Below are 144179 nucleotides of genomic sequence, written 5' to 3' on the forward strand. Positions count from 1 at the left end.
AAAAAATATTCTGAACTTATCTCACGTCTTCTTATAGTCGAGCAACATAATGGGCTATTAATGAAAAATCATGAAAGCCGACCTACTGGTTCTTATCCATTCCCTGAAGTGAATGAGACGAAATTCCACCAAGCTAAGCGTGGAAGAGGTCGTGGTCATGGCCGCGGTCGGGGAAGAAACTCTAGTCATGGTAATAATAATGCACCAAAGAACCCTCATCACCACCAGCAGTGGAAAAGGAAGGAACAAAAGCATGAAGCGGTGCAAGCAACAAATGCAGAAAATACTTGTTATAGATGTGGAGAAAAAGGGCATTGGTTACGTACTTGTCGTATGCCAAAGCACCTGCTTGAACTTTATCAAGCCTCCCTAAAGAAGACAGAGAAAAATATTGAAGCAAATTTTATTTCTAAAGATAATTTAGACTTCATGCATTTAGATGTAGCTGATTACTTTGCACTCAACGAAAAAAGAAACAAATCATGTGATCGGCGGAGAATATGTAGAAATATAAATATTTTAGTTTTTGTTGATTGTAGTAGATAGTATGGTTATATAATTGTTGTACATAAATAAAAGTTGTGCTTTGATAATGATGTTTACTATCATATTTATTTTATTTATGTCATTTTAAAAAATATGGATAATCCTCAAATTATATTTGGATCAAAGACCAATCATGAAAATATTTGTGTAATTGATAGTGGAACAACTTATGCCATATTCAAAGATCAGAAATATATTTCTTATTTGCATAAGAAAAAAAGCAAATGTTTCAATATTTTCTGGTAATATAAGTTTGATTGAAGGATCCAGAAGAGCCACTATATTTCTGTCTAAGGGAACAAAACTTATTATAGACAATGCATTATTCTCCTCCAAGTCCCGAAGAAACTTGTTGAGTTTTATAGATATCCGCTGAAATAGGTATCATGTTGAGACGATAAATGAAATGAAGGTGAAATATCTTTATATTACAACGAATGTTTCTGGCCAGAAGTGCATTGTAGAAAAGTTACCAACTTTATCTTCTGGCTTATATTATTCAAAGATTAGTACAGTTGAAGCACACTCTATAGCAAAATCAGAAGTTTACTGATTCAGATATTTTTGTTCTTTGGCATGGCCGTTTGGGCTATCCTAGATCAATAGTGATGAGATGAATTACTAAAAATTCAAGTGGGCATCCATTAAAGAACCTGAAGATTCTTACAAATGATGAATTTTCTTGTGATGCTTGTTATCAAGGCAAAATGATCACTAGACCATCACCAATGAAGGTTATCATTGAATCCCCTACCCTTTTTGAACATATACATGGGGATATATGTGAACCTATTCACCCACTAAGTGGGCTGTTTAGATATTTTATGGTCCTAATAGATGCATCTTCAAAATGGTCTCATGTGTGCCTACTATCATCTCGCAACCTGGCGTTTGCAAAGCTATTAGCCCAAATAATTTGATTAATGACACAATTCCCAGATTATCCTATAAAGGCTATTCGCCTTGATAATGCTGGGGAATTCTCATCTCAAGCTTTTGATGATTATTGTCTATCAGTTGGATAAAAGTTGAACATCCTGTAGCTTATGTTCATATCAAAATGGGCTCGCAAAGACATTTATTAAACGTCTGCAATTGATAGCAAGACCACAACTTATGAAAATAAAATTGCCCACTATTGTTTGGGGCCATGCTATCTTGCATGCATCATCACTTATCTGTCTCAAACCGACACATTATAATAAATATTATTCATCACAATTAGTTTTTGGTCATGAACCAAATATTGTCCATCTATGAATTTTTAGAATGTGCTGTATATGTGCCAGCACCACCACCACAACGCAGTAAGATGGGCCCACAAAGAAGGTTAGGAATATATGTTGGGTTTGAATCACCCTCTATTATTCGCTATCTTGAACCATTAACGGGAGATTTATTTACTTCTCGATTTGCAGATTGTCGGTTTGATGAAACAAATTTCCCACAATTAAGGGGAGAGAAAAAGAAAATCAAAAGAGAAATTGTGAGAAAATTTTCATCATTATCTCATTTTGATCCACGTACCCCTATATGTAATCAGGAAGTTCAGAAGATCATCAATTTACAAAATATAGCAAATCAAATGCTAGACGCATTTACTGATTTGAAAAGAATAACTAAGTCACATATCCCTGTAGAGAATGTGCCTATTCGAATTGATGTCCCAGCAGGACCATCTACTAGCATGAGAGCTAGTGAACTTAAAGCACGCCTGAAGCGTGGTAGGCCTTTGGATTCTAAGGATCGAAATCCTTGAAAAAGAAAATCGACAAATGATCAAAATAATACTATGAAGGGATCTCTTGAAGAGACCCAAGATCTGATTAGTTGTGAGATTCCTGAAGAAATCAATGAACCCGAGAATCAAGTGAGTGAGGAACTTTTAATAAGTTCTAATGGTGATGGGATTAATTTAAATCGATCTGAATAGTGATGGATAATATTTTTGCATATAATGTTGTACTTAACATTATGAAAGATAGTGAGGATCTTAAACCTCGATTTGTTGAAGAATATCGACAAAGATCTTATTGGCTAAAATGGCAAGAGGCAATTCAATCAGAATTGAACGCACTTGCTAAAAGAGAGGTCTTTGAACCAGTAGTCCAAACACCTGGGTATAAAACTAGTTAGTCATAAATGAGTTTTTGTGCCAAAACGGAATGATAAAAATAAAATTGAAAGATACAAAGCTCGCCTTGTCGCACAAGAATTCTCACAACGACCTAGAGTCAATTTTGATGAAACATATTCAGTTGTTATGGATGCCATAACATTTTGATATCTTATCAGTTTAGCACTACATAAAAAGCTTGAAATACATCTAATGGATGTAGTTACATCGTATCTACATGGTTCCCTTGCAAATGAAATTTATATGAAAATACCTGAAGGATTTAAAATGTCTGAAGAAAATTCAAAATCTCGGAAAATGAACTCAATCAGATTACAAATATCTTTGTACGGTTTAAAGTGATTTGGGCACATGTGGTATAATGGCCTTAGTGAGTATTTGTTAAAAGAGGGTTACACAAATGATGGGTCTATGTATTTTAATAAAGAAAATGGCATCAGAATTTGTTATACTTGCAGTTTATGTTGATGACATGAATCTTATTGGAGCTCCAGAAGAGCTCCAAAAGGCAATTGAATATCTTAAGAAAGAATTTGAGATGAAAAATCTTGGAAAGACAAAACTTTGTCTTGGTCTGCAAATTGAATATTTAGCAGACGAGATCTTTATCCATCAATCTGCCTATACAGAAAGGGTCTTAAAACGCTTTTACATGGACAAAGCGCACCCATTGAGTATACCAATGGTTTTTCGATCACTTGAAGTGAATAAAGATTTGTTCCGACCTCCAGAAGAGGATGAGGAACTCCTTGGTCCTGAAGTACCCTATCTCAGTGCAATTGGTGCACTAATGTATCTTGCTAATGCTATAAGGCCCTGACATAGCATTTTCTATAAATTTACTAGCAAGATATAGCTCTTCTCCTACACGGAGATATTGGAACAGAATTAAGCATATATTGCGATATTTAAAGAAAACTCTTGATATGAGTTTATTTTATTCTAACAAAGGTAGTGTAGATCTTATTGGTTATACAGATGTAATGAGTGGGGATTTTAACTACTTATTAATACTTTTTTGCTTTCGTTTTAGTCCAATAGCGTTTAATTGTGTTCTCAAAAACTGGTGAAATATGCCTAATTGCAGGAATGGTGGAAAATGTGCCTCAAAGATGAAATCCAACTCAAGAAAGAGTAATCTAAACCAAGGACAAAAATAGGCACAGAAGCTCTAAAGTGCGGATCGCAGATTATCATCTACGGTCGCAGATTGTGCAGAAGAACTTATCAGAGACCTGTGAGAAGTGCGGTCCGCACATGAAATGTGCGGCTGTAGAAGCAAGGCAAGACCGAAAGTCCAGAGAACATGCATATCAAGTTCAACGGAAGTGCGAACCGCACAATTATTGTGCGGCCACAGAAGATCAGCTATGCGGCCGCAGTTGCATTTGTGCAGTCCGCAAAAAAGCCATGCGCGGTCGCACTAAAACATGTGCGGACCACAGAAAGAGAGAGATGCAGCAGCGGTTCAGAATTGTGCAGCTGCAAGAGTCCAATCATGTCAAGCTGAAGCAAAGTGCGGATCGCACATGAAATTGTGCGGCCGCAGAACCTCTAAAAGGGTAATTTTGCCGAAAATTTCAGCACTGTATAAATATAAGAGTTTCACTTTTTTAGGTTAACTTTTTCAACTTTTGACATCAGTAGCCGTTTACTTTGCCCCTTTTAGTAGTTGAGCTTTTTGAATATTACTTTTATCATCTTAATCATTAATATGGGTTTCATTATCACTTCTTCTTCTTTTTCTTCTAAATTAAGCATGAGTAGCTAGATTTTCACTAGGGTTGTGACCCAACCCTAGTGTGTAAACTTAATGAGTATTTATTTATTGCTTGTTTATGGTTGGGTGTTGATTATATAGCGTAGTTTTTGCTTTAATTTGAAGATTTAATGGTTGAAAATATTATTTCATGCCTATTTGACTTGGTCTCTACTTGAGAAAGAGAGACTTAGTCTAGGAAAACTTGGCTAGCAAGAAATTGGGTCAATCGAGAGATTGATAAGCCCAATTAAAGGGTTGAACCTAGAGATAGTAAAATCCGACTTGCGCTTATTATCAATTGCTTTGTTCAATACCCATTTAGACTTGAGAAAGCCAAATTGGGCAAAACCACTCTCTGACCGAGAGGTATTGAGTGGGTACTTGAGTGTTGATAGTGATAATACACCCCGACCAATAAAACAAGCTTTAAGGCTTACAACCTATTAAGCAAATACCTAGGTGAAGGTCATAGCCCTAGGCATTTTTATCATTTGAAAAAACAAACAAAAATAATTTCCTAGTTTTGTTCTTACAATCACAATTGTAGTTTAACTTAGATTTTTAAACGAAACCTAATATTCTAGAAGTGTAAATTAAGATATACAAATCCACATACTAAGATATATACTATTAACACCCATTCGCATAGCTCCCAGTGTAATTCGACCCCGACTCTGTTGAGTATTATTATTGCATCAACCGTTTTTATATCCTCAAGTAGAGGAGTGAAATTGGACGAGATCAATTTTTGGCGTCTTTGTCGGGGATCTAAAAAATGATGTTAGCTATATATTTAGGTGTGTTTTTGGAATATCTTCTTTTCCTTCCTTGTTACTAACGTGCGAGTATTGTAGGTGTGATCATGGCAAACAACGAGCTCAAAAACATAGCCGTAGGGGATGTGGACATTGATGATGATGCAATAGATGAGGTCCCTCTTGAACCTCAAGCCAATAGACGAGGCCGACCGCCTCAAGAAAATGTTCCTGTTCCATCCTCACCTCTACCACGAGCGGCTCCACACCGGGTGTTACCGAATGAAGGGTATGCAAGTGCTATAGTCCCACCCCGTATTAGGGCGGGACTTTCAAATGACCAACGTGATGCTCACTTTGATCGAGCAACGAGGGTTCTTCACCGGTGCACCAGGTCAAAATGCATATAAACATTTGAAGGGGTTCGTTGATACGTGTTGGGGGAGCAAACAAACAAATGTCTCTGTGGACGCTTTGAGGCTAAGGGTTTTTCCCTTATCTCTACGGGGGAAAGCTTTAGATTGGTTGGAACGTTTGCCAAATCATTCCATTCATACTTGGGATAAACTAGCCGAGAAATTTATTTCAAAGTACTTCTCTCCCGGGCACATGGCCATTATTCAGGATGAAATTCTAGCATTCAAGCAAGAGCCTAATGAACCACTATACGAGATATGGGAAAGATATAGGATAATGGTGAAAGAGTGCCCCAACAATGATATGACGGAGAACATGAATCAACAAACTTTCTATTAGGGGATCAATACCACCAACCAATGTGTAGTGAATCAACTTGCCGGTGGGAACTTCATGACTACGCCTTATACAGAGGCGTGTGATATTTTGGATGAAATGGCGGATACTTCATCGGCGTGGCAATCTAGAGCCAATGTCCCACAAGGTGATCCAAATGTGATTTTTCTTCATAAACAGTAATATGACCATGGGAAAGCAATAGCCAAGTTGACAACCACCATGAACCAATTGACAAAGGCTCAACTTCAACAAGTGCAAAACCCTAGGCAAGTCAATGCTATGGAGGGAGTCAATATGATAGTAAACAAGAGAAGAACAAAAAGTCCGCAAGTGCAACAAAGAATGGACAATTTTGTGCAAGATGATAGTGGGTTTGATCAAGGGGATTCTTATAATGATCAAGACGAAGAGGTCCAATATGTGAACAACTTTCAAGGGCAAAGAAACAACTACCAAGGCCCTAGTCAACAACAATGGAGACCTTCAAATAATCAAGGCAATTGGAATTCTAGCAATCAAGGCAATTAGAATTCTAGCAACCAAGGTAATTGGAATAGTGGAAACAATCAAGGCAATTGAAGTCGAAGCAATAGCCAAGGGAATTGGCAAAATAATAATAATCAAGGCAATTGGGGAGGCAACAACCAAGGCGGGTGGAACAACAACCAAGGAAATCGGGGGTCGGGTTTTCAAAGGCCCCTGATGTACCAACAACCGAGCAACCCACCTCCTTATCCTTCTCATGGTCCTAGTTCCTCTAACAATGAAATAAGTCATATTGAGAACATGTTCAAGTAAATTATAGAGAAGAATGTCGATTCCGATGCCCAACTTTCTTCACACAACACATCAATCCGTAACTTAGAAGTGCAAATGGGTCAAATCTCTCAAGCTTTAAATTCTAGTCCTAAATAGGCACTACTAAGTGATACGGTAGTGAACCCGAAGGGTGGGAACACTATGGGGCATGCCATGGCTGTTACTCCAAGAAGTGGAAAAGGTGGTAATGCACCTACCTCAAGCCAAAGACAACTTGTGGATGATGAGCAAGTGGTAGAAGAAGAGGAGATCCCGAACAATGTAGTGCAAGCAAATGATGAAGTACAGATTGATATTGATGATATGGTGGAAGAGACTCAAGAGGATGTGAACCCATCTAGGGATCATGTGATTGACATACCGGAAATGATAGTGCAAAAAGCTAAGGCATAATTGCCTAAGCCACCTCCTCCCTATCCTCAAAGGCTTGCCAAGAAAAATGGCGAGAATCAATTCAAGAAGTTCATTGATATGATGAAGAGTCTCTCTATAAATGTGCCATTAGTTGAAGCTTTGGAGCAAATTCCCGGATATGCTAAGTTTATGAAAGAATTGGCGACAAAGAAGAGATCGATGAATTTTGAAACTATCAAAGTCACTCACCAAGTGATTACAATTATGCATTCGATGGCTCCACTGTTGGAAGATCCCGGTGCTTTTACAATTCCTTGTACCATTGGAAGTGCCGAATTTGCAAAAGATTTATGTGACCTTAGGGCGAGTATCAACTTAATGCCCTATTCGATTTTCAAAACATTGGGAATTGGGCAACCAAGACCCACATCTATGCGATTACAAATGGCTGACCATCTAATGAAGAGACAGTTGGGGTGATTGAGGATGTATTGGTTCGAGTTGATAAGTCCATTCTCCCGGTGAATTTTGTGATTCTTGATTGTGAAGTGGACTATGAGGTGCCGATTATTCTTGGTACACCTTTTCTTGCTACGGGGAAGGCTCTTGTTGATGTGGAAGTCGGTGAACTCACTTTTAGAGTGGGTGATGAAAATGTGGTGTTCCATGTGTGCAAATCTATGAGGCAACCGAATAGCAATGAGGTGTGTTCGTTCGTGGACTTGGTGACCGATGTGATTATTGATGATACAAGTACCACGATTAATGTGAGTGACATGTTGGAGGCCGTTTTGCTAAATTTTGATGATGATGAAATGGATGGCTTCATGGAATGTGTCAATTCTTTGCAAGGGATGGGGTCATATAATTATGCACCTCGAAAATTTTTTTTGGATCTCGAAAATAGGAAAACTCCTCCTACAAATCCTTCAATTAAAGAGCCTCCTATCTTGGAGTTGAAGCCATTGCCTCTACATCTCAGGTATGAATTCCTTGGCCCTTGCTCTACTTTACTGGTTATTCTTTCCTCTTATTTGACTAACATCCATGTTGACTCTACATTGGCGGTGCTCCACAAGAGAAAGAAAGCTATTAGGTGGACTTTGACGGATATTCGGGGAATAAGCCCTGCATTTTGCATGCACAAGATTAACTTGGAGGAATATGCCAAACCCTCCATTGAACATCAAAGCAGACTCAATGAAGCCATGTAAGACGTGGTCAAAAAGGAGATCATAAAGTGGTTAGATTTCGGGGTTGACTACCCCATTTCTGATAGTTCATGGACTTCTTCGGTGCAATGTGTTCCGAAGAAGGGGGCATAATTGTGGTCACCAATGATAAGAACGATTTTATTCCAACAAGAACGGTGACCGGGTGGAGAGTGTGTATGGACTATCGGAAACTAAACAAAGTCACAAGGAAAGACCATTTCCCACTACCCTTTCTTGACCAAATGCTTGATAGGTTGGCCGGTCGGGCGTTCTAATGCTTTCTAGATGGATATTCGGGCTACAATCAAATCCTTATTGCCCCGGAAGATCAAGAGAAAACAACCTTCACTTGTCCCTATGGCACTTTCGCTTTCAAGCGGATTCCATTTGGCTTATGCAATGCACCAACAACTTTTCAATGATGTATGATGGTGATCTTTACGGATATGGTAGAGGACTACCTTGAAGTCTTCATGGATGACTTTTCGGTAGTCGGGGATTCCTTTGATGATTGCTTGGCAAATTTGGATAAGGTTTTGGCAAGGTGTGAAGAAACGAACTTGGTGTTGAATTGGGAGAAATGTCATTTCATGGTCGAGGAGGGTATTGTCCTTGGGTACAAAATTTCAAATAAAGGAATAGAGGTCGACAAGGCGAAAATAGAGGTTATTTCTAAACTTCCACCACCAACATCCGTGAAGGGCGTGAGAAGTTTCTTGGGCCACACGGGGTTCTACCGACATTTCATAAAGAATTTTTCCAAGGTGGTAAGCCCCTTGTGCAAGCTTTTGGAGAAAGATGCTAAATTTCACTTCAATGGTGATTGCATGAGAGCATTTGAATTGCTCAAGTTCAAGTTGACAACTGAATACTCCTATTATCACTACCCTAAATTGGAGCATTCCTTTTGAGCTCATGTGTGATGCTAGTGATGTGGCGGTTGGAGCAATTTTGGGGCAACGTATCAACAAAATCTTTCATCCGGTCTACTATGCTAGTAAGACCATGAATGATGCCCACGTCAATTACAATGTGACCGAAAAATAGCTCTTTGCCATTGTGTTTGCTATTGAGAAGTTCCGCCCGTACTTGATGGTGTGCAAAAGTGATTGTCCACACGGATCATGTGTCACTTCGTTACCTTATGAGTAAGAAAGATTACAAAGCCCAGTTAATAAGATGGGTGCTTTTGTTGCAAGAGTTTTACATAGACATCCAAGACCAAAAAGGAAGTGAAAACCAAGTGGCGGACCACTTGTCTCGTTTGGAGGATCGGGGGAGGCCGCATGATGGCCTTGAAATCAATGACTCCTTCCCCAATGAGCAACTCTTAGACATTTCAAGGAAAGAGGTACCATAGCTCGTGGATCTAGAAAATTTTCTTGTAAGTGGTATCACCCCAGATGAGTTCTCTTCAAACCAAAGGAAGAAACTCAAACGGGATTGTCAAGACTATTATTGGGATGAACCGTATCTTTTTCGGATTTGTACGGATGGATGATTAGAAGATGTGTACCAGAGGATGAACAAGTTGAAATTCTTAGGGCTTGTCATTCTTCGTCGTATGGTGGTCACCATGGTTGAGCAAGAACGGCGGCCAAAGTGCTAAGTTGCGGTTTCTATTGGCCCACTCTTTACAATGATGCAAGTGATCTAGTCAAGCGTTGTGATGAATGCCAAAGGGCCGGTGGAATCTCAAAGAAAAATGAAATGCCCCTCACCACCATTTTGGAGATTGATATTTTCGATGTGTGGGGTTCTGACTTCATGGCACCTTTTGTGAGTTTTTGTGAAAACACCTACATCTTGGTCGCGGTTGATTATGTGTCTAAATGGGTTGAGGTCGTTACTTTACCCAACAATGAAGCAAAAAGTGTGGTGGCATTTTTGAAGAAGAATATCTTCACAAGATTTGGTATTCCGTGAGCTATCATAAGCGATGGGGGGTTGCATTTTTGCAACAAAGTTTTTGACACCTTGCTTAGCAAGTATGGTGTCACTCATAAAGTTACAACTCCCTATCACCCTCAAGCTATCGGTCAAGTGGAAGTCTTCAACCGAGAGATAAAGAGTATTTTATCCAAAACGGTGAATGCTAACCGGACGGATTGGTCAAAGAAGCTTGATGATGCAATATGGGCTTATCGGACTGCTTTCAAAACTCCTATCGGGATGTCTCCATATCGGTTGGTGTTTGGCAAAGCTTGTCATCTTCTAGTGGAACTCGAGCACAAGGCCATGTGGGCTTTAAAGAAGTTATATCTTGATTGGGATGCAACTGCTAACTTGCGGGTTGCATATTTTAATGAATTAGATGAATTCCGGTACTATGCATATGCAAGTTCGTCCTTGTACAAAGAAAGAATGAAGTACTTTCATGACAAATACATCTGAAACAGGGAGTTCAAGGTGGGCGATCTTGCTTTGTTGTTCAACTCACGATTGAAGATGTTTCCCGGAAAGCTGAAATCTAAATGGACTGGTCACTTTGAAATTGTGGGTGTGACACCTTTTGGTGCGTTGGACTTGAAGAACAAAAGTGATGAGGTATTCCGAGTCAATGGTCACCGGGTGAAGAATTATTTGGGATAAGTTGATGATGTCCACGTGGTGTCAGTGATTCATTTGAAGTGATGATAATTTGTGTCGTGCTGCGACATTAAATTAGGCGCTTCTTGGGAGGCAACCCATGTTTTTTTTTTCTTTAGATAAGTCTTATTTTGTGCTAACTGGTTTTGAAGTGTGTTGTAGGAACTGTGCTCAGAAAAATTGGCTAAGTATAAAAAAAATGTGGACCGCACAATTTTGAATGCTATAGCAGTACAAACTGAAATGGAAAATTGTAAACTCTCTGAAGTTTGTCTGTGAGAGAAATGGTCAAAGTGCAGCTGCACAAGGAAATCTGCGGTCCGCACCAAAACCTGCGGTCGCACACGTAATTCTGCGGACCACAGATCAACAGAGGGAAATTGAACAATAGGTAACAGAGTGCGGACCGCAGAAGGAATTCTGCAGCCATACTCATCTCTTGAACCCTTAGCCAAAACCGGTTAGTATAAATAGTAGCCCTAATGCTACAGTTGAAACTTTCCAATCTCTGAGAAATTAAAACAAAGGCTAAAATTTTGCACACAACTGATTCAATCACTTACCACTTAATTGAGCATCTATGATCACTCCTTAATACCACTCCATCACTGGTATGTTCAAATCATTTCTAGGATTCTTCAATTTTCTTAGTTTAGTTTCTAATTTGTTAGTTATTTTAGACCATTTGTCAATTTCATATCTATGTGGGGTGTGAATTGTGTTGGTAAACTCCTAGTTGTTATTTGGGGAATGGGTATTTGGATTTTCTTGTTTAAGTGCTACTACATTGTCCAATTTGTGCATAAAATTGAAACCCTAAGAACTCTGCCCGATTAAGTTTTGAAATGTGCGACCGCACAAGGAATTGTGCGGTCTGCAGAAGTATAGATTAAGGCTTTGGTGAAGCAAGATTGTGCGGACCACAATTGAAAGTGTGCGGTCCGCAGAAATTCAATCGCGGCCACAGAAAAGTGTGTGCGGCCATAGATCAATTTTGTGGCCGCACTCAAAAATGTGCGGTCCACAGTTTCATCTTTGTGACCGCACTTTCAAATTGTGTGGTCTGCACAACCCAACATGCGGTCGCACTTGCAATTGTGCGGACCGCACTTCCCCAACCTGCATCATGTTTTATTATGCAACTTTTTGCTTACCTGCACTTGAACTAGAACTGACTCATGCTGTTGTTTTGTGCAGAATATGGTTAGATCTCGTGGTCGTGGTGATACATCAAAAGGGAGGGGTTAACCTTCCAGAGGCATAGGCAAAATCAATTTAACCATCGCCTTCCAAAGAGTAATCAGTAAGAAAGCCACAACAGGCCAACGTAGACAGCCAGAACCCTCTGAATCAAGTTCATATGCCTCGTCTAGGGAAGCATTGGAGGGCAACTTAGTGCAAGAGCAGCCTATTGTGCAATCATAGCCACAGTCGCTTCAGGACAGATACCAACTGAGAAACGAGCCTACCTCTTCTGAGAGCACTTCTGAGGGGTCGGAAGGTAACAGTCAGGCTTCAGAGCCTTCATCTACACATGCCCCTGACGCACCAGCTACTACAGTGGATGTGGATGAGATCCCGGATGATGGCTGAGGGGGTGATACCAGAGTTGCCGGCCTTGAGAGGTCGAAGAAGAAAAAAATTTGGGAAGATAGGTTCGTCAGTCTAACTGCATTCAATAGTTTTCAAAAGTGGTGGTCGTCGAGATTGCTCACTCTTGAGCGTCAGTTCTTGTTGAAAGATCTTGATAAATATAACCTGATGGTGTTGAGATAATTCCGGCAGCGGAAGGGGTAGACATGGTTCACTCAAAGTGTGGTAGATGCCAAAGAGTACCTAGTCTGAGAATTTTATGCCAATGTGGCGCACATAAAGAAGGGGACCAAAGTGACGAAAGTGAGGTTTGACCAGAGCACCTTTAATACATACTTAGGGTTGGAGGATGTTGAGCCAGTGCAATACTTGGAAAGACTGGCTATGGGCGATGCAGCTCGCCTATAGCTAGTTGAGATTCTGGCAGCTCCGGGACCACCACCACCATGGATCACAGCAGGGGTTCCTATTAGTGGAACACACTAAATTTTGAGGCAAAGGGATGACAGACGTTTGTGTGTAGCAGAATAGACCCATGCCAAAATGAAACAAATCTCCCAATCCCGCAAGCAGTGCTAGTCACCTCTATCATGGCTGGATACCCAATCAATATGGGTGTCGTGATGTTGGCCAACATGTCTTTGGTTGGCAGGTAAAGTGATAGCTCCTACCCGTATCCCAACACTATCACGGAGTACCTTACGGATGCGGGGGTGGAGCCGAGGAATTTTGACACAAAGGTTTGGGTAAAGAAGCCTTTCACTTGGTATTCTCTGAATGACCCGAGGAACCCGAAGAATAAGGGTCAGCCGACTACTACCGTGGGCCAATCTAATGAGCCTTCGGTGGTAACGACAGAGTCAACAGACATGCCTTCCCCTCCAGCAGTGCCTTCTACCAGTACAGCTGCCATGCCACCACCTCTTTCTTCAGGGCCTTCAGCAGCAGTTTCCTCCACCTCAACTTTAAGGCTGGTGCCTATGCCCACTCATCCACTATTTGCGCTGCGAGTCTCCCAGACACTGGCGAGCCTCAAGAACTGGATGCAGATAGTCACTGCAAAGTTGTCTGACTTATCCAGTGTTGTTGTAGCACAGTCATCCACCCCAACACCCCAGATTCCTCCAACAGTGGAAGACATATTGAAAAAGATCTTGGAAAACCAAACCACCATCACGAACACCTTGGTAGCACATGGATCAGTGATTGAGGAGCTGGGGAAGCAGGTAAAGAAAATGATGAAATCCCAGACGTCCAAGAAATCAGTTGACAGGTTGAGGAGAGAGGTGACCAAGATAGCAGCAGTTGGTGAGCTTCCATTCGATTTGCTCATAGGGTCAGACCCACCAGCATCAGCAGCTCCAGCAACATCATCTGTTCTAGTGGCACCAGTTGGCCAGTCTGAGGAGCCAGACCTGGCTGCCGACACTGCTGAGATGGTGCGCTAGATGTTCACCCACCAGTTACTCCCAGAGCCGAGGATGATGAGATCCAGTTAGAGGATACTGAGGGCGGTGACACTGCTATGGACACAACCATATAGGGAGTCCTCTTCACTCTTACCCTTCTTTATTCTTATTTTGTTAAGCATTGGAGACAATGCTTACTTTTATTCAGGGGTGGAGTTTATTGGATATTTGGATGATTTGACATTTGGTTTGTAATAACTGATAACATTTTCCTTTTTTTTTTATCACGTATAGATTCTCCTATTTCTCTCTCTATTTATGTATATATTTTCTCTTTTCCTCCCTCATTATGTATATTCATTATGCTTGCAGTAACTTGCTTTGTAGCTTCTTTATTTTATTTTATTATTAGTCAATGTTTAATTCAGTAGTTTCTTATTTAATCCAATAGCTTCTTTTTAATCTAGTAGCTTCTTTTTATGTTTGAGTAGACAATAAGCCTTTGGTTTTCTTAATGACGCAATTCTTTCCAAAAGTAATTTTTGTGTGAACCGGGTGACTCTTCCCAACGATGAATGGCGTGACAACCTTCTCAAGGGATTGAGTCTATTTTTGGTGTTTAGGTAAGAATAGTAGTAATAAGGAATAATAAGACCTAATTGACTCAAACTCGAAGAGTCAAATATGCTTCACTTGGTACTAACACATTTAGCTACGTGCTTATGGTTAGAAACGAGTTTTTTTTTGGAAAGAAATAGCTCTAGTTAGTGACTTTGTGACTCTTGTGTTGACTTAGGCAATCATCGAGTGGTTTAGTCGAGCCATAGTGCTTTTCAAATCTTGATTATGGTCGTTGTGGGACTTCGACTCTATCCTTTTTAACAATCTAGCTGCGTGAGAGGTGAGATATTTTTGTTGCAAGTCCAAGTACCCGTGTAAATGGTCTAGAACTTGCCTCGAATATGTTTCTAGGCGATATTTTAAGTTTTGCTTAGCTTGAGAAGTGATTGTAGGCTTTTCTTGACCCGCTTGAAATTTTTCATAGCCCACCAATGTTGTTGTCCCTAGTCAACTCATTTGAGCATAAAACCTTTCTCATTTGATCACCATGTTACAAGCATTTATCAGTTCTGTCGTGATCCTCTCTTGGCATATGAGCTTTCCTTAACACTCTTGTGAAATAATTGGCTAAAAATGAAAGTTTGGGGGAGAGACGAGGAGTTTGAAAAAGGTATCAAGGCACAAAAAGTGAAAAGAAATGAAGAGAAGGAAAGGCAAGCAAAAAAAGAAGAATAAAAAGAAAGTGAGAAAAATGCAAAAAGAAAGTGAATAAGTTGAAGAGTTTAAGGAATTTCAAATAATAGTAATGATTCAAAGTATGGAGAAAACAAAGAAGGAGAAAATGAATATCATGACCAAGAAATAGTGAAGCTAAGTCTCTCTAATCCCCCTATGGAAAAGAAAATGCCTCAAAAAGTTGGCAAAGCATGAGCCGATAAGAGAAAATGAAGTGCTTAAGGAAAGATGAACCCGTTCTATCATAGCATATCCAACCTTAGTCCAAAAGCCTTAATTGCATTCCAAAAAAGCCCTACGTGATTTCAAGCCGAGTGAGCTTACATTAGTGGTGATTTACATAAGCGGCAAGTTTATGGTACTTAAAGCCGTACTTGTGACATTCTTTTGCGAGAGATGAGCGAACCTTTCACAAATCTTTGAATGAATGCTACATTCTTAAGTGAGATAAGCAAACGGAGAGTAGAAGGGGAGGAGTTTGGGATCCACAATGACCTACATGAAAGAGCGAGCTTCCTTGATGAATTAAGTCAACTCTTGATGCTCAAGTGTCACATTAGAACTATTTGTGCTTAAAAGTTCAACCCATTGCCTTGTTAATAATTCGTAAGTGTGTGGGTAATTGTTGGTCCCAATTGATGTGTGATTGATGCATTTTTTTGATTAGCTGGAATAGCTCTTAACTTGTGGAGGTGGGAATTACCTTATTTGCTTGAGGACAAGCAAAAGCTTAAGTTTGGGGGAGTTGATGAGTGGGGATTTTGACTACTTATTAGCACCTTTTTGCTTTCGTTTTAGTACAATAACGTTTAATTGTGTTCCCAAAAACTGATGAAATATGCTTAATTGTAGTAATGGTGGAAAATGAACCTCAAAGACGAAATCCAACTCAAGAAGGAGTAATCTGAACCAAGGACAAAAACAGGCACAAAAGCTCTAAAGTGCGGACAACAGATTATCATCTGTGGCCGCAGATTGTGCAGAAGAACTTATCAGAGACCTGTGAGAAGTGCGGTCCGCATATGAAATGTGCGGCCGCAGAAACAAGGCAAGACCGAAAGTTCAGAAAACATGCATATCAAGTTCAACGGAAGTGCGGACCGCACAATTATTGTGTGGCCACAGAAGATCAGCTATGCGGCCGCAGTTGCATTTGTGCGGTCTGCAAAAGAGCCATGTGCGGACCGCAGAAAGAGAGAGATACGGCCGCGGTTCAGAATCGTGCGGCCGCAAGAGTCCAATCTTGTCAAGCTGAAATAAAGTGCGGACCACACATGGAATTGTGCGGCCACAGAACCTCCGAAAGGGCAATTTTATCCGAAAATTTCAGCACTGTATAAATATAAGAGTTTTACTTTTTTAGGTTAACCTTTTGAACTTTTGACATCAGCAGCCGTTTACTTTGCCCCTTTTAGTAGTTGAGCTTTTTGAATATTACTTTTATCATCTTAATCATTAATATGGGTTTCATTATCACTTTTTTTTTTCTTCTAAATTAAGCATGAGTAACTAGATTTTCACTAGGGTTGTGACCCAACCCTAGTGTGTAAACTTAATGGATGTTTGATTTATTGCTTGTTTATGGTTGGGTGTTGATTATCTAGCTTAGTTCTTGCTTTAATTTGAAGATTTAATGGTTGCAAACATTATTTCATGCCTATTTGACTTGGTTTCTACTTGAGAAAGAGAGACTTAGTCTAGGAAAACTTGGCTAGCAAGGAATTGGGTCAATCAAGAGATTGATAAGCCCAACTAAAGGGTTGAACCTAGAGATAGAAAAATCCGACTTGAGCTTATTATCAACTACTTTGTTCAATACCCATTTGGACTTGAGAAAATTAAATTGGGCAAAACCACTCTCTGACCGAGAGGTATTGAGTGGGTACTTGAGTGTTGATTGCTATAATACACCCCGACCAATAAAACAAGCATTAAGGATTACAACTCATTAAGCGAACACTTAGGTAAAGGTCATAACCCTAGGCCTTTATATCATTTGAAAAAACAAACAAAAATAATTTCCTAGTTTTGTTCTTAAAATCGCAATTGTAGTTTAACTTAGATTTTTAAACGAAATCCAATATTCCGGAAGTACAAATTAAGATATACAAATCCACATGCTAAGATATATACTATTAGCACCCATTCGCATAGCTCCCAGTGGAATTCGACCCCGACTCTGTTGAGTATTATTATTGCATCGACCGTTTTTATATCCTCAAGTAGAGGAGTGAAATTGGACGAGATCAATTTTTGGCGTCGTTGTCGGGGAGCTAAAAACGGTATTAGCTATATATTTAGGTGTGTTTTTGGAATATCTTCTTTTCCTTCCTTGTTACTAATATGTGAGTATTGTAGGTGCAATCATGGCAAACAACGAGCTCGGAAACATAGCCGTGGGGGATGTGGACGTTGATGATGATGCAATGGATGAGGTCCCTCTTGAACCTCAAGCCAATAGACGAGGCCGACCGCCTCAAGATAATGTACCCGTTCCACCCCCACCTCCACCACGAGCGGCTCCACACCGGGTGTTGCCGAATGAAGGGTATGCAAGTGCTATAGTCCCACCCCGTATTAGGGCGAGAAACTTTCAAATAACCAACGTGATGCTCACTTTGCTCAAGCAACGAGGGTTCTTCACCGGTGCACCGGGTCAAAATGCATATAAACATTTGAAGGGGTTTGTTGATACATGTTGGGGGAGCAAACAAATAAATATCTCCGAGGATGCTTTGAGGCTAAGGCTTTTTCCCTTCTCTCTACGGGGGAAAGCCTTAGATTGGTTGGAACGTTTGCCAAATCATTCCATTCATATTTGGGATGGCCTAGCGGAGAAATTTATTTCAAAGTACTTCTCTCCCAGGCACATGGCCATTCTTCGGGATGAAATTCTAGCATTCAAGCAAGAGCCTAATGAACCACTACACGAGATATGGGAAAGATATAGGATAATGGTGAAAGAGTACCCCTAAACGAAGCACATTTCACCTAAATTATTCTACACGCATGATTTTCAGAAAAATGGTGACATTGGTGTGCAACAAATTCGCTCAAGTGACAATCCGAGAAATTTATTCACTAAATCTTTACCAACTTTAACTTTTGAGAAGATGTTATACAAGATTGGAATGCGGAGACTCAAACATTTAAAACAAGATTTTTATCAAGGGGAGTAAATATACGCGCTATACCCCTTTTTCCTTACTAAGGTTTTTCCCACAAGGTTTTCCTTATAAGATTTTTAATGAGACAACTAGTTATGCGTATTACTAAATATGTGTACTCTTTTTTTTCACTAGGATTTTTTTCCACGGGGTTTTTTCTAGTAAGGTTTTAATGAGACACATTATCTTTTAATGAACATCCAAGAGGGAGTGTTGTAAATATATTATATTATGGATATTTATTTAGTACTCCATTGTAAATAAACTTCCTGAAGAAACTTATCCATATGGGACTCCGCCGTAAATATGTTTATCAATTTAGTACTCTATTGGAAATAAGCCTCCTGAAGAAGTTTATCCTTTCGGTATTCCGTTATGGATAAATATTACCCCCGGTAGAAGATTATCTATATTTGGTACAATGAGCTTATCCTTTCGGTACTTCGTTATGGATAAATATTACCCCCGATAGAAGATTATCTATATATGGTACAATAGCATCTTACAAGTAGCTTACACAACACCTTCCAGTAGCAGCTTACAAGTAGCTTGTAGTAGCAACTTACACAACAACTTTCTTTCTTCTATAAATAGAGGAGATTTCAGTTCATTATGTAAATCAGTTTGAAATTGAATAATATATCAGTTTCTCTCTATACTTGTCTTTACTTTACAATCTTTATTTTATAACACGTTATCAGCACGAGAGTCTGCCATATCGAGCAAATACTTTGAACGTATCAGAGGTACGAACTTTATTTTTCTAAATAATGTCAAATCTTTCTAAACTTGAATTTGTAGCCCTGGATATATCGGGCAAAAGTTATATGTCCTGGGTGCTTGATGCTGAAATTCATCTTGATGCGATGGGTCTGGCAAACACCATCAAGGACAAAATCAAACATCAAACCAAGACCGTGCCAAAGCAATGATATTACTGCGCCATCACCTTGATAAAGGCTTGAAAATGGAATATTTCATTGTTAAAGATCAAGTCATATTGTGGAATAATTTGAAAGATAGATATGACCACCTAAAGATGGTCGTTCTTCCACATGCACGTTATGATTGGACTCATCTAAGGATATAGGATTTTAAATCTATCAGTGAGTATAATTCTGCTATGTTCAGAATTATTTCTCAATTAAAATTATGTGGTGATAATATTACTGATTATGATATGTTAGAGAAGGAATTAACTTTATTTTCTAAATTTGTCTGTATTTATATATTTTAATGTGTCAAGGTAACGATATGCAAATTTTAATTAAGTATAATTTAATGAATATATATATTTTTTTTTAGAAATTAATATTTTCTTAAGGTTGTGCCAAATGCAAATATCAGTTATTATTTGCAAATTGCAACATATTTCAAGTAGAACAGTATTACCAAACCCTTTTAACCTAGCTAATTACCAGTGCAACATATAAAGGCGACCCACATTTCCTTCGCTTTCTCGCTCCTCGCTCTCTGCTTCTCTGATCCCTCTCTACAACTTTCACAGGTTTTGGCTGCTTCCCACTTACACCATGGCGGCGGCGGCGGCGGCGGCTACTTCATTCTCCATCTCTACTTCCTCTCCCACTCCTTCATCCAAATCCCTAAAACCTTCCCTTGCCGGTAACTTAGGGTTCCTTTCCTCTACTCCGTCGCTTAAGCCTCTCAGAGCCAAATCGGCCGTTTCATGTGGCAGCAGCTCCAGCTCCGGCGCGGCTCTCGCCGCTCGCATGGTCTCCGCACCTGCTGTCGTCAAAGCCCCTGTTTCTCTCGATTTTGAAACCTCCGTCTTTAAGAAGGAGAAAATCACCCTCGCTGGCCATGATGAGGTACCTTTTTTATTTATTTTAAGAAAGCATTAATTTTAAAAATGAATTAATCGAGTATTATTTATCTTGAATGTTAGTTAAATTGACTCTGATTAGCTAAAATTTAGTATCGTCTTTCTTCATCTGTCCGTTTTTGAAGCTTTTGAGCATTATGTTTAATATGTAATATTGTGGTGTAGTACATTGTGAGAGGAGGGAGAGATTTGTTCAAGTATTTGCCGGATGCTTTCAAAGGAATCAAGCAGATTGGAGTCATCGGCTGGGGTTCTCAGGTGAGATATTTCATGGACTCGTTTTTGTTAATTTCACACAGAAATTACTTCACTAATTTGTATTGATTGATTGATGTTCTCAAGTTAGAAATTGATAGTATTTCATCAAAAAGTTAGAAATTGATAAGATGTTTTCTGAGTCAATAATTAATTTGTGGTTGCCATCCTTGCTAAGTAAAAAGTTCCCTTATAATAGTATTTTTAGTGTTGCCAGTCTAAAGTTAAAGGAGAAGATGATATTATTGACATCATCTGGTAGTAAAGATTTTGGTTAATAGAATTTTTTTGAAGATTTCTTTTTATATAATACTGAAATCTGGCAAATATTCCTCACTTTTTGCAATTTCCTTGTGAGCAATTATATGTTAATGTAATCAGGCACCCAGCTTTGTAACTGTTCTTTTCTGTTGCACTCTCTGAATTGCTTGTAACACTTTATCCTGAGCTGAATTTTTTTTGGCAGTTATAGGATTGTAATCATTAATCATGAATATGGCAAGCTATGTATATCTAATTTAAATATATAACCTGGTTTATATGAGTTATCTTTGTCTTATTTTGGTGAGATAAGATTTGTTTTTTTTCCTTATCTATGATATATAACTATTTTCCCTGCTTTGTTTCATGTTTTTTTTCTCTTCTTCAAGTGTTTTTAAAAGAGAAAGCGAGATATGAAGCAGACGCTTTTTTAAAGTGAATTTATCAAATGTACATGAATTTTGTGGTATAAATATTGAATGGTAATTTTCTTTAAAGTGAATTTATCAAATGTACATGAATTTAGTGATATAAATATTGAATGGTAATTAAATAGCTAATTTCAACTTCCAGTGTATGATAATGCTAACATTAATCAAACTCCTCAAAAAGTTGAGTGAAAGAACCGTCAAGCATTCTTCTGGATCACTTTGCCCATCATTACTTGAACTGCACACTTTTCTGAAGCACATGGTTTCACCCGTGAAGAGATATCCCCTCGCTTCACATCGCTTTAAGCGACAAAGTGATGGATTCTAACAACATTTCTATTTTTTCCATTAGTTAAATTTGCTTAATAAATAGCATCTCTTTGTAGGGACCTGCTCAAGCCCAGAACTTGAGGGATTCTTTTGCTGAAGCCAAATCAGATATAGTCGTTAAGGTAATACTTCATCTTCTTCTGCTTTCACCTCGCCATCCCCCCGAGACGTATAAAAGTGGAAGATGGTGTTGATATTGTTGTGAATGTGTGAATTGGTTGTTATAGTTTTGGCATGTTATGTTAAGCTTACAAGTGCGATGTCTGTTTCATGCAGATTGGTTTAAGAAAGGGTTCAAGCTCCTTTGCAGAGGCCCGTACAGCTGGGTTTTCTGAAGAGAATGGAACCCTTGGTGACATATATGAGACTATCTCTGGCAGTGATCTTGTGCTGCTTTTAATTTCTGATGCTGCTCAGGTTGGACATTGTTTTAGCCTCTGTACATTTCCTTTGATAAGTACATTTGGTAATTACATTTTATTGAAGGCTTCCTTCAATAGTTCAATTTGGCTAAAATAGTAGATATCTTTTTCATTGATCCTAAAGCTGTATTTTACTAAGATATAATATACTTTGTGGCATATCATTACTTCATGCCTTTTATTCTTCATCTTTTGAAATCACATTCACGTCACATTTGGGGTGCTCAAATGTGTGAATTACAATGTTGGGCCAATTCTTATTTTGGTATAACTATTGTTAAAACATGAAATTTTTTGTTTGGAATCAATGTAAATGGAGATTTTTGGTTTGGGGGGGGGGGGGATTTTAAACTCCACAAATGCTCAAGTGAACCTCTGTGAACAATCTAGATTAATGATTGCTTATCCGGCAGTTTATGCTTTCACCAATGTGCAGACTACTTACTGATCTGTTTCTAATTTTATGATGTATGTGCAGGCTGATAACTATGAGCAAGTGTTTTCCCACATGAAGCCAAATAGCATACTTGGGCTTTCACATGGATTCCTCCTTGGCCATTTGCAGTCAATGGGCCTTGATTTCCCAAAGAACATTAGCGTGATTGCTGTATGTCCCAAGGGAATGGGTCCTTCAGTCAGGAGATTATATGTTCAAGGAAAAGAAATCAATGGTGCTGGAATTAATGCAAGTTTTGCAGTTCACCAGGTCTGTTTCATTACCTTGTCTCTACTTTCTTTCCCTCTAGCCCTTTCATCTTATGTTCAATGAGATGTGATGCCTTTTACTACTGCAGGATATTGATGGAAGGGCCACAGATGTTGCTCTTGGGTGGTCTGTTGCCCTTGGTTCTCCCTTTACTTTTGCCACTACTCTAGAACAGGAATATAAAAGTGACATTTTTGGAGAACGAGGTTAGTGTGTTTTTCAAGTTTCTTTCTAGCCTATTAAAAAGCCATTATGGTTGAGTAATTGGTTCTCTCGTCAGGTATTTTACTTGGTGCTGTCCATGGAGTTGTTGAGTCACTTTTCAGAAGGTTCACTGAGAATGGAATGAACGATGAACTTGCATACAAGAATACTGTAGAGTGCATAACAGGAATTATTTCAAAGACCATATCAACAAAGGTCGGTTTTTATATTTTTATCTTTTTGTAATATTATTATGTTAAGAAAGATTCTTATGTATCATTTTTGTCAAAATCGCCCTAAAATTGTTGCATGCACATGTATCCTTTTTCCAGGGCATGTTGGCTGTGTACAACTCATTGACCGAGGAGGGCAAGAAGGAGTTTGAGGCTGCATACAGTGCTTCATATTACCCCTGCATGGAGATATTGTATGAGTGCTATGAAGATGTAGCTACAGGTAGTGAGATCAGGAGTGTTGTCTTGGCTGGCCGTCGCTTTTATGTAAGTCATTTCTTGAATCTGTAGTTTTATGATAGTTACTTGCCTAGGTTTGAACATCAGTTTTAGTTTAGTTTTTTTAAATTAGGTTTGTGAGAGTTTTTGCAGAGCAATCTGGTCAAATTTGTGCAAATGGATCATCTTTCCAGAAATGTTTTCCTGGAATATTTGGATTAGTTTGTGAGTCCTAACTTTGGGTTTTTAGTTATAAGAAAATAGTGGCAAGTTTGACTCCCGAAAAGAGTTTGTTTTAGACACAAATACAATTAATTCAGGTTTGGAGAACTTTCTAAAAAAAATTATAATCAAAATGGGTCCTTGTTCACCTCTCTCAGCTATGAGAATAACAGAAGGGCATTGGTATTACTCTCTGTATAAGTTTTAAACTGTAATGTTTCTACTACTTAACCTGTGCCTTTTTTGTATTCAATCTTAATAATTTGTCGACATGAAGGAATTTAGTGTTATTATGTGTTGGACTGGGTAATATATAACTTGAAGTTGGTGGTCGAAGAAAAATACCATGATAGAAGGATTTTATCATTGGTTCTGTACATGCAGGAAAAGGAGGGCTTACCAGCTTTCCCAATGGGGAAAATTGACCAAACAAGGATGTGGAAGGTTGGTGAGCGCGTTCGAGCAAAACGACCAGCTGGTGATCTTGGTCCTATGTATCCTTTCACTGCTGGTGTCTTTGTGGCATTGATGATGGCCCAGGTTTGCTTTCCTATTTAGACACCACCCTGTTTTTACTCTTATTTTTACTCTTGAGCCATGGAAGTAGATAATTAACTGTCTTTTGGGATGCTAGGAAGAGTTCCCTAGCAACAAGCAACTTAACTTTCATTTCCTCCTTGCTCCTTTTTAAAATAATCTTATTTCTTCTTTTGCTTCAGTCTCTTAGATTTGATGCTTTTAGGATGTGCAACTCTAATGGTGTTGGCATGTCACTCGAGCATCTGAATCTTGGGAAATTGAGAAAGTTATGTTTTTTGAAGTAAATTTTGTCGAGACTTTTCTGAAAGTCAGTTGGATTTGACAAGTTTTTTAAGTCGTAAAATCTCAATGTAAAAGTTCCTAAATGATAAGACAATATGTGAATAAGATATGTCCTATTTTCTGACATATCCCTGTAGTCTAACTCTTTTTTGTCTTTGGCAAATATAAACAGATTGAGATTCTGAGGAAGAAAGGCCACTCTTACTCAGAGATCATAAATGAAAGTGTCATTGAGTCTGTAGATTCTCTCAATCCGTTTATGCACGCTCGTGGAGTGTCATTCATGGTTGACAATTGCTCTACAACAGCGCGTTTAGGATCCAGGAAGTGGGCCCCTCGATTTGATTACATTCTCACCCAGCAAGCACTTGTTGCAGTGGACAATAATGCTACTATCAATGGGGATCTTATCAGCAACTTCCTATCAGATCCGATACACGGAGCTATTGAAGTGTGTGCTCAACTGAGACCCACGGTTGATATTTCTGTCACAGCAGATGCTGATTTTGTCCGCCCTGAGCTCAGGCAATAAGGGCTTTGTACGCCACCTTGCGAGGGAGGGAGAATTTTGTGAAATAGTAAGGTGGAGACGTTGTATTAGTGATGTGTGCTGCTATGGAGGCAAGAATACTTGCTCAAATCTCTTAGTTTATAAGAATGTTAGCCCTTTTGGTTTCTTAGTTATGCGAGCACTTGCAGTTTCTTTTTAATGTAGCCTTTGCTGAGTAACTGGATAAATAAATTTGAAATTTGGGGAACCTTTCAGCAACTATAATTCGGCAGCAGCACCTTTGAATAGCTAGGGCTCAACATAATCTGCATGTGTTGCCTCAAAGAGTCCTAAATCGCATCATAAACATCAAATCATATCTTGGCAAAGGACTGATCATAAGGATCTTCATTTGCTACCTAATTGGTGTTATTTATAGCATTGTGGGCGTAATAGTCATTCGATATAAAAATATTTTTCTTAGAATCGATTTTTTACTTATATTTTATCTCTGTAACAATTTTTTTTTTACCTACAACAACAATAACCATATTTATAGCAGAACGCTCTTTGTAAGATTACCCTTCTGTAACAACCATATAGAAGCTTTAAGATTACTAATAATAGTTCTATGAATATGCACACAATTTTTTCCATTAAACAAAGTTTCTATCTTGTATAAAATATAAGATTTGAAGATTTGCACATGATATCTTTTCTATTCGACAAATTCCGAAAAAATATTTAGATAGAAAATTTAATTGTTATGCTCTCCATTGTCTTCAAGGGAAAGTTATTGGATACCTTTTTTGCTGAAAATTTGACACGAATCTTCGCCAATTCAAGCGTTATATCGCTAGTAAGAGTATGAAATCAACGAAACAAGTTACAATTACAAAGTTTTTCATCGATCTTGATTTTTTTTTATTTTTTAGGCTACTTTAAAATGTCTGCCTTAGAGTTTTAATCTGTATACTTTTAGTTATGAATTTATTAATAATGTATTAGATTTCTTCAATATTTAACTAGTGAAATATGTATATCTTTTGAGATTTTAAATTTGAATAAATTTCTTAATCTTTTATATGTAACATTACAAAAGGAAAAATAATTAATTTTTGGATAATTTTTATCTATATCAACCAAAAAAAATTTAAACGTCAAATGATGTTATAGGTGTATAATAGTCATTCACTATAAAAGTCAAAAAATATCAGAACAAATGACGATATTATAGAGAGGGTTGACTGTGGATAATTCAGTAACAACAGCTTTAATTCAGCAACAACAGCTTTAAAAGGAAAGAATAAAATAAAAATAAAATGGAAGAGTTAATTATTTTACTTGGTCAGAATAAGGAGAGAAGGACAAGGTTGCTTCAACATCATGAACAAACCTATCAAGGAAAAATGCGTAGTAAAGGTAGAAAAATGTTAATCGCCAAGAAAAAATGTCTTGTATTTAGCGATTCTTCGATGTAATAAAGTTGGGTGAAATAGATAAAATTCTATCACTCTTAATTAGAAGTCTCATGTTCGAAATGCATAAGGTATAATAAAAAGGAAGTAAGTTAATCCAAAGATGTGATTTCCAAATTTATGTGTTCTTGATTGAAAAAGAGCTAGAACCACCACTACGGTGAAATTTCAAACGTTTGTAAGTCCAATTTGCTACCTATTGAAACTTGCAGGTGACAATTGCCAAAAGGTAAAACTTCCAAAAGGTCAAAATACGTACTCGATGTTTTAAGAGGAAGGACATGAGGCGGGGCATTTTACCTACTAGAATGCGAGGCATAAGTCCCGAAACATGGGCGTAAGCCAGCCCCATGGATCTTTAAATTTTTTAATTTATAAATTAATAAAATAAAAATATAGAAAGTACATTAAAAATTTAAGAAAATTATAAATGATGAAAAAATGATAAAAATGACATATCTAGCATGTTTTTATCGGCATAAACAATTAATAATGTTAATGGTAATACGAAAAACCAAATCAATTATAACGTCTTAACTTTCAAATATTAAAAAAATCACTATTTCTTAATAAATATTGCTATTAAACTAAATATTTTGCCTTCCAAAAGTAAATAATTCATAAACTTCACTAATGTTGTAATTTAAAATACTATTCCTTCATGTGTAAACACAAAATTACTTTCAAATAGCAAAATAATAAAGTTTGATAATTTTGAGAGAAATAAAATTAAGACATTAAGACCAATAGCAAGTGAAGATATGAATTTTGGCTATCGCCCTTACATTGTTCTTAATTAGTAAATCTACAATATTATGACTTGTTATTTGAGTTACTCTCAATCTTCATATTTCTATAGATGAATAAAACTTTAATCATTCATTTGTTAAAGAATTTTGAGGATCAGCTATTAGAAAATTTAACCCATGATTTGAGTAATAAATGTTATACGAGCCTCGAGCGTTGTGCATTAGGCGTGCTTAGGACGCACTATTAGATATTGGAGGTGTAAGCCCCACGCATGAGTCCAACGACGTTTTAATAGTGCTTCGCCTCCGGGCGAGTGCCAAAAAAGACTTAAAACACTATAGTACTAGTATTTATTTATCCACAGAATGTGTACTGTCATATACAGAAACTATGCGGCATGAAGTGGACAAAATTGTTTCAACATAGAATTTTGAAATTTCGGAGTTAGCCTATTTGGTTTGAAGGATGGTCATCCGTCATACATATCGATACCTGAGATCGATTCCTCCCTCAATACCTTCTGGTTAAGCATATCGTACATGTCTTGCCTAGTGCGGGTTATATCCTTTTGTGATTTGAAGACTATTGCACAAGGGGTTTACCCAATGCGCATAGAGTGCTCACCATAAAGTTCTCACCCGAAAGACAGAAGCTGTAACGGCTACGGTTCCTCCTTACCAACAAAAACATAGAACAAAGAGATTCACAAGTAGCACAAACGTCACATTCTATTCTAGTAGTATTACATAAAAGCAACTCAAAAACCTGTATAAGCTATATAAAACAAAATTCAAGCCTGATTAATTAATATATCATTAGTGCAAAAGTCGTAAAAAAGGTTGTTGGCTTTTTCAAGAAAGTAGTCTTCAAACACCCTTTGCAGACTCCGTTTTCAAGAAATCCACCTACCATCAATCCAATCTTGATGAACTCTCAAGTCAGTTATAGAATAAACACATTCTACCTCAAAGTTTTCAAAGTATACATTAATATACAGCTTAGTTCCAATCTTACCAGTGATTTTAATTTGCCAACCCACCACCCATATATATGCATCATTGTCGAAATTAAGCATCAACTTGATATATCGTACAATTAGTTAAACGGAATCTGAGGGCAGAGTTGAGAGAGTACTGTAACCAACGATCATCTTTCAACAAGTACGTTAATATATATGTTGAGGTTTTATTTTTAAAATGTAATATTCTTAAAATGAGGGTGAATGGGAAATGGAAGGAAAATGAAATTTTGAGTAAAATTTTAAGTTTCCCCCTCTTAACAATGAGACATTGTCCCATATTGGAAGTGGAAGACATTTTTGGTGGGTATATATATAATTGCTCTTCTTGTAGCTCTTAAAGAGTTAAGAAGAAAGCAAGCCTTGCGCCGTAGTCGTCGTCCGGCTTCGGCTTTGGGTTTGGGTTTGGTCAAATGATTGATTGATTAATTTTTTGGACCAAATTTATTTGTTAATAATAAATATTAACGTAAGATTATCCGCATTTGTAACGGATATTTTCCAATCCGTGTATTGACCATTTGGCAGCCGCCTAATGCTCTTCCCACCATGAAGTGCTTGCTCCACAAACATGAAGTGCTTGCTCCACAAACATGTAATGCTTGCTCCACCATGGAGGGTGGACGTTTGGTCTTCACTCCTTCTTGGCTGCTATATATATGAGCAGCAAATGTTGAAGAAAGATACTCAACTCAACATACAATTCGCTCAACAAATTGGCTATACATTGCACTCCTTCCTCTCAGAACTTCCATACGTTTTTCTGAGTATATACTCCTTCGTTCTGCATTGTTTTTTAACTTCAAACAAAGCAACTGTAAGTGTGATTTGCTACCGAACTTTGTGTTCGCCGAAACACTGGGGTTTGAAGTACCGCTACACCAGTGTGTTATTCGTTCTATCCTGGGAGGAAATAATCCATTACCTTGGGTACTAGGAGGGGATTAAATTCCTTAAGGAAACACTGTGAATTCAGTGGGCTCGAATTTATTATTATTGTTTCATTACGTTAACTTATATTTTGCAGAATTAATATTTACAAATACAGCAATATTGACCGGGAATAACAATCTTAAGGAATTTAATATTTATTTCTGTACTTGTGTTATTCTTATTATTCTGCAAACTAAAACCTTTGTGGTTTGTGTACTCCCGTTTTGGAGAGTTAAGCCTTCGTGGCGTTTTGTTGGATATTAAAATCTACGTGATTTTTACTCCAGTTTGAAAACGTGTATTAAACGTTTGTTTGTGTCATTCTTTTCTGAAAAAGATGATGACTGAAAACGAAAACCAAGCTGTTCCGATGGCGACTGCCAACGCAACGACAAGCCGAACACCGGCGTTGGCACCGGCAGAAAAACCCGGAAAATTTTCCGGGATTGATTTCAAACGCTGGCAGCAGAAGATGTTCTTCTACTTAACTACGTTATGTCTACAGAAGTTCATCAAGGAAGATGTTCCTGATCTGCCGGATAAAACTCCAGATAATGAACGCTTTCTCGTGATTGAAGCGTGGAAGCATTCTGATTTTTTATGCAAGAATTATATTCTTAGCGGACTGGATGATAATCTGTATAATGTATACAGTAGCATGGAGACATCCAAAGAATTGTGGAATGCGCTTGAAAAGAAATATAAGACTGAAGATGCCGGGATGAAGAAATTCGTTGCCGCAAAATTTCTGGACTACAAAATGATAGATAGCAAGTCTGTTATTACTCAAGTCCAGGAATTGCAAGTGATTATTCATGATCTACTTGCTGAAGGTCTTGTAATCAACGAAGCATTTCAAGTAGCAGCAATGATTGAGAAGTTGCCTCCGTTGTGGAAGGACTTCAAAAATTATTTGAAACACAAACGAAAGGAAATGTCCCTTGAAGATCTCATTGTTCGGTTGAGAATCGAAGAGGACAATAAAGCTGCTGAAAGGAGAGGCCGTGGAAATTCAACAATAATGGGAGCAAATATTGTTGAAGCTAACAAAAAGAGGAAGAAGGCTTCTGGTCCGAAATACAACCCAAGCAAGAAGCGGTTCAGTGGAAACTGCTACAACTGTGGGAAAACCGGACACAAATCTACGGAGTGTCGTGCTCCGAAGAAAGACAAGAAAAGGGGTCAAGCAAACATGGTAGTAAACCATGATGATGTTGATAACTTGTGTGCCATGCTCTCTGAATGTAACTTGGTGGGAAATCCTAAACTGTGGTGGTTTGATTCAGGAGCCACTCGCCATGTTTGTGCAGTTAGAGAGGCTTTTGCTACCTATGCTCTTGCTGAACCCGGAGAGACAGTTTATATGGAAAATGCTTCAACAGCAAAAGTTGAAGGATATGGGAAGGTATTTCTAAAAATGACTTCTGGCAAGGTCATGACTTTGAACAATGTCCTTCATGTTCCCGAAATGAGAAAGAATTTAGTCTCTACTGGACTTCTTGTTAAGCACGGTTTTAAGTGCGTTTTTGTATCCAACAAGGTTGTAATTAGTAAGAATGGAATATTTGTGGGAAAAGGTTACCTCACCGAGGGCCTTTTCAATCTAAATGTAATGGTTGTTGAAAATAATAATAATATTTCAGCTTCTTCTTACTTACTTGAGTCAAATGATTTATGGCATGTACGTTTGGGTCATGTCAATTATAAAACCTTGCGGAAAATGATTAACTTGGAAGTACTGCCCAACTTTGAATGCGAAAAATCAAAATGTCAAATATGTGTGGAATCTAAGTATGTTAAACATCCTTATAAGTCAGTTGAAAGGAATTCAAATCCTTTAGACTTAATTCACACAGATATTTGTGACATGAAGTCAATACCATCTCGCGGTGGAAAGAAGTATTTCATAACTTTTATTGATGATGGTACTCGATATTGCTATGTTTACTTACTGAATAGTAAAGATGAAGCAATAGACGCATTCAGGCCAATACAAAAATGAAGTTAAAACGCAACTTAACAAGAAAGTAAAAATGATAAGAAGTGATAGGGGTGGTGAATATGAATCTCCTTTTGAAGAAATATGTTTAGAATATGGAATTATTCATCAAACAACAGCCCCTTACACGCCCCAATCTAATGGGATTGCGGAAAGAAAGAATCGCACATTAAAGGAGATGATGAATGCGTTGTTGATAAGTTCTGGTTTGCCACAGAACTTGTGGGGGAAGCCATTCTTACGGCTAATCGAATATTAAATCGAGTGCCCCATAGCAAAACACAATCCATTCCTTATGAACAATGGAAAGGAAGGAAGCCCAACTTGAATTATTTTAAAGTGTGGGGGTGTTTGGCAAAAGTGCAAGTTCCTAAACCCAAAAGGGTAAAGATAGGACCGAAAACCGTTGATTGTGTTTTCATAGGATATGCGACAAATAGTAAAGCATATCGATTTCTGGTTCATAAATCAGAAAATCCCGACATTCATAATAATACGGTTATAGAATCAGATAATGCTGAGTTTTTTGAAAATATATATCCGTATAAAAAGGAATGTGAGTCGTTTGGTGAAGGATCTAAACGACCTCGGGAAGAAACAAAAGAAAGTACATGTAATCAGGAGAATCCAAGACGTAGTAAACGTCAAAGAACGTCTACTTCATTTGGACCAGATTTTGTGACTTTCTTATTGGAGAATGAGCCTCAAACATTTAAAGAAGCTATGACTTCTTCGGAATCATTGTTTTGGAAAGAGGCAGTCAATAGTGAAATAGAATCCATATTGAACAACCATACATGGGAATTGATTGATCTTCCTCCTGGAAATAAACCTTTGGGTTCTAAATGGATTTTTAAGAGAAAAATCAAAGATGATGGCACTATTGATAAATTCAAGGCAAGGCTCGTAGTCAAAGGGTATAGACAACGAGAAGGTCTAGACTACTTTGATACATACTCTCCAGTTACAAGAATTACGTCCATACGGATGTTAGTAGCATTAGCTGCAGTGTATGGTCTTGAAATTCATCAAATGGATGTTAAGACGGCCTTCTTAAATGGAGAGTTGGAGGAAGAAATTTACATGGAACAACCTGAAGGGTTTGTGGTTCCAGGTAAAGAAAAGAAGGTATGTAGACTTGTTAAGTCTCTTTACGGACTAAAACAAGCACCCAAACAATGGCATGCGAAATTTGACCAAACAATGTTGTCAAATGGTTTTAAGATAAATGAATGTGATAAATGCGTGTACATTAAAAATGTTCCAAATCACATAGTCATTGTTTGCCTATATGTGGATGATATGTTGATAATGAGTAATGACATTGCCAACATAAATGCTACTAAGCGTATGCTCAATAGCAAGTTTGATATGAAAGACTTGGGAGTTGCTGATTTAATTCTGGGAATTAAGATCAATAAGACTCCTCAAGGTCTGGCATTGTCACAATCTCATTATATTAAGACAGTACTTGAAAAATTCAAGCACTTGGGCTTTAAAGTTGCAAAGACTCCAATTGACATGAATCTTGCATTAGCAAAGAACAAAGGCCAAAGCATATCACAATTGGATTATGCTCGTGTATTGGGATGCTTAATGTATATCATGAATTGTACACGACCAGACATAGCTTGTGCTATAAGTAAACTGAGTCGATATACGAGCAATCCAGGCCAATCTCATTGGATGGCAATGAAACGAGTTTTGGGATATTTAGAACATACCCAGAACTTTGAATTGCACTACAGTAATTTCCCTGCGGTGATTGAGGGATACTGTGATGCAAATTGGATCATCGGTTCAACTGATTCTAAGTCCACGAGTGGATATGTATTCACTATTGGTGGAGGAGCGGTATCTTGGAAGTCGTCCAAACAAACATGTATTGCCCGCTCTACAATGGAGGCTGAATTCATAGCCTTAGATAAAGCCGGTGAAGAAGCTGAATGGCTCCGGAATTTCTTGGAAGACATTCCATTTTGGCCCAAACCGTTGGCACCAATATGCATACATTGTGATAGTCAAGCGGCAATTGGAAGGGCTGGGAGCGTCATGTATAACGGTAAATCTCGTCATATACGACGAAGATATAAAACCGTTAGGCAATTACTCTCTAGAGGAATTATCACAATTGACTATGTAAAGTCAAGTGATAATGTGTCAGATCCACTTACAAAAGGCCTAACTAGAGAGGTAGTTGAGAAATCATCAAGGGGAATGGGGCTATGGCCGAGAACAAGTCATTGTGGCGGTAACTCTACCTAGAAGACTGGAGATCCCAAGATCTAGGTTCAAAGAGATCAAACAAAGTCATTAATGACGGTTCAACATTGTCAAATAAAATTTTAGTCCATTCTCGTGATGAGACAATGTTCAGTACCAAGGATAAAGCATTAAGGCTTTTTAATGATTTCTAAATTTGATACGGGGTATATCAAATAGTGTATCTACAGGATGACACGTTTAGGAATCACCTATTTAAGTGTGAAGTGTGAGCCGCTTCAAGGAGAACTTTGTAAGGCCAGTTCTCTACGCACTTATGAAACCAGGCGGTGTTCATGGCTGAAACGAACACAACAATGAGAACCAAAGACGGTTAAGGGTTGATTGTGTGACTTATGGTTGTCTAGGTATACACCAAAGATTGACGGTTCAAAGATATCAAATCTACCGATTGACCGAGTATATCCGACATAAGTTTACTACGGAAAGTTCAAAGGGAAACCTACTTATCCAGATGCAATTAATCCTTGCTTGTAAATCACACAGTTTTTTCATGCATACTTCCGTGATATAGCCATTCCCCATTCATGTGGGGGATTGTTGAGGTTTTATTTTTAAGATGTAATATTCTTAAAATGAGGGTGAATGGGAAATGGAGGGAAAATGAAATTTTGAGTAAAATTTTAAGTTTCCCCCTCTTAACAATGAGACATTGTCCCATATTGGAAGTGGAAGACATTTTTGGTGGGTATATATATAATTGCTCTTCTTGTAGCTCTTAAAGAGTTAAGAAGAAAGCAAGCCTCGCGCCGTCGTCGTCGTCGCTCGCTCCGGCTACGGCTTCGGCTTCGGCTTCGGCTTCGGATTTGGATTTGGATTTGGTCAAATGATCGATTGATTGATTAATTTTTTGGACCAAATTTATTTGTTAATAGTAAATATTAACGTAAGATTATCCGTATTTGTAAACGGATATTTTCCAATCCGTGTATTGACCATTTGGTAGCCGCCTAATGCTCTTCCCACCATGAAATGCTTGCTCCACAAACATGAAGTGCTTGCTCCACAAACATGTAATGCTTGCTCCACCATGAAGGGTGGACGTTTGGTCTTGCACTCCTTCTTGGCTGCTATATATATGAGCAGCAAATGTTGAAGAAAGATACTCAACTCAACATACAATTCGCTCAACAAATTGGCTATACATTGCACTCCTTCCTCTCAGAACTTCCATACGTTTTTCTGAGTATATACTCCTTCGTTCTGCATTGTTTTTTAACTTCAAACAAAGCAACTGTAAGTGTGATTTGCTACCGAACTTTGTGTTCGCCGAAATACTGGGGTTTGAAGTACCGCTACACCAGTGTGTTATTCGTTCTATCCTGGGAGGAAATAATCCATTACCTTGGGTACTAGGAGGGGATTAAATTCCTTAAGGAAACACTGTGAATTCAGTGGGCTCAAATTTATTATTATTGTTTCATTACGTTAACTTATATTTTGCAGAATTAATATTTACAAATACAACAATATTGACCGGGAATAACAGTTCTTGTAACTGGAGAGTATGTATCAAAGTAGTCTAGACCTTCTCGTTGTCTATACCCTTTGACTACGAGCCTTGCCTTGAATTTATCAATAGTGCCATCATCTTTGATTTTTCTCTTAAAAATCCATTTAGAACCCAAAGGTTTATTTCCAGGAGGAAGATCAACCAATTCCCATGTATGGTTGTTCAATATGGATTCTATTTCACTATTGACTGCCTCTTTCCAAAACAATAATTCCGAAGAAGTCATAGCTTCTTTAAATGTTTGAGGCTCATTCTCCAATAAGAAAGTCACAAAATCTGGTCCAAATGAAGTAGACGTTCTTTGACGTTTACTACGTCTTGGATTCTCCTGATTACATGTACTTTCTTTTGTTTCTTCCCGAGGTCGTTTAGATCCTTCACCAAACGACTCACATTCCTTTTTATACGGATATATATTTTCAAAAAACTCAGCATTATCTGATTCTATAACCGTATTATTATGAATGTCGGGATTTTCTGATTTATGAACCAGAAATCGATATGCTTTACTATTTGTCGCATATCCTATGAAAACACAATCAACGGTTTTCGGTCCTATCTTTACCCTTTTGGGTTTAGGAACTTGCACTTTTGCCAAACACCCCCACACTTTAAAATAATTCAAGTTGGGCTTCCTTCCTTTCCATTGTTCATAAGGAATGGATTGTGTTTTGCTATGGGGCACTCGATTTAATATTCGATTAGCCGTAAGAATGGCTTCCCCCACAAGTTCTGTGGCAAACCAGAACTTATCAACAACGCATTCATCATCTCCTTTAATGTGCGATTCTTTCTTTCCGCAATCCCATTAGATTGGGGCGTGTAAGGGGCTGTTGTTTGATGAATAATTCCATATTCTAAACATATTTCTTCAAAAGGAGATTCATATTCACCACCCCTATCACTTCTTATCATTTTTACTTTCTTGTTAAGTTGTGTTTCAACTTCATTTTTGTATTGCCTGAATGCGTCTATTGCTTCATCTTTACTATTCAGTAAGTAAACATAGCAATATCGAGTACCATCGTCAATAAAAGTTATGAAATACTTCTTTCCACCGCGAGATGGTATTGACTTCATGTCACAAATATCTGTGTGAATTAAGTCTAAAGGATTTGAATTCCTTTCAACTGACTTATAAGGATGTTTAACATACTTAGATTCCACACATATTTGACATTTTGATTTTTCGCATTCAAAGTTGGGCAGTACTTCCAAGTTAATCATTTTCCGCAAGGTTTTATAATTGACATGACCCAAACGTACATGCCATAAATCATTTGACTCAAGTAAGTAAGAAGAAGCTGAAATATTATTATTATTTTCAACAACCATTACATTTAGATTGAAAAGGCCCTCGGTGAGGTAACCTTTTCCCACAAATATTCCATTCTTACTAATTACAACCTTGTTGGATACAAAAACGCACTTAAAACCGTGCTTAACAAGAAGTCCAGTAGAGACTAAATTCTTTCTCATTTCGGGAACATGAAGGACATTGTTCAAAGTCATGACCTTGCCAGAAGTCATTTTTAGAAATACCTTCCCATATTCTTCAACTTTTGCTGTTGAAGCATTTCCCATATAAACTGTCTCTCCGGGTTCAGCAAGAGCATAGGTAGCAAAAGCCTCTCTAACTGCACAAACATGGCGAGTGGCTCCTGAATCAAACCATCACAGTTTAGGATTTCCCACCAAGTTACATTCAGAGAGCATGGCACACAAGTTATCAACATCATCATGGTTTACTACCATGTTTGCTTGACCCCTTTTCTTGTCTTTCTTCGGAGCACGACACTCCGTAGATTTGTGTCCGGTTTTTTCACAGTTGTAGCAGTTTCCACTGAACCGCTTCTTGCTTGGGTTGTATTTCGGACCAGAAGCCTTCTTCCTCTTTTTGTTAGCTTCAACAATATTTGCTCCCATTATTGTTGAATTTCCACGGCCTCTCCTTTCAGCAGCTTTATTGTCCTCTTCGATTCTCAACCGAACAATGAGATCTTCAAGGGACATTTCCTTTCGTTTGTGTTTCAAATAATTTTTGAAGTCCTTCCACAACGGAGGCAACTTCTCAATCATTGCTGCTACTTGGAATGCTTCGTTGATTACAAGACCTTCAGCAAGTAGATCATGAATAATCACTTGCAATTCCTGGACTTGAGTAATAACAGACTTGCTATCTATCATTTTGTAGTCCAGAAATTTTGCGACAACGAATTTCTTCATCCCGGCATCTTCAGTCTTATATTTCTTTTCAAGCGCATTCCACAATTCTTTGGATGTCTCCATGCTACTGTATACATTATACAGATTATCATCCAGTCCGCTAAGAATATAATTCTTGCATAAAAAATCAGAATGCTTCCACGCTTCAATCACGAGAAAGCGTTCATTATCTGGAGTTTTATCCGGCAGATCAGGAACATCTTCCTTGATGAACTTCTGTAGACATAACGTAGTTAAGTAGAAGAACATCTTCTGCTGCCAGCGTTTGAAATCAATCCCGGAAAATTTTTCGGGTTTTTCTGCCGGTGCCAACGCCGGTGTTCGGCTTGTCGTTGCGTTGGCAGTCGCCATCGGAACAGCTTGGTTTTCGTTTTCAGTCATCATCTTTTTCAGAAAAGAATGACACAAACAAACGTTTAATACACGTTTTCAAACTGGAGTAAAAATCACGTAGATTTTAATATCCAACAAAACGCCACGAAGGCTTAACTCTCCAAAACGGGAGTACACAAACCACAAAGGTTTTAGTTTGCAGAATAATAAGAATAACACAAGTACAGAAATAAATATTAAATTCCTTAAGATTGTTATTCCCGGTCAATATTGCTGTATTTGTAAATATTAATTCTGCAAAATATAAGTTAACGTAATGAAACAATAATAATAAATTCGAGCCCACTGAATTCACAGTGTTTCCTTAAGGAATTTAATCCCCTCCTAGTACCCAAGGTAATGGATTATTTCCTCCCAGGATAGAACGAATAACACACTGGTGTAGCGGTACTTCAAACCCCAGTGTTTCGGCGAACACAAAGTTCGGTAGCAAATCACACTTACAGTTGCTTTGTTTGAAGTTAAAAAACAATGCAGAACGAAGGAGTATATACTCAGAAAAACGTATGGAAGTTCTGAGAGGAAGGAGTGCAATGTATAGCCAATTTGTTGAGCGAATTGTATGTTGAGTTGAGTATCTTTCTTCAACATTTGCTGCTCATATATATAGCAGCCAAGAAGGAGTGCAAGACCAAACGTCCACCCTTCATGGTGGAGCAAGCATTACATGTTTGTGGAGCAAGCACTTCATGTTTGTGGAGCAAGCACTTCATGGTGGGAAGAGCATTAGGCGGCTGCCAAATGGTCAATACACAGATTGGAAAATATCCGTTACAAATGCGGATAATCTTACGTTAATATTTACTATTAACAAATAAATTTGGTCCAAAAAATTAATCAATCAATCATTTGACCAAACCCAAACCCAAAGCCGAAGCCGGACGACGACTACGGCGCAAGGCTTGCTTTCTTCTTAACTCTTTAAGAGCTACAAGAAGAGCAATTATATATATACCCACCAAAAATGTCTTCCACTTCCAATATGGGACAATGTCTCATTGTTAAGAGGGGAAACTTAAAATTTTACTCAAAATTTTATTTTCCCTCCATTTCCCATTCACCCTCATTTTAAGAATATTACATTTTAAAAATAAAACCTCAACATATATATTAACGTACTTGTTGAAAGATGATCGTTGGTTACAGTACTCTCTCAACTCTGCCCTCAGATTCCGTTTAACTAATTGTACGATATATCAAGTTGATGCTTAATTTCGACAATGATGCATATATATGGGTGGTGGGTTGGCAAATTAAAATCACTGGTAAGATTGGAACTAAGCTGTATATTAATGTATACTTTGAAAACTTTGGGGTAGAATGTGTTTATTCTATAACTGACTTGAGAGTTCATCAAGATTGGATTGATGGTAGGTGGATTTCTTGAAAACGGAGTCTGCAAAGGGTGTTTGAAGACTACTTTCTTGAAAAAGCCAACAACCTTTTTTACGACTTTTGCACTAATGATATATTAATTAATCAGGCTTGAATTTTGTTTTATATAGCTTATACAGGTTTTTGAGTTGCTTTTATGTAATACTACTAGAATAGAATGTGACGTTTGTGCTACTTGTGAATCTCTTTGTTCTATGTTTTTGTTGGTAAGGAGGAACCGTAGCCGTTACAGCTTCTGTCTTTCGGGTGAGAACTTTATGGTGAGCACTCTATGCGCATTGGGTAAACCCCTTGTGCAATAGTCTTCAAACCCCTAAAGCACTGAATTCACCTGGGAACATAGAGTAAGAGGGAAAGCTGCAAAGACTGAAGTAAACACAACTTGATTATTTTCAATTCATTGGCAAAGCACTAATAGTAACTATGAAATACATCAATGGGACTATATTAAGTTTACAGAAGTATTTGTAGGCAGGCCACTGCCACTCTTCCATTACCTTCCTTAGAGAGTAAGCGCGCGAGAAACCAGAAGCATAATTTAAGTTCTAATTTTCAATATTATTTCTTATTCTTTTCGCCCTGATCCCAGGGAAGACATATTTCCTCCTTCAGGATAACAGATGTAACTACTCGCGGTTCTAATGCAGATCAGATACATGTCCTTATTAATTTTCCATAAAGGTTGCAGTCATCTTATAAAGCAACTTCAGAAAATAGGGACTGGAATGCACCAAGGGAAAATTCAGACCGATTCAAGGCAGCATTGGCAATTGATTTGTCTTCCTCAAGTATTTCAATTTTGTCTGATTTCCCCTGTACGAATGATGCATTGGAAAATGCTAAAATTAATACAGATGAGAAATTTAAGCAAAGCTAGAGTAGAATGAGTGCTTTAAAATGTGAACAATGGACATAGCTATATGGTATTAAGCATCAGCAAATCAACATCTATGTAAAACTTGGAAAAGGGTAGAAAGAACTAAATATATTGTTTTCATTAAAACTAAAAGAGAAGGAAAACAGGGGATGTATCTCCTTAAGCCTACCACATGATCCTATACAAATTTGGAAAAGATTTCAGTTGCTGTAATGGGAAAAGTATGTTTTGGCTACAATATTACAGCAGCAAGAGAGTGCTTTTCTACTGTAATCATGTGGAATATCTGTGCCATAAACTTGCAAATGGACTCAGTTACAGTAACATTAATTTTCGGGTCTGACTAAGCAACTAAAGCAAGTATGAGATGCAGGCATACAAATCACTAGAGTTGCGAGATCTAGCCTCATAAAGAGAAATAAAAATAAAAGTGGGATAAAGGGATCTAATGGAAGTTCAAGAGGTGGTTCAGTTCAAAAGGTATCTAAACAGAAATATATTTGGAGTGTGTGTAACACAGTGGGTTTTGGGTTTTCAGTTTTGAATGGTGAGTCTCTTGAGGACTTTGCGATAAAACAGCCTGTTTCAATGATATATTTTTCTCTTCTTGAGCAGCGATTTTCCTGTTAGTTGATAAGGGTTTTCCCCGTAAATCTAGTTATTCATTCTTTTTTAGTATGGTTATCGACTTATTATCATCCTGGTGGGTAATTCTTAGGTCCTAAGATAAGTCACTGTCAAAGTAATTTAACAACTTTCTTTCTCACCTCATCGCGTGATCCTCTGATGTAGCCTACAATCACAACTTCCATTTTGCAATCCTGGATCTGCTCATCACTTGAATCTACTATACAAGCTTGCTGAAATGGAGTAGAAAATCAACATGGTTATCTTTAAACTAGGAAAACATATAAGAATGAGAAATTTGAAGTAAGCACCCGACAAAAGATAAGAGGAAAGAAAAGCTAATGTACATCAAGTAGGAATTAGGGCCTATTGCAAACAGACACATTTTAATTTACAAGCAACAACATGCATGAAGAAATTAAAATCGGCTTAAAAAACCAGTTAACTTTTTATCATTGCTTAAAACGAATGCATATCCAAAATTTTGCTACACTATTTGATGCTTAGTCAGTAGCATGTCAAACTATAGATTACAGACATATTGAGTACCACCCAATAGACACTCATAAATGTTGTATGCATAAACAAAGTATTCTGCAATATCCTTAACTGAAGACAAATAAGCAACCCAAATAGAAAGAGTTCCACGAGCATTCAGCAGTGTCAAGTGTTGAAGCATTGAGTAGTTTACTCACCATCTTTCTCTTAGAACTGCAGCAGCCATGTCCCCAACCACTGCCAAGAACAATCTTTATGAACTTGTAAGCCTCCGGTTTTGCCCAGCCAAAATAAAGTCCAAACACTTGATCGGGTAGAGCAGACGGCCCATCATCTGGATATGATCTTTAGTCAGAATTTTTCACTGATAGCAAGAGGAAGCTCTAATAACAAGAAATAAAGATATGATTGTAGAAGTATGCCAACTTTTTTATATAAAAAAAATACTGTAGGAGTACGGCAAGAACTTTGAGAGCTAATATCAAAAATAAGGAGTCAGGGAGGGAGGGCATGTGGCTTTTCTAAGACCTGTAAAATCATGGAGGAGGCCGTTTCTGTACAGACCCCTGAAAAAAACAGGTTCAACCAGCAACGCATTACCAACCCCTGCAATCATTAAATGATAAAAGTTGCATCATGCAAGCAGGACATGCAGGACAAGAGCATATAGTAGACATAATGGAAAAGAAACATACAGTCTTCAAATGGTGGGAGACCCCATAGTTCCGGCTTTAACTCTAGGAGCGAACGAAGCACAGAATCAGCTATCGGATATTGATCAAATTCAGAATGGAAAGATGGCACAGCTACCACCTTCATTCTAGCAGCTTTGCCTGCCTTGACGCCAATGCTGTCAAAATTATTGGAGAAGGAACTACTGTCATATCAATTTTCAGTTAATAATAAATGTTCAGTGGGGTGTGCATTAACTGCACAACCGTGTTCCTAGTATGTTGAATCATGAATGATCAGTTCATGGAAGAGAATGAAAATAAGGAGCAAGTCAATTTAAAGAAATGCAGGATTATTTTGATGCCCTGCTCTAATCTAGCAGAATATATAATCGCTGAGAAAATAGTTGACAGAAATGCAAGTAACCTGAAGCACTTCACATGCATTAGTGTGTTCCACAACACAATTTATCTTTTTATGAACAACTTAGTAAAAGCGGTCAGCACTGATAGTATACAACACGCTCACATCTCGTGTGAATCATTTTTTTTGGTAATTAAACATATTTTTTTGTATCATTTTTAAGTTGCTTCTTATTAGCAAAAAGGGTATCTAAGAATAGAACACCAGTTTTTTATGCAACAACTAGCATCCATCAGAAATTCAAAATTAGTAGCTTTACATTGTGCAGGAATTACAACTTGCATGTGTATTGAGTACATATATGCATCATCGACTTATTTCAGTCTCGTCCAAAAATGATCAAAACCAAGTAAATTTTTATGGTTACGGCCTCTATGTGCTAAAATAAAGAAAAGACTCCTACTCACCACAGTTTTCAACTAATGTTTCTTTTGGAGTTAAAATAAATAAACATGGTCCATGAACCAGGGAGGGGAAACTTCTAAACTAGTGCCGGGTTTCAAGAGCCGAATTTTTGCAAACTTAATCTGAAATTCAGTTCTCAGTCCCACATAAAAATTGTTAGATGAAATGACTTGCTCGTGATATGACATATGTTAGACTCAAAGCTTCAAGAATATGTGTTCAGCTAGTCAAGTTAGCTATTAGCAGGGACAAAAGAAGATGAACAGAAACTTGAGGTACATGTTACTGTATGTGACGACATAAGTTTGATGCTTGAGAATAGAAATACAAGCACTAACATGAAAGGTGGATGATTTCTATCACTCACTAGCACACAGCATAGGTATGCAAAAATTGTCCAACTGAAACAATGCTAAGTAGAAATGAGAAATGATGATAAGGCTACTTACACAGAATCCTCTATCACTAGGCAGTGAGCTGCATCTGCACCCATTTGCTTTGCAGCTTCCAGAAATCTAAAATCAATTAAAGAATTCACAGGAAATCAAAAGGCAAAAATATTATCACCTGTGACACCAATTATCAGCCAATGGAAAAGAAGTTCAGGTCTGTCATTGATTTATGCAAATTTTGCACAAATCCAGATTTATTCAACAGGCAAATTGTTATTGGATCTACTAGACTTATTTTAAAACGGAATGCAACATGTCAGTCCTGTTACCAAAATACACCAAACAGAATTTTTTTGAATAAGTATATTATTTTATTACAAAAATTCATCCACAGGATGCAAGTCGTTTATCTTAGAATGTGTATTGGCCCAAAGAAGACATATCCTTTTCCAAGTGATGGAAAGAACTAATGAAATAGTTACATTTGCTTACGTATTTTGTCTTTTTGGTCAAAACATGAATATCTAAATAGTAGAGACCAAACAATAAATCTCCTTAACCTTATGAGCTGCTAAAAGAATAGTACAATGAGCAGTTTGTACATGCTTTTTGTGACCAAGCACCTTCTTGGTGCTGTAGCTATCAATCAAATATCCTTAGCAAAAAATGCAATAACACAAAATTCAAGAGGAAAGAGAATATAGAAGTATGTCATATCTTATGCAGAGCAGTAATAGAACAGTTCAAAGTATCACACACTGTAGAAAGCCTAACTTACATGTCTGGAGAAGGCTTCCCTGATTTAACCTGGTCACTTCCAAGAATTACGGAAAAGCATTCTTTCCATCCTAGGGAAATGAAAAAAAGGATTATGGTAGATTAATATACACACCTTCACAAGGAAATAACTGAAAGAAAGTTGATGTGATGACCACGATTGGAAGGTCATAAAGGGTGACCTCATTTTGGAAGAGAAGGAAATAATTTATACAAGAATAATAATAACAAGATGATTGGACAAAAAATACTTTACAGGTCTTCCAAGCCTTTAGAGGGATTCATATTCTTTTACAACAAAACTTGATTTCAGGCGTATCGTTGAGAAATTCAGTTGAGTTATCAGGGCATACAAACAACTTGGGCAAAGATGATAGCAGTAAGCAATCCGTTATGTACACCAATAATCCAACTTTCAATATTAAATATTCGTTTAATGCTTCCTCACATCAACTCAAACAAAATCAAAAGGTAGAACTGAAGGCAGAGAACAAAAGGGATGAAAATGTTACAAAGAAGCCACATATGTGACAACAGAGAGCAGCATCCGATGAAGTGCCAAACAATGTAACAGCTGGCAGAAAGAAATTCCTCATTCCTAAGGAACTGTCTTAAGGACTATTTACTTCAAAATAACAACACCAACTGATGAAACAAGAAAATAAAAAATAATGCGCGAAGGAGCATAATGAATATAAAATACGTTTTACACTAATTTCTTTATGATTTATAGCACAACCTTCTTGGAGAGCGACTTTCCCATCTATGTTTTTTCTTTTGGAATTGGAAGCAAGGGCAAAGGGAACTCCGTGCTTATGGAGATGTCTTATAAGGCGATTAGCACCAGGAAGTGCTTTGGCTTGCAACCACCTACAACGAATCAGGAAAAGAAAAACCTACACGTGAATACGCTGTTGCACATTTGTGAAATCATTGAATATCTTAAACATGACAGTGCAGGGAAACTGATATAAGTTAACTTGTCACACTCTGATGGTGTGCATAACGATTGACAAATAGGCAGTCAACTAGTGCAGAGTGTTTTACTAGATTCTGTTAGTTATACAGAAGAGAGCACTGATATTGTGAGACTAGCCAAAAATATTAACTACCATGGCAACAAGTATTTCAACTTCAGCATATCATCAACTAGAATTGGAGACATTATCACAGAACATATTAGCTTGAAGACAATAAGAATACAACTTTTTAACGCAGCTTACGAAAAAGAGAAGATGCTTCTGGCTCTTGAAGTAACAGGAAATGACTTGTATCCAATACATAATAGCAATAGGACAAAGTAAAGATTAACAATCCCGTTATTTATCCAATATGACGTACAATGAAATGCCAAAATATGATGAATGTTTGTAAGATGATGACATCAACCAACAAAGGCAGAACCAAGATTTGAACTTTATGGGTTCGAGTTCGGAATTCCACAACAACCTATTTGATTTACTGGATTCAATATCTATTTTTAACACTAATTTAGTGGATTTTTTAACACATATATAGAGTTTGAACCAAAGTTACTGGGTTTGGACAAACCCATAACTACTGTACTAGGTCCGCACATGTCAACCAACTATGCTTTACAGTTTACAAGTGAGTGTCGATATGTATGTATGTGTGTTTGTATATCCAAAATAAAAAGAATCAGCTAAAATAGTGAAAAGAAAGAACTTACTTGTCATGATAAAAGGGCATGATTGCTTCGATATACTGATCGGGCGTGAGCGGGAGGTCATAATCATTAACAATGCCAATAGCGTACTCTTTCTGGGCCATGCCCAATCTTTTCTTCTCCTTCTCCTTATCTGGCACCTTCCCATATCCAGCCAAAAATTCCTTCAAAATTTCCTTTGTCAAGTGCTCTAAAACACACACAGAGACATCTAGGATTTAGTATCAATGGGTACAGAGTGAGTGCAGTTTATTACTTATTTATGTATATACTAGTCCGAGTCAAAAGCAGGATTAGATTAGATCCCAACAAACAATAATACTAATGCTGCAAACCAAAAAGAAAAAAAGTAAAGGGAGTGGGAAAAGAGGACCTGTGCTTATAAGGGTGCCGTCCAGATCAAAAATGACGGCTAAAATATGGGCCTGTACATTGTTGTTTGCAGAATGAAGATCGCCCATTCTTGTGTTAGGAATTAATGAGCAGAGAAAGCTGAGGAGATGAGGTATTTAAAGAAACATTTAACGAAAGGATCGATACCCATTTGCGTTTGGGTAAGATGCTACTTAGCGTAAAGAAATGTGTGTTAAAATAAAGTGTGTGCGGAGAGGAGAGCCTTCCCGCCTTCCATTCGAGGGAGAAAGTAAGTATTCGGTATTCCAATTTCCAATAATGGAATGTCCAGTAGACCACCAAATAGATTTATTCCGCGGTATATCCTAAAATTCCAAGTCCTCCTTTAGAAAATATCTACTTAGTGTCTCCTCTCACGAAAATTACACATCACCTACTATAACACAACCGTCATGTTTCTTAAGAAAATACAACCACCCCTCATTTAAAGTATATGATATTATTGACTGGACACTGTGTTTGAGATATTCATTCGGCTTTATACATTACTCCATATTAATTGTGGTGGATTAAAATACCAAGTTTAGTTTAAGAAGTTAATTTGGTTACACTTTAAGGATATATGAATTTTGAATTTTCTTTTCTCAAGTTATGAAAGATGTATAAAACATATAATGAGGATGAAAAGAATAGTGTTTTAAAGAAGTAACAAACGAAATATACGACTAATGTGAAATTTCTCCAACAAGATAGGAGAACAAATTGTTGCTTATCAAGTGTGGAGGGACAATTTTGAGTTGCAGGGACTTAGGATCAATAAAATCAGCCATTAGCCAAATTGCCCTGTTATAAAACGGCGAGACCCGGATGCATACAAGATGCTTACGCTTGTAATCACGTTATAATACTCCTAGATCGATAGTAACTTTTTTTGGTAAAACCTGTAAAGAATTTACCATAAAGCCATAAACAAACAAACATAAGTATTTACAAACTGAGAGCATCCAACCCCATAGCCACCTTCTAGGAAGAGTGCTTTAGCCATTGAACCTCTGCAGATTCTTTAGATCCACTTTTCTTGCTTTCTTCATTGAAACATTCAAAAATAGATAGAATCTTAGCTCACATGTGCCTGCTTCTTGAACGGATAATTCGTAGTTGTTTATTGGAACTACAAGATGCCTAACCCAAAAGGGAGTTATAGTTTTAAGATGTCCCTAGAAGCGACAGAAACTAAGAAATATAAACTAGAAAATAGAGCAACAATGGATAATATGGATTCGGATAGTTCACTATTGTAACTGCAGAATACAAGCTAAAGTCTGTGCATAGACTTGGAAGACAGACTAAAGTCATGCTATATACTGGTGAGTTAGAACAAGATTCGCCAGTTGAGCTTTATTTGAAAAAAAGTTGCAATGTCAAAATAAAGTCTTTGTTTCCTGGTGTTAAATCAGCAACTTGTTAAGACAAGTAACGTGTTTAACGTCACACAAACATTCTTGTTTTCAGCAGCAATAATTGTACCTCGATACTTGGTCAAATATAAACAACTCAGATGGCAATTCACAGAGACAAATGACAGGACTTCACATGTATACGTAACTGTTCCTCATTGAAAACAAGCCGAGTTCAGACAAAAATAGTAGTTCCTCAAACGCTAATCCATCTAGAATCTATTACTTTTGGCCAGATAAAAGGAGGTTACAGAGTCGGCGTAACCAATCAACCTCCATAAAGATGTAGAGAACAAGGAAAGTTGCAATGATCTTTCCAGGAAAGAACTTAACAAGCACAACGCCTTGGAAAAATCATTAGTTATCAAGAGCGGCTTAGACAAGTCATTCATTATGAATCAATCTAACCCACCAATTTTGCCTAAACATTTTGGCCAATGCCCCTGCTCCGTAAGCAAGAATATCGAGCAAGCCTTTTAGAGGCAACTAATTCTAGATATTCTAATTCTTCCAATCCCTTATCTTGGATTTGAAATGCATAAGATCTATCTAAAGATAATACTCATGCTCCCAGCGAATAAATTCTACAACAGTCAAAGATGCCAATAATCTATGCACCGCTAAAGTAACAAATATGCTTAGCTTCAAACTAAATGATGAAAAAAAGGTGAGAATTATATAAAATTGGTGACATTGAGATAACAAGGTTGAGAGGTCAAACAAAGAGCTGATGTCCTCCAATTTGGCTGTGGCAGTCTGAAAAATAAAACCACCTATGGACCAAACCAATCATCTAAAGACTGAAACAACTCACTTTACGGAGAGGAAATAGCACAGGGATACAAATCACACACATGCTGAATTGCAACACCCAATTAACATGTAAAGATTAAAGAAACTGACACGACATGCCCATAAGATAAGTATCTACTACGACTTAACAAACACACATCCCCTTGGTATATCGCCGTCCTCACAGCTCCAAATACACAAGGCAGTTCTAACCATTAGGCCCATTCACTGCACGAACACAACAAATATTATGGTTTGGAATGACCAAGTAATTGAATTACTACCAGTCTAGAAAAAGCTAAAATTAACTCAAACGAAGGACCAGATTTAAAGAACCTACCTCTGCATCTTCACCTCCACCTGCTTTGTTTGTGGCATCTCCCTTTTGGGCATCTTCTGTGAAATGGAAACAAAATTTTAACAAGATGATATACTAGAACAACAACAACAACAACAAACCCAGTATGTTCCCAACAGGTGGGGTCTGGGGAGAGTAGTCTGTACACAGACCTTACCCCTACCTAATGCAGGTAGAGAGGTTGTTTCCAATAGACCCTCAGCTCAAGAAGGGTAAGAAGAAGAAGAGGAAAGCAAGGAAAGAAGAAAGAAGGAAGAGAAAAAGGATAAGTAATACCAAATAATAGCAACATGGAATACAATACATGAGGCGAACAAAACCACATAACGTAATAAAAATCTAAGAATATGAAGGGACATGCGTGCTACTAAGACTATCGGTGAACGACTAAAAACTACCCACTAACCTTCTACCTTAATCCTCGACCCCCGCACCCTCTTATCAAAGGTCATGTCCTCAGTGAGCTGAAGCAGCCCCATGTCATGTCTAATCACCTCTCCCCAGTACTTCTTAGGCCTACCTCGACCTCTTCTCAAACTCTCCATGGCCAACCTCTCACACCTCCCAACAGGAGAATCAATGCTTCTTCTCTTAACATGTCCGAACCATCTTTAGCCTCGACTCCTGCATCTTGTCCTCCACGGAGGCTACTCCCACTCTGTCTCGGATAGCTTCATTATTAATCTTATCTCTCCTGGTATACCCACACATCCATCTCAACATACTCATCTCTGCTACTTTCATCGTCTGCACGTGGGAGTTCTTCACTGGCCAACACTCAGCCCCATACAGCATAGCCGGTCGAACCACCTCTACAAAACTTACCCTTAAGTCCTGGCGGCACATTCTTATCACATAAAACACCGGAAGCGAGCATCCACTTCATCCATCCCGCTCCGATGCGATGTGCGACATCTTCGTCAATCTCCCTGTTACCTTGGATAATAGACCCGAGATACTTAAAACAAGCATCATCTATGTAAACAATAGACATATAACTGTAATCGTTAAAGATGGAGTTCATGATGTTTTGGAACTCAGATGGGGCATTCTTGAGCCCAAACGGCATTACATTCCAATCGTATTGACCGAAAGGAACATTAAAAGCCGTTTTGTATCTGTTACTTGAATTTGCTAGAAACCAGATTTCATTTTAAGCATCTCAACACTTTTCTCAAAGTTGTTAAGAGAAATGGATTGGTAGTTAGTGCCCAGAAGATTAAACTCTTCCAAACATCCATTAGATTCTTAGGTCACGACCTATACCAAGGATCTTACAAACCCATTTGTAGAGCCATTGAGTTCTCATCCAAATTTCCTAATGAAATTACTGATAAGACTCAGCTTCAGAGATTCTTAGGAAATCTCAACTATGTTGCTGATTTAATCCCAAACATTAGACAGGTCTGTGAACCTCTTTACAAACGACTTAGGAAAAATCCAGTCCCTTGGAGCTCAGAACAAACACAGTTTGTCATCCAAGTCAGGCTGGATAGTAAAGCCTGCCATCTAGCAAATATGTATTTTGAAACAAGATTTTTGACATCTTTTTGAAGAATTTCTTTAGCAAACTTACAATCTACTCTTACTAAAAATTCTTTGTTAATAAGATCATCTTGAAATTTAGTAATACATAGTACTATAGACAAGACTTCTTTCTTAACAGTAGATTCCTGAAGTAAAACGAACCAGTTATTCAGAGGACTCGGTGGAAATCTGTTGTTTAAGAATACCACCGTAACCTATGTCTGAAGCGTCTGTTTCAACAATCATAGAGGCTTCTGGGTTAGGGATTCCTAAGCAAGGAAGGTTTTGTACTAAACCTTTGACTTGGATGACAGACTGTGTTTGTTCTGAGCTCCAAGGGACTGAATTTTTCCTAAGTCGTTTGTAAAGAGGTTCACAGACCTGTCTAATGTTTGAGATTAAATCAGCAACATAGTTGAGACTTCCTAAGAATCTCTGAAGCTGAGTATTATCAGTAATTTCATTAGGAAATTTGGATGAGAACTCAATGGCTCTACAAATGGGTTTGTAAGATCCTTGGTATAGGTCGTGACCTAAGAATCTAATGGATGTTTGGAAGAGTTTAATCTTCTGGGCACTAACTACCAATCCATTTCTCTTAACAACTTTGAGAAAAGTGTTAAGATGCTTAAAATGAGAATCTATGTTTTCAGAGAATATAAGAACATCATCTATGTAAACAATAGACATATAACTGTAATCGTTAAAGATGGAGTTCATGATGTTCTGGAACTCACATGGGGCATTCTTGAGCCCAAACGGCATTACATTCCATTCGTATTGACCGAAAGGAACATTAAAAGCCGTTTCGTATCTGTCTTTCTCGGCTACTTGAATTTGCCAAAAACCAGATTTCATATCGAACTTACTATATACATTAGCTTTGTAAGTTCTTTTCAAGAGATCCCTTTTGTTAGGAATGGGATATCTAATCCATTTAAGGACAGCATTCAAGGGTTTATAGTTTATAACTAAACGGGGAGCACCTCTTTCTTTTTCTGCACTTTTGTTAACATAAAACGCAGAACTCCAAGGAGATTTAGAGGGGCAGATAATATTATTTTTAAGAAGATTTGAAATCTCAGTTTTGCAAGTTTCCATCATTTCATGATTCATTTGGATAGGTCTTGCTTTGGTAGAGATGACTTGTTCATTGAATCCTTCAATGTAAGGAAGTTCGACTAAATACTTTTTTCTTTCCCAAAAAGCGTTAGGAAAATCAGAGCATATTTCTTTTTCAAAAGTGTTTCGAAGATTGGCTATTTTAGTAACCGTTTTTAAAATCTGCTCGATTTTCTTAACTTTTATTTCATCCTTTAAAAAGGTGATGTGTTGAGAAAGTTTATTAATACGAAAAACAGTGTTTTTTCTAATGAAATTGCTTTCATCCTGTGAAAGAGTTTTAACAAAAGGAAAGTGTAAATCTTTTCCTAAAATGTGTGTAGAGATACCATTTAAATCAGTATTGAAAGGTTTTATTTTGGTGATAAAGGGAATACCTAAAATGATATCTTCGTTAATATCTTCTGTAATAATAAAATCATTTGTCAAACAAATACTATTGTTACAGATATGAGCTTTTGAAAGCTTATAATTAATACGAAGTTGTTCCCTTGTAGCGAAATATAATTTGGAAGTACTTTTTTCTAAGTACTGAGTAGGAACAATACCTTTCATGATACAGTTACGATCTGCACCACTGTCAAGTAAAGCAATTTTGTTTATAACAAAGTTTTTGCTAATAACTATTTCAATGGGAATATGATGACTCTGAGGTTTAATACTAGTAATGACCGTAAGACCGGGAGTTTGGGAAGATGAAGTCTTATCTTGAGTAAGACGAGGATTGGTGGAGTTATCATTTTCTGAATGATACTCACTTTCATGAAGTTCAGGTTCTTCTTCGTTTTCAGACTTATGTTCATAAGTCCTGGCTTGTTTAAGAACCTGTTCTGTAAGGACATCAAGTTCGACTTTTCCAAGTCTAGATTTAATATTTTTAATCTCTTCTTTGAGTTCTAAGACTTCATGTCTTAGATTAGAGATTGAGGGTTCAGCTGGTTTATCGAAGCGAGACATGACTTGCTTCATGCTGAATGGTTCAACAATTGACCTTGGTTTTGGTCCGTCATCTGGATGAGCAAGGATGAGTTTCTTGAGTTCTATCAAGTATCGTTTCCTAGCTTCATCGTCGTTGATGTGTTGTATTACACCGTAAAGAGCTTCTTTGGAGCTATCAGAAAGAACCTTAATGGAAACTGGAGTAGCATCACAGGTACAGAAGGCTCCAGAACAGTGGCATTCAGTGCCAGATTGGCTTGAATCAGAATTATAAGCGACGTTGATATTCTCTTCGTCACTATATTCATCTGATGAGTAATAAGGAGAAGAATCAGTATTATCTTCCTCTAAGATGGAGAAGAGTTCCTTTTTAGTATCTTCATTAATCTCTAGAAGATTGATTTTCTTCTTCTTCTTGTCAGATTTGCATTCATTGGCTCTATGATCGGTTTTGCCACAGTTCCAACATACATCTTTGTTTTTGGAAGATTTTGAAGGTCTTCTGAATTTGAATTTCTTCCTAGGATGACCTTCGGAATTTCTACGAGATTTGCTACGATGAATCTTTCTGGAAGATTTATAAGATTTGTTCTTTCTGGAAGAGTGAGTGGAGGGGGCAACAATGTTGGTGTAACTGAAGTCTTGACAGAAACTTCCTAATTCTCTTCTAGAGGAGTGTTGCTCTTTTTTGAGCTGATTTTTTAGCTTGATATCCGTGCAGAGTTCTAGACCTACCACGTTGATGATACTGACAAGGTCTCCATAGGTCATTTGATGGTAAGGGATTTTACCATCACAACGATCTTGGATCTTTGTTCGGACCTTGCTTGCGAACAGTGGGGGAAGACCGCTAATGAAACGTTCTTTCCAGAAGTCTAGATGACAGTCAGGTCTAATCATGACATTGCTGATGAATTGGTTTTTATACCAGATAAAGTCATCTAAAGATGGGCAAGATAGATTGTTTAGGATTTGTAAACTTCTATCTTGGAAGAGTTTGGGTTCTCCAATGAAGTGTTTTGCAATTTGGTAGAGAAGTGTAGCGCAAGCGTCTTCTCTAGTTATTTGAGAGGTAGTTTCCATGCCACTCTCAGTTTTGACTACAGTTTCAATGGTTGTAGCAGAGTAAATGGCTTGTCTAACATCTTCGGTGAAATAATTATCCCACCAATGTTTTAGCATACCAGTGAATCCAGCTACAATCATAGAGGCTGCCTTTTATCAGAGGAACCTCTTATCTTGTAAGTCGTGATGCAAACACCCATTTCATGGAGTTTATGGTATATTTGATGCTCTGCTAAAGCATCTATATTCCATTCGATTATGCTTCTTCCTTCATGAGATGTAGAGGCAAGAAGATGATTTTCCTCGTACTGAATGTCAGGAAATGAAGGACGCTTGTGATAATTTTTGAAGTTATGATAACGTTCTTCTGAGAGTTTGTGAAGAAGAGCTTCCTTTTCTTGGATAGTGAAAATATTCCCTTCTTTAGGAATTTCTTTGGAAATACTGAAACTAGCCAGTTGATTGTTGATTTTCTAAAGAATGTCTCTTGAAACATCAAAAGTATCATTGAGTTTTGGGTACTTGTCTTTGGAGAACTCAGTGATTTTGAAACCTGGGTTAGGTTCAATACTCCGACTAGTGTTGGGTTGTGAAAGGGTAGGCTTTCCATTGAATAGAGATTTTTCTTTGGAGTCTTCTATTTGTTTAGAGACAACATGAAGTAGTTGATTGGTATAATTGTTTTGTTCAATGACTCGATCGATATCTGAACAAACAGCCATACTATTAGGTTTTTCGCTTTTGATTTTGAAAGGAGAGACAGAGACGACAGTATTGGATACTGGGAATTTTATTCCTTCTAAAGGAGGAGTAACAGACTCAACAACTTTGTTGTTAGCAGTGTACCATTAATTGATAAGGACCTGTAAACAATCCTTTTGGCTTTCAAATTTGCCGGATATTTCGAAACATCTGAAGAATTCGATTTCACATCTCATTCTTTTCATGTCCGACATCCAACAATCTCTGAAGTTTTCTCTTTGCATGAGAGAATAAGTGGCAACATACCATTTTCTCTTTGGTATATTATCAGGATGGGTCCAGAGACGATTGATGATCTCTGGATCTGGAGTGTAGGGGTCACCAGACTTAATCGTCTTAAGGAATTCAGGAACATCTTCCTGAGGAGGGTACATATCGCTAGGGGTTGGACTAGCTGGATGATTTTGGTAATAAACTTTTGGTATTGTATGGGAAAAATCTACTCCCGTAACTTTCCCTTTGTCGTTACCAGTAATTAGAACGGAAGTTGCGTTTTCAGTTACGCTTTCCTCCGGGGGTTTAGAAGAAGAAGGTACAGAAGGGACAGTAGACCTTCTTCTAAAGGAACTAGTTCTGCTCGAAAGATTAGAACTTGTACCTAAGAATTTGAGATCTATAGATCCATCAGGAAATTGAATCACCTGTTCAATTTGAGATCTTTCGAGATTCGAAGTAGAAGGTTGAGTTATGGCATCGAAGTGCCATTCATCACTTGTGAGTATATCATTCCAGTTAAGGAGTCTAGGAACAAATACTATGTTATGATCAGTATTTGCCTCCATAAGCATGGTGACTCCTTTGACACTTTCAACTCGAGCTCTAGGTGCAAGAGTAGTGTCCATAAGTCTATAATAGACTCTATGAATGATAGCTACTTCACGAGTATTAGCTTTGCTATTCATATTCTTGGTTTTGACGTTAAGGGTCAAAGTATCCATGACATTAGGGTCATTGATATCTACCGAGAAGTTGGGATAGCAATTAAAGTATACCGGGCCATTGGCTAGGTTACTTTGAAGGACTCCTAAGAGGGAGTCATCGAAATTCAAGAGACGAGCATCTCTTAGAAGGACGCAGATGGGTACGTCTAAACCTTTTTTAAAGAGAGGTTTGACAGCAATCTGAACCAGACCAATATGCAAGTAATTGAATTGGCGCCTATATCTATTCAAATCTTGCTCAGAAAGCAATCTAATAATTTCTAATGAATTATTAATAGGAATAGTGGTATCAAAGCCATGTTGGCAGTATACGTACTTAATATGAGCAGCTAAGTACATATACTGTCTAGGGCATGGCAAAATTACTTTCAAATATGGTATTTAAACTTTACTTATGCTTATATCTATCTTTTATGTTGTTCTTTAAAATCTTGTTCTTATAACGCTTCTTAAATATGTATGAGGTATTTATTTTCTCTATAAGTATAAGGTAACCGATTAATATCCGGTTCAGACGTTGGCTAGCCTGAAAGAAATAGGTCGGTGTTGCCAAGGTAGGCGTTTAGACCTTGCTAGGTGATCCCGTCGCTAAGATGACTTTAGAGAAGCTCTCTTGGGGGTAACTTGAGCATCAAGCTTTACCTCTACGTCTGCTTCATGGGTCCCGTCACTGAATTTGCACTCCAAGTATTCTGACTTGGTTCTACTCAGTTTGAAACCTTTAGACTCCAAGATCTGTCTCCAAACCTCCAACCTCGCGTTAACTCCGTTTCGCGTCTCGCCAATCAACACTATATCATCGGCAAATAGCATGCACCAAGGCACCTCCCCTTGGATGTGTCGCGACAGTACATCTATCGCCAAGGCAAATAAAAATGGGCTAAGAGCCGATCCCTGGTGCAACCCCATCACCACAGAGAAATGCTCCGAGTCACCACCCAGAGTCCTCACCCGAGTCCTAGCATCATCATACATATCCTAAATCACCCTGATGTACGCTACCGGAATGCCGTTAACCTCCAAACACCTCCACAGGACCTCCCTCGGGACTTTATCGTACGCTTTCTCAAGGTCAATAAACACCATATGCAAGTCCTTCCTCTCCCTGTACTGCTCCACTAATCTCCTTACCATATGAATCGCTTCCGTAGTCGAACGCCCCATTATGAATCCAAACTGATTCTCGGAAATAGACACGTACCTCCTCACCCTAGCCTCCACCACCCTCTCCCAAACCTTCATAGTGTAACTCAACAGCTTGATACCACTATAATTATTGCAATTTTGGATATCATCCTTGTTCTTGTAAAGCGAAACCATCGTACTCCACCTCCATTCTTCAGGCATCTTATTTGTCTTAAAAATAACATTAAACAGCCCAGTGAGCCACTCCAAACATGCTCGCCCCGCGCTCTTCCAAAATTCCACCGGGATTTCGTTTGGCCTCGTCGCTCTTCCCTTGCACATCTTACGCATCGCCCCTTCCACCTCCTCTACCGTAATCCGCCTACAGTACCCAAAATCCCGCCGACTCTCGGAGTACTCCAACTCACCCAGCACAATGCTGTCTATCCCCCTCCTCGTTCAACAGTTTATGGAAGTATGCTTGCCATCTTCTCCTAATAAGTGCCTCGTCCATCAATACTTTGCCATCCTCGTCCTTAATGCACTTGATTTGATCTAAGTCGCGAGCTTTCCTCTCCCTCACCTTGGCCAACCGGTACAACTTCTTGTCCCCGCCTTTGCCCCTGAGCTCCTCGTACAAACTATCAAACGTCGCGTTCTTAGCCGTCGTAACAGCTAACTTTGCCTCTTTCTTTGCCTTTCTGTAACACTCCCAATAAGTCCTTTTTTCCTCCTCGTTTGTACTTTCCACTAGCTTCAAATAATCAGCTTTCTTAGTTTCCACTTTACCTTGGACCTCTCCATTCCACCACCAGTCCCCTTTATGAACCCCCAGGAGAGCCCTTCGTGACCCCTAAAAGACCTCTCTAGCAGTCGTGAACCACATACTAGACGCGTCCCCCTACTCATCCAGGCCCTCATAGCCAACAATTTCTCCCCTAACTCCTGAGCTTTGTCCTTGGTCAAGTTACCCCACTTGATCTTAGTTCCCCTCTGATTCAGAAAATTAGGTAGCCCAACTACCAGTAGCGTCATTAATATCACATCTTTTAGCCTCGTCAAACTATCCCTTGCACAAAAAAGGGCAGCCCGGTGCACTAAGTTCCCGCTATGCGCGGGGTCCGGGGAAGGGCCGGACCACAATGGTCTATAGTACGCAGCCTTACCTTGCATTTCTGCAAGAGGCTGTAAAATATCCTTCACACAAATTATCATATATTTCTAAAGGAAACAATTACTCACTAGAGAAAAGCATTTTGGTTGAACCGCAAATGTAAACTAACTGACCAACTTAACCAAATAAACTGTCAAAATAGCCAGATCTCAGCGCCTTAAATACAGGCAGATATCACGATTTAAACTGACGGCTAGAAACAAAAAATGAACAAAAGAAAAAGCTTTTGGTTTAATCCCATGTCAGGAAAAGCTCTCATGACATAAGAAAACACCCTTCAACACTACTTTGTCTGAGTTTTTTCCCCTTCAAGAAAGAAGCAATGCCACACGTCTTCTTTATCACCCTAGATTTATTTTATGAGAACAGTGAGTTAGAGTACAAAGCTCTCTTTTTTGAGAAAGAATGCACTCCAAAGCACTCTTAGTGTCACCTCTTTTTTGATTTTGTTTTTTTTATAAACCAAGAAATTCCAATGGGTTGTGGCACACGATTCAAAACTCGGTAGATAATGGGCCTGCCTCTCTACCCTTCTCCACTTAAAATCAGGCTTTTGTTTGTGGCACTGTTCGAACCATGACGTGTTTAACCTACATATCACGCGCGGCGGTGTGCTCTTACCATTTTATTAAAGCCCTGGGGGCAGTTCTCTTAATGCCATCTAAAAGGTTGCAGGAACAAATTAGTTATTTCTATAGCAACTACTAGCTGAAACGACGGGCAAAAAGTTTTGACTAAGCCTGATAATAGTATAGTCAAGCTCTTTATCTATATTATATTAAAAGCACAAAGCTCCTTAGCTAAATGTCGTTCGACTTTTTAACCCGTTTAAAAATAGAGTTTACATTAGACAAAGTTGTAATTTAAGTTATTTTACTAATATTTAGGAATTTAAATTTAACTAAAAATTTGGTCATTAAATCTTTCCTTATTGAACTAGATAAGAAGTCATAAATAAAAACATTAAATTTTAACCTTATATTGGAAGAACTTAAAAGAGAAAATGGTCTAAATACGTATGGAAAGACTTTGATAATTCTGGAGTTAAAAAACGAAAAGATTATAAACTCAAGAAAAGCACTTGGACTCATCGTTTTAAAACTAACAATACTATGTACACTATTCCAAAAAATAAGACAGAAAACGATGCACTTCCTCTTTTATTTACGTGCATAAAAATCTAAAGAATTTTTTGGAAAATGTATCCTCGTTTATTTATGTTAGGATTTACAAATACTTTTTACCTTTTTTATTTACATTAGAAATTGAAGGAATTAATGTTTCTTCTTTACTTTGAACAAAATACAATTCCTTCTTGAAAGTTGTAATTGCATTTTATGTCGATTGTAATTAAAATTAGTTTTAGAGAAATTATTTTATTTTATTGTTGTTTGACCATTAGGATCTTTTTCTTTCTTTAATTAGTTCAATAAAATCAATATGCAACCTTTTCAAAAAGATTTATTTAGTTTTTATCTCATAACTCAAAACATGTTGTTCAATGTAACAATTACATGAGTTTTCAAAATTAAATACCATTGATGGGGTACACAGCATGTACCAAGATTATTTGTCTAAATAAATAAAAAGTTCTTAAGAATTACATCGTGAGTCAAAGCTAATGTCATGTCCTAATGGAAAGTATATATAAAAAATACGAAATCCCTTATCGAAATATTGTTCGCCTTTTTTACCCTTTAAATTTAGATTTCACACTAGACAAAATAATCATTTAATTATTTTCTTAATTTTTAGGACTTTGAAATATACTAAGTTTTGTTTATTAACACTAACGTAAATATCTCAACTTTTACGCAAGTTACCTTACATACGTAAAACCAATTGACACAAAGGAATAATCGTTAAACGAAGAAACCATATGTAAATATTGTAGCTATATATGTAATATAGGAGTACTAAAATAAAAAAACTCATCTACATATTATAAATAGGGAAATACCGTATATATAGAGGAAAATAACGGACTTCGGTAGAGCAGAGTTTCATGCTTTATTGAATAATTAGGTAAATAAGATTAATAATCATTACTTTCAAAAATTTATACTTTTTTTCTTTAACATTTCTTTTATAATAACTCAAATATGCAACGCACGTACCCTAAAGAGTAAAGACTAGTCAAAAAATATATATATTCAAGCTAAACAGGGATAGTTATAAGAAATAGATAAATAAATAAATAAATAAATAAAGCGTCGTCTGCTCGGTAAAATTTATGAACAAACAAAATTCTAGATTATACAAACACCAAGGCAACCTATAGGATATTAGGATATGAGTCAAAATGTACCTGCATCCTCTGGAAGATCAGAAGTCCACAAGGTGAGATTGTCCCTTAGAAGCTGCATAATCAAGGTGCTGTCTTTGTAGGAATCCTCATTCAGGCTATCCAACTCAGATATTGCTTCATCAAAGGCCTGCTTTGCCAGATGGCATGCCCTGGAGAAAACAGATTATAACAGACTGAGCGCAGGAACAGGTATGGACGCACCAATTTTAAAAAAGGTATGGATAAGTTCAAGAAGATGAAAATCCAAAAAACAAACCTTTCAGGCGAATTCATGATCTCATAATAGAAAACAGAGAAATTCAAAGCCAATCCCAACCGAATGGGATGAGTGGGTGGTAATTCCGCCTCTGCAGCAGTTGTAGCTGACTGCACAAGGTTTAGCAAAAACCAGTAAGTGGAAGCAGATAGACAAAGATATATGTGGCCAAACTAATAGGGAGTTCAAGTGTTCAACATATAAATGAGACAAGGAAAAATCAGAGAAAAGATAAGGAAAGAAGCTCTAAATGTAAATGCATGTAAATAAAAAATACACTCCTGTAAGGTCAACATATTTGATATACAAAGGGTCTTCGCTTTCACAATTCCCCCCCCCCCCCAAAACCCAAGTTGTGACACATTTTCCACTGTTCTGCAATGGTCTTTGCTAATACCAAATACCCCAAATTGCTATGAAGTGTAAAGCCAAAAGCAACCAAAGAAGCACTATTCCCAACCATAGCAGATATACTTTATAACATTGAAATAGACGCAAGGACTCAGATTAAATAAAAGTTACACCAAAAAAACAGATTTTAACAAAAAAGATTCAAGGGATTAACGCTCTCATATGTGACATTTTCCACCTCGGAACATCAACACATTCAAAATCCCGACACTTCTTTAGTATCAAAGAACTCAAATCTTTTGGAGGATAAATGCATCAAAGAACTCAATCTTCAATGAGAGTGATATCTTTAAACAGTTCTAGAAATAATAGAAGATTTGTCACAAGATCAAAAGCTTAAATCAAGAATATGGGGGAAACACGAGAATTGACATATGTGCCACTCTATTTTTAAGAAGCCAGGTCGCAAGCAAACCATATACCTGATATGCTTTCAACGAAAGCTCTGCAACCTCTTTCTTGTCATTGCCAGATTTAAATTCTGCAAGATAACGATAATAGTCTCCCTTCCTACAGATATAGACAATTCAAGCTGACCAAAATAAACAACTCTGACGTTCTAAATTTCCCAAAACAACATATATTTTGAACTCAAACTGACAACACACAGAATTGAGAACACTCACATCTTGTGGTAAAACACAGTTGATTCGCCTGCAGTGCATGAAGGAATTAGATGCTGATCAATGACCACCATGATATCATTGCAAATGCTGGTGAGCTCAGTCTCCACCTTTTGTCGGTACTCCTTGATTCGCTTGACATTTTGCTCGTTTCCTCTAGATTCTTCCTTCTGCTCAATAGAGGATAAGATCCTCCAAGATGCTCTCCTGGAACCTACCACATTCTTATAACCAACAGAAAGCAGATTCCTTTCCTCAACACTCAATTCAACATCCATATTTGCTACACTCTTCATCGCATCAACCATTTCTGTACCATAATTCATACTTCATTAAAATATTAAACTTTTAACCAATTACATAAAACATGAAGCCTAATCACATTTTCCTTGCATTTAACCAACGCGCATCAACAAAAAGTACATCCGTGTAGAACTTCCAAGCCAACAAAGAACAATGCATTTGCTAATATATTACTTCTAAATACATCAAAAGCACCAACTGTACAGCATCTCAATGAACAAAATTCTTTTTTAACTGGAAATCGATTTTTGAAGGTTTTACGAGCACTTTAACATTCTTCAAGTGCATCAACCATCTCCATACTAATCATTAAAGGAAACAAAATCCTACAATGTACATAAACAATTAGAGCCAAATTACATTGTTATTGCTTTTAACAAAGTGGATCAACAAAAGTTAATCTGTGCTAAACTGCTGACCTAAGTCCTTTGCTAATTTATGAAATTTTAATACATCGCAAGCAACAAGTGTAGCATCTCAGCGAAATTTAACATTCAATATTCTGAGTAACAGAAACATCATTATCAGTTTTCATTTTTTGAAAGTTCTCTGAGTAAACAGTAATGCAATCACCCAAACTTAAGCATATAATCAAAAGGAAAAGAAACAATAATAGATCTACACAAAGAGAGAGAGACGGAGGAGAAACCCTAACCATCGTAGCGTTCGGCTTGCTCAGCAAGCTTAGCGACGTAGACGAAGTTCTCGCGTTCTTTGGAGGAAGCCATTTCCGATCTCTCAAATCAAAGGTTGTGTACTGACAAACGAAGGGAGATTTTGCGCTTTTCCTCTCCCTTTTTGCTTCACTTGGCTGTGTGAATGTGCTTACTCGACCACGATTTTACAGCAGGCGGACAGTGAGCGAAATATTACATAGAAGGGCTTCCTTTTAAGGAAATAGCACTGGTTCTCCTTTAACTTTTGCTTTCTACTAAAATAGCCCCAGAAAACTTCCTATTCAAATTTTCACCAAAATATGCTTTACCTAATTGTCCTGCTACTTCGTATCTGAAAAAAATATTGTTGGCTCAATGTCTAACCTAATAAATAATTATTAGATTAATCAATTAAATCTATAGAATTAGGCCACAATCGAATTCATCTAATTTAATATAATTGAATTCTTCAATGATTCAACGATAATAATTAAAATAAAGTAGAAAAAATAACAACACAAGTAATAATGCTGAAATTACAGTAAGAGTAAGAGGAGAGTAAAAGAAGTTCTTATTGAAGAATCTTCTATAGCTAATGAACAAAAGTGATGATTGTAAGAGAGCAATAATTTTTGTATATAACGAATGAAAGCATGTGTCACGAAGGTGAGGAAGTGGGGTACTTATTAGATTACATAGATGTAATTGCCTTGTGATATCTAGCCCACACATTGTATTCGTTGTCCGTAGTAAGTTCAAATCCCATATGTCACTTTATCATAAGCATAAATATTGTGCATGGTTAATAGAGAATCTCGAATATCTTAGAATCTGTTAATCATGAGAAGATAACTATCCGAATACTAGATGACTTGGAGCTTATTAGGAGAGATGCATTATTGGTACATGTTGACGTTTATCGATCTTGACTATGGGTTATGTACATATTTTACTAATACAATCAATTCATTAAGCATCTTGAAATCTATTTAGTATAGTACAATTTAATTAATATGAGGGTTTCTGTTTATTTTATGATTTTATCATATTAAACTGATATTAGACCTATATATTGATTAAAAAGAAGAAATATATGATCGCTATAATATACTAGGTAACTTTATTTTGAAAAATCACTTACAACATTCTGTTAGCACATAATTTACATAATATAATGAGTTTTATGGTAAAGTACATGTTATTATTTCGTTGTTTTCACAGTTTTCTATTTTCATACTCCAAGAAGTATAATATCTTTCATGTTATACAGTTTCTTTCTCGGTGTATTTCATATTCAGAATATTTCAAGTTTTATTTTGGAAAAAAGTTTAAATACTAGAAATATTAAGGTTCAAATTAAACACCATGACTACTTTATCAATTACAGCTTTTGTTTTTATGGTTGGTCTAGATCGAAAGGCCTAGTTCAGTAACACTAATTTAATAGCCCAACCTATATTACACTATTTAAGGATGGACAAACACTATATCCATTTTACCGAAAAGGTCTATGAAATCATGCAATGTGGATTGAGCTCAACCCTTTGGCTAATTCTGGTCTCCTCGTACCCGTTCTCTCTACATAATAAGTACGTTCAAAATCTTAGTAGCTTCTCATTATTTGATCGAAGATTCTTTAATGGAGTATATTACACTATTTAAGGATGGACAAACACTATATCCATTTTACCGAAAAGGTCTATGAAATTATGCAATGTGGATTGAGGACAACCCTTTGGCTAATTCTGGTCTCCCCGTACCCCGTTCTCTCTACATAATAAGTACGTTCAAAATCTTAGTAACTTCTCATTATTTGATCGAAGATTCTTTAATGGAGGAACAATCTTTTCCTCAATCCACATTGCATGATTTCATAGACCTTTTCGGTATATGGATATAGTGTTTGTCCATCCTTAAATAGTGTAATATAAGTTGGGCTGTTAATGCAATGTGGATTGAGGAAAATATTGTTCCTCCGTTAAAGAATCTTCGATCAAATAATGAGAAGCTACTAAGATTTTGAACGTACTTATTATGTAGAGAGAACGGGGTACGAGGAGATCAGAATTAGCCAAAGGGTTGAGCTCAAGATAAAACGAGTCTATTACTTAGATGATCATCGAACTATCGGAAAATTATGGATTAAAGTTACTTTTCTTTCATTTGTAACAAGAAAGTCACCCAACTATCCTTATTGGATTCTGATGATCACTCAACCGAATTTCTTAATATTTTCGGTGGAAAAAGCTAATTTGGCAATACACATAGACTTTTTATATTTTTTGCCACGTAAAATAATTATCATCCAAAAAAGAATAATCCAACCTGACCATTAAAGGTAATACCACCCGAAATAAACTTTTACTTCTAAACACTTTCAAAAACTCTCGGAGCCATTATTATTTTATATAACTCTTTTCTTATTCGCTTGAACCATCGGACTTTGTAACACATCATACTAATAAAACCAGTACTGTTTTTCTTTATTTTTTCATTTGTTTAATCTTACATTATAGTTTATTTATTGCAGTCTCATCCTATTTTTAAAAGAAATTTTGTCTCGCTCCTTTTATGTAGAAGCGTCCATGTTGCTCTCCCTTGTAGCCATTAGTATTTTAAGGAGAGAAAAAATAAGAGAACAAGAGACACGATGGTGGAACCAAAATAATATCGAGGGAATCAAATGAGTCACAGAAAGTTGATAGTCTTACTTTGCAAATAGTATTAATCGGACTATAATACGAGGTAACTAAATAACTGCTCTTATTAAGTAACTATTTTTTTATGCTGAAAGGTTCAATATTGGATTATAAAAACCATGAAAAGTTCATCTATTGAGAGAAGAAGAGGATAGTTTTATAAAATAGTAACAGGTACAAGGGTTTTTGGAAGTGAGATACGTTTAGGAGTAAGGTTTATTTCGGGTGGCTTTACCTTTAATGGATCAGGTTGGATTTATTTTTTGTTTGGGTGATAATTATTTTATGTGGCCAAAAATATAAAAAGTCCATGTGGACTGCCATGTCAGCTTTTTCCACCGAAAATATTAAGAAATCCGGTTGAGCGATCATGAGTGTGCAATAGAAATAGTTGAATGACTTTCTTGTTACAATTGAAAGAAAAGTAACTTTGCTCCATGATTTCTAATAGTTCAGTGATCATCTGAGTAATTGTCACGATCCAAAATCTCATCCGCCGTGATGGCGCCTATCGCAATACTAGGCAAGCCGACAATCTCAATAAACCACGTATTCTTTTAAATTAATTTGAAAAGAGAATGACTAAATTCAGCGGAAGAAATCTCACAAGTACAAATATAAATACTCTCAAAACCTGGTGTCACTGAGTACATAAGCATCTAATATGATTACAAGTCTGCAAAATATGGTCTATGATACTCTGGGACCAAATACAGTAAACAAGGTTTGCGAAACACGGCAACTACCTCAGAATCTCCGAAAAAATCAACTGCGCGAAAGAATCAACACCCGCAATGTCCGAAAATACCTGAATTTGCACACAAAGTGTAGGGTGTAGTATGAGTACAACCAACTCAGTAAGTAACAATAATAAATAAGGAACTGAAGATAGTGACGAACTACACAGTTATAGTTCATTTTCAGTAATTCCAGCAAAGAATAGACATGCTTTCAAATCCAGCATTTTAACTCAAATCAATTCTATGCAGTTCAAGTTCATGTATTCCGGATATAGAATCTTTTAGAAAATTTCACAATAATGACAGATAGCAACTAAGTGCAACAACAAATGAAAAGCAAGTACAACCTCTCCGGACAACAATCACTCATTGGGCTCCCAGCCCTCAGCACTCACACTCAATGGGTACTCTCGCTCAGTGGGGGTGTACAGACTCCAGAGGGGCTCCTACAGCCCAAGCGCCATAATCCGCACAGACAACTCACGTGCTATAATATCCTGCACGGACAACTCACGTGCCATAGTATCCTTACCTCACCGACAGGCCCTCGGCCTTACTCAGTCCTCAACCTCTCTAGTCTCTCGGCTCTCGGATATCACAAAGATCAGCCCAAACAAAAAGGTCCAATTTGACAAAAATAAAAAATGGGATGAAGTCCCCTGCTTTATAACTTACAGTTTTGTCCAGGCCCTCGGCCTTCGTGTCACGACCCATCCGGGACCGGCACCCGATCACTAAACATGACCGAGCGAGCCATCTGCGCTTATCAAATCTATTATAACTTCAAACTTTATGTGCCACAAGGTAATATTGTAACCAAATACTTTTAATTAATTTAAATATCTAAAATAAACCAACCTCAAAATTTTATTCGTAGTAACCAATGAAATACTGCTAAGTTATTATCAAAACATATCATAATCTTAACCCATCGACTGTGTCTATGAAACCTCTACTGATAAACTGACGCACTGCTCAAGACATGAGATTTCCTGGCCAGTTCTCTAAGTAAATAAAGAAATAGCTAAATAATGACGACTCAAATGAGTACTCCATGAACAAAAGCGGAGCTCGCCAATAGCAATAGAAGTGAGGAAAGTCCTAACCCGTAGCATGCTCACCTGCAAAACCGGTTCCTACGTTGTACCGCAGACCAACGTAGGTTCCCAAAAGAGAACGTCAGTACCATCCATTGTACTCAGTGAGTTTCAACGACAGGGAACGAAACTTTAATAACATATACATTACGAGCAAAGATTCTAAATGCATGTAAAACATAAAGCTTATAAGAAATAATTGCATAATAGCAGTTTATGAATATTCTAAAAGAAATTTTTTTTTTTTCTTTCTTATAAAAAAAATACTTCACTTTATACTTTGGGAGTTTCAACTATCCTGACTTATTTTTCTGTCTTAGTCACCGTGTGATCGACACGGGTTCGATCCCAACCTGATCGAATAGGCCCAATCCACGAGATATAACTCGCTTCATAGTTCCCAACGCGCATTACCATACCTTAGCTTGGCTAGGCAAATTCTCACCAACGAGACCCTTGGCTCGTGTGCTTCCTACTTTGGTACAAGTAGTTTCAGGAAGTCAACGCCTTGGTCAGGACCCTCGACCTGGATGATGACCCTTCTCAGAATAAAGGATACTCCCAAAAAACTTTTCTTTCTAAAACCTCTTCTTGTGACTTTTCAAGTCTAAATCTTTTCTGGAACATCTTATACATACTCATACATGTATCCTTAAATGTAAGGCATGACATAAGAATAAAATAAACATTCAAAAGTATTTCTAAAGATTCTTGCTTCTTCGTGAATTTTCAACATGAAAATGGCACATAAGAATAACACAAAAATCTGAAAATTAAGCACATATATCAGAATAAATCATCTAAACTTTAGCTAGAAAATAATTCCAAGCTAATAGGTACTCACTCGCTTCAATTAAGTACATATCAACTCATTTAAGCAATTTATCAAACACTTTGTATGCGTACTTTTGTGAGTTAACCTCTTTAGTAAAGGGTTATATCAACTCACCTCAAAACTCCTTGAGCCAATACGTAGGCCCCAGTCCAATTTATACCCGTCAAATAATTGATTCTACAACAACCAGTTCATTTGAATTAATTTAAAAGTTTCACACCTAAACATAGAACTTACTGTTGATACAGAGGAAGAAGGGAATTAACTACTCAATTCTTACCTATTACTATTGTAGGATAATTGACAATAGAGAATTTTATATACATGGGTTCAAGAATAAGTGAGTTGTAAAAAACCCTAGAATTTTTCGTGCGTAAGCAATTTCTGGCTGCCTTTGTTTCGTGAGCGAACAGAACACTAGTTCCTTTTTTTAAAAAAATTTAACTTAACTAATAATTAATGATACCCACTTTTAATAATTAATAATATTAAAATCATTAATATTTCCCTAATTGTATATCCAATTATTTATAATAGAAAAGTAACTTAAAAATCAATCACAAGGGTTTAAATCAGTAATAGAAGTATAATTTAAGATTAAAAAAATATTAAATTCTATATTTAGTGTGTCTTGAAACTTTTATAGATTTGAGGAGTGTTACAATCTCCCATCCTTAAAAACATTCGCCCTCGAATGTTGCTAGGGCCTTATTTTTAAGCTAACAATCATTCCTTAGGTCGTTGCACTTCTTAAATTTCTTAGCACTACTCACTTTCCCAAGGGACTCAAAATTTTGGCTAACTCACTAAATTTTCAAACATTTCGGCATAGTCTCCCTTATAAATTGGACTATCCAAAAAAAAATCCTGTCACCAATAGCACAACTACACCAACAACAACTAAATATACCATAACGGGCCATTCATAGGCATCATACATAACTCATAGACTAATTACTCACACTCCGGTAAGGAGGTATCACAATAACCAACCAAAATCTAAAGCACAACACTTCAACAACAAGTAAATCTCTGGCATTGTATTAAATTATTTAATAACTAAATATACTCTGACAGAAACTAAATTACTTCAACAACAAAGTGTAATCTAGCAAGGACATAAATACATGCTAACTTGCACTTAATAAATAAAATATAAATGCCAAGCCAAACCTAGGTTCACATACCTTGTTCCTTAAATAAATAAGGATACTTCTTCCTCATATCTTCCTCGACTTCCCACGTAGCCTCTTTTGAATCATGATTGCTCCACAAAACTTTTACTGATACTATATCTTTTGTTCTCAACTTTCTTACTTGCCTATCGAGAATTTCTATAGGTACATCTTCATAAGTCAAGCCTTCTTTAATTTCTATGGTATCGGCAGGTATTATATGCGACTCATCATGAATGTACTTTCTAAGCATAGACACATAAAAGACAGGATGAACCGAGGACAACTCAAGGGGCAGCGCTAGCTCATAAGCCGTGTTTCCCTTCTTTTCTATAATCTCATAAGGTCCGATAAATCTAGGACTAAGTTTCCCCTTGTTACCAAACCTCATAACTCCTTTCATTGTGAAACTTTAAAAAATACCTTGTCACCTACCATGAATTCTAAGTCACGATGCCTCTTATCATAATAGGACTTTTGACGACTCTGAGCCGTTTTTAGTCTTTCTCTGATTAGCTGAAATTTCTCTAAGGCCTCACAAACAAACTCTGGACCTATCAACGACACCTTTATTGGTTCAAACGAATCCACTGGAGACCTACATCTTCGCCCATACAACGCTTCATAAGGAGCAATACCAATGCTGGTCTGATAGCTATTATTGTAAGCAAATTCTATCAGTGGTAAGTGGTCATCCCAATTACCTCCAAAATCTATAACACATGCTCGCAACATATCTTCGAGAGTCTGAATGGTCCTTTTTGCCTGACCATCGGTCTGTGGATGGAAAGCGGTGCTCAAATTGACCTTGGTACCTAATCTTTTCTGAAATGCCTGCCAAAAATGTGCCGTGAACTGAGGGCCTCTGTCATATATGATTAAAACTGGAGTACCATGCAATCGGACTATATCTTTTGTGTACAACTGCGAATACTGCTCTGCGGAATCTGTCGTCTTTACTGGTAGGAAATGCGCGGACTTTGTCAGTCGGTCTACAATAACCCAAATTGAATCATGCTTACGGTATGTGCGAGGTAGACCTACTACAAAATCCATATTAATCATCTCCTATTTCCACTGTGGTATCTCTATATCTTGAGCTAGACCACCAGGCCTCTGATGCTCGGCTTTGAATTGCTGGCAATTCAAACATTTGGCCACATGATCTGCTACTTGCTTCTTCATGCCTTTTCACCAATACAACTCTTTCAAATCCATATACATTTTGGTAGAACCTGGGTGGATAGAGTACTTCGCGATGTGAACTTCTTCCATTATGGCCTTCCTAAGACCATCTACGTCAGGCACACATAACCAATCATTCAACTTCAAAACTCCATCACTTCCTAGAGTGAAAGCAGTATTTCTTTATTTCTGACTCCTTCTTTTAACTTTACTAAGTACGAATCTTCATCTTGCTTAGCCTTAACATGCGCAACAAGAGAGAATTGCGCTAAGGCATAAGCAGTTATACCTCATTCTTCGGTCTCTTCCAATCTAATTCCATCATTTGCTAGTTTTTGAATTTCTTGACCCAAAGCTCGCCTTTATACTGCAGCAAGATGGGCCAAGACACCCATTGACTTCCTACTAAGTGCATTTGCTACCAAATTAGCTTTGCCCGGGTGATAAAGGATATTGATGTCATAATCCTTCAATAGCTCGAGCCACCTTCTTTGTCTCAAATTTAACTCTTTTTGCTTGAAAATGTACTGGAGGCTTTTGTGATCTGTAAATATTTCACAATGCTCGCCATATAGGTAGTGTCGCCATATCTTTAATGCAAACACCACTAATGCAAGCTCCAAGTCGTGTGTAGGGTAGTTCTTCTCATGATTCTTTAACTGTATGGAAGCATAAGCAATAACTTTTATTCCCTTGCTTAAGTTGCTCGAACTCTGTAGCCTTAGCTTCCCTATCCTCTCCTAGTATAAAATTAGCTATGAAGGCCTCTTCAAATTCTTCCCAAGTAGGCGGACCATCATCTTCATCTCTTTCCTTTTCCCACATCTCAAATCAAGCGCCGCCCACATCTCTAAGCTGGTAAGCAGCCAGCTCCACAGCTTCATCATCAAATGCCTTCATCGCTCGGAGGGCTTTCTTGACACCTTCCAGCCACAACATTGGATCTTCATCAACTATAGTACCACATAACAATAAAGGACTCAACTTTAAAAATTCATTCACTTTTGAGGACTCAAAATTGTTCTGTCTATTTGATTGAGGTGGAATCTCATCTTTTCTCTCGTTTTGGTTGGCCATGAAGGCTTTAAACATCTCCATAGCACTGTTGACAACATTAAACATCTGACCCACCTATGGAGATATAGCTGTCTGAGTCGGAGCTGCTGTTGGGGGCAACACTAGATCCTGAGGTACTGGCTCATCATGCTCCACCCCTTTTTCGTGTTCAACTCGGGGTACTTGAACCCCCTTTGTGGATTTACCCTTCCTTTTCTGAATTTAAGCCTTCTTAGTTCTACCTTGAGCCACAATAGTAGCAATAGTTTCTTGAGTAACATCCTAAGTGTCGGTGTCAGAGTTGTGAGTACGAGCCATTTCTGCGAGTTTTGGAAAAACTAATACATTAGATAATTTTTTAGAGGTAGGCTCTACTACACGATCTAAAGTATGAATAAAAATGAGGCTTTTCCTAAATTCTCGTAGCCTAAAATTTATAAGTATAGCGCGCTTCATACCCATAAATAAAACTCTACTGACACGGCTTCATAGACCCCTAGGACTCCAGAAACCTAAGACTCTGATACCAAGTTTGTCACGACCTATTTTCTGAACAAGCCGGGACCGGCACCCGATCACTAAACATGACCGAGCGAACCATCTGCGCTTATCAAATCTATTATAACTTCAAACTTTATATGCCATAAGGTAATATTGTAACCAAATACTTTTAATTAATTTAAATATCTAAAATAAACCAACCTCGAAACTTTATTCGTAGTAACCAATGAAATACTGCTAAGTTATTATCAAAAAATATCTGAATCTTAACCCATCGACTGTGTCTATGAAGCCTCTACTGATAAACTGACGCACTGCTCAGGACATGAGATTTTCTGGCCAGTTCTCTAAGTAAATAAAGAAATAGCTAAATAATGACGACTCAAAGGAGTACTCCACGAACAAAAGTGGAGCTCACCAATAGCAGTGGAAGTGAGGAAAGTCCTAACCTGTAGTCTGCTCGCTGCAAAACCGGTTCCTACGTTGTACCGCAGACCAACGTAGGTTCTCAAAAGAGAACGTTAGTACCATCCATTGTACTCAGTTAGTCTTAACGACAGGGAATGAAACTTTAATAACATATACATTACGAGTAAAGATTCTAAATACATGTAAAACATAAAGCTTATAAGAACAATTCTAAAATAATTGCATAATAGCAGTTTATGAATATTCTAAAAGAAATTCTTTTTTTTTCTTTCTTATAAAAAAAATACTTCACTTTATACTTTGGGAGTTCCAACTATTGTGACTTATTTTTCTGTCTTAGTCACTGGGTGATCGACACGGGTTCGATCCCAACCTGATCGAATAGGCCCAATCCACGAGGTGCCACTCGCTTCATAGTTCTCAGCGCTCATGTACCATGCCAAGACTTAGCTTGGCTAGGCAAATTCTCAGCAACGAGACCCTTGGCTCGTGTGCTCCCTACTTTGGCACAAGTAGTTTCAGGAAGTCAACACAAGTAGTTTCAGGAAGTCAACACCTTAGTCAGGACCCTCGGCCTGGACGATTACCCCTTCTCAGAATAAAGGATACTCCCAAAAATTCTTTCTTTCTAAAACCTCTTCTTGTGACTTTTCAAGTCTAAATATTTTTTGCAACATCCTATACATACTCATACTGGTATCATTAAATATAAGGCATGACATAAGAATGAAATAAATATTCAAAAGTATTTCTAAAGATTCTTGCTTCTTCATGAATTTTCAACATGAAAATGGCACATAAGAATAACACAAAAATCTGAAAATTTATGCACATATATCAGAATAAATCATCTAAACTTTAGCTAGAAAATAATTCTAAGCTAATAGGTACTCACTTGCTTCAATTAAGTACATATCAACTCATTTAAGCAATTCATCAAGCATTTTGTATGCGTACTTTTGTGAGTTAACCACTTTAGTAAAGAGTTATATCAACTCACCTCAAAACTCCTTGAGCCAATACGTAGGCCCCAGTCTAATTTATAACCGTCAAACAATTGATTCTATAACAACCAGTGCATTTGAATTAATTTAAAAGTTTCACACCTAAACATGGAACTTACTGTTGATACAGAGGAAGAAGGGAATTAACTACTCAATTCTTACCTATTACTATTGTAGGATAATTGACAATAGAGAATTTTATATACATGGGTTCAAGAATAAGTGAGTTGTAAAGAACTCTAGAATTTTTCGTGCGTGAGCAATTTCTAGCTGCCTATGTTTCGTGGCTCTCTGTTTCGTGAGCGAACAGAACACTAGTTCCTTTTTTTTTAATTTAACTTAACTAATAATTAATGATACCCACTTTTAATAATTAATAATATTAAAATTATTAATATTTCCCTAATTGTATATCCAATTATTTATAAATAGAAAAGTAACTTAAAAAATCAATCACAAGGGTTTAAATCCGTAATAGAAGTATAATTTAAGATTAAAATAAAAAATATTAAATTCTATATTTAGCGTGTCTTGAAACATTTATAGATTTGAGGAGTGTTACACTTTGGTTCTCCAGCAGAATAAAAATTGCAGCAGCTGTTTAAGTCCAACTTTCTATCCATTAACCATCCGAATCCTCCCGGACACAAACCATATATGAATTTCAATCACAAAACACGCTACGGACCTGCTCGCACACTCAAAACACTGAAAAAAGGTCTTCTTGACCCGATATTGACCACGGTCAAACTCCCAAATTTTCTAACCTTACTAGTCTCTCAACCAATAATCCTAGAAAAAATACACCCAAGCCCCTCGGGACTCGTCAAATTATACAAACAAGTCCTATAATATCATACAGACTTAGTCGAAACCTCAAATCATATCAAACAATGCTAAAACCATGAATCATACCCCAATTCAAGCTTAAGGAACTTAAAAATTTCCAACTTCTACATTCGATGCCGAAACCTATCAAATCAATTCCGATTGACCTCAAATTTTGCACACAAGTCATAAATGACATAACAGAGCTATAAAAATTTTCAGAACTGGATTCTGACCCCGATATCAAAAAGTCAACCCCAGATCAATCTTCCCATAAATTTGACTTTTGCCATTTCAAGCCTAATTCTACTACGGACTTCCAAATAATTTTTCGGACATGCTCCTAAGTCCAAAATCACCATACAGAGCTATTGAAATTATCAGAATTCGAATCCGAGTTCGCTTACACATAAGTCCACATCTGTTCAACTTTTCTATCTTAAATTTTCAATTATGAGACTAAGTGTCTCGTTTCACTCCGAATTCCTTCCGGATCCGAACCAACTAATCCGGTAAGTCATAAAATGACTGTAATGCATAAATTGAGCAATAAATGGTGGAACAGGATTATAATACTCAAAATGACCGACCGAATTGTTACAATAATGAACTTAGACAAAACTGTCTATTGTGTTAAAAATAAGTTGCACTCTATGTAGGTAGAACTCTCTTCTTATTAATTTCCAAGGTCTTAGTACTGTCATATGATAGATTACAAGTAGAGAAAGTCAAATATCATTAATCCAATTCGTGAGTAGGGCACTATTTCACTAATCCAAACACGATTTACATTGGGTCCTAAGAGTCGTGTGGCTAAAATGTCAACATTTGATTAATAGTTTGAATTGGATCTTTCTTGCTTCTCCCTTTACAGTATGAAAACTATTTAAGTTATGGAGTAGTTAGTACACAAGTAATTCGGAAAATGCGGTAGAAAAAGTCAGCTATGAACAACAAGTCCATTTATTTGGAAATTCGTAATTAGAAGCTTACATCCTTTCAAAAATACTACTTCCTTAAAAGCTTACATAGTTACATGCAGGGAGCAGATCGACATAGAGCCGAGGGGGTGCGCCGCCACCCGTAGTCCTCGGTCGAAACTCTGTGTATGTATCTAAATATGTAGATGAAATATCTTAGATATAATAAAATGACACCTAATGAACAAAACCGTCATCGGGTGCCAATGGTAAAAGTTTGAAAATTTCTCCTAGGTACTTTTGGACAATTAACGTGAGGTGTCAGATGTTCACATTTTGTTTTTATTTATTCTTTGTTTTACTTTATTAATTCTTTTTTACCTTTTTATTTATTTAATCTTGTTTGACTTATTTATTGTGCTCTCCTTTGAGTACATTAAAATAACAAAGCTCTCTTATTTCCCCAAAATCATTTCCCACCCAAAATCCTCCCAGCTACGGTGTTGCTGCCCCAAACTGATTATGATAGTATTTTGTTAATTGGGAGATATTTTCAAGTGCCGGTAGATGAAAGAAGTGACTGTCTTTTATTTTTTTTATGTAGAAAAAACTTAATGATAATGGTTATACTGCTGGAAATTTTATGATGTGCGCTAAATTGTCATAATTTTTTTTCGTTTGGTATATTTGTCTGTATAAACTGAAACGATGAATAACCCGAATTAAAATCCAAAGTTGATCAAACTAAACATTTACTCTTTTTAGATCGTATAAATAATAATACGTCTACGTACAAAATAATATGGCACCCGCAACCTCCAAATCCTAGATCCGCCTCTTTCACTTACATGTTACAAACTTACACTTGATACCTGAGTCTATAAATTTATAAGGACCAGAAAAAATAAGACAAAAAAGAAAATAAAGGGAAATTGTGTGTTTTTCTTTCAATGTTCAAGAGGAAAATAAAAAAGAATGGAGAAAGAGAAGAAAAGAAAAGTGAAATAGTGAAATTGAAAGGGAAATTTTGGTCAACCAACAATTTTCACATAATGTGACAACCATTAGGATTCTCGTCACTAAATGTATCACCAGCTCGGCTACCAAAAGTGTTCGAATTGCCCCTGTAAAGGCTGTAAGCTCGACCATAGTTGTCACAGCCGTGTTTGCGATAGTTATAGGCGGAAGCCGGCGGCTCTCCGGCGTAATAGGTGGACGGGCCACCGCAGCCTTGCTGCTGATAATAATGATCAGTGACATAATTATGATTATTTCTCATCTCAGGATTATGAGGAAATTGCCATATTTCAGCTCTTTTACCAGTTCTCCTCACTGTCTTGAGTATTTTCTTTTGGTCTGCCCATCCTGTTACTGTCACCTTTTGCATGGCCATATCTATTTCTACATTATCAACACCTAAAATTTAGGTCAAAAGTTCACAAAATTAGATACTCCCTTCACACAGTATTTCAAATTCCATCATTCTTGTTCGAGTTTAACTTCAATATACATAACAATTTTTGAAGGAACTTTTACGTATCAGTATCAAGTCATCAAAAAATAATAAAAAGCGAAATTAGCAACTCAAAAAAATAATTAAGCTGCTAGAACTAATTTACCTCTAACTTTCTCGAGAGATTTTCTAATCTTGCTCTCACATCCAGCACAATCCATATGTACTCTCATCTCTGTCATCTGAACTCAACCAAAAAGATAAGACACATAAAATCGGTTAAAAGTTTTTTCTCTACGAATGAAATTAAGATCAGACAGAAAAGATAAAGGAGATGGTGATCATTACCGTCGTCATCTTCTAGATCTTGCACCTTAGATTTCTTTCTTTCTTTGGTTACAAAAATACAAAACTGCTGCAAATTGCAATGTACCTTAGTCTCCACCCTTAGCTTGGCTTATAATCGAATGATTAATGAGTGAAAGACTTGAACATTTATAAATAATAATTTCATTCCTCCTTCATCGCCGTTCCCCGCACTCTCTCGCTCCTACTTAGAAAATAATATATGTGCACCGACTTTTCTCTTCTCTTGCCATTGCAGCAAGAAAGGATACAAGTGGGGCTATTCTTATGGATGAAAGGGCGTTAACTGTCGATAAGAAGCTGTCACTTAACATGGACACACTCGAATATTTTTCGCTTGTGTTATTAGAAAGTTAAGAGCCTTGACTTTGATAAAATGATTGGAATAATAGTGAAATAGATTAATCCGAATAATGATCAAAGATATATATACTTTAGGAAGTACGTTAGGGCGGAAAGTGGACGGTTGAAGGCGGAATTAGCGTTGAGAAAATGCATGTGGAACAGGCGTCGCGTGTGATTGTAGCCATCTTATAGCACGTCTTCGACCATTCTAGTACTCCCCACAAATTATATCTTTACAATTAATTAAGCAGTCATTTGGTAGGGTATATAACAATACTATTAAATATGGTGTATTAACAATATTGTGATTAGTATTAATCTGATTATTTCTTATCGATTGTTTGGTTTTGGTATATTAAAATTAATTCTGTCTTTATACATTCTTATTCGTATATTAAAAATCATGATATTGCTAATGTCATAGTTTGTTATGGAGTACTGAATTGAGTGTATTATACATAGGTTGAAAACACTGACAAATAAAAAATTAGTAATAACAAAGTTAATACATGTATTATTTTTCCTAATACATTCTAACCAACCACCCACGTATGTCTAGGCAAGCGGCAAACAAAAGCCCTGCAAGAGGGGAAGGTACCTCGAGGAAAACAATAAAGTAATTGTGACATCTTTATTCAACAATTTAAGAACATCTTTATTCAACAATTTAAGTTTCCACTAGACATGTTAGTATTTGCACCGTGTAAATTAATCGACTTCAGCAAACAGTCATAATTAGTGGCAAAAAATAAGGCTAATATACATGTGCATTTTTTGCGTGTATTTGTGATGCTTCACAACTGCATCCTAATCGTAAATAAGTGTGGCTAAAATATGTGTGATGCTTCACAACTGTTTGACCAAAAAGTGTAATTTTTGATTAAAATAACTCAATTTATATAATAATTGGTTAAACTTAGTTAATAATAATATCTCTAGATGTTATTTTCAAAAGGTGACTAATGCTGGTCAGATCTTGTGGGGGATTAACAACAATATGCATTAACTATTCCAAAAAGTATGAGCAATAATGTAGCAACAACTAGCTATAAATAACAATAAATGACGTTTAAGTAAATAGAATGAGTGATTCACCCAATAAAGTATGAACTAGTTGATTATCCCTCCTGACAATGATGAGTGACAGACAAGTCCCAGAATGTTCGAATTATTCTCGGATCTGAAGGAAGGGTGTGGGATAATACGATCCAGAATCTAGATGAAAAGGTAGTGTTTGTATCTTTGTAAGGGAGAGAAAGAATCTTCAATTAAAAGTTTGTTCTTGTCAAATGAATGTCACGTGCCTTACACCATTGTCTCATTTTCTATTTATATGAGACATTTTCTTAATAAACCCTAATATTCACTAGAATATTCTCTTTAATATCCTATTTCGAAAACTAGTCGTTACAGATTTGCCAACGGTGCTCGACCTCGACCCTTGGTGATATCTCAGCCACGAACCTCGCTGCTTCCTAGTCGACCTCGGCTGATGACGGCTTGAAGACTCTTCCTTTGGTATTATCTTGTCTTATATATTTTAGGGCATATTTTGACCTATACAGTTAGTCCCTCCGCTTATTGAGGCCGGCCTCAGGCGGGCTTGATGAACGGATTCTGTTTGTCGTGGTCGAGATGATTGGACGAGTGGGCAACATGGCCTTTCATGAGCTGCAACTTTTGGGGTTACGTTGTTCCTGGATCAAAGTGACGTCATGACATCATACGTCATTATGTTGGTTTTCCTGCAGCGTTGCATCATTTCGTGTGCGTCTGTTGGTTGGATCTGTCGCTTCGATAGTGGTGCTAAGTAATGATGACCTAATTTCTCGATTTCGATGCCTGAGATCTTATAAATAGGAATGTGAAGACACGCACTCAAGTTTTACAGATTTCCTATATCAAAACCTTGTGCCTTCTTCTTCTTATTCCATTATTGTGCATCTTCTTTCCCTGCCTTAGCGATCCATGTTGTTTTTAACTCCCCGTTACTTTGAATACCTTATCTTTCGTTAGAACTATGTCTAACGTATCTTCTGGTCCCAGTGAGGAAAGTTACCCGATTCCTTTAGCGATGGTTTTCCCTCCTCACACGGATGGCGTCTCTGCTGCCGTTGAGGACGAGAACTTCCCTACGGTGAAGGAGATAGTTCCTCGTGGTAAGAAAGTCAGGTCTAATTTTACAAAGGCATCTAAAGCTGGGCCCGAAATCTCCGAGTCAGCAATGAAGGAGGTCGATTTATTAGAGCTTAGGGCTAAATGTGGCATTCCCGCTCGCATCGAGTTGGTCCCTGCGGGCGAGATATGGTACAAGTCCACCGCCTCGGGTACTGTGCGTTGTACGCTTACTCTTTTCATGTCGGTCACGCTCTACCCCTTCTTCCACTGGCGGAGGAGTTTTGTCATTTTTATAGCGTTTGCCCGGCTCAGCTTGCACCGTATATCTATAAGCTCATCACGATGCTTACTAAGTTTGCGGAGCTGGCTGGAGTCGAGATCACTCTTCGGCATCTGGCGCATTTATTCGCCCCTAGTTTCTATAGGGGGTGATGTTGAACCTTCGCCACCGAGAGGGCAAGTGCCTAGTGGTAAAGATGGATGACAAGGCTAGCCGCTAGCTCTGGTACAACTTCTTCTTCGTAAGAGCTGAGGACGTGGTGGCCAATGCAGACGGCTTCCCTGAAACTTGGAACTATACTCGTAAGCGTCTAACCTTTCTGTGTTGAGGCGTTTGGTTTACTTTGCTTAGTCGCGAGTTATAATCTTTTGCTCATTTCTTATGCAGCCAAGACTTCGCCCCCTCCCTTGGTCAGGGATATTTCTGATTGGGTCGGTCGTCTCCTCCCTCACATCGCGGGGATTCGTGAGTGGCCGGGCTTTCTCAAGAAATTTGGGCTTGCTCCTTCCTTGACCGGTGAGTTTCTTTGCTTTGGCTTTGTGGTTACTCATCTTTTGTGGTTCACTCTTGTTGACCTTCTTTTCTTTTGCGCTTCTCTCAACTCCAACCCGAGGGCCTTCGAGGAGGCCGAGAGCTCCTCTACCTGCATTCGTAAGAGGAAAACTGCTACCTCTTTGGCTTCTACCCCTTCTGTCATGCCCCAAACTCGGGGAGCGTGAGCGGCGCTCAACCGAGAGAACCCGGCCGAGCAAGCCTGTTAGATTACCTTCTACCCAAACTCATCTATGAATAAAGAAGAGATGTACTCCATTACTCAAACTCTAAAAAGATTCTATTAACAACTTCCTTTTCATTCCCATTAGCAGCTTCATTCATAATTTCTAAAATATTACGAGTTTATAGAATTAATGAAAAAAAAATATGATTGCCAAATACCAACATTTCTAGTTCAATTACCAACATCAACCACAACCCACAACCTGTCTACGGAGCCTCTAAGTACAATAGAAGAGTAATAGGGAAATGCCGGCAACAAGACCCCGACTATACCTCAAAACACAGTGCATGGGAAACAAAAGATACATGACCCCGAAATGAATAGGGCTCACCAAGTCAGCGAAGAAAGTGTACCGCTATCACAGATCAATGCCGCCTGCTGTAGAACCACCTGCATCCATTAAAGATGCAGCGCCCCAGTAAAAGGAGCGTTAGTACTGTCGAATAGTACTAGTATGTAAAGCTAAAAGTCCTCTCTCAAAATAGAATGACCATATAAGAAAAGGCAGCACATAGAAACAACAAGTCACAATCAACAATATCCAAATGTCCAGTTAAAACATAATAATTTTCGAAATACGAACTTCATATACAATTTTGGTCGGGAGATCATTAGCACCGATATACCACCGTCTTTGTTAGCACGGAGTCTGATCACGCCCGATCAGCTAGGCGATCTTCGTACGAACAATGTGGTTTGACGAGTGATGCGAAAGAAAGTTGTTACCAAGAGTAGTACCACCATGGGCGCAACATAGCGTCCGATCTCCACTCGATCAGCTAGGCCGCCTTTCCACATATGCCGTGTGGGTTGACTTTTCCAATCCACAATTGTTATCAGTTTCATCCCAATTAAGGGAAATAATATCACAATTTTCTCCAATATTTCAATTTCATCCCAAATAAGGGGAATAATCACAATCCACCCCTACACAGGCACGTGTAGTTTCAGGTGTGGGCCTTATGACCCACCCTTCCTCGATTTTGCTAATAATGCTCCCAAAAACATTTTTGATTTGATTTGCATACAAAGGTAGCATAAATACAATTGTTCTGACCTCAACATCTTTCACATTGCATAAATTCTTTTTAGTATTTCATGTCACTCACAACAACAATATTTCCTTGGCTCATTTGGCCATTCACAAGATTCTTTATTCCTGGCACGGTGGTCATAATTCATATTCCACACTCTAACCTCTTTCAATTTCAAAGATCACCATCAAATATCAACATATAGAATATTTCAGCAATCATATACCTCAAATTTATTAGTAATGAAAACTTTAAACACAAAAGGTTTCTTCCCAAATAATGGGGCATACCGACCAGCAATGCAAGCACACATCAAATCATAAGCAATCAATACACCATTTATTCTTGCAATACACTTTCCCAGAAATGACAATATACAATTTCAACACCTGAGTATGTAAGAGCTCAAATCACACTAGATATATTTGTAAAGCAAAGCATTAGTTAAAGCAGCCACTTATGGGCATGGATTGAGTACAAAAGATTTTAGGCAATTCTATTTTCAAAATCATTTTTAAGCAATTGAGTCGAGGCTTATTTCATAATCCTTATCACATATTCTCATTTCATTGACACCACTAGCCACAACTATAACTTAAATTCTTGGCACATTGGCCACACTCTATTTCTTCAATTCACTTATTTTATTTTCAGGCATCTTTAAAGATTATCAACAACATGACACTTCTAATCAAGACTTTAGGTACACATATAAACAATTATGAGTCTTAGGTGTATCTAGTTTTTCTCACCCAATTGTATGCTAGTTTTCATTTAAAACACGACTCAAAGCCACAACATTTTAATACGCAAACCATACTTTGAACATCTATCTTTCGACATAAGGTTTATTCGGAATAAACAAGTTTATAGGGAATAACCCGGAATATAGAAGTTAGGAATCTTGAGCCAATCATACTTGATCTTACGGAAACATTATAGAAATCGATTCTAAGAGAGAAAGTTTAGCCAACATACCTTAATTGAGCTTTCTTACACTCTAAAATGATCCGGAATTCTTAGCAACTTCAATCTATTTTAGAAATATGACAAGTTGAACCAAAATTAGGAAGATGATCATGGTTCTAGCTCATTTGAGCATTTTATCAAACACTAGGTGTGCATAAGGTTCTTAAGGCTCTTTTTGTGAAAGATTCCATCATTCCCCAACCCATTCTCTATCATTTTTAGCTCACAACCTTCCCAAATACTTCAAGGATACATGCATGCAAGACTACAACCCCCACACCCAATAATTATCTCTTTAATTATGAAACGTTTTGTAAATTTTTCGAAATTGAGAACTAAGAAATAGATTCTTACCTTTAGGATGAAGACTCCCTTGTTAATCCTCAATGATTGAGCAAGAATTGATGGGTACTAGGTTGAAGGTCACTCTCCCATTCTAGGAACTCTCTCTTACTCTAAAAGTAGCAGATATATGCTCAAAATGGACTATGACATATGTTTTAACGAAATAGGGTCGGGTTTAAAAACTTTAAAAATGAAGCCCCGGAACAGGATATGCGGTCGCATATATGACCGCATAATGGATATGCGGTCTGCATATCGGCCGCACAAATTGGGTGCCAAAACTGGAAAGGAACTGATTAGGTCTGCGGTCACTATGCGGCCCGCAGACCTGTTCTGCGATCGCATAATGTACCGCAGACCTGTTTTGCGGTCGCATAATGCACTGCAGACCTGTTTTGCAGTCACATAATGCACCGTAGAACCTCCCAATCTCAAAGCTGGATATGCGACAAGAGTGCGGCCCGCGAAATGGTTATGCGGTCTCATAATGGACCGCGAAAATGACATCAAAATGACCCAAAAAACTGCCTCACTTTGCGACCATTATGCGGCCCGCAGAGTGATTCTACGACCGCATAATGGGCCGCAGAAATGCCTAATTTCTGCACAACATTTTCCTTCAACTCTCCAGTGCACTGTTCAATCCAAAAAGTTCAAACCGTGGCTCGCAAGCTCGTCGTAAAGAATTTCTACTATTATTAACCTCTATGCCTGCACTGACCTCACGGAACCCCGATTTTTTAGGAAAATTTTCACGGGACCTTACAACTTCTACGACCGTAGCTAATCCTGCTCGCCCCTCGGCCCTGCCTGCCGCTGCTTCAGTATCAATTTCTTATCTATCTGTGGATACTTCGGCAGCGAAACCTTCAGCTTCTCCTTTCTACCGTTTTGTGGATGAAGATGAGGAATTGTTGCCAAGTGACGGGGGTTTGGTGCCTCGTAAAAGGAGGTTAGTGGTCATTGTCAATCAAGTTTCCTAGGCCGTAGATTATGTGATGGATGATTTTTTCCTTCGTGAAATGGAGACCATTGTCCTTAAAGATGACGTCAAGCTGGCATCTGAGGTTCCAAGATCGGTGGAGGCTGATGAAGACGTGTCTCGCCCTTCTACGATGATCGAGGCCGAAGGGTCGGCTGCGAGGGCTTCTGATTCTTTGCGGCAGGAGGGGCCGTCGACTTCGTAGCCAGCTGATGATACTCCCTTGGCGGCCGATGGGAGAAACACAGGCATTGCCAAAGATGGTTATGAAATGGGATCAGCCATTGACGCCGCTGACCTGAGGATGATGGAAGATGGGTTTACCCAACTCGAGGTGAGGTTGGAGGGGTTTACGAGGACCCTTGCGATCCCCATGGATCATGATCTGTTGAAAAATACGGAGAATATAGTCCCTGCCCTCAGCCCTCTTTGCTCCGAAGTGGAAGGTGAAACCCTAAAAGAGCTGGATAATGTCACTCTGTCGAGGAGCATAGCCGGCCTCGCTCTTAGGGTGAGTACTTAAGGGCTTCGTCCTTCTAATTTGTAGTGTATTTTTGTTCAGCGTTTCGCCTTTGTTGGCGAGAGAGTTCTCATTTTTGCTTTCCTTTTTCTTCTTATGATTGCAGACCATGATCCTAGAGATTGAAATTTCTCGAAGGGAGCGTAAGAAAATATTTGAGAAGTTGGAACGCAAATAATTTGAATACCGGGGCAAGTACCAGGAGATTCGCAGGCGTTTTGGCGAGGGCGGCAACTTATAGGCCCTTCGTGAAGAGTTGAAGGAGAAAGACGACGAGCTGGTGAGGGTCATTGAGAAATGCAGCATCCTTGAAGGGCCGTTGAGAGGTAAAGAGGAAGAGCTCAAAGTCAGCAAAGGGGTCAAAACCCAGTCCAACGATCTCCAAGCTCAGGTGGTTTCGCTGTGTACCCAACTTGGCGAGGTCTCCGAGAAGGCAGATGATCTTGAGAAGGCAGAGTTTGCTCGGTTGGAGGCTTCGAGAAAGGCAGAGGCTCTTGAGGTAGTGGTCCGTACTCTCCGTTCTGAGCGAGAGAATGACTTGGAAATGGCAAGGCTTAAATAAGAGTGGCTTGATGAGAGGATTGGAGAGTTAGAGAGAGAGACTTTTGGCCTCTATGACCGAGTTGCTTCTCCTGTGGCCGAGAAAGACCTGGCGCAACCGTCCTCTTCCCATACTTCAGATTTTCCTAATGTTCCTCGAGAGTTGTACGAAGAGTGAATTCATGCCGAGGCCTAGTTAGACGTGTTTCGAGGTTTGTATGCAGTGGGATCCATTCCCGAGGCCACCCTCGAAGATGCTCGTGTTAAGGCTCGTGAAACTCGAGTCATTTGCGGGTATGACCTCGCTACGCTAGAGGCCGAAGAGGACGAGGGGGACGAAGGTGTAGACCGTTTGGAGCAGAATGCCATGTATGACGCTTCATATCCTGAGGGCAAAGGTGGCGATGGTGAGGGTGTCAAAGATCAAGGGGGCGACGAGCTGTCGAGGGCCAAGTCGGCAGGGATGTCGAAGGTCGGGATGGTGGTGGCTAGTAGTTTTCTCTTTTGATTTTTGTATATTTTTGCGTGTAGTTGGTGGCGTCTTCATGAGCCTTTGTAAAAAATATTTCAAGTATGAAATTTCAACCTTGTTATTTGCATCTGATTCTCTTCCTGCGTTTTGTTTTTGAATTTGTATATTTTTTAATTCTATCACTTGGTTGCCTTGATTTTCTGACCGTGATCACTTAATGGCGAATGGCGGGCAAAGGTTGGTGAGCATTTGTTCGAACGAGGTTTTAATTATGGTCGAGGGCCAGTAGGTGTTAGTTAGAAAAAGGTTGAACATAACCTAAGTAATTATGGCTGAGGGACAGTAGGTGTCAGTTCTAACAAGGTCGAACATAACCTAAATGTAATTATGGCCGAGGGCCGGTAGGTGTTAGTTGGAACAAGGTTGAATATAACCTGAATTAAATTATGGCCGAGGGCCGGTAGGTGTTAGTTCGAATAAGGTCAAACATAACCTGAATTTAATTATGGCCGAAGGCCGGTAGGTGTTAGTTCGAACATAACCTAAATTTAGTTATGGCCGAGGGTTGGTAGGTGTTAGTTCGAACAAGGTTGAACATAACCTGAATTTAATTATGGCCGAGGGCCGGTAGGTGTTAGTTTGAACAAGGTCGAACATAACCTGAATTTATTTATGGCCCAGTGTCAGTAAGTGTTAGTTCGAACAAGGTCGAACATAACTTAAGTTTAATTATGGCTGAGGGCTAGTAGGTGCCAGTTCGACGAGGCCGAACATAACCTAATTTTAATTATGACCGAGGGTCGGTAGGTGTTAGTTTGAACAAGGCCGAACATAACCTAAGTTTAATTATGGTCAAGGGCTGGCAGGTGTTAGTTCGAACAAGTTCGAACATAACCTGAATTTAATTATGGCAGAGGGCCGGTAGGTGTGAGTTAGAACAATGTCGAACATAACCTAAGTAATTATGGCTGAGGGACAGTAGGTGTCAGTTCGAACAAGGTCGAACATAACCTAAATGTAATTATGGCCGAGGGCCGGTAGATGTTAGTTGGAACAAGGTCGAATATAACCTGAATTTAATTATGGCCGAGGGCCGGTAGGTGTTAGTTCGAACAAGGTCAAACATGACTTGAATTTAATTATGGCCGAGGGCCGGTAGGTGTTAGTTCGAACAAGGTCGAACATAACCTAAGTTTAATTATGGCCGAGGTCCAATAGGCATCAATTCGACGAGGTCGAACATAACCTAATTTTAATTATAGCCGAGGGCCGGTAGGTGTTAGTTCGAACAAGGCCGAACATAACCTAAGTTTAATTATGGCCGAGGGCCAGTAGGTGTTAGTTCTAACAAGTTCGAACATAACCTGAATTTAATTATGGTCGAGGGCCGGTAGGTGTTAGTTCGAACAAGGTCGAACATAACTTAAGTTTAATTATGACCGAGGGGTAATATGCGTCAGTTCGACGAGGTCGAACATAACCTAATTTTAATTATGGCTGAGGGCCAGTGGATGTTCCGATAAGTGCGAAGTTTGTCAAAACCATAAACTTTAAGCATTGTTGCTTTGGTTATACATTTGGAGAAATTTACAAATTTTCGGGCGTTGGTTGGCGTTCCAGTCCCAGTCCCAGACTATCTAGTCCCTTTATTGGTTGACCTGGAGAGTGCTTGAGAGGTCGAGCAATGAACTAACCATCCTGTCCCCATCTTTGTGTACTTCGACTTGAAGTGTTCCCTTCGTCGCCTCATTAAAAACCTCTTTGAGAAAACCCAATTGGGACAAAACTCTAGTGAGGGAAAAAAGAGTACAACTTGGGGGACGCTTTATCTATTAAAAGTTGAAGTACTGGAGGTGGGTAATATTCCAGTTGTTTGGCAGCAACTTTCCTTCGATTGTTTCAAGTTGGAATGACTCTTTGTTCGCTTTTGCCGTGATTTTGTACGGGGTGTCCCAATTTGTACCTAGTTTGCCTTCCCGTGGGTCTTTGCTCGCTTGTGTTTTAGCTTTAAGCACGTAGTCCCCGACTTTGAGCGGCCTGAACTTTGCCTTCTTGTTATAATAGTGTTCTGCTTGTTGTTTTTGGTGATCATCCTTATGTAGGTCATGTCTCTTCGTTCCTCAAGTTCGTCGAGCTTCTACCTTCTGCTTTCGTCGTTCCTTGGTTCGCTCTCATGGGAGTACCTTTGGCTGGGCTCTCCGACCTCGACTGGTGTTACTGCATTGGTCCCATAGACCAAAGAGTAGGGCGTCTCTCCTGTGCTCGTCTTTGGCATTGTTCGAGAGACCCACAATACTTCTGGTAATATTTCTGGCCACAGTTCCTTGGCATCTTCAAGATTTTTCTTCATGATGTTCAGTATCGACTTGTTGGAGGACTCTGCTTGCCTGGTGCCCGTGGGTAGTATTGCATCAAGAGTATCTTTTGATATTCTATTTCTCAAAAAACCCGTCGGTCTTCTTTCCTCTGAACTGGGGTCCGTTGTTGCAGCTTATCTCTTTGGGGAGGCCGAACCGGCATATGATATTTTTTTCCATATAAAGGCGATCACTTCCTGCTCACGTGTTTTGGCGAATGCTTCTGCTTCCACCCACTTAGAGAAATAGTCAGTTAAAACCAAAAGGAATCGTATGTTACCTCGCCCTACCGGGATGGGGCCCATGATGTCCATTCCTCTTTTGATGAACGACCAATGTGAGGTGATCGACTGGAGGTGTTTTCCCGCTTGGTGAATCATCTGAGTGTACTTTTGGCATTACTCGCATTTTTTCACGAAGTCTGCGACCTCTTTTTTCATGGTGGGCCAGTAGTATCCTGCCCGTATGTGGCATCTGACTAGAGTCTGATTGCCGTAGTGAGCTCCACAATGGCCCTTGTGGACCTCTTCAAGGACGCGCCGCGTCTGGTTTAGGCCCAGTCATTTTTCCAAAGGGCCGACGTAAGTCCTCTTATATAGGTCGTTGGATGATATTGCACCTGGCTGCTTGCATTCTCAGTTTCTTGGTTTCTTTTTTATCATCTAGGAGCGTGTCATCCTGCAAATATATAATAATATGATTGCGCCAGTCCCAAGTTAGGAGTATGGTTCTTACCTCAATTTGATCAAGCGATGGGTTGAGGAGGTGGACTACGTTCTTGTCTTCGGTTGCGATGCTTTTGGTGGCTGCGGCCAATTTAGCAAGGCCGTCTGCCTCAGCGTTCTGTACTCGGGGAATTTGGTCGAGCTAGAAATTGTCGAACTCGGGTAGCAGCTTGCAGATTTCGGTCTGATATTTTTACAATCTTTGTTCTTTGATTTGGTAAGTCCCTGTGACTTGGTTGACTACGAGTTGGGAATCACAGCGAAGTTTCAACTACCTTGCCCCGTACTTAAGTGCTAGTCTCAAACCTGCGATTACAGCCTCATACTCGACCTCGTTGTTAGTCATACCGGGCACCATATGGACTGGCGAATCACTTTGCCTGTTGGGACTTCGAGTACGAGTCTCAATCTGGCCCCTGACGCATTGGATGGGCCGTCGGTGTATAGGACATAAAGGTCTTGTGTTTGGGGGGAAGTTTGACATGCTTCTCTCTCAACTTCGGGCATTACCTTTGCGTTGAAGTTGGCGACAAAGTTAGCGAGCACTTGTTACTTTATCGCTGTTAGCGGTTGGTACGTGATATCGTGCTCGCTCAGCTCGATGGCCCATTTGGCCCACCTTCCTGATAGCTCGGGTTTATGCAAAATACTTCTCAGGGGGGAGGTCGTGACGGCCGAGATGGGGTGGCACTAGAAATACAGTCTAAGCTTTCGCGAAGCTACGACTAAGGCCATAGCTAGCTTCTCGAGATGAGGATACCTCATCTCGTCGTCGACTAATGTTTTGCTAATATAATATATGGGCGATTGCGTACCTTTTTTTTCTCGAACCATGACTGCGCTCACAGCTACTTCGGATACAATGAGATACACGATGAGACGTTCTCCAGGTTCTGGTTTTGAAAGCAGTGGTGGCTGATAAGTAGGGATTTTAACCTATTATTTGCTCTCTTTTACTTGTGTTTTAGGCAAAAAATGCTTGAAGGTATTCCCGGAAACTAATGAAATATGCTTGCTTGTAGAAATTGTTCAAAATGAGCCAAAAGGAATCAAAATCAACTCACAAAGGAGTCAAAAGTTGAACAAAAACCAAGGCTGGGCAAAGAGGTCTCCAGTGCGGACTGCATAAATATTGTGCGGCCGCGATCAAAATTATACGGTCCGCGAGAGAGAGATTCAGAGAGTGTGATTTTGGGCTAAATGAAGAACGCGGACCGCACCAGAAATGTGCGGCCGCAAAAGTCCCTGTGCGGCCACAATTGAAATTTCGCGGACTGCGATGACTGAGATTCAGAGAGCTGACAACTTGAGCAAAAGAGAGAAGTGCGGACCGCACCAGAATTATGCGGCTGCGAAAGTCCCTTGTGCGGCCGAGATCAAAATTATGCGGTCCGCAAGATGAAGAATCAGAGAGTTGATTTCAAGCCAAACTCAAGCAAGTGCAGACAACATCACTTTTATGCGGCTGCACAATCTGGAGCGCGACCGTACTTAGAATTATGCGGTCCGCGAAAGTTTACCTCAACCCAGATCCAAAAGAGAAGAACGCGGACCGCTTCAGAATTATGCGGCCGCAAAAGCAAGAGTGCGGCCGCACTCAGAATTACGCGGCCGCACTATCTCGGCAAGGGCATTTTTGTCAGATATTTTAGCTTAGTATAAATAGAAGTTTTTGTCATTTTTAGGGCATGTTATGTTATGTATGAGCACTTGAGACGGCTGACTTTTCTGTTTTTGGAACTTTTGTACTAGATTCATTTCTTAACATTAGATTTTCATTCCATAAATTAATATCATGGATTTTATCTTCATTTCATCTTTAATATCTGTTATTTCCATGAGTAGCTAAACCTATAGCTAGGGTTGTGACCCAACCCTAGTGTGGGTATCTAATGGGTATTTGATTTTAGGGCTTGAATGTGAATGAATTAGTGATATTTAGCCTAGTTCTTGCTAGAACTCAAGAATTAATGGTTTCAAACTAAGCTCTACTTGAGAAAGAGGGAGTAAGTTTAGGAAAACTAGGCTAACAAGGAATTGGGGTGAACTCAAGAAATTGATAGCTCAAATTAAATGGTTAAACCTAGAGATAGTAATACCCAACTTGAGCTAATATTATTTGATTTGCATGAATATCCATTTGGACTTGAGAAAGCCAAATTGGGCAGAATCACTCAAATTACTGAGAGGTATAGAGTGAGTACCCGAGTGTGATAGCTATATTACAATTCCAACTAATCAAGCTTGCCCTAGATTTTGCTACCCGTTAGATATCCACCTAGGTAGAAGTCACTACCCTAGTCTCTTTAAACATTTGAAAAGCAACAACAAAAATATTGTCCTTAGTTTCAATTATTGCAATCTTTAGAGTAAAGTTAGAAGTAGAAATCAAACCCAAATTTGTGGAAGTGGAATTAGATTTAAACCCAACATCTAGCTTAGATATAAACCTAATCCCATATTCTAACTCCCTGTGGATTCGATCCCGACCTTTGTTGGGTTTATTATTGCATTGACCACCTCGCTACTTAATTGTGGTGTGAGTTTGGACCTGATCAATTTTTGGCGCCGTTGCCGGGGAGTTGAACAGATTTAGCTACATATCTAGGTATTTGTGTGTTTTGTCTTTCTTTTCTTCCTAATCACTAATTTTGTTTGTGAATTGCTTTTAGGTACGAAATGGCCCTTAACAACGAGCCCCTCGGAAATTTATCATTGGGGGAGGAGGTAGATGATGATCAAGTGGATGAGGTTTATCCTGAGCCTCAAGTAAACAGGCAAGGCCGACCGCCTCTACCAAGAGCAGCGCACTCGGTGTTGCCGAATGAGGGCTATGCAAGTGCAATAGTCCCGCCCCGGATTAGGGCGGGCAACTTCCAAATTACCAATGTGATGCTTGCACTGCTTGAGGGGTTTCTTCACCGGAGCTCCACACCAAAATGCCTACAAGCATCTAAAGGGTTTCGTCGATAATTGTTGGGGGAGCAAGCAAACAAATGTCACTGAGGATGTACTGCGGTTAAGGATGTTTCCCTTTAATCTACGGGGAAAGGCTTTGGACTGGTTAGAGAGATTGCACAATCATTCCGTCCACACTTGGGATGAGTTGGCCGAGAAGTTCATTGCCAAATTCTTCTCTCCTGGGCACATGGCTACACTAAGGGATGAAATTTTAGCTTTCAAATAAGAGCCCAATGAGACATTGCATGAGATTTGGGAAAGATATCTCACCATGGTCAAAGAATGCCCGAACAATGATATGACCGAGGCCATGATCCAACAGACCTTCTACAAGGGGATCAACACAACAAATCAGTGTGTGGTAAATCAACTCGCTGGGGGTAACTTCATGAACACGCCTTATTCTGAAGCTTGTGAAATCTTGGATGAGATGGCGGACACCTCTTCGGCGTGGAAAAGTAAAGCCAATGTTCCTTAGGGTGATCCAAATGTTATTCACCTATACAAGGAGCTACATGATCATGGGCAAGCTATTACGGAGTTGACAACCACCATGAACCAATTGACCAAAGCTCAACTTCAACATGTTCAAGGGTCGAAACAAGTGAATGCTATAGAAGGGGTGAACATGATGGTAAACAAGAGACGACAACGAGGTCAACAAGTACAAAACCATCCGGAACAATTTGAGCAAAGTAATAGTGGGTATAATCAAGATGATTCATATGATGAGAAAGATGAAGGAGTTCAATATGTCAACAATTATCAAGGTCAAAAAAGCAATGATACAAATCAACAACAATGGAGATCACAAGGAAACCAAGGAAACTGGAACAACCAAGACCACCAAGGAAATTGGAGTGGTGGCAACAACAATAATCAAAGCAATTGGGGTAATCAAGTTAATCAAGGCAATTGGGGAGGAAATAATCAAGGTAATTGGGGTGGCAACAATCAAAGCAATTGGGGGAACAACAATAATCAAGGGGGTTGGAACAATAACAATCAAGGAAGTCGCGGATTGAAAACATGTTTAAGCAAATGATGGAGAAAAATGCCGACTCCGATGCCCAATTAGCCTCCCACAATACTTCTATCCGCAACTTAGAGGTTCAACTTGGCCAAATTTCCCAAGCTTTAAATACTCGCCCAAAGGGGGAACTACTAGTGATACGGTGGTGAACCCGAAAGGTGGGAATACAGGGCATGCAATGGCCGTGACAACAAGAAGTGGGAGAGGTGAAGTTGCTAGTACCCCAAACCAAAAAAGACATGTGGGTGATGATGTGTTGATGAAAGATGATGATAAGCCAAGCAATGATGTTCAAGCTAATGAAGAAGCGAGGATTGATATTGATGAAAATGTGGAAGAGACGCAAGAAGAAGTGAACCCGTCTAGGGAGCACGTGACTGACATGCCGGAACCGGTAGTGCCAAAGGCTAAGGTACCAATGCCAAGGCCTCCTCCTCCATACCCTCAAAGACTTTCAAAGCAAAACAATGAGAATCAATTCAAGAAATTCATTGATATGATGAAAAGTTTGTCCATACATGTGCCGTTGGCTGAAGCCTTAGAACAAATGCCGGGATATGCCAAGTTCATGAAAGATTTGGTAACAAATAAGGGATCATTGAACTGTGAAACGACTAAAATGACACATCAAGTGAGTGCTATGGTGCACTCCATGGCTCCAAAGTTGGAAGACCCCGGTGCTTTCACAATCCCGTGCACTATTGGGAGTGTCAATTTTGCCAAAGCTTTATGTGATTTGGGGGCAATCATTAACTTGATACCCTATTCTTTGTTCAAAACGTTGGAAATTGGGCAACCAAGACCCACATCCATGAGGTTGCAAATGGTGGATCGGACAATGAAAAGGCCATTGGGGATAATTGATGATGTGTTAGTTAGGGTCGACAAGTTCATCCTTCCCGCAGATTTTGTGATACTTGACTGTGAGGTTGACTACGAGGTGCCAATCATTATGGGGAGACCTTTCCTTGATACATGGAAGGCCTTAGTTGATGTGGAAGCTGGAGAGCTCACCTTTCTGGTGGGCGATGAAAAAGTGGTGTTCCATGTTTGTAAATTTATGAGGCAGCCGAATAGCAACGAAGTGTGTTCGTTCGTGGATCTTGTGACCGAAGTAATTGTTGATGACACAAGTGTTGTGATAAATGTGGAAGATACCTTGGAAATTGTGTTGTTGAATCATAATGAGGATGAGAAGGAATGCTTTGTAGAATGTGTCAATGCTTTGAAAGGAATAGGATCATATACTTATAAGCCCCGAAAACTTTCCTTGGATCTCGAAAACCGGAAGACTCCACCAACAAAGCCCTCAATCGAGGAGCCTCCCACCTTGGAGTTAAAGCCTTTGCCTTCACACCTCAGGTATGGATTTCTAGGCCCTTGATCCACTTTACCTGTTATTATTTCCTCGTGTTTAACTAACGTGCAGGAAGATGCCACACTTGCAGTGCTTCAAAGGAGGAAGAAAGCAATAGGTTGGATATTAGCGGATATTCAGGGTATAAGCCCCGCCTTTTTCTTGCACAAAATCATTTTGGAGGAGGATGCCAAACCCTCCGTGGAACATCAAAGACGATTGAATGAGGCCATGCAAGAGGTAGTAAAGAAAGAGATCATCAAGTGGTTGGATGCCGGGGTGATTTACCCCATTTTCGATAGTTCGCGGACCTTGCCGGTGCAATGTGTCCTAAAGAAAGGGGGAATGACTGTGATAACAAATGACAAAACTAAATTAATCCCTACAAGAACTGTCATCGAGTGGAGAGTGTGCATGGATTATAGAAAGCTCAACAAAGTTACGTGGAAAGACCATTTTCTGCTTCCATTTCTTGATCAAATGTTGGATAGGTTAGCCGGACATGCTTATTATTACTTCTTGGATGGATATTCTGGATATAACCAGATTCTTATTGCACCTGAAGACCAAGAGAAGACAACCTTCACTTGTCCATATGGCACTTTCGCATTCTCGCGGATGCCATTCGGGTTATGCAATGCACTAACAACTTTTCAGCGGTGTATGATGTCCATCTTCACCGATATGGTGGAGGACTTTCTCGAGGTTTTCATGGATGATTTCTCTATCGTGGGGGATTCTTTTGAAGAGTGCTTAGATAACTTGGATGAGGTATTGGAACGTTGTGAAGAAACTAACTTGGTGCTGAATTGGGAGAAGTGTCACTTTATGGTCAATGAGGGCATTGTCCTCGGTCACATGATTTTCAAGAATGGTATTGAGGTGGATAAAGCAAAAATTGAAGTGATATCTAAACTCCCTCCCCTACTTCCGTAAAGGGAGTGAGAAGCTTTCTAGGTCATGCGGGGTTTTACCGCCGATTCATCAAGGATTTTTCTATGGTGGTAAACCCCTTGTGCAAACTCTTGGAGAAAGATGCTAAGTTCCTTTTCAATGAAGATTGTATGAAGGCATTTGAACTACTCAAGTATAAGTTGACTACCACTCCTATAATCACCGCGCCAAATTGGAGCTTACCATTTGAGCTCATGTGTGATGCAAGCGATATGGCGGTTGGTGCGGTATTGGGACAATGAATTAATAAGATATTTCATCCGGTCTACTATGCTAGCAAGACCATGAACGAGGCCCAAGTCAACTATACGGTGATCGAGAAAGAACTCCTAGCCATTGTCTTTGGTATGGAGCAGTTTCGCCCGTACCTAATGGGTACAAAGGTGATTGTTCACACTGACCATGTGACACTTCGTTATTTGATGATCAAGAAAGAGTTTAAGGCAAGGTTGATGCGGTGGGTGCTTCTATTGCAAGAGTTTGATCTAGAGATTCAAGACTGAAAGGGTAGTGAGAATAAAGTGGCGGGCCACTTGTCCCGATTGGAGGAGGAGGGGAGGCCACATGATGGCCTTGAGATCAATGATTCATTTCCTGACGAAAAAATCCTTTCCTTTTCTATGACTAGGATGCCATGGTTTGCCGATGTGGCCAACTATCTTGTGAGTGGCATTGCTCCGAATGAGTTCTCTTCAAACCAAAGGAAGAAGCTCAAACGAGACTGCCTGGACTACTATTGGGATGAGCCATATCTTTTCAAAATTTGCACTGTTGGTGTTATCCGGAGATGTGTTCCAGAAGAAGAGTAATTGGGTATTCTTGAAGATTGCCATTCTTCGCTCTATTGTGGTCACCATGGTAGGGCGAGAACTGCTACAAAGGTCCTAAGCTGTGGATTCTATTGGCCTACCTTGTACAAATACGCTAGCGAGCTCGTTAAGCATTGTGATGATTGCCAAAGTGCCAGTGGGATCTCCAAGAAAAATGAGATGCCTCTCACCACCATCCTCGAGATTGATATTTTTAATGTGTGGGGCATCGACTTTATGGGTCCATTTGTGAGATCGTGTGGGAACACCTATATTCTTGTTGCTGTGGATTACGTTTCCAAATAGGTTGAAGCTGTGTATTTGCCCAACAATGAAGCACGGAGTGTGGTGGCTTTCTTAAAGAAAAACATATTCACAAGGTTCGGCACCCCAAGGGCTATCATTAGCGATGGGGGTTCACATTTTTGCAATAAAGCCTTTGACACTTTACTCTCTAATTATGGTGTCACTCACAAGGTGACAACCCCCTATCACCCCTAGGCAAGTGGATCGGTTGAAGTCTCCAACAGGGAGATCAAGAGTATTCTATCCAAGACTGTCAATGCAAATTAGACTGATTGGTCAAGGAAACTTTACGATGCTCTTTGGGCCTATAGAATAGCTTACAAGACTCCAATTGGTATGTCTCCATATCGGTTGGTGTTTGGGAAAGCATGTCACATTCCGGTGGAATTAGAGCATAAGGCCATGTGGGCGTTGAAGAAATTAAACCTTGAGTAGGATGTAGCTGCCAATCTTCGAGTGGAGCAATTGAATGAACTTGATGAGTTCTGGTTCCATGCTTACTCCAGTTCGTCCTTGTACAAGAACAAGATGAAGTACCTACATGATAAGTATATCTGGAACAAAGAATTCAACGAAGGTGATCTTGTTCTTTTATTCAACTATCGGTTACGGATATTTTCGGGAAAGCTTAAATCAAAGTGGAGTGGTCCTTTTGAAGTGGTACATGTGACTCCTTTTGGTGCTCTTGATTTGAAAAATAAGAATGGTGAGATCTTTAGAGTCAATGGGCACCGGGTGAAGCACTACCTTGGTAAGGTTGATGATGGCCAAGTTGTGGCATTGCTCTATTTCAAATGAATGATGGTAACATGCGTCGTGCTGAGACGTTAAATCAGGCGCTTCTTGGGAGGCAACCCATGTGTTTTTCTTCCTTTTGATTTTCTTGTAGATTAGGCATTGTTTTGTACTAACTGGTTGTGAAGTGTATGCAGGAATTGGGTGTGCAGTGCAGAAAATTGACAAGATAAAAATTGGCCAAGTGGTGAAATTGTGCGGACCACGCCAGAAATATGCGGCTGCACTAGCCCTTCGCGGCCGCACAATTCTGTGTGCGGTCACATAACTAAAATATGGAAAATTCCAACTCTCTGAAGTTTGGCCAGACAAAATCCCTTAAGGATTCGTGGCCATGATCAAGATTTCGTAGACCGCACAGATTGTGCGGCCACAACCATTTTTATGCGGACCGCGTCACCGAATCAGCTGCTGAGTTAAAAAAGGTAAAGAGTGCGGACCACACCAAAATTGTGCGGCTGCACTCAAGTAAGTCAGTGGGCCAACATGGTCAGAGTATAAATAGGCCTTTTTGAGACCATTCACACTTTACACTCTCTGACCTCTCAAGCTAGACTAAAGCACAGTGCACTCTTTCTTGTTTTCAATCTCATCCCATATTCATCAAGTGTTGATTTCCTACTACATTTCATTACTGGTATGTTGATTTCAATGAATTAATTTTATCTTTTTCTTTTCTTTTCTCTTTGTTTTAGTTTTCTTTTTATCTAGGGTTAGATTCATGCCAAAAATGTCAAATTGATGCTTAATTCTTGCTTAGAAGCATGTGGGTAGTGTTTGAATGCATAATAGGGTCTGTGGTTAGTAGCTTTTATTGTTTAATTGCCATAAATCATGCCTAATTAGTGAAAACCCTAGTATTAATCTTACTTCAGTGCCGCTCTGATTTGAATTTCGCGGCTGCACATATTTTTGTGCGGTCAGCGATACCCTAGGTTGGCACTTGTCATTGCTAAGTTTGTGCGGCCGCACTCAATTTTGTGCGGTCCGCACAATTAAACTTCAGAGACCCAACAAATCGATTATGCGGCCACACCCAATTTTGTGCGGCCCGCGATGGGTTTTCGCGGCCGCACTCAAAAGTATGTGGTCTGCGCTGAGGTAACTTTAAAGAACCAGTAGTCTGAACCTGGGATCTTCGCAACCGCACCCAATTTTGTGCGATCCGCGATGGGTATTATGCGACCGCACTCATTTTTGTGCGGTCCGCGATGGGCAGTTTATGACCGCACTCACTTTTGTGCGGTCCGCACTGCCCTGTTCTGAGAAGCAGTGTCTTTCTTTTCAACTGTAATTCAATAACACATGTTGAACCCCAATTCTAACTGACTTTCACTACTTGTGTGCTGCAGACAATAGTGCGTTCTCATGGGCAAGGTGATACTTCCAAAGGGAGGGAAGAATCCTCCTGAGGCCGGGGTAGAGGAAAATCTAACATGCCACTATCAGTCCAGAAAGTCTTGGGCAAAAAGACTATTATCAGTAGACCACCTCCGGAATCCTCAGACACCAGTGAATACCTCCCATCCCGGGAAACTTCTGAGGGGGATTCTGTACAATCACAACCAGGGGCACAATCACAACAATTCCCCGATAGACTCCGTTTAGTCAATGAACCTACCTCCTCCTCTAGTTCTTCTAATGACTTAGAGGGAGGTAGTCAGGCATCTGAACCATCTTCCCCACCTGCTACAACACCTGCCACAACAACTACCCTAATCAATTTAGATGATGATCATAAGGTCCCGGATGACAGGAGAGGGGGTTGCAACAATTGTGGGAAACCTAGCTAGATCAAGAAAGCCGGCGGTTTGGGCCGATAGATTTGTAAGTGAGAAGGCGTATGCAAAATTTCGGGAATGGTGGCCCTAAAGGTCGCTCACTCTTGAGCAACAATTCATAACCAAAGACCTAAGCCAACACAATCTGAATGTCCTGAAATAATTTACGGAGATAAAAAGATGGAAATGGTTCAACGGCCTGTTGCAAGATGCCAATGAATATCTCGTCAAGGAATTTTATGCCAATGTTGCCCACATCAAAAAGGGTACAAAGGTCCGGAACTTGAAAATCCGGTTTGATGGCCACACACTGAACATATATGTAGGGTTTGAGGAGGTCGAGGCAATGCAATACCTGGAGAAGCTAGCCTTGGGTGATGCAGTTCACACATGGCTAGCTGAGATACTTGCTATTCCAGGGACAACACCTGCATGGCTCATAGCAGGCAACTCTTTCCACTCCCCCGGGTAGTATTGTTAGCTTCCATTATGGCAGGCTATCCTATTAATGTAGGAAACTTGATGTCCTGCAACATCTCCAATGCAGTTCGGAAAGAAGAAATATCGTATCCCTACCCTAACTTCCTCACAGAGTATTTCCAAGACCAGGGGGTAGAGCCGAGACATTTTGATGTGGAGATGAAGGCTAAAAAGCCTTTCTCATAGTACCACCTCCAGGGAGCGGACAACCCTAAATTCAAGGGTAAATCCACTAGCTCCACTGGCTAGTCTAAAGAGCCAAGGGTAGTGGCCACCGGATCAGTTGCCTAGCCCTCCACAGTAGCCGGTACTTCTACCAGAGCAGCTGCCATGCCTCCTCCTTCCTCCGGACCATCCCTGTCAGTGCAGTGTAAATGCCCACATCTTCTACCTACCCTCAGACTGCCCTACGGGTTTCACAGACACTATCCAGTCTCAACAATTGGATGCAGGCAGCTACCACAAAGCTGACTGCCATATCCAGTGCAGTGGCAGCACAGTCTTCAGCCCTATCAGAGCTTCAGTTACCTCCATCAATGGAGGACTCTTTGAAGAAGATTCTGGATAACCAGAAGAAGATTCTGGATGACTAGAAGAAGATCCGAGAGACTCTTGATATACATGGGAAGATTATCAAGGATTTGGGGAAGCAGGTGAAGAAGATGCGGAAGACTCAGGCATCTAAGGAGTCAGTGGAGAAGTTGAGCAAAAAGGTTGAGAAAATTACTTTTGCTGGTGATATTCCACTGGACCTGCTCATGGAGGAGATAGTCCCAGCAGCCGGCCAGTCTAAGGAGCCGACTGCCACTTCACACACTGCTGAAGAGATGATTTAGATGCTCAACAACCCCGTAGTCCCCCAGTCAAAGGATGTGGAGATCCAATTAGAGGATGTCGAGTGTGCTGATGAGCCCGTCCATGCTGAGGACCCGATGTAGACAGAGACCACATGGGGAGTTTTCTCTACTTTCTACCTCCTTTCCCTGTTCTTATTTGTTATGAGCATTGAGGATAATGCTATTTTTCATTGGGGGGGGGGTTTCTTTATGTTTTTGTATATATAGTAGTAATGAATAAAAGTGTCTCAAGCAGGCTTCACTTGGTACTAACACATTTACCCTCGACCTTATGGTTAGAAACAAGTTGATTGGCAAAGAATAGCTCTAGTTGTGACCTTTAGACTCTTGTGTTGACTAAAACATTCATCGAGTGGTTTTTTTGAGACCTTTGTGATTTTCAATCTTAGCTAGGGTAGTTGTAGGCCCTAGACCCTGTTCTCTTTAACAATCCAGCAGCTTGAGAGGTGAGGTATTGAATTACAAGTCCAAGTTCCGTGCCAATAAGTCTAGAACTTGCCCTGAATGTTTGTCTAGGCGAATTCTAAGTGTAGCTCGACTTGAGAAATGATTGTAGGCTCTCCTTGATCCAATTTGAAACTTGTAAGCTTCCGTAGCCTACCAATATGATATCCCTAGTCAACCCCTTTGAGCCGAAGCCCTTTTTTATTCAATAGCTATGTTACAAGCCTTTATCCGTTTTATAATGACCCTCTCTTGGCACCCAATCTTTCTTAGCATTCTTGATACAATTGGCAAAAGCATAAGTTTAGGGCAGATACGAGGAATGTGAAAGTTATAAAAAGTACAAAAAAATAAAGAAAAGGGAAGGCAACGAAAAGGAAGAAAGGCCTAAAAGAAACATGTCAAAAAGAAAGTAAATAAAGTAGGAAGTTGAAGGGATTCAAAGAAAGCAATGATGAAAGGCATGGAGTGATTAGAAAAGGAGAAAAATGGCTATCATGAGCAAGAAAGAGTAACATTACGTCTCTCTAGTTCCCCTAAAGAAGAAGAAAATGACTCAAAGAGTCAAGAAAGTATGAGCCAAAAAGAAGAAATGAAGTGCTTAAGGAAAGATGAAACCATCATATGCCGATAAGTTCTACCTTGATCCAAAAGCCTTCATTATATTCCCGCAAAAGCCCTATATGATTTTAAGTTGAGTGAGCTTACATTAGTGGTGATTTACATAAAGGGCAAGCTTATGGTACTTGGAGCCGGACTCGTGACATTCTTTTGAGAGAGATGAGTGCACTTCTTCACAATCCTTGTTTTGAGTGTTACATTCTAAAGTGAGATTTGCTCATGGAGAGTAGAGTATGAGGAGTTTGGGTTCCACAATGACCTACGTGATAGAGCGAGCTTCCTTGATGAGTTAAGTCAACTCTTGATGCTCTAGTGTCACATTAGAACTATGGTACTCAAAAGGTCAAAACATGGTGTTGTTGATAATTCATTGTGTTGAGGGTAATTGTTAGTCCCAATTGATGTACGATTGATTCACCTTAGGCCAGCTGAAATATCTTTTTTTCTAGTGGAGGTGGGAATTACCTTATTTGCTTGAGGACAAGCAAAAGCTTAAGTTTGGGGGAGTTGATAAGTAGGAATTTTAACCTATTATTTGCTCTCTTTTACTTTTGTTTTAGGCCAAAAATGCTTGAAGGTATTCTCGGAAACTAATGAAATATGCTTGCTTGCAGGAATTGTTCAAAATAAGCTAAAGGAATCAAAATCAACTCACAAAGGAGTCAAAAGTTGAACAAAAACCAAGGCCGGGCAAAGAGGTCTCCAGTGCGGACCGCATAAATATTGTGCGGCCGCGATCAAAATTATGCGGTCCACGAGAGGGAGATTCAGAGAGTGTGATTTTGGGCTAAATGAAGAATGCGGACCGCACCAGAAATGTGCGGCCGCAAAAGTCCCTGTGCGGCCGCAATTGAAATTTTGCGGACCGCGATGACTGAGATTCAGAGAGCTGACAACTTGAGCAAAAGAGAGAAGTGCGGACCGCACTAGAATGATGCTGCGAAAGTCCCTTGTGCGTCTGCGATCGAAATTATGCGGTTCGCAAGATGAAGAATCAGAGAGTTGATTTCAAGCCAAACTCAAGCAAGTGCGGACCACATCACTTTTATGCGGCTGCATAATTTGGAGCGCGACCGCACTTAAAATTATGCGGTCCGTGAAAGTTTAGCTCAACCCAGATCCAAAAGAGAAGAACGCGGACCGCATCAGAATTATGCGGGTGCGAAAGCAAGAGTGCGGCCGCACAACCTCCGCAGGGGCATTTTTGTCAGATATTTTTAGCTTAGTATAAATAGAACTTTTTGTCATTTTTAGGGCATGTTATGTTATGTATGAGCACCTGAGATGGCTGACTTTTCTGTTTTCGGAACTTTTGTACTAGATATACTTCTTAACATTAGATTTTCATTCCATAAATTAATATCATAGATTTTATCTTCATTTCATCTTTAATTTCTGTTATTTCTATAAGTAGCTAAACCCATAACTAGGGTTGTGGCCCAATCCTAATGTGGGTATTTAATGGGTATTTGATTTTAGGGCTTGAATGTGAATGGGTCAGTGATATTTAGCCTAGTTATTGCTAGAACTCAAGAATTAATGGTTGCAAACTAGGCTCTACTTGATAAAGAGGGACTAAGTCTAGGAAAACTAGGCTAACAAGAAATTAGGGTGAACTCAAAAAATTGATAGCTCCAATTAAAGGGTTAAACCTAGAGATAGTAATACCCAACTTGAGCTAATATCATTTGATTTGCATGAATATCCATTTGGACTTGAGAAAGCCAAATTGGGCAGAATCACTCAAACTACCGATAGGTATAGAGTGAGTACCCGGGTGTGATAGCTATATTACAATCTCAACTAATCAGGCTTGCCCTAGATTTTGCTTCCCGTTAGATATCCACCTAGGTAGAAGTCACTACCCTAGTCTCTTTAAACATTTGAAAAGCAACAACAAAATTATTGTTCTTATTTTCAATTATTGCAATATTTAAAGTAAAGTTAGAAGTAGAAATCAAACCCAAATTTATGGAAGTGTAATTAGATTCAAACCCCGTATCTAGCTTAGATATAAACCTAATCCCATATTCTAACTCCCTGTGGATTCGATCCCGACCTTTGTTGGGTTTATTATTGCATCGACCGCCTCGCTACTTAATTGTGGTGTGAATTTGGACCTGATCAGTGGTGACAACAAGTATGCTTTTAATTCCTTCAGGGCTTGGACGCACTCCAAAGTGCATTGGAGGCCGTTATTATTCTTGAGTACGGCAAAGAATTTGTGAAATGATCGTGAAGTGAACCTTGACAAGGCGACAACCCAACCAGTCAACCTTTGAACCTGCTTTTTAGTGGTCAAGTGCTCTGGTATCCCTTCGATGGCTTTGATTTGGTCAGAGTTGACTTCGATCCCCCTTTGTGATACTAGGAAATCTAGAAACTTTCATGAGGCCACGTTAAACGTACACTTTTTGGGGTTCAGCTTCATTCCGTATCGCCTGAGGATGTCGAAAGTTTCTCTCAGATGCTCAATATGATCTTCTTTCCTTTTGGACTTGACCAGGATGTCGTCTATATATACTTCTATCATCTTACCGAGTTGGTCCTTGAACATCCTCATCACCAACCTTTGGTAAGTCTCCCCCTCGTTCTTTAACCCGAAGGACATGACCCTGTAGCAGTACGGTCCTTGATGGATGATGAAAATGGTTTTTTTTGATCCTCTTCTTCCATGAGGATTTGATTATAACCTTAATAAGCATCCAAGAAGCTTAGTAGTTCATGCCCGGTTGTTACATTAATGAGTTGGTCGATGTGGGGTATGAGAACGAATCCTTTGGGCATGCTTTGTTTAAATCTGTGAAATCCACGCACATCCGCCATTTCCCATTCTTCTTCTTAACCATGACCACGTTGGCGACCCACTGGGGTACTTCGACTCCCTGTTGGAGCCATTGTTCAACAGTTTTTCCACCTCTTCACGTACCGCATAATTGACTGTGGAGTTAAACTTACGTCTGAAGTGTCTCACTGGAGGATGGAATGTGTCGACGTTCAGTTTGTGTGTGGCGATTTCCTTTGGGATGTCTGACATGTCTGCATAGCTGAAAGCAAACAAATCCGCATTAATAGCTAAGAATTGGCGGAATTTACCTGGTTTATGAAGTTTGCAGCCGATGTAAGCTTTCTTTTGTGGTTGTTAAGATCTAATTGAATGGGGTCGAGGTCTTCTATGGTCGATCATGCGGCTTCGACCATATTAGGGTCTCTGATGACGTCCTCGCTATCGTCACATATCGACCTCGAACCTGTTGATTGCTATGCCTCTTTTTCTTTGTCCTGCATTTGTTGAGTGATCGTGCTATCTAGGGCGATGCGGTAGCATTCCCGGGATGTGCGTTGTTCTCCTCGTATGCTGAATATTCCACATGGAGTTGGGAACTTGATGACCTGATACAAGCTGGAAGGGATGGCCCTCATGGTGTGTATCCATAGTCGCCTTATTATTGCGTTGTACGCTGTGTCTTGGTCTATGATGTGGAACATGGTTTCCAGAGTGATGCCACCTGCCAGAACGGGGAGTATGATTTCACCAGATGTTCGTTCGACTGCATTGTTAAAACCAGTTAGCATGATGCAACACGACACTATCTTATCTTCGAGTTTCATTTGAGCAGGTTATCGAGGATGGATAATGCATGCGCTGCTCCCACCGTCTACCATAATGCGTCTCACATCAGTATCTAAAATTCGTAAAGTAATGACAAAGGCATCATAGTGAGGGAAAGCCAGATTGTGGGAATTCGACTTATCAAAGATGATACTCTGTTCGAGTTTGTCATACCGTTCGCGAGTGATTGGCCGTTTGAGCTTGTGGGTAGTGGTGAACTTCACGTTATTGATGGAAGCATCGTCGCTGCCACCGATGATCATATGAATGGTGCGAGTTCGTGAGGGCAGTTTTGGTGGTCCTTGATGTTGTTCACGTCCTCTAGTAAAGTTGGTCATTCCCCGTTCGCTCAGCAACTCTTTGAGGTGTCCTTGTTGTAACATGTTTACGACCTCCTGTCTTAGGGCGATGCGGTCTTTGGTTTTGTGCCCTCATTCTTGGTGGAACTCGCAGAGGGCATCCGACTTCCTGGTACTCGGATCTAACCTCAGCTTTTGTTGCCATTTCACCTTTGGTCCGAGCTTCTCTAGGACATAGACTATCTTTGTAGGTGACACACAAAGTTGTGAGCGGATAATAAAGGGGGCATACCTTTTTCGTTTCGGTGAGTCCTTGTACTTGGTCTAGGCGGGCCTTCTACGTGGCGGTAGGAGGGCCCAACGTCCACTCTGACATACGGTTGATGTTGTTTTCTATTAGGCCGCGGAGCTGCAAGGTCTCTTTTGGTATTATTTCTTCAATCTTTTCTGGGTTCGGCATGTATCGAGGTCAGTCAATGAGTTGGTCCATTGAGGTCATCCTCATCTGCTCAGACCTCGGCATAATATGCATTGTGTATTTCATCCCAAGGGGTTGGGGGGTAATTTATCAGTCGACTTAATAGCTTTTTAGTTGCCCTCGAACCATCCCCGCTCAGCCTGTTGTGGAAGACTGCGACCGCCATCCCTTTTGATACGTTCGGCAAGGTCATCCTTACTCGGTTGAACCGGACGAGGAAGTCCCTCAATCCCTCTCCTGGAGACTGTTTAATAACAAATATGTTGTTCACTCTCGCCTCGGCTTTCTTAGCCCTAACATGGACCTTACGAACATGTCAGCCATCTATTCGAAGGTTTCAATGGAATGCACAGGTAGTTGCGAATACTATGTTTGTCACGACCCAAATCTCTCTCCGTAAGACGTCGTGATGACACCTAGTCTCTACGACTAGGTAAGCCTAACAAATTGTGGAAAAACGGAAATAAAAGCAAAATTTAGCAACTAAACTGCAACATATAATTAAATAACTGATAAGATGTCTCTTGGCATATACGAAACCCAACACTCGAGTATAGACAATATTTTTTTCGAAAACCTGGTATTCATAAGTCACAAGCTACAGAAGAAAGCTAGTATCTCTATACACGAGAGTCTAAGAAATATGGAAAGGTAAATGACATATGAGGGAATAGAGGGGGACTCCGAGGTCTGTGGACGCAACAGATATACCTTGAAGTCTTCAAAATCTCGCTGCTCACTGATAACGAGGCTGATAAGAAGCACCTGGATCTGCACACAAAATATGTGCAGAAGAGTAGCATGAGTACACCACAACGGTACCCAGTAAGTGCCACGCCTAACCTGGTAGAGTAGTGACGAGGTTAGGTCCGGGCCCTACTAGGATAAAATAACAAGACAGAAGATATAATAACATGAAAGAAAAGAAATTGAGAATTTTACAAAAATAATTCACAGAGAAATAATAACACAACACAATGAGATAAACAATAGGGGCGCTCCCGAGATACCATCACATAGTCCCAAAAGTAAATACTCAGCAGGAGATCTCTTGAGATACCGTCTCGTAGTCCCAAAGTAAATATGCAAGGAGATCTCCCGAGGTACCGCCTCGTAGTCTTAACAGTAAATATGCAAGGGGATCTCCCGAGGTACTGCCTCGTAGTCCCAAGAGTAAATATGCAAGGGGATCTCCCGAGGTACCGCCTCGTAGTCCCCAAAAGTAAATATGCAGGGGGATCTCCCGAGGTACCACCTCGTAGTCCCAAAAGTAAACATACATCTCACTTCGGTGGAGAAAGGAATTAACAACAAGAATTCTACAAATAAGGTTGATACAAATCAAGTAAAGGCAGGAATTCAACTAAACATGCTACACGGATTTCAAATAAGCATTTAAGACACGAAGACATGCGAAATTAGACTAAAGAGGATAACTACACATGCTAGTATAACTCAATTAAGATGTAACAGGCTACTACTCAGTGAAAAAAAAACCCCGGATTTACAACAATTAGCATGTGTACGCACTCATCACCTCGCGCACACGATACTCACGTATCACAGAAATATCACAACAGTACCAAGTCCTAAGGGGATTTCCCCCACACAAGGTTAGGCAAGCCACTTACCTCGAACCAAGCTCAATCAATCAATACGAATGCCCTTTTCTCGATTATCCGACACTGAATGGCCCAAATCTAGCCAAAAATAATTACATACCATAAATACAACTATAATAGACTAATCTAATTAATGAAATGAAGACTTTAACAAGAATTTTGAAAAATCGCCCCAAAAAGTCGACCCGGGCCCATGTCTCAAAACTGGATAAAAATCACAAAATACGAATACCCATTCGACCACGAGTTCACCCATACTAAAATTACCAAAATCTAACACCTAGTCGCCACTCAAATCCCCAAATTACACTCTCCAAATCCCTAGCCTCAAACTCCCTCATTCCACCTTAAACACACATAATCTAGGTGGGAAAATCAATAGGAAAACAATATTATTGATAAAAAATAAGCACAAGAGACTTACCTCAATAAATCACTCGAAAAATGCTCTCAAGAATCGCCAAAACTGAGCTCAAAATATCTAAAATGAGCAAAAATCGTGAACCCTTGCATTTAAGTGTTCTGCCCATCTTTCTCTCTTCTGCGAGGGATCCACCGTATCTGTGGTTCCGCACCTATGGAAAAACCATCGCAGGTGCGTACTTAACTTAAGTCCTCAAAAATCGCTTCTACGATCAAGGGTCGCTTCTGCATTCCTTCTTCTGCTCCTACGAGTCCGCTTCTGCGAGACTCTGACCGCATCTGCGATCCCAGCTGGGTAGGCCCATAATAGCTTTTATGGCTAGATGGCTGCTTTTGCGAGGTCACACCTGCGGCCAAAAGTGTGCAGGTGCGATTACACCAGGTGCAACAACTTCATCCAATCCAACACATTTCCAAATGATCTCTTAACCACCCGAAATCAACTCGAGGCCCCCGCGACCTCAACCAAATATACCAACAAGTCATAAAATATCATACGAATTTAGTCTAGCCCTCAAATAACATCAAACAACAACAAAAACATGAATCGTACCCCAATTCAAGCTTAATGAACTTTGAAACTTCAAACTTCTACAACTGACGCCGAAACCTATCAAATCATGTCCGATTGACCTTAAATTTTGTACACAAGTCATATTTGACATTATGGACCTACTTCAACTTCCGGAATCGTAATCCGACCCCGATATCAAAAAGTTCACTCCCGGTCAAACTTCCCAAAAATTCAACTTCCGCCATTGCAGGCCTAATTCAGCCACATACCTTCAATTCATAATCCGAACACGCTCCTAAGTCCTAAATCACACAAAGGAGCTAACGGAACCGACAAAACTCCATTCCGGAGCCGTTTTTACACAGTTCCAACTACGGTCAAAATCGTAGAACTTAAGCTTCTATTTTAGGGACTAAATGTCCCAAGTCACTCTGAAACCAAAACCAAAAACTCTTGGAAAGTCACATAAGTATAAAAAGATATGGGGAAACAATAAATAGGGGATCGAGGCTATTACTCTCAAAATGACAGGCCGAGTCGTTACAATGTTCTCCTCCTATGAGGGTCTCACCGATATTTTTCAACAAAATGGAAGATACTCGTTCTTTGGCGAGGTCATTGCCTTTCGCGGCGGTGATGTAGTGAGTCGCGTGATCTTCAAGGCCGGTCGTGCCATAATATATCCTGAGGTAGGCGGCATTTTAAAGGTTTTTGGTATGGCATGTCGGGAGGCATTATCACTATAAGGCTGCTCGATGAATCGGCCGGCATCTCTCTTAGGCAAAAGCTTATGGGCGCCCTATATCTTATCGACCTTTTCTTGGTGTTCCCTCATTTGGTCTCGGAGTGCTTTGTTCTCATTCTCCATTTCCTCCATCCTTTTTAGAATGGCTGCGAGAGTGTCGTCGCCTGTATCATTAACGACATTGTGAGTAATACCTGTCGTGGGAGGAGGAGGGAGTTGGTTGTGCTGCTTGTATGCTGGTTGTATAACGCAAGTTCTTGCGTTTTCTATGGCCGCGTCCCGAGCGGGCTTGTTGAGGACACTGGTTAGCGTGTTGGTTAGCCATGCTTTGAGGAGCTTATTTACAGCTGGGGGCACCTCCTCCCCCACAGATGTGGAAGCTCCCTTACCAAGAGACTTTGTGATTCTGCAGTGAGGAGGCGGTGATCCATCTCGCCAAGGGGAGACATTGGATGTTGCGCCTTCGTCTGCCATTTCGCAGCTTTCATTGATGACGTTCATGGAGTTAGTTGGGAGGTCATTGATTATTCTCGCCATTTCTTCTCGGTTAGCAGCCATGTTAGGATTTTGTACGTACAAAGAATGGAGATCTTGTTTTTTGCCTTCTTTTTTTTTTTTTACGTTAGAGGCTCGTGTTGGCTGTAGATCTAGAAGAAACTAAAAGCATAACTAAGAAATCCCCACAGATGGTGCCAAATTGTTTGACCAAAAAGTGTAATTTTTGATTAAAACAGTTGAATTTATATAATAATGGGTTAAACTTAGATAATAATAATATCTTTAGATGTTATTTCCAAAAAGTGACTAATGCTGGTCAGATCTGGTGGGGGATTGACAACAATAATGCATTAACTATTCTAAAAAGTATGAGCAATAATGTAGCAACAACTAGCAATAAATAACAATAAATGGCATTTAAGTAAATAGAAGGAGTGATTCACCCAATAAAGTATGAACTAGTTGATTATCCCTCCTCACAATGATGAGTGACAGACAAGTCCCAGAATGTTCGAATTATTCTCGGATCTGAAGGAAGTATGTGGGATAATACGATCCAGAATCTAGATGAAAATGTAGTGTTTGTATCTTTGTAAGAGAGAGAAAGAATCTTCAAACAAAAGTCTGCTCTTGTCAAATGAATGTCACGTGCCTTATACCATTGTCTCATTTTCTATTTATATGAGATATTTCTTTAACAAACCCTAATAGTACAAGTGCCAGAGAATATTCACTAGAATATTCTCTTTAATATCCTATTTCAAAAACTAGTTGTTACAGCTTTGCCTACGGTGCTCAACCTCGACCTCGACCCTTGGTGACATCTCGGTCACGAACCTCGTTGCTTCCTGGTCGACCTCGACTGATGACGGCTTGAAGACTCTTTCTTTGATATTATCTTGTCTTAAATATTCTAGGGCAGATTTTTACCTATACAACAACTGCATCTTAGTCGTAAATAAGTGAAGCTAAAATCTCTAAATAAGATAAGCTTTTCTTATTCTCAAGTTTAAAAAAGAAAAAACTTGGTATCCGAGGAGCGGTGACTTAGGTTAATCAAAATCTTGTCGAGTTTTTGGGATTTAAATGTGACGTGGTTTTATAAACCCAAACAAAAGAAAGGGAAACAATTAATAACAATGGTGATGGCTTTTAAACATTTTGGTGAGAAAATAGTCCGAATATTAGTGTCCTTTTATATTTTCCACAAATGTATTTAATGAAAACTTGTAGTAGTACTATTTTATATTAATTATGGAAATAGCATTGCAAAAGCTATCTTTCTGCACTCTTCAAATATAATCGTTTTGCAGCTTTTGTATTTCCTCCGCACGTAAAAATAAGCTACTAATACTCCTATTTATAATAGTATGAAACATATTTTAACTAGAAACAGAAAAGCCTATTCCAATATCAATTATGACTACAAATCCTATTTAGACATGAATTAAATAACTTTACAAATACCAAATCCTAAATAATTTTAATATTCTACTACAACTTTGAATTAGTTTTCCAACATTCTCCCGTAATTCAAAGTTGTATGTTGTGTGTTAGAACACTTCTCTCCAACTTTTGCCTTTTGGTGAAACACATGTCTTCATCCCTCGTTGATGTACATTGCCACCAACAACCAATTTTGTTGAAGCACTTGTTTTCAACTCCCATTGATACACTTTGTCACCAACACTCAATTTTGTTGAAGCACCTATCTTTTACTCTCGTTGATGCACTTTGTCACCAACACTCGATTTTTTTGAAACACATAATCAACTTCCAACCTTTTTAAACCTCTCTCCAACTTTTAGGGAAGAGTTTTTTTATCTTGTGCCATATTTGGTTGCACCTCTTTAAATTTGCTTTTTTTCTTGAATTTGTCTTGAAACATTTTACCGAATAATCTACTTTTGTTGACAATTATCTATGATTTTGCCAACATAATTCATGGCTTTTTCCAATATAACCTTTGGCGAGACGGGCGACACACATTGGCTTGCGCCACCCCCGGCGGCGGAAGCTACTTGATTCTCTCCCAAGATCGTAGAAACTCTGATAGCAATATGAAGGAAAATATCTTATTTATACATTTATGAATGATCCCTACAATTCTTTATTTCATCCCCACATAAAATAAGCTACTAATACTCATATTTATAATAGTACGAAACATATTTCAACTAGAAACAGGAAAGCCTATTTTAGACATGAATTAAATAAACTAAATCCTAAACAATTAAGGTTTTCTACTACAACTTTGAATTTGTTTCCAACATTCTCCCATAATTCAAAGTTGTATACGACTTTTATCGGGATGCTTCTTTCGATTTTCTACTTTTGTTGAAGCACATGTCTCCAATCCTCGTTGATGCACTTTTTCACCAACACCCAATTTTGTTGAAGCACTTATCTTCAAATCACGTTGATGCACTTTACCACCAACAACCAATTTTATTGAAGCACCTGTCTTCAACTACTGTTGATGAATTTTCTCACCAATATCCAATTGCTGATGCACCTGTCACCAGCTCTCAAATTATTATTTTTTAGCCGCTACTCTCCAATTTTGTAGAGAAGAGTTTCCTCCTCTTGTCCATATTTGACAGCGTCTCTTTGAACTTGAATTTTTTATCGTCAATCCGTCTCAACACGATTTTTCTCATGCATATATTATTCGCATGACGTTTGCCAACATATTCAATGGGCAGACGGGCGGCACATATTGGATAGCGCCGACCACCGACATCGGAGGCTAATTGATTCTCTCCCAAGATCATAGAAGCTCGATACCAATATGAAGGAAACTATATTAGCATAAATCTCCACATATCTCCACACAATAAAATAAGCTACTAATATCCCTATTTATAATAGTACGAAACCTATTTCAACTAGAAATAAGAAAGCCTATTCCTATATAATTCTGACTATAAATCCTATTTAGATATGAATTAAATAAACTAAATCTTAAACAATTAAGGTTTCCTACTACAACTTTGAATTTATTTCCAACAGTTAAAAGTCCATCTTGAACTTAACAATCTCATCACATACGTAGCAGTCAAACTTCTCCTTAGCTCTTGGTTCGAAAAAAAAAGTTACACATAGATAGCAATATATAGTGTAGGGAAATAACACATAAAAATAACAATAACACTGCTATAATATTATTTATAAGCAGATACACAAATTAGCTTGAGTCGTATTGGGCATTGTCCTAAGAAACTATTTTAGCAGTGTGAAATATTTCCTCAGGATTAAACAAGCTTACCTCTATTTTATTTAGAGGATATAAGAATCAGCAAAATATTAAATTACAAACCCAATTAGTTGGAAGAGAAAGAGCTACTAATATATTATGCCAATTAAAATATATAGACGAAGATATTAGAATGAGAAGGATGTATAAGAGGGAAAGAAGATAGAAGTATTTCTTTTGTCTTGCAAGTTGCTAATAATGAAAATAAGAGATTGACAGTGGCTATTTATAGGATGTATAAGGATGAAGCTTTGTTTTGCATGGCAAAAATGTGACTGATGGAATTTGCTACTTTACCGCCAAGAATATCAAGAAAAATAAAGAAGACCTCTTTTCTTTGTCTTGATTTTGTTCGAAAGGACCCTCTTATTCTCATGGCCTGGTCTGGTCAGTACCCAGCCGAGCCTCTTTTGTTCCAACAAATTTGAATTTGAATTTGAAAACCAAAATGCCTGTTATAGTTGTAATATTTCGTTTTAATTGAATAGTTAATATTCAAGCAACAAAAAAAAAAATCCCATTTTTTGTAAAATTTTTGTAAAAATTAAGGCATTTTGCCATCTTTCTAATGGATTCTAGAAGGGATGCCACATGGTTTTGATTTTGACATTTATCAACAAAGGCTTTAAGATATTGCCGCAGTCCCTCACTATTTTAAAGACTTTTTGAAATAAACTTGTTGGATTTGTATCGTCTAAATGTAATAGGTTTGGTGTCTTTTGGACTATAAACCAAGCTTAGATCGATAAAGCTTGACACACAGAATTACTAGCGAAATATAATATCTCTATGAACCAATAATTCTTATTATAAGTCATAGATTTTATCAATCACATTTCGATCCTCACAATTTTGCTGTTCAGCGCGATTTTGTGCCCAATAGGCCATACACGTGTCTGGTTATTCATGAGAGCTCTAGAGACTAGGTGTAACGATCCGATCGATCGTTTTAAATATTTGCACTTTGCTCGGTTGTTTGAGGGCATGATTAGCTCCGTATGATATACTTTGACTTGTGTGAATCGTCGATTTTGGGTTGCAGGTATTTCAGAATCGAATTGGAAGAAAGAATTTCATTGTTGAAGCTTTAAATTGGGAGAGTTGACCAAAATTTGACTCTTTCGCATTTTACCTCGGATTGGAATTTTGATGGTTCCATTAGCTTTGTTAGGTAATTTTGGACTTAGGAGCGCGACCGAAATATAATTTGGAGGCTCGTGATAGAATTAGCCTTGAATTGGCGAAAGTTGAAAATTCGGCGATTTCGGTCGGCAGTGGAAAAATTGATATCGGGGTCGGAATGGAATTCCGGAAGTTAGAGTAGGTTCATAGTGTCATTTGTGACGTGTGTGCAAAATCTAAGGTCATTCCGACATGGTTTGGCTGGTTTCGGCATCGGTTGTCGAATTTAGAAATTTAGAAGTTCTTAGGCTTGAATCCGAGGGTAATTTGGTATTTGGATGTTGTTTTGAGTGATTTGAAGGTTCGACTAAATTTTTATGTTGATATATGACTTGTTGGTATTCTTGGTTGAGGTCTTGAGGGCCTCGGGGCGATTCCGGGTGGTTAACGGATTTATCGAAGTTGGAAAATGCAGCTGAAGCTGCTGCTACTGCTATTTCCGCACTTGCGGAAGGAGGAGTCGCAGGTGCGAGGCCGCTGGTGCGTGTGGGGTGTGCGCAGGTGAGGGAAATGCTGGGCTAGGCAAGATGTGTAGGTGCAAGTTGGAGGTCGCATATGCGAGCCTGCAGGTGCGAAACCTGGGGACGCAGATGCAGAAAAGGGGATACTGGGCAGGCTTCGCAGCAGCGGAGGAGACGCACAGGTGCGCCTTCGCAGGCACGGGGTTTTGGGCCGCAGATGCGCAAGCTGGGCTCCTAAGTGAGTTCTGCACCTGCGATGGATTTTTTCGTAGGTGCGGTGGCGCAGAAGCGTGCAAGTTTCCGCAGATGCCAAAAACCTGGGCAGAAACCATAAACAGAACCCTTCGCGATTTTGGTTCATTTCCACTATTTTCAAGTCGGTTTTTGGAGATTTTGGAGTGATTTTTGAATGGTGATTCAAGGGCTATCAGTGAGGTAAGTTTCTTGATCCCTAATACTCGTATATATGGTGATTTTCCGTTGTTTAATTATGTAATTAGTGAAAATGAAGGGCTAGGGCTTGGAATTTTTGGAGAGTAATTTAAGGAATTGAGGGATCAAACAATGTCGGATTTTGATGAATTTGGTATGGTTAGACTCGTGAGTGAATGAGCTTTCTAGTTTTGGAAATTTTGTCGAATTTCAAGATGTGGGCCCGGGGGGCGGGTTTGAGCCAATTTCGGGTTTTGGTCTAATTTTGTAGCTTTTCTTGTGGAATTCATTCCATTAGCGTATATTGATAGTATTGTACTGATTGTAAATAGATTTGGAGCATTTGGAGGCCGAGTCCAGAGGCAAGAGCATTGCGGGGTAGAGATTTGACCGGTTTGAGATAAGTAACGATTGTAAATCTAGTCCTGAGGGTATGAAACCCCGAATTTTGTATCATTCTACTATTTTTAGTGATGCACATGCTAGGTGACAGGCATGTGAGCGTGCACTGTTGGAGATTGTGACTTGGTCCGTCCCGTAGCGACTGTAAAGTTGCATACTTTGTTGAAACTATATGATACTTCTATGTTTTAGAAAGAATTTCTGTAAATTGGGATGAATGCCATGTTTGGGCCTTGCGCCAGTGCTGTTTGGACCCTTAGGGGCTTTTTCTTACTATCCTCTCATTGTTTTCGATTGAACATCTATACTCAGTCATGTTTATACTTGTTTATCGCATAACTCAGTTTTATGACTCTATTTTGATACATATAAATATTTTGGGCCGAATGCCCTATTTTACTGAAATGCCCGAGTGGCTTGAGAGGTTTATGACTGAGTGAGGCCGAGGGCCTGATTTGTGAGGATATTTATGGGATCGGGCTGCACGCCGCAGCATGATTGATATCGACCGAGGGCCTGATTGTGAGGATGAGTGTGGATCGGGGCTGCCCGCCTGCAGCATACTTTATTATTATAGCACGTGAGTTGTCCGTACAACACGTGAGTTGTCCGTGCAGATTATAGTGCTTGGACTGAAGGAGCCTCTCCAGAGTCTGTACACACTCCCAGTGAGCGCAGGTACCTACTGAGTGCGAGTGCCGAGTGCTGAGTGACTGGGAGGCATGAGTGATTGTGAGGTATGCCCGAGTGGCACGAGTGACTGTGAGGTTTGCCCGAGAGGCTGTATATGAGTGATGTTTTGCCCGAGGGGCTATTTATGATTTCATCATTTTGCTCACATTTGCATTTTTTCTCTGTTTGAAAACTGTTAAAAAATATCTTTAAATGATTTTTTTTTACTGTAATTGGGTTTAAACGAGATATTTTGATTCAAATCCTGATTTTAAAAGCATGTGGTATTTTACTGAGATTTTCTGATATGAACGTTATATGCTTTATTGCTCGTCACTACTGCCTAGTCTTTATTTATTGTTGTTACTTACTGAGTTGGCGTACTCACGTTACTCCCTGCACCTTGTATGCAGATCCAGGTGTAGCTGGACACTTTAGGTTGTTGATTATTCTGGTTGAAGATTTCTGTTTTCTCGGGGATAGTAAGGTAGTTGCTTGGCGACCTTAGCCCCTGCTCTTCTCCCTCTTATCTTCCTCTAGTTGTATTTAGCTATTTTCCAGGCTGAATTAGCCTTGACATTGTTAGATAGATTGTAGTAGATGCTCATGACTAGTGACACCCCGATGTCGGGATTTTCTTTTCCGCACTTTTGTTTTCTTTGATTTAAACTCCTTAAATGAAGGTTTTATATTAAATAGCATTGAAATTATCTTTGAAATGAAAATATCGGTTTGTTTGGAAATGAGTCGGCTTGCCTAGTTCCACGATAGGCGCCATCACGACTGGGGTTAGTTTTGGGTCGTGACATATTGGTATCAGAGCCTAGGTTACATAGGTCTCACGAGTCATGAGCGGGTTTAGTAGAGTCCTGCGGATCGGTACGGAGACGTCTGTACTTATCTTCGAGAGGCTGTAGAACTCTTAGGAAAATTTCACTTTCTTGTATTCTATCATGTGAAATTGATTCAGCTTGAGACATAACTCTTTGAATTCCTTCCACGCATCTCGTATGCGTACATGAGCGCTCGATATCAGTTGTGCATCACCGACTTGTGATTCTATGAACGAGGTTCGAGGTATGTATTATGTGTTTTGGTGATGGGCTAGTCTGGAGGACTTGAGGCTAGGTTTAAACCATAGTTTTGGCTCGGTAGCTTCAGTTGTAACATGTACATTTGGACTCATATGTCCGGTAATGCCCCTACGAGCGGAATTCGCGGCTCGATGAGCGGTGGAATGGCTTTGTGATGAGTAGGATGTAACTGCAGGATGTGTTAAGACGATTTGAATGTGACGAGAAGTGTTTTCTTAAAATATAAAGGAAGGCCATTGGGCGCTTGATTTTTGTTTTGATGTGACGTACAGTCTCGAGTGTGAATGTTTTGAAGGATCTTTGTCAATGAGTTTGAACTCAAGAAGAGTAAGTGGTTGTGTAGTAATGGTGGTTGCGAATGGGTATTTTGATGTTGATGGCTCGGGAAAGATAATCTTTGAAGAAACTTAGAGTCGGTAACCTTCTATTAGTTTTGGTACGACAGAGATGCATTTCTAGTTGATGTAGCAATTAGGCAGCAAAGTATGAGGGAAGACATAACGGGAGACGTTTCGCGATGGTTGAAGTACTAGCGGGACAAGTAGGAGAAGTAGAGGTTGAAAGGTTTCTTAAAGGAGATGATTTAGCCGAAATAAGAGTGGCAGATTAGCATATGAATTCACTGGTAGGGTAGTCGTGTACCTTGAGAAAGTGTAGAATGGTTTGGAATTGTGTTAGTATGTGAATCGGCCTGCAGACTCTATTTGGAGTAATGGTTAGTGTACAAAGGAAAATTTGAATATGGCAGAAAGAAGTGTGTTTGAAATGAATAGAGGCGTGAAGATCTGATTATCGTGTCAGGTGCAATATGACTTGAGTTCGGAAGGTATTGTTGACGTACAGTCGATGTCAATAGGGAAAGTGCAAACTTATACAAATGGTGGGCGAGCATGAACTCAGGAGAATTTACGGATTTAGTGGTCGTTGCACTCAGTGCAGTGTCATTGGAAGATGTCAGTAAGGAATTCCATATGTGAGTTATCTCCTATGTGCAACTAACGGTGGCATGATGTTGATGAAGCTTTTGCGAGGAATATTACTTGCTACCTGGTAGGAGGTCGCGTGTGTGATTTTGGCTGGAGATTCAGAATATTCATGAAAGGCTTAATAAAAGACTTCGAGAAGTCTGGCGGGTCAACGGTGAGAGACCTTGGTAATTAAGCACTGGTACTGAGTCCATAGAAGGAACATCCGCACTGGGATTGCGAATATAAGCCAAATAGGCTAGACACCCTTTCTCGACCATACGCTGAGCCTTCATATAAGGAATAAACCTACTAGTAGAATGACGAGGAGTTCCTTTCCACTCTAACCGGGGTAACCCCGACATGGCTAGGGTCACCGTCTTGGCATGACAATCCAATATAACATGATAAGGTTACATCCAATCCATACCTAAGATGACATCAAAATCTACCATATCAAGAAGTAGAAATCCACACTAGTCTCAAGACTACCAATAGTAACCACACACGAACGATAGACATGATCTACCACAATAGAATCTCTCACCAGAGTGGATACACACAAAGGAGCACTCAGAGAATCACGAGGCATCACCAGATATGAAGCAAAATAAGAGGAGACATAGGAATAAGTAAATCCTGGATCAAATAGAACTGAAGCATCTCTATGGCAAACTAGAACAATACCTGTAATCACGACATCAGATGACTCAGCCTCAGCCCTAGCTGGAAAAGCATAAAATCGGGGTTGTGCCCCACCACTCTGAACTGCGTCCTTAGGACGTCCTTTAATTGGCTGGCCTCCACCTTTAATGGCCTAACCTCTACCTCTAATGGTCTGACCTCCACCTCTAGCTGCATGACCCCTACCTCTAGCTGGCTGAGCAGGCGGTGAAGCAATCGGTGTTGGAATCATAGCACGAGAACCCTACTGCTGCATGCTACCCTGAGACCTGAAGCAGAATCTAGCAATGTGCCTCGGATCACCACAAGTATAACAGGACTTTAGTTGCTGTGACTGTTGACCCTAAAATTGTCCCTGTCGACCTGAGTAACCACCATGAAAACTCTGGATTGGAGGTGTCACGGTCCAAATTTCCCTCCATATTACGTCGTGACGGCAACTAGTCTCTACGACTAGGTAAGCCTAACATTCGCGGAATGATAAAATAAAAACATAATTTTAACACCTAACCGTTCAAAAATACACAGCAAATCCTAAAACCCTGAACATCATGAATCACAAACTAAAGAAGGAAAATCTAGTATCTCTATACATCAGAATCTAACAAGGAAATTACAGAAGATAATGGACATGAGAAAGAGTAGAAGGGGACTCCGAGGTTTGTGGACGCGGCAGATATACCTTGAAGTCTCCAAAGTTATCCCGCTCACTGATAGTGCGGCTGATAAGGTGCACCTAGATCTGCACACAAAAAAAAAACATATGCAGAGAGTAGCATGAGTACACTACAATCGGTACCCAGTAAGTGCCAAGCCTAACCTCGGTCGAGTAGTGACGAGGTCAGGTCAGGGCCCTACTGGAAAATATATAATAAAAACAATATAGAATGTAATACCGCAATAAAATAAAGGCTGGAATTTAACAACAATGAAATCATAGAAGGTAACAGCTTAGTACATAGTAATCACAACAGGGGATCTCCCGAGATACCGTCTCGTAGTCCCAAATGTAAATGTGCAGGGGGATCTCCCGGAATACCGTTTCGTAGTCCCAAAGTAATTATACAGTAATGGGGATCTCCCGGAATACCTTTCCGTAGTCCCAAGGTAAATATGCAGTACAGGGGGATCTCCCGGAATACCGTTCCGTAGTCCCAAAGGAAATATGCAGCGCGAATGATAGAACTACAACTACATCATGAAATTCTTACAATTTAGATTAAGTATCAGTCAGGGAAGAAGCAGTAAATTCATTAAGCATGATGCACAGAATTCATATAAATAATTATGACACGTAGACATGTTGTATTAGACTAAACATGATAGCTACATATATTGGAATAACTCAATTAAGAATGAAAATAGATTAGTACTCATTAAAATGGTATAACTCAAAATAACAGGAAAATATGTTGTTATTCAGAAAGAAAAAATGGGTTTTACCACAACTAGCTCGTGTACGTACTCATCACCTCACGTACACGACGCTTACATATCACAATAGTTCCAAAATCTTAAGGGGATTTCCCCCACACAAAGTTAGGCAAGCCACTTACCTCGAACCAATCTCAATCAATCGGTTACAATGCCTTTCCCATGAATATCCGGCTCCGAATGGCCCAAATCTAGCCAAAAGCAATTACATATCATAAATACAACAATAATAGACTCTTCTAATTAACGAAATCAACATTTTAACGAAAATTCTGAAATTAACTCAAAAATCGCCCGTGGGACCCACATCTCAGAATCGGGTAAAAGTCATAAAATATGAAAGCCCGTTCACTTACGAGTCTAACCATATCAAATTTACTAAAATCCGACACCAAATGGTCCTCCAAATCCACAAATCAAACTTCCAAATCCCTAGCCTCCAATTCCCAATTTCCATCTTAAATACACACTAACTAGGTGAAAAAATACATGGTAAAGCAAGATTATTGATAAAAAATAAGCACAAGGGACTTACCTCAAGAAATCTCTCATAAATGCTCCCAAAATCACCCTAAACCGGGTTGCAAAGTCCAAAAATGACAAAAAATATTAAGCCCTTCGGTTTAACCACTGCCCAGGTATTTTCGCACCTGCGGAGCCTGGGCTCGCACTTGCGGGTGCGCTTGTGCGGCAAAATGTGTGCATCTGCGCAAATCACTTACCCCCTCTACCTTTGCACCTGCGATGAAAGGGCCGCATCTGCGCGTGCGCGCCTATGAAATTCACTTCCGCTTCTGCGGACCTTGCGCGCCTGCGAAGACCCATAACGCATCTACGGGCATCGCAGATGTAGAAATCACCTCTCACCTGCGACCCCTAGCACTCCTCCATTTTCCTGCTTCTGCGCCAATTTGCTCGCACCTGCGGGCAGCCTTGCGCATGTGCGATTACAGTAGAACCAGCAAAAGCACTAGATTTTTCCTAGGTCCAAATTCATTTTGTTAAGCATCTGAATCACACCCGAGGCCCCCGGGACCTCAACCAAACCTACCAACCAATCCTATAACACCATACGAACTTACTCGAGTTTTCAAACCATATCGAACAACACCAAAAAATCATGAATTAAGCATGGATTCAAGCCTAAGAACTTAGAATTTTTCAAATTCTACAAATGATGCCGAACCACGTCAAATCTAGTCTGAATTACCTCAAATTTTACACACATGTCACAAATGACACTACGAACCTACAACCACTTTCAGAAATCTATTCCGAGCTCGATATCAAAATTTCCACTATCAACCGAAATCGCGAAAAATCTAACTTTCGCCAATTCAAAGCCTAAATCTACTACAGACCTCCAAAACACATTCCGGGCGCGCTTCTAAGCTCAAAATCACTCAATAGAGCTAACAGAGTCGACGGAATTCCATTCTGGATCCGTCTTCACACAGTTCCGACTACGGTCGAATTTCTAAGGCTTAACTCACAACTAGGGACTAAGTGTCCCAAAACACACCGTAACTCAAAACCAATCATCCCGGCAAGTCAAAATAGCATAAATAGATATGGGGAAAGCAGTTAATAGGGGTTTGGGGCTCTAACTCTCAAAACGACCGGCTGGGCCATTACATCCTCCCCCTCTTAAAACAATCGTTTGTCCTCTAACGAGCATAGAGACATACCTGAAGTGGTGAAAAGATGAGGATAACGACTGCGCATATCCTGCTCGGTCTCCCAAGTCGCCTCCTCGACTGGCTGTCCCCTCCAATGAACTTTCACGGAAGCAATGTTCTTTGATCTTAGCTTTCTGACCTGCCTGTCTAAAATAGCCACTGGCTCCTCAACATAAGATAGATTCTTGTCTAATTGAACTGAGCTGAAATCCAACACATGGGACGGATCGCCTTGATACTTCCAGAGCATAGAAATATGGAATACCGGATGAACTCCTGCTAGACTGGGAGGCAAGGCAGGCTCATAAGCAACCTCCCCAACTCGACGCAACACCTCAAATGGACCAATGAACCTTGAGCTCAGCTTGCCCTTCCTTCCAAACCTCATAACGCCCTTCATAGGCGAAACCCGGAGCAAGACTCGCTCTCCAACCATGAATGCCACATTGCGAACCTTCCGGTCCGCATAACTCTTCTGTCTGGACTGGGCTGTGCGAAGTCTAACCTGAATCACCTTCACTTTTCCAAGGCATCCTAAACCAAGTCCGTATCCAATAATCTGGCCTCGCCAGGTTCGAACTAACCCATTGGGGACCCACACCGCCTACCGTACAGAGCCTCATACGGTGCCATCTGAATGCTGGACTGATAACTGTTGTTGTAAGCAAACTCTGCAAGTGGAAAGAACTGGTCCCAAGCACCCCCAAAATCTACCATACACGTACGGAGCATATCCTCTAATATCGGAATAGTGCGCTCGGACTGCCCGTCCATCTGAGGGTGAAATGCTGTGCTCAACTCAACCCGAGTACCCAACTCATGTTGTACATCTCTCTAGAACCATGATGTAAACTGCGTACCTCGGTCAGATATAATAGATACAAGTACACCATGAAGCATGACGATATAACAGATGTAGATTCGAGCTAGCTGCTCGGAAGAATAGGTAGTCATCACAGGAATGAAATGAGCTGACTTGGTCAGTCTGTCCACAATCACCCAAACTGCATCAAACTTCTGCTGAGTCTGTGGGAGACCAACAACGAAGTCCATAGTGATCCACTCCCATTTCCACTCCGGAATCTCTATCTTCTGAGGCAACCCACCCGGTCGATGATGCTCATACTTCACCTGCTGGCAATTTAGATATCTAGCCGCATACTCTACTATGTCCTTCTTCATCCTTCTCCACCAATAATGCTTCCTCAGGTCCTGATACATCTTCGCGGAACCCGGATGAATAGAGTACCGTAAGCTGTGAGCCTCCTGAAGAATCAACACACGCAAACTATCTACATTGGGAACACATAGCTGCATCCTCAATGCACCATCATCTCCAATAGTGACCTTCTTAGCATTACCGTGTGGGACCGTGTCCTTAAGGACAAGCAGATGGGGGTCATAAAATTGACACTCCCTGATACGATCATAAAGAGAAGACCGAGAGACCATACAATCCAATACTCGACTTGGCTCAGAAATATCCAATCCCACAAATTGGATGGCTAAGGCCTGAACATCCAACGCCAATGGCCTCTATGCTGCTGGTAGATATGCTAAACTCCTCAAACTCTCTTCCCGACAACTCAAAGCATCGTCCACCACATTGGCCTTCCCAGGGTGGTACAAAATAGTGATATCATAATCCTTAAGTAGCTCTAACCACCTCCGCTGACGTAAGTTAAGATCTTTCTGCTTAAACAGATGCTGCAAACTCCGATGATCGGTGTAAATCTCACAAGGAACACCGTACAAATAATGTCGCCATATTTTCAAGGCATGAACAATAGCTACTAACTCAAGGTCATAGACAGGATAGTTCTTTTCGTGCACCTTCAGCTTTCTGGACGCGTAGGCAATCACCCTACCGTCCTGCATCAACACCGCGCCGAGACCAATTTGCGATGCATCATAATATACAGTATAAGACCCCGAACCTGTAGGTAATACCAATACTGGGGCTGTAGCAGAAGCTGTCTTGAGCTTCTGAAAGCTCTCCTCACATTCCTCTGTCCACCTGAACGAAGCACCCTTCTGGGTCAGCCTGGTCATAGGTGCTGCAATAGATGAGAATCCCTCTACAAAGCGACGGTAATACCCCATCAAACCAAGAAAACTCCGAATCTCTGTAGCTGAGGACGGCCTGGGCCAACTCTGCACTGATTTAATCTTCTTCAGATCCACCTAGATCCCCTCACTCGATACTATATGACCCAAGAATGCCACTGAGTCTAGCCAAAACTCACACTTTGAAAATTTTGCATATAACTTCTTTTCTCTCAAGGTCTGAAGTGCAGTCCTCGGGTGCTGCTCATGATCCTCCCAACCACGGGAGTATACTAGAATGTCATCAATAAACTCAATAACGAATGAGTCAAGATAAGGCCAAAACACACTGCGCATCAAGTGCATAAAAGCTGCTGGGGCATTGGTCAGCCCAAAAGACATCACAAGAAACTCATAGTGACCATATCTGGTCCTGAAAGCAGTCTTCGGGATATCCGGCTCCCTAATATTCAACTGATGATAACCTGAACATAAGTTAATCTTGGAGAACACTTGGGCATCCTATAACTGATCAAATAAGTCATCAATACGAGGCAATGGATACATGTTCTTCACTGTGACTTTGTTCAACTGGCGGTAATCAATACACATCCGCATAGAACCATACTTCTTCTTCACAAATAAGACAGGAGCACCCCAAGGTGACACACTGGGGCGAATGAAGCCTTTATCAAGCAATTCTTGTAACTTCTCTTTTAACTCCTTCAATTTAGGAGGAGCCATACGATATGGAGGAATAGAGATGGGCTGAGTGCCCAGCAACAAATCAATGCCAAAATCAATATCTCTGTCGGGCGGCATGCCCAGAAGATTAGCTGGAAACACATCTGGACAGTCCCTCACTACTGTAACTGAATCAACTGTAGGGGTATCAATACTGACATCTCTCACATAAGCTAGATACGCGTCACACCCCTTCTCAACCATTTATTGGGCTTTAAGAAAAGAAATAACTCTGTTGGGAGTATACTCTAATGTACCTCTCCACTCTAATCACCGTAAACCTGGCATAGCCAGCGTCACGGTTTTAGCGTGACAATCAAGAATAGCATAATTGGGCGACAACCAGTCCATGACCAAAATAATATCAAAGTCCACCATGCTGAGCAATAATAAATCGGCTCTAGTCTCAAAACCACAAAGAGCAATCAAACACGACTGATACACGCGGTTCACAACAAGAGAATCTCCCACAAAAGTAGATACATAAATAGGGGAACTCAAAGAATCCCGAGATACGCCCAAATAAGGGGAAAAATAAGAGGACACATAAGAATATGTAGAGCCTGGGTCAAATAATACTGACGCATCTCTATGACAGACTGGAACAATATATGTAATGACATAATCAGAAGCAATTGCCTCTGTACGAGCAGGAAGTGCATAATATCTGGCCTGGCCTCCCCCTCTAGGGAGACCTCTACCTCCCTGACCTCTACCTCGAGCTGGCTGAGCAGTTGGGGTGGCAGCTGGTGCTGTAATCATAGACTGAGGACCGGTGGAGCACGCTGTGGATGAGAAGTCTATGGAGGCGCACCCCTTTAAATCCTGGGGCAATCCCTCACCATATGGCGAGTGTCGCCACATTCAAAACAAGCTCTGGAAGGGCGTCGTTGTTGTGGCTGGCTCATGCCAGGTCTGCTAGACTGTCTGCTAGCAACACCCCGTGCAGGAGGCACACTAGATACTAGCGGTGCATAATAAGGCTCATGGGGTCTAGTAGGAGCTGGAACACCACTGGCGGCTGGAAGAGCTGAATGAAGGGGCGGCTCACATAACCCCTACCATGGCGAGCTGCTGCGACACGAGCACCAAAATAAGAACTAGTCTCTCGAGACCTCTTGGCCTCCCTCTTATCTCTATCCCGGGCAAGCATGCCCTCCAATCTCCTAGCGATACTCACAACCTGCTAATAAGAAATATCCATCTCCAACTCCCTGGCCATACTAATCCTGATACTGAGGTGAAGTCCCTCAATAAATCGCTGAACCCTCTCTCGAACTGTGGCAACCAAGGTCGGTGCATGTCGGGCCAAATCACTGAAGCGTACTGCATACTCTGACACAGTCATAGCACCCCGGCACAGCTGTTCAAACTCTGTGCGCCATGAGTCTCTCAGGCTTTGAGGGACATACTCTCTCAAAAATATGTCCGAGAACTGAGTCCATGTAAGTGAAGCTGCTTCAGCTGGACTACGCTGCTTTGGAGTACCAGCGACGGGAGTCTGTGCTCCTCCCCCGGCCTGAGATGTAGCAGGAGTAAGTGGAATCAATTCAGCCTGAGCTAAGGTGCTAAACATGCTCAGAAACTAGGCTAGAGTCTCCTGGAGGGTTGGTGCAGCAACAGGTATCTCAGGTGTCTACCCTCCAGCTTGAGCTACTAGGGGCTCTTCTGTAGCAGCTAGTGCGGGTGCTCTGGCTGCATCACATGGACGTCCTCGGCCTCTACCCCGGCCTCTGCCTCTCGCAGCTCTAGCAGGGGGCACGGGTGCCTGGTCATCAGATCCGATTGTACGTGTCCTCACCATCTGTGAGAGAATAGAATACAGAAGTTTAGAATCTTTGAAGTCAACAATTTTCGCACGACAAGGAATCAAAGTAGTGAAATTTTATTAACAGATTCATAGCCTCCCGAAGATAAGTACAGACGTCTCCGTACCGATCCGCGAGACTCTACTAAACTGGTTTGTGATTCACGACACCTATGAACCTAGAGCTCTGATACCAACTTGTCACGACCCAAATTTTCCCTCTGTATAACGTCGTGATGGCACCTAGTCTCTATGACTAGGTAAGCCTAACATTCACGGAATAATAAAATGAAAACATAATTTTAACACCTAACTATTCAAAAATACATAGCAAATCCCAAAATCCGAAACATCGTGAATCACAAACTACAGAAGGAAAAATCTAGTGTCTCTATACATCAAAATCTAACAAGAAAAATATGGAAGATAATGGACATGAGAAAGAGTAGAAGGGGACTCCAAGGTCTGCAGACGCGGCAGATATACCTTGAAGTCTCCAAAGTTATCCCGCTCACTGATAGTGCGGCTGATAAGTTGCACCTAGATCTGCACACGAAAAAAAAACATATGCAGAGAGTAGCATGAGTACACCACAATCGGTACCCAGTAAGTGCCAAGCCTAACCTCGGTCGAGTAGTGACGAGGTCAGGTCAGGGCCCTACTGGCAAATATATAATAAAAGCAATATAGAGTGTAATACCATAATAAAATAAAGGCTGGAATTTAACAACAATGAAATCATAGAAGGTAACAGCTTAGTACATAGTAATCACAACAGGGGATCTCCCGAGATACCGTCTCGTAGTCCCAAACGTAAATGTGCACTGGGATCTCCCGAAATACCGTTCCGTAGTCCCAAAGTAAATATGCAGTACAGGGGGATCTCCCGGAATATTGTTCCGTAGTCCCAAAGTAAATACGCAGTACAGGGGGATCTCCCGGAATACCGTTCCGTAGTCCCAAAGTAAATATGCAGTATAGAGGGATCTCCCGGAATACCGTTCCGTAGTCCCAAAGTAAATATGCAGCGCGAATGATAGAAATACAACTACATCACGAAATTCTTACAATTTAGACTAAGTACCAGTCAGGGAAGAAGCAGGAAATTCACTAAGCATGCTGCACAGAATTCACATAAACAATTAAGACACGTAGACATGTTGTATTATACTAAACATGATAGCTACACATATTGGAATAACTCAATTAAGAATGAAAATAAATTAGTACTCATTAAAATGGTATAACTCAAAATAACAGGAAAATATGTTGTTGTTCATAAAGAAAAATCGGGTTTTACCACAACTAGCCCGTGTACGTACTCGTCACCTCACGTACACGACCCTCACATATCACAATAGTTCCAAAATCTTAAGAGGATTTCCCCCACACAAAGTTAGGCAAGCCACTTACTTCGAACCAAGCTCAATCAATCGGTCACAATGCCTTTCCCACGAATATCCGGCTCCGAATGGCCCAAATCTAGCCAAAAACAATTACATATCATTAATACAACAATAATAGACTCTTCTAATTAACGAAATCAACATTTTAACGAAAATTCTGAAATTAACTCAAAAATTGCCTGTGGGACCCACGTCTCGGAATCGGGTAATAGTCATAAAATACGAAATCCCGTTCACTCACGAGTCTAACCATATCAAATTTACTAAAATCCGACACCAAATGGTCCTCCAAATCCACAAATCAAACTTCCAAATCCCTAGCCTCTAATTCCCAATTTCCACCTTAAATACACACTAACTAGGTGGAAAAATACATGGGGAAGCAAGATTATTGATCAAAAATAAGCACAAGGGACTTACCTCAAAAAATCTCTCGAAAATGCTCCCAAAATCGCCCTAAACCGGGTTGCAAAGTCCAAAAATGACAAAAATCGCGAAGCCCTTCGGTTTTAACCACTGCCCAGGTATTTCCGCACCTGCGGAGCCTGGGCTCGCACTTGCGGGTGCGCTTGTGCGGCAAAATGTGTGCATCTGCGCAAATCACTTACCCCCTCTACCTTTGCACCTGCGATGAAAGGGCCGCATCTGCGCGTGCGCGCCTATAGAATTCACTTCCGCTTCTGTGGACCTTGCGCGCCTGTGAAAACCCATAACGCATTTGCGGGCATCGCAGATACAGAAATCACCTCGCACCTGCGACCCCTAGCACTCCTCCATTTTCCCGCTTCTGCGCCAATTTTCTCGCACCTGCAGGCTCGCACCTGCGGGCATCCTTGCGTAGGTGCGATTACAGCAGAACCAGCAAAAGCACCAGATTTTTCCTAAGTCCAAATTCATTCCGTTAAGCATCCGAAACACACCCGAGGCCCCCGGGACCTCAACCAAACCTACCATTCAATCCTATAACACCATACGAACTTAGTCGAGTCTTCAAACCAATCGAACAACACAAAAAATCATGAATTAAGCACAGATTCAAGCCTAAGAACTTAGAATTTTCCAAAATTCTACAAAACGACGTAAAATCTAGTCCGAATTACCTCAAATTTTACACACAGGTCACAAATGACACTACAAACCTACAACCACTTTCAGAAATCTATTCCGAGCTCGATATCAAAATTTTCACTATCGATCGAAATCGCCGAAAATCTAACTTTCACCAATTCAAGCCTAAATCTACTACAGACCTCCAAAACACATTTCGGGCGCGCTCGTAAGCTCAAAATCACTTAACGGAGATAATGGAGTCAACGGAATTCCATTCTGGATCCGTCTTCACACAGTGCTGACTACTGTCTAAATTTTAAGGCTTAACTCACAACTAGGGACTAAGTATCCCAAAACACTCCGAAACTCAAAACCAATCATCCCGACAAGTCAAAATAGCAGAAATAGATATAGGGAAAGCATTTAATAGGGGTTTGGGGCTCTAACTAACAAAACGACCGGTCGGGTCGTTACAGGAGGTGCATTGATAAGAGCTGGTAGTGCACTGTAGGATGCTTGGAGCGCTGAATGAAATGACCTGGGAGGATAAACTCTACCAAAATTACCCCTGACTCCAAATGAGGCACCACTGAACCCACCGAACTGACGAGGCCTCTTATCAGACCCCTGCCCTCTCTCCTGTGCAAGAACCATCTCGATCCTCCTAGCAACATTAGCAGTCGCCTGAAAAGAAATCTCACTTCCATACTCCTTGGCCATCTAAAGCCTAATAGGGTGAGTAAGTCCCTCAATAAACCTCCTCACTCTCTCTCCCTTGGTAGGAAGTAAAAGGATAGCATGACGGGCTAGATCCACAAAACGGGTCTCGTACTGAGTAACAATCATACTTCCTTGCTGGAGACGCTCAAACTACCTGCGGAAATCCTCTCTCAATGAGATAGGTAGGAACTTCTCTAGAAATAGTCGTGAGAACTGCTCCCAAGTTAGTGTAGGTGACCCAACTAGTCTGGTCAGTATAAAATCTCTCCACCACCTCTTGGCGGAACCCGTCATCTAAAATACAACAAAATTGACCCCATTGGTCTCAACTATACCCATGTTCCGCAGTACCTTATGGCAGCGGTCAAGATAATCATGTGGGTCCTCAAAATGTGTACCACTAAAGTGAATTGGAAAGAGCTTAGTAAACTTATCAAGTCTCAATAAGGCCTCAGAAGACATGGCGGGCCTATCACCGGCCTGTGCCACAATAACTGGCTGAACTACCCCAACTGGCGGGGCTGCTGGAGCCTGATACTGGGGAGCCATATGCTCCGGAGCGGGAGTAGTGGGAGTTTGTGCTCCTCCCCCAGCCCGTGAGATGACTGGTGCCACTGGAAACGTACCATTCTGGGCCACGCCCTCCATAAGACTCACCAAACGGACTAGAGCATCCTGAAGCACTAGAGTAGCTATGAATCCTTCCGGGACCTGAACTAGTCCAACTGGTACAGTCTGAACTGGAACCTCCTCCTGAAGATCCACTTGAGGTTCTACAACAGATGCTGCTACTCGAGCTCTACCTCTGCCTCTGCCTCGGCCTCTAGCACGACCTCGGCCTCGACCTCTACCCCTGGTCATAGTTGCCATCTGGGGCTATGGTCCCTGTCCATCGGTAGATATATTACGTGTTCTCACCATCTGCGAGAGAATAAGAATATAATGGTTCAATCATCGATGATAGAATAAAATCACATGACAGAATAAGAAAGAAGTGATATCGTTCCTAAACTTCATAGCCTCTGAAAGATAAGTACAGACATCTCTGTACCGATCCTTCAGACTCTACTAAGTTTGCTCATGACTCGTGAGACCTAAGTAACCTAGTGCACTAATACCAACTATCACGACCCGAAATTCTCACCTTCAGGACCGTGATGGCGCCTAACATTTCACTTGCTAGGCAAGCAAACGTTAGAATAATTTTAACCATTTTAAAGAAATTTAAGTTAAATAGAAGTCAATTACTGAAATAAAGTACGGAAGACCATAAATACTGAATATGAAGTAGTGACGAGGCTATGACAGGACACGTACGTAAATAACTTGTACAAGTATATACAAATACGAAGCAATAATAAAATAATAAATAACACTTTATAAATTTGGGAGGGAACATGCGAAGGGGGTGATAAAATAATTTCAGCAAAAGAATTATCACTTAGCAACCAATTAATTCCTCAACAATAAAATGAGCAACTGATAATATGAAAATGGCACGGCATCACCTTTCGTGCTTTTACTCTCATTCCTCCCATAAACTGATATATAAATAATAATTGGCACGGCATCACCCTTCGTGCTTTAACTCTCTTTTGGCACGACATCACTATTCGTGCTTTTACACTCTCTGATAATGACACAGCATCACCCTTCGTGCTTTTACACTCAAAATTGAGAATGATAGTATAAATAATAAAAATGGCACGACATCACCTTTCGTGTTTTAATACTCTTCCTTACCATAAAAATAATAATATAAATTCGGAAGAGTATTTAAATGCGGGGATATACACTTATCAATTAATTCAGTACCAGAATACCGACTTCACCTTCCAAAATATTCAACGATAATTAAATGAATAATAATTTCATGAATAATGATCAAATAATCAATAATAAACTTAACAAGGAATATCTTAATTTAATGGGTAATTATTCTCGATAAACAAATTCCACCCGCATGCTTTGACTCAACCACAACGTATAAGTACTCTTCACCTCACATATATGTTGTACCCACACAGTAAATCACGTAGCAAATAGACAAATAGTGTCCTACTCCCTCAAATCAAGGTTAACCACGACACTTACCTCACCTTGCAACTAACTCAAGATTCCAATAAACCTTTGTCTCCCAAATTCGTGTCCGAAATCCTCAAATCTAGTCATAAACAATTCAATATACTCAATATAAATCCTAGGAATTAATTCCATATGAATTTATAAATTTTACGGTATAAAATCCGAAATTCATTTTAAAAATTGATTGTGGGACCCACGTCTCGAATCTCAAAAAAATTTACGAAAACCGAACACTCGTTCCGATATAAGTTCAACCATACAAAAATTATCGAATTCCGACATCGGTTGACCTTCAAATCTTAATTTTATATTTTTAAAAGATTTTATAAAAAACTTATTTTTCTTCCATAAATTCACGGATTCAAGATGTAAATGAGTTTGAAATCATGAAATATAATCAATATAGGATAGGGAACACGTACCCCGATGTTTTCTATGAAAATAATCCAAAAATCGTCTTACCCAAGCTCAAAATCATAAATGGTAGAAAATGGTGCGAAATCCCATTTACAGAACTTAAGTTCTATTTGCCCAGGTTTTTACCCTATGTGATCGCGGACAATGCTTCGCGATCGCAAATCACATTTTTAGGCTGCCCAGTTTTTGCTCTACGTGAACACGGAAGAGCTTATGTGAACGCGAATAATCATTTTCCAGCCTTGCGCGATCGCGGACGGGTGAATGCGATCACATAGCACAAATCGCGTGCTACAGCTTCTGCCTCACTCCTTCGCGAACGCGGCTTTGCCCACGCGTTCGCGATGCCTTAACTTCTCCATCTGTGCGATCGCGAATAATACTATGCGATCGCATAGAACAAATTTTCTATCAATGCTCAATAAACCATTGCGATCGCGGATGAAGCCACGCGATCGCTTAGAAGGAAACCAGAACTTGGAAATACCAGATTTCCAGCCATCTGTTCTTGAACAAAAATGGTCTGAAACTCGTCTGAAATTTACCCGAGCCCTCGTGGCTCCAAACCAAACATGCACACAAGTCCAAAAACCCTCATATGAACTCGCTCGTGTGCTCAAAACACCAATAACACCTAGAATTACGAATCAGACTCCAAATCAAATGAAAATTTTAAGAAAATTTTAGAATTAACGTCCGAATCACGTCAAACCAACTCCGTTTCTCACCAAATTTGGCAAACAAGTCATATATAGTAATGGAGCTATACCGGATTCGGGAACCAAAATATGGACCCGGTATCAACAAAGTCAAACATTGGTCAATTCTTTAAAGTCATTAAGCCTTTAAACTTTAAATTTTGACAACATGCGATAATTCGAGCTAGGGACCTCCGAATTTGATTTCGGGCATACGCCCAAGTCCCAAATCATGATACGGACCTACCGAAACTTTTAAAATACTGATCCGGATCTGTTTGCTCAAAATGTTGACCAAAGTCAACCTAATTGAGTTTTAAAGCTCTATTTCATATTTTAATAAATTTTTTCACATAAAACTTTCTAGAAAAATTTTTGAACTGCGCACACAAGTCGAGGAAAGCTGAATGGTGCTATTTGAGGTCTGAGAACACATACATAATTATTAAATGTAAAGATTGACATTTTGGGTCATGACAAACAATAATTTTATCCAAGCATTTATAACGTGGAAAGTTCCTTTTACGCTTTGAAGTTTTAATTAATATTAGTTTACCTAAAGTTAAATTTGGTTAGATATGTTTTATGATATAATTTAAGTACCTAAACATTCGAGTTTATACATTATTCATGATTAACACATCTATCATTTTAGAACTTGCAAATTTTCGTTAAGTTTTATATTATAATGCAAACACATCTTTTAAATAATATTATTTTATTTTAAAATTTTTTATTTTTAGAAAAATTTCGTTCATCTTTTTTACTCTTTATAAATTAATTTCACATTAGATATTTTCTAATATTGTAAATTTAAAATTAAATTAAAAAAATCATTAAATCTTTTCTTATTTGAATTAGGTAGAAATTCATAATATTTAAAATTTTAAAGTTCATTAAAAATTTACCTTATAAAAGTATTTCTTTAAAGAAATAACTATCGGTTTCGGTCCTATTTTCTTGTTGGAATCTATAACTTAACGTGAAAGGAACTTAAAAGTGAGGTGTTACTACATGGACTAATTTATAAAAAATTTTGAGGTAAAATCTTACTCAATCTCAAACTTTTAAATATTAGGAGTTCTACATAGATCAAATAAGAAAATATTTAATAAGAAAAAATTTATTTGATTTTAAAATCCTAAATATTAGAAAAATAATTAATTACAATCTTATCCAATGTGAACACTATTTTTAAGGGGCAAAAAAGACGAACGACATTTAGCTAAGGACATTCGTGCTTTTAATATAGTACTAGTCTTAGGGTACGCGCGATACTCGTGAATCCTGTCTGAATGAGTATAAATTTATTTAAAAGTAGTATTGAGTTATACAATAAAAGTGTAAGTTCCTAAGGATTGTCTATTGGTTGTGTATAACTAACTTAATAATTGAAAAAATTATCTCAAAAGTCCTCAATCATCAATAACTCAACCAAACATTTGTTCCAGGTTTGTAATTTCATAATTTCAGTTTCACGGCAAGCCTTAAAAATCTAAATATTCTTGAAGGATACAATTTACAACATATAAGCAGGCAATTATTAATCTACTAACTTTAAATAAATACAAAATCAAAGTACAATAATAAACAAAAAAGACATTAAAAAAAATAAGCAAGCTAGTAAGAGAATCTACAATTGAAAGCTAGCTAATGAACCCACTCATATTTTGCTAAATGTATCATGGGTAAAAATTTAAAGATCTCATAAATTATCTTGTTATTTTTGTGCATATTATTGATTTCTGCTCAACATTCCGTATAATTGTAATTGCGCATTTAAAACTTTTGAAAATTAAAGGTATAATATTGAATAATTTTATTGGTGCAGTAGTCTTGTATATTTTTAAAAAGTGAACTGTCTATGTTATTGTTCAAAAACCCGTACGTTTCTTTCTTAAATATTTTTATTTTTCCTTCATCTATCTTTTTATAATTTAAGTGTAAGACTTATACAAAGTGAAATTTAGTAAGAAAACAAATTAATAAGTAAAGCTTTAATTAATTTTAAGCTACTATATTATTAAATATTATTAAATGAAGTATTTCTTATAATATTTAACATAAAATTTGAGGGACTTCAAATGATAAAGATCAAGTTTGAAATAAAAAGAAAAAGATTAGTTTTTAATTCTAGTCATTCATCCTAGGTAAACATTATTTCATTAATGCTATTCTATTGGATGGTAATACTGTAACGACTCGACCGATCGTTTTGAACATTTACGCTCCTTTCAACTATTTGAAATCTTGAATAACTTCCTACGAGGTATTATGACTTGTGTGAATTATTGGTTTTGATTTTAAGGTATTTCGGAGTTAGCTTGGAAGGATGCATTTTCATATTGGAAGCTTAAGTTGAATAGTTGACCGGATATTGACTTATGAGTAAACGATCACGGAATTTAATTTTGATAATTTCAATAGCTCTGTATGATAATTTCGGACTTAGGAGCGTGTCCGGAAAATTATTTGAAAGTCCGTAGTAGAATTTGACTTTAAATGGCTAAAATAGAAAGTTAAGTTTGAAAGTTTGATCGGGGAGTTGACTTTTCGATATCGTGGTCGAAATCTGATTCTGGAAATTTAGAATAGCTTCGTTATGTCATTTATGACTTGTGTGCAAAATTTGAAGTCATTCCGGATTGATTTGATATGTTTCGGCACAAGATATAGAATTTGAAAGTTCAAAGTTCATAGATTTTGATTTGAGGTGCGACTCATTGTTTTGATATTGTTTGATATGATTTGAGGCCTCGAGTAGGTCCGTGTTATGTTATAGAACTTGTTGGTATGTTCGGACAGGGTCCCGAGGGCCTCAGGTGAGTTTCGGATGCTTAACAGATCGAATTTGGATTTGGAGGAGGAGCTGAAGCAGTTGGGCTGCTGGTGTGATCGCACCTGTGCGAAAAAGGGTCGCAGGTGCGAGCTCGCGGATGCGAGGAATTAGTCGCGGAAGCGGAAAATAAATGAGTTGGCGTGAAAAATATGTCCGCGGGTACGAAGACCGCAGGCGCGAAGAAATCATCGCAGGTACGAAGACCGCAGACGCGAAGAAATCATCGCGGGTGTGAAGACCGTAGGCGCGAAGAAATCATCATGGGTGCAAAGACTGCAGGTGCGAAGAAATCACCATAGATGCGAAGACCGCAGGCGCGATGAAATCACCGTAGGTGCGAAGACCGCAGGCGCGATGAAATCACCGAAGGTGCAAAGACCGCAAGTGCGAAAAAATCACCGCAGATGCGAAAATCCTGGACAAAATATTAAAAACAGAGGGGGTTCCGAGTTTTGCCATTTTTAGTCCTTCAATGTCACGACACAAAATCCAAAAAGATCGTGATGGCGCCGGACACCACTGTCAGGCAAGCCAACCACAATCAATTAACTTAATTACCCATTTTTAGTATTTTTGAAATCAAAATTTCTTCAATGAAATAATAAAATAGAACTCATAGAGTAAATGATAGATATTTTTAGCAACTAAATTTCTAGATAATTCACAACCATTCCCAAAACTCGGTGTCACAAGTGCATGAGCATTTACTATGAAATTAAGAATGAAATACAACATCTGTCCAGAATATAAATTAGACAGGAAAATATAATAATTCTGAAGAAGACTCTGTAAGCTGCGGATCGTAATATAAAATGCAGCTCACCTATGTCCCCATAATTATTAACCTCATCTTTGCGCCCACAAGGCCGCTATACATATATGTACCCGCACAATAAAATGTGCAGTAAGTGCAGTATAAGTACGAAAATAACGTGTACCCAGTAAGTATCAAGCCTAATCTCGAAGTGGTAGAGACGAGATAGCCGACTTTTACACTCACTATGGGTCAATAATAATAATTAGAATAAATTAAAATTATTCAAATCAGCATGGTTCACAGAGTTAACAATAATTTTATTCAATTAGCAGAAATAATAAGAATCCTTCAAATGTAACAATTTTTCCAATTTATTAATTAAATCATGCAATTTCAATAAAACTTTCAATTTATCAAGTAGCTTTACACGCTGCAATTTAATTTTAATAAATTTTCAATTTATTAATTAGTCTCATTTACAGAAATAACAATAATTCCTTAACAAGCAGGAATAATAATTTAGTAAATTTCAAAGATTTCTAATTTATCAATTAGCTTCGCAAACTGAAATAAACTATTAATGTATCGTGTAATTATTATTATTATTAAGCATGATTTCTGCCGAGGACGCATGGCCCGATCCAGAGTGTCATGTACACTGTCGAGGGACGTGCGACACGATCCATAGATGCATCTGTCCTGTCGAGGCGTTTGGCCCGCTCCACAAGAAAGGGGGACATTTTCTTTTGTACCTACCGAAGGAGAGTATATATATTATGAGATAAATTCGAGAGGAAGAATAATTTCTTTTAATAATTAATTAATTTAAACAGAAAATCAAACATATAAATTTTCCATCCTTTAATATTTTGATCTAACAATTCACAATATATATATATATATATATATATATATATATATATATATATATATATATATAATAAGGAATACAATTTACACAAGTAATTCATGCTTTAAATCCTAAACTACCCGGACTTTTGGCATTAATAGTAGCTACACACAGACTCTCATTACATCGTGCGTACGTAGCCCCTGCAATTATCAATAATTATTCAATTTAATCCCTATGGGGTAATTTTCCCCTCACAAGATTAGACAAGAGACATACCTCATCTCAAAGTCCACTTTCCGATTACCACGTCGCGTTGAATTCTCGATTCGACGCCGAAAAATCCGAAACTATCCAAATATTATACAAAATAATTAATATATGCTAAATGATTCTAAATTTATCTATTAAATAAATTACCTTATACAAAATGGTAAAATTTCTAAAATTTACCCCGGCCCACGTGTTCGGATTCTGAAAACTTTTGGATGAAAACGTTACCCATAATCTCAAGAACTTGAATATATAATTTCTAACCAATTCCATAACTATTTTCGTGGCTAAAATCTCATTTTTATAAAAATCGAGATTTTTCATCTAAATCTTTGATTTCTAAGATTTACTAGTTATAATCTTCCTATAATCTATGTATTTAACTCAAGGAGTGTGGAATTAACTTACCTCAAAGTTGATAGTTGAAAACTCCACACAAAGAGCTCTGAAATCGCCCAACAATGGATGAAAAATAGAAAGTAATGGACTGAGTTTTCGTCCGTTTTAAGGTTCTGCCCAGACAGGTTTTTCGCACATGTGGAAGGAGTACCGCACATGCAGCTTTCGCACCTATGTAAATTCCTCGCAGGTGCGCATTTTCCTTCTTATCCTGGTTCTGCACCTGCGGAAGAAATGCTCGCTTCTGCGCAAGCGCAGGTGCACCCATCCCTTCGCACCTGCGTATTTTTTTGCTTCTGCGCACAAGGCCAACGCACCTGCGCGTTCGCAGGTGCGCGAAATGCTTCGAATTTGCGATGGCTGGGAAGGTTTCTTGTTCTCACTTGTGATTGGTGGCTCGTACCTGCGGCTGTCCAAGCGCAGGTGCGATTATGACAGTAGCTGGGAGCTTCAGTCCTTGCTCAATTTCCCGAAATTGGTCTGAGCCTCGTCCGGTTAACACTCGGGACTCCCGGGGCCCCGCCCAAATATACCAACAGGTTTGAAATCATAAAACGGACTCGCTCGATCTCTCGAAACGCATAAAACAACATAAAATCTAAGAATCATACCCTAAACCAAATTGATTCAAACTTAGGAATTTCAAGTTCTTCAATTTACTTCCTATGCGCTGAAATATACTTAAACTGCTCGGAATGACACGAAAATTTGCGTGCAAGTCTTAAATCACTATACGAAACTATTTCCAAACTCGGAATTCCAAACGGACTTCAATTACTCAAAATCCTACTCCAAACCAAATTTAAAGAATTTTAAACCTTCAAATAGTTGATTTTCACTATTAAGCGCCAAAATGCTCTCGGGTTATCCAAGACCCGTTTCGAACATACGCCCAAGTCCGAAATCATCATACGAACCTATTGGAACCGTCAAATCCCAATTCTGAGGTCGTTTTCTTAAAATATTGACCGAAGTCAAACTTGGCCTATTTACGTTAACTTAAGGAACCGATTGTTCCGATTCCAACCCAAACACATCCAAATCCCGAACCAACCATCTCCGCAAGTCATAAATCATTAAAAACACATTCGGGGAGTTTTATTTAGAGGAGCGGGGTTCTAAAAGTCAAAACGACCGGTTGGGTCGTTACATTCTCTCCCACTTAAATATACGTTCATCCTCGAACGTGCTAAGTAGTGTTCCGGAGTTATCCAAAAATTACTGTTTAACACCTCGTGCACCTACCCGTGCTACCACACCCAGTTGAGCACATTAGCTCAAGCCAATCTGAAGATTCTCCCCTTTATTTAGGCAAATAAGCCTTAGAGCCCAATTCTAACATCCAGAATTCTCCACCATGCATGTTTCCAACCTACGAACACCGTATCAATCTCTACACGATGCACTAATACAGGGTTGCATACCTTGGTTGAATTTAGACCATGCACCGCACCATTCACATGATCATAATATCATCCTCCGATAACAATAGCCGAAATTCCATGAATCTGATGTTCACAACACACCTCATGATACCTATAATTCCTGTTCCAACTCTTGAACTGCTTCCACGATGGAAGAAATGTGTAGAAATTCATAACCAACTGCTGAGTCAACAAATTATTGAGTTTCTCCTTCTGACAAGAACTATTGCCTCATTATGGACCAAATAATGGTATTTGCTCTTTATTATACTTCATATAATCCGATCGTACTGATCCCGGATCCAATAACCTCGTATCACTTAGTATAAGATGCTCAGGCAATAAACCACCTCAGACATGACAAAAAGTCTCATATGACGCCACAATGAGCTAATAAGCTACGGACTCGATTGCGATACATAAAGAACACAGACTATGAGAAGGATTACTCAACCCACGTGACTAATTAAACAACTGAAAAGGTGTCATGAACCTTACTCAGAAAATGAGACATAAAACACAAAAAAATAGAATATAAGGAACTGTACTCAACATCACACTGTTGCAGCGTGCAACCCGATCCGCACAAAAAGAATCTATAAGAAAATACTTACCGATCTAGAATGCTCATTACTTAGAAAATATCCGAACATCGGACACAAGCACGCTAAGTGCATAATACCATCCTTGGAAGGACCGACAACGTCATACGCTACAAAACTCAAGCACAACTAAGGTGCGATATATGATCTGAATCTCGAGAGCCATCCTGCTCACATAACACCATTGCTATGTGGAACCTCAACACATAAGAAAATTATCAAGCTGTTTCGTAACTCACACGGCACAATATAGTATTACATGAAATAACCGACAACGAAACGACATCCAACGTCTGAATATTCCTCCATAGGGAGTGGTTATGCTGAAATGAACACATCCGGCTTGATATAGAGCCCATATTCATATTCAAATCCATCCACAGACCTCAAGTCAATTTTGATCGCATCGTACTAGGCTAATAACCTTTCAAGTATCCATAATAACCCCTTTTCCCATAACATACAAGAATAGCCATCATAACCGGAATAATACTTCCACAGTCGACAACCAAATAAATCGAGCGCCCTCCAGGCATAAATTCTCGAATCAGCGATATTACCGCAATCTTCATACTTGGTTTCAATCTTCACTCAATCAAGTGACTACATGTCACTCTTACATAATCTTTCCGTGAGACACTCTCCCACGACCTTCCGCACCAGGTAACAAGTCTGCACATCTATGCTACCGGTTACACTAATATTGTAAAGCATATCAAGAATCCACAAATCAATACACAAGGTCTCTTACACCTGACATCGACCTTAGATGATGCCAAAAACAATACCATCTTACTTTAAACATTTAAATCCCTTTCCTTCTCATCCGAGCTCATGACATCCTTGTCAACACCGAACCGAAATCTTAAATCCTCAACTTTCATATCCCATGCTACTTAGTGCACTTAACCAGGCCAATGCGTAAGAGTACAAGAATTCCATCATAACTCCCGAACCACTAATAGGGTAGACACTTCATCATATAGAAACCTTCTTCTTAACTCATTTCAAGAGAACCATTGCAACACGTGACTGAATTCTCATATTCGTAGAAAATACCGGCCTCGGGTAGTGGTCTAAACCACCATAACTCTTCTGGGATCCCTTTATACATAACATGTCATAATACTTGAATTCCTCCAAATGAAATCAATTACGGCGGTCGTCAAGCCTCGCACGTACCACCACAAATCACACGCATAATTCAATGCGCTGAAGGAACTGATCATTGCCACCATCATGCCGATTCAACCATTGTTAGACGATCCGTCTTTTCTCAATTTACTCTCAACTTACCATAGAAATAATAATAGCTCCATTCATTACATCACGAACTCAAATCCGCACTCCTCCTAAGTGACCTTATTTCACGAGACCACGCTATTTCAAAACCCACTAATTATCGCATATCCCTTCTTGTGCGCACTTTTTATATCTTCAATTGGTACACCCATTATGATACTTCTTTTATGAATCCAAAGTTATTTTCTTCCGTTTCTCTAATGCTATACCACAACCTGAAGATAACACAGAGTACTCCAAGCCCTGTTTCATAATCTGCTGCAAAAGCTCGATATTCAACCATACTATAGACTCGAGATCCTTAGACACCACACTTTAAATTTTTGAATCCACTAGGACCGTTATTGAGAGTCACTTGCTCTGACTTGTTCCAAACATGATCAATTCCAAGGCCCTACTAGCACATGGACACTTTATCAAGGAAACATCCGACTGTTTCACTTTCTAGTGCATTACATATACACGAAGCATAAACTCTGAGTCTTCAAAAAACCTGAATATGAATTGATAAGGCCAAATATGGCACACATTACCCAAATACTTTGATCAAATTACCACTGGTGTTTTCTTTCCTTAGTTGCAATGACCCACCAATACACCGATAACCAGAAACCGCACAAGTTGATACTACGCAATCCAATCATAGACGGTAGTTCTCTCCCACTTAGCTTGAAGCTACAATTACAAAATTTTGGAATCCACCGAGATTCTTTCTTCATCGTTGACATAATCCTGCACACGCAACTCGCCAAATTTTCTCGAAATCCTTCTATTAACCTTTAATAAACACTCCGAACCACTAGCCACATTTACATATTAAATCTCTTACCGGGTAGCCAGTAGAATTCTTCGTAGAAGCTTCGTCAACACCACGCGACCGCTAACCTGCTTAGATCAGTAGATCATCCTGAGTCCGAGCTTTTTCACCAGCTGCACCAGTCCGTTCACTCCTCATAGACGTCAACTAGAGGTGCGACAATACATTCCAATCCAAAGTCATGTTGTATCCTTCTTTATATCAAGCAACTCCCTCTTGTTGTATCCAATCTTCCTCAATATAGCAGCTAATATTACAACTTAAGTTCGTAGACCTAGTCACTATCCATTTTACATCCCAAATCACTCCAAACGTTCCTCAAGATGTGTAATCATCCTACCACGTAACCAATGTGCTACCTTGTCACTCTCTCACTTTGGTCAACCATCTCCTTTAAGCAACTACTCTACTTTTGTTTTCTTACACTTGGCCTTTTCGGAACCTAACCACCGCAAGGCACTTTCCACATGTCCTTCCTCATCCTTCGCTGCCCAGTTGTTGCCTTAACTCAAAATTCATCTCTGTAGCACTTCAACCAATAGCTCGTTACCAGCTTTAAACCTTTCTGACGATCATCCTTCTCGAGACATCAATACTAGAAACGATGCTTCGATCCTGAATCACTGTACACCACAATCTCTAACGACTGCTTCCCTTATACAAATTCCTAACACCCCGTCGTGAAGGCGAATTGAAGAAAACCATAACACTGGCAAACCTTAACGCATTTTACAAGGTGAAAACACCAAATCAAAATTGAGAACTCTAGCACACTCGAAAATATCAAGTTTCGTTACTCCATCAACCCCAAACCTGAACATTCATAGTCCGATTGACTTTTCTCCGCTGGAATTAAAACATGGAACCTCTGAATCATGTACTGAAAAAAGCTTCTTTCAAGTCGTTTACTACCCTGACACATAGACAGTCATTCTACCATTACATAAATACTGTGCTATAACAACGCACGAATCGTTGTAACAATAAATGCCAAATTTCAAAGCCTTAGGTAGTATTGATACTTAACTTGAAATGACAGAGCGGCCTTTCGCAAGGCGACGACAATAGCCAATCTAAACTCCAGGCCATAGAAGGCACAAAAGATCACAATTGCGGACAGTAGAATATCATATGTGACTGCATATAATGAAGGAAGGGCCAGCAGACCTTTGTGCAAAGTGTAGTCTGCACATGAATTGCGCGGACGCAAACGATGGCTAGGAACAAAGTTCAGAGAATGTGCATTTCAAGTCCCTCAGAAGTGCGAACCACACAGGAATTGTGCGGCTGCATAAGAAGAGCCTTGCGGCCGCAGGTGTAAAAGTGCAGACCGCAGAAGAAATAGTTGTGGCCACATATGTAAAAGTGCGAACTATAGAAATGCTATCTTGCGGCTGCAGACAAGAATTATGTGACCGCAAACCTCAAAGTTCCTGACAAGTTGAAGAAATATGCGGACCGCACATGCAATTGTGCGGCCGCAGAACCTCCCGAAGGGCATTTTTATCAGAAATTTCCAACCCTGTATAGATAGACGAGTTTCACAATTTTAGGTCATTTTTTGACATTAGCAGATACATTAGCCGTTTCTTTTTACTTCTTTCAGTAGTTTTTCATAATTTGGGATATTTTAACATAGATTTTATCATTTTGATTTCACAATATGAGTTTATTTAGCATTTATTCAATTTTAAGTATGAGTAGCTAGATTTTTACTAAGGTTGTGACGCAACCCTAGTGTGTAAACCTTATGGGTGTTTAATTTGTTGCTTATTTATGGTAGGGTATTTATTATTTAGCCTTGTTCATGCTTTAATTTATAGAATTAATGGTTAAAACATTAGTTCATGCCTATTTGACCTAGTCTCTACTTGAGAAAGAGAGACTTAGTCTAGGACAACTTGGCTAACAAGAAATTAGGTCAATCAAGAGGTTGATAATCCCAATTAAAGGGTTCAATCTTGAGATAGTAATAACCCGACTTGAGCTTTTATCAACCGTTTTATGCAATACCCATTTAGACTTGAGAAAGCCAAATTTGGAAAAATCACTCTTTGGTGATGGTCATAGCCCTAGGCTTTTAAGTTCTATACCCCATAAGGCAAACACTTAGGTGATGGTCATAGCCCTAAGCTTTTTAAAAAACTTGAAAAACAACAAAAATAATTCTCTTAGTTTTATTTCTTAACTTTGCAATCTTAGTTTTAAATTAGACATAGAAACAACCCAAATTATGAAGGAAATGTAGGCATAAGCCTCAAAGGAATCGAATCGCACGATGAGGAATCAAGAAGGGAAGTATTCCTAATAGCCCTGAGCCTCTCGAAGATAAGCACAGATGTCTTCGTACCGATCCGCAAGACTCTACTAGACTTGCTCATGACTCGTGAAACCTAAGTGAACCTAGTGCTCTGATACTATGTTGTCACGACCCAAAATCCAAAAAGGTCGTGATGGCGCCGGACACCACTGTCAGGCAAGCCAACCATAATCAATTAACTGAATTACCCATTTTTAGTATTTTTGAAACCAAAATTTCTTCAATGAAATAATAAAATAGAACTCATAGAGTAAATGATAGATATTTTTAGCAACTAAATTTCTAAACAATTCACAACCATTCCCAAAACCCGGTGTCACAAGTACATGAGCATTTACTAGGGGATTAAAAATGAAATACAGCATCTGTCGAGAATACAAATTAGACAGAAAAATATAATAACTCTGAAGGAAACTCTGTTAGCTGCAGATCATAATATAAAATGCAACTCATCTATGTCCCTACAATTATTAACCTCACCTCTGCGCCCACAAGGCAACTATACATGTATGTACCTGCACAATAAAATGTGCAGCAAGTGCAGTATAAGTACGAAAATAACGTGTACCCAATAAGTATCAAGCCTAATCTCGAAGTGGTAGAGACGAGATAACCGACTTTGATACTCACTATGGGTCAATAATAATAATTGGAATAAATTAAAATTATTCAAATCAGCATGGTTCACAGAGTTAACAATAATTTTATTCAATTAGCAGAAATAATAAGAATCCTTCAAATGCAATAATTTTTCCAATTTATTAATTAAATCATGCAATTTCAATAAAACTTCCAATTTATCAAGTACCTCTACAAGTTGCAATTCAATTTCAATAAATTTTTAATTTATCAATTAGTCTCATTTACAGGAATAACAATAATTCTTTAACAAGCATGAATAATAATTCATTAAATTTCAAAGATTTTCAATTTATCAATTAGCTTCGCAAGCTGAAATAAACTATTAATGTATCGTGTAATTGTTATTATTAAGCACGATTTCTGCCGAGGATGTACGGCCTGATCCAGAGTGTCGTTTACATTACCGAGGGACGTACGGCGCGATCCATAGATGCATCTATCCTGCCGAGGCGTTCGGCCCACTCCACAAGAAAGGAGGATATTTTCTTGTGTACCTCCGGAAGGAGAGTATATTTATTATGAGATAAATTCGGGAGGAAAAATAATTTCTTTTAACGATTAATTAATTTAAACAGAAAATCAAACATATAAATTTTCCATCCTTTAATATTTTGATCTAACAATTCACAATATATATATCGAATAATATTAATTAAACAAGGAACATAATTTACACAAGTAATTCATGCTTTGAGTCCTAAACTACCCGTACTTTAGCATTAATAGTAGCTACGCACGGACTCTCGTCACCTCGTGCGTACGTAGCCCCCACAATTATCAATAATTATTTAATTTAATCCCTATGGGGTAATTTTCCCCTCACAAGATTAGACAAGAGACTTAACTCGTCTCAAAGTCTACTTTTCGATTTCCACGTCACGTTGAATTCTCGATTCGACGCCGAAAAATCCGAAACTATCCAAATATTATACAAAATAATTAATATATGCTAAATGATTCGAAATTTATCTATTAAATAAATTACCTTATATAAAAGGTAAAATTCCTAAAATTCACCCCCGG

The 144179-nt window shown here is 39.1% G+C and overlaps 4 protein-coding genes across 4 annotated transcripts; 1 reads left to right on the top strand and 3 right to left on the bottom strand.

The window, feature by feature from the left end:
* Window positions 1-19817: 19817 nt before the first annotated feature.
* On the top strand, window positions 19818-25103 carry LOC104106418 (ketol-acid reductoisomerase, chloroplastic-like). The gene is made up of 10 exons (XM_009614958.4): window positions 19818-20226; window positions 20406-20498; window positions 21574-21639; window positions 21794-21934; window positions 22418-22645; window positions 22734-22851; window positions 22926-23065; window positions 23182-23349; window positions 23908-24063; window positions 24518-25103. The coding sequence occupies exons 1-10, from the start codon at window positions 19930-19932 to the stop codon at window positions 24875-24877; spliced, it is 1767 nt and encodes a 588-aa protein (XP_009613253.1). The 5' UTR covers window positions 19818-19929; the 3' UTR covers window positions 24878-25103.
* Window positions 25104-39190: 14087 nt separating this feature from the next.
* On the bottom strand, window positions 39191-45864 carry LOC104106417 (bifunctional riboflavin kinase/FMN phosphatase-like). Its single transcript, XM_009614957.4, has 10 exons — window positions 45555-45864; window positions 45185-45371; window positions 44234-44364; window positions 43496-43565; window positions 42775-42840; window positions 41521-41675; window positions 41354-41431; window positions 41023-41159; window positions 40468-40560; window positions 39191-39636 (listed from the first exon to the last, which is right to left on the bottom strand). Exons 1-10 carry the CDS (start codon window positions 45640-45642, stop codon window positions 39517-39519), a joined length of 1125 nt encoding a protein of 374 aa, XP_009613252.1. The 5' UTR covers window positions 45643-45864; the 3' UTR covers window positions 39191-39516.
* A 1782-nt stretch (window positions 45865-47646) lies between these two features.
* Window positions 47647-61603, bottom strand: LOC104106415 (14-3-3 protein 9). The gene is made up of 7 exons (XM_009614956.4): window positions 61354-61603; window positions 60399-60705; window positions 60195-60282; window positions 59362-59471; window positions 59106-59254; window positions 48125-48180; window positions 47647-48012 (listed from the first exon to the last, which is right to left on the bottom strand). The coding sequence occupies exons 1-7, from the start codon at window positions 61424-61426 to the stop codon at window positions 48010-48012; spliced, it is 786 nt and encodes a 261-aa protein (XP_009613251.1). The 5' UTR covers window positions 61427-61603; the 3' UTR covers window positions 47647-48009.
* A 12929-nt stretch (window positions 61604-74532) lies between these two features.
* Window positions 74533-75806, bottom strand: LOC104106414 (heavy metal-associated isoprenylated plant protein 28). The gene is made up of 3 exons (XM_009614955.4): window positions 75625-75806; window positions 75443-75518; window positions 74533-75239 (listed from the first exon to the last, which is right to left on the bottom strand). The coding sequence occupies exons 1-3, from the start codon at window positions 75631-75633 to the stop codon at window positions 74869-74871; spliced, it is 456 nt and encodes a 151-aa protein (XP_009613250.1). The 5' UTR covers window positions 75634-75806; the 3' UTR covers window positions 74533-74868.
* Between the last annotated feature and the right edge of the window lie 68373 nt (window positions 75807-144179).

Source organism: Nicotiana tomentosiformis, chromosome 7 (assembly GCF_000390325.3).
Source record: "Nicotiana tomentosiformis chromosome 7, ASM39032v3, whole genome shotgun sequence".
Lineage (NCBI taxonomy): Eukaryota > Viridiplantae > Streptophyta > Magnoliopsida > Solanales > Solanaceae > Nicotiana > Nicotiana tomentosiformis.

What these genes read in the sequence shown, in the direction of transcription:
- LOC104106417 (XM_009614957.4), bottom strand. Translation starts at nt 45,642, where the DNA reads ATGGGCGATCTTCATTCTGCAAACAACAATGTACAGGCCCATATTTTA. An exon ending in TCTCCCACCATTTGAAGACT is followed by an intron (nt 41,432 to 41,520) that starts GTATGTTTCTTT and finishes TAATGATTGCAG; the next exon opens with GGGTTGGTAATGCGTTGCTG. An exon ending in TCAGAGGATCACGCGATGAG is followed by an intron (nt 39,637 to 40,467) that starts GTGAGAAAGAAA and finishes TCATTCGTACAG; the next exon opens with GGGAAATCAGACAAAATTGA.
- LOC104106415 (XM_009614956.4), bottom strand. Translation starts at nt 61,426, where the DNA reads ATGGCTTCCTCCAAAGAACGCGAGAACTTCGTCTACGTCGCTAAGCTT. An exon ending in GCAAGCCGAACGCTACGATG is followed by an intron (nt 60,706 to 61,353) that starts GTTAGGGTTTCT and finishes ATTATGGTACAG; the next exon opens with AAATGGTTGATGCGATGAAG. An exon ending in TTTCGTTGAAAGCATATCAG is followed by an intron (nt 59,472 to 60,194) that starts GTATATGGTTTG and finishes AACCTTGTGCAG; the next exon opens with TCAGCTACAACTGCTGCAGA.
- LOC104106414 (XM_009614955.4), bottom strand. An exon ending in ATCTCTCGAGAAAGTTAGAG is followed by an intron (nt 75,240 to 75,442) that starts GTAAATTAGTTC and finishes CCTAAATTTTAG; the next exon opens with GTGTTGATAATGTAGAAATA.
- LOC104106418 (XM_009614958.4), top strand. Translation starts at nt 19,930, where the DNA reads ATGGCGGCGGCGGCGGCGGCGGCTACTTCATTCTCCATCTCTACTTCC. An exon ending in AATCAGATATAGTCGTTAAG is followed by an intron (nt 21,640 to 21,793) that starts GTAATACTTCAT and finishes TGTTTCATGCAG; the next exon opens with ATTGGTTTAAGAAAGGGTTC. An exon ending in CAAAGACCATATCAACAAAG is followed by an intron (nt 23,066 to 23,181) that starts GTCGGTTTTTAT and finishes TCCTTTTTCCAG; the next exon opens with GGCATGTTGGCTGTGTACAA.